This window comes from Pipra filicauda, unplaced genomic scaffold, assembly GCF_003945595.2.
Source record: "Pipra filicauda isolate LSUMZ 115617 unplaced genomic scaffold, ASM394559v2 scaffold101_size5749837_pilon, whole genome shotgun sequence".
Lineage (NCBI taxonomy): Eukaryota > Metazoa > Chordata > Aves > Passeriformes > Pipridae > Pipra > Pipra filicauda.
The window spans coordinates 2,771,252-2,915,430 of record NW_024103452.1 but is presented as its reverse complement, the minus strand read 5'-3'; the positions used below and the strand labels follow the sequence as shown (position 1 = coordinate 2,915,430).

Genomic DNA, 144,179 nt, shown 5'->3' with positions numbered 1-144,179 from the left:
GCTAACACTTTCCCTAAAGCACACGGTGAAACCACACTATACAGCACTGGAGGGACACTAATTTTTCTGGCTCCATATGTTCTGTCTGTTCTCTCAATACACATTTACTGTATGTGTGGGTTTCCAGTACAGAGAGTGTGAAAGGTCATTAGAACTGTGTAGCTGCAAACATGCAAGGATGGAGGCCTGCTGGGGCAGTATGAAAGGACCATCTAGCATATAGGGAGTTGAATCTAGTGCAGTTTCATCTATATGGTTTGTTGGAGCAGCCCTGGAACATGTTCTTTTCATAATAAAAGCGTAAAATTAATTGACAGCCTTACAGACTTACCTAATTTTCCTGTTCCAAGTCATAAATTTGGTGGAATTACTTTGGAATTGTCTGGTACTGCGGATCAAGATAGCTCATTCCTTCAAGTTAACTTTATTTAGGATAATATAGAGATGACACCACTTTTTTTAATTTTTTTTTCTGTAACACAAAATGATTACGTGACTTCACATAATCCTTACACAAATTCACATTCTTCCCCATATTACCCCTACATGTTTTGAAGAAGATGTCATCTGAGTGTTATTTGGCACTCTCAGATGGTTTTGACATAATTACAGTACAATTAGTTCCCCTTTCTGACAGTATGCTCTTGTTTGACATCTATTGTGTATAGGGTTATTAACATCAGAAGAAGGTGGGCTTGATTACACCATCAGATACCACAGTGCAGATGACCACCTAAAGCTCACCTGTTGACACCTGTATTAAATATCTAAACTGCCATATATACTCAGGAGATGTGTCCTGAATAATCTAAAGGGCCTTGAGTAAATTTGTCCATTTTAAGTTATTATCGGTTAAAGACAAAACCAATGTGAAATGAAATCAAACACAGACAACTCCTCTACTGATTAAATAGATACAAATGGTCCTTAACTTCTCTTATAGCTATTTTAGAGTAGCTTAACCCACTACTGCTTGAAGTTTAAATAGCAAGGAAACAAAAGCATGCATAGAAGGCTTCGCTTCATTTTCATTTCTGCCCCTCCCCAGCCCCCCCACCTTGCACAACAGTGGAATAAAGATGTACACCCAGATTGGAGTATATCCATACACGCCCTTTGGAGATTTTGATCTGGCCAGACCCAACCCTTTTCCAGTCTCTGGAACTATGAAGATGCATGAGTCTGTCATTGCGCCTCAGCGATAAGTGCAGAGTCTCAGCAGAGCTCAGCAGGTTCAGCGCAGGGCTGTGCTAACACAGCCAGCTCTCTGACAGATTGGAGCTGGCTCACATCCACCTACCCTGGAGTACAGACAAAACAAGTTCACGTCTATCCGCACGTGTTCATAAAAGCCAACGCACAGCTGCACAGCCCAAAAGAGGAAGGGAGTGGCTCAGGCCAGAGGCTCACCCTGCTCCCTACGCATTCGCTGCCTAAAAAAGGAAAGACAGCTCAATATTCTGGAGATAAAAAAAAAAAAAAAAAAAAAAAAAAGAGCTCTGGCTTGGCTTTTTTGATGACACAACACACAGAGAGTTGTGCAAGAAGTTTGCCTTTCAGAGAGGTATGGAGCTGCACTTCCCTGCACAGGGAGCCAGTGCTAAATGGCACAGCTAATCCTTCAGAGTATGATTGCTGCACTAGCCTTTGAGCCTCTGTTAGGTCAGCCAGCTGTGAAAAGAAGGAGAAAATTCTTGGTGGAAGGGAGAAAGAAAACCAAGGCCATGTGCATATGTATTTGACTCTATATTTCCCCTATATGGCCACTACAATTTTATTACTTTCAGGTAGGAAGAAAAATCTATTAACAATTTAGCTTTGTGCGTCTCATCTCTGTGAATTCAATTTTATTCCCTGTAATGGTAGAATTTATTATAAACATATTTTATATACAATTTTAATGAATTTCAGGTCAACTTCTTGGTTTCAGCTTTAAATTTTCCAGCCAATTTAAACTAAATGCAAAGAAAAATAGTGTTGTTGATATTACCAAAAGAAAGACAAACAAAATGGCATCTGTGGAAGAAACATATACTAATTTATTCTTGATTGGCTTGTTTAAAAGCTATCTTTGGTTTAACAAGTGTGGATGCAGTGAAATTTTATTAACATCAGCTTCAGAAGGACAGAAAATGACTAGAAGAGACTAATGTTTATCAAAGCATCTAAAAGTTTGACATACATCTTCGCATTTAGAAAATAACCACACACAAAGACAGAACTATTAGAATAGTAGGCATTATATGGAGTAAATCTTTATGTTTTCAATCTGATTTCATATTTAGCATTTCTTACCTTCTTATGTTCTTATAACCTCGGTACACATGAATAGCAACCCCAACACTTGCCTGAGACAAACACCAAACCCATGCTAGGGATACTTTTCTGATAGTATAGTAACTCCTGAAGTCAGCTGGGATATATGGTACAGTCACGGGAGAAGAGAAACAGGGTTATCTTACACGACATTTGTGACTGGAAATATTAAAACAAACTGTTCATCATGCCGGCAAATGTATTAAAACACACATAATGTTATTAGTTGCCCCTTGCCTTATTTACCAAGTTATTTTACAACACTAAAACTATCACTTTTGGAGAACAAAAATTGTATTTAGCAACAGAACTAAGGACTTTTCTCCTGCATGTGCATTTACAATTTTTCAGTAATACAAATTAGATTTGCATTAGTCTGATGGATTAAAATTGGTCAAATTTAAAATTACACGATTTCCTCTTTCCTCAGAGTTTTCTTTTAACATAAAAATGTGAGCATAGTCAAACTCATTTGACATGGTTTTAAGTAAAGTATTTTATGAAAAAAATGCTCTGGAAAACTGATTGTTTCACAAAGTCTAACAAAAATCCTATGGGAAAAGTTCTACAGTCCACATAAGTTTAACTTAAGTCATCTCATCTTTTTTCCCAGTTCAGAACTTAAGAAAGCTGTGTGACAGTGCCAGGATTGGCAAAGTCAGAAGTCACCTGCAGATGCTCAGAGAAAGCACCTGTTTTCCAAGGTAGAGAGGCTGAATACAAAACTGATGTTCCCCTTCTGCTCTGAATGGTGAAGGCAAGATAAAGATCTATTATTGACTAAAAATAGGAACTTAAAACTCTCCTGAATTAAGTGTTTGGTTTTCCATTACCTTTTGGAACTGCCACTGGACAAAAATGCCACCTGGGCTGCTTGAGAAAGATCAGCACAAGTCTAATGAGGAACAGCCGAGGGAGCTGTGGGTGTTTAGCAATGAGAAAAGGAGGATCGGGGGGACCTTATTGCTTTTATCAACTACCTGAAAGAAGGTTGTAGTCATGTGGGTGTCGGTCTCTTCTCCCAAGCAACAAGCAGCAGGACAAGAGGAATGAACCAGGGGAGGTCCAGCTTGTATATTACAAAGATTCTTCAAAGAAGCTGTTGTCGAGCACTGCAACAGGCTGCGCAGGGAAATGGTTGAGTACCCAATCCTGCAAGTATTTAAAATAGGTGTAGATGTGGCACTGAAGGACATGGTTTAGTGGTGGACTTGGCAGTGTTAGGTTAACGGTTGGACTCAATGATCTTACAGATCTTTTCCAATCAAAACAGTACTATGAGTACATGATTCTATGAGAGACTGGATAAGGGAAGAGCAACTGATGTTGTCTACCTGGACTTTTGTAAGGCCTTTGATAAGGTCCTCCACAACATTCTTACTTCTAAATTGGAGACATATGAGTGGACTATTAGGTGAACAAGGAGTTGGCTGCAGGGCCGTGTTCAAACAGCTTCTGCATTCAATGGCTCTATATCCAAATGGAGGTCAGTAACCAGTGGTGTTCCTTAAGTGTCCATACAGGGTCCATACAGGGTCCAAAACTATGCCCCTCTAGTCTGCTCTTGTGAGACTCCATCTGGAGTACTGCATTCAGTTCTGGGGTCCCCAATACAAGAAAAACATGGACTTGTTAGAGAGCAGGTCTAGACAACAACCATAAAAATGATCAGAGGTCTGGAGGACCTCCCCTTTGAAAACGGGTTGAAAGAGTTGGGCTTGTTCAGGCTGGAGAAGAGAAGGCTCTGGAGAGATCTTAGGGCAGCTCTTAATATATAAGGGGGTTTATAAGAAAGATGAGGAGAGACTTTTTTACCAGAGTATGTAGTGGAAGAATAAGGCAAAATGGTTTTAAACCTAAAGAAGGGAGATTCAGATTTAGAGGTCTAACTCAGGAAGACAGTTATTGTTCATCAGTGAAGGTTTTGCTCTCAGGAACAAGCAATTAAACTCAATGTAATATCTGAGTACAAAAAATGTACTGCAAGAATTGGTCATTATAGTCTTTATGTCCTTGCATCAACTAAGAAGGTTATTATGGGTTGAAAAGTTAGTAATTTGACTGCTTCATAAGATGATAAATTTGTTTAATATAGTGATTTGATGTCATGTAACAAGGGTTATATTTTCTCATGAAGTTGAAGGTGCTTGAAGTTGCAATAATTCACAAATATCCTTTTCAAATCTTCTAGAAATTATATAAAGATTTATCACTTATAGTTCCAAGCAAGATGGAATTCCATCCACTGCTGGACATAATTTATTACCCATGAAGATCTGCAAATACTGAGAAAAAATCTTAAAAATAAAAAATGTACTTGTACTTCTTGAGGTTTATAACCTCAAGAATTACCAGGAGTATGGTAAAAGCAAAAATAACTAAATGGTTTTAAAATGTTTTATTGACTTTCTTTACCCAGACTTTCTTAAATTACCCTCTCTCTCTGTTTCTGTGAATTTTTTTCTTAATTTCTTTTTCTATTTTTTTTTTAATAAACAAGATTTTTGGACCATGTTTTATAAGTGTGTTGTGTGTGTTCTTACTGGTCTTGCCAGGTTTGCAAGTACACATCATTAGAACTGTATATACACTACTCATTGTATAAAGGAACATTTGTAAAAAGTGGAATCAATACTGTTTCTCTTTTGCCACTCCTGGAAGAAAAAGCTTAAATATCCACATATTAATGACTTCTTCTTAAATGACTTCTTTGTCAGAACACTGACTGTTTCTAAAGGCAAGTTCTTAAGAAAAAATTAGCGACTCACAGCCTTGTGAAAAAGGGTAATGACAAATGTAAAAAGTCATTTTCAAAGACACTGGTTACACAAAGAGCTGCCTGTTATTTCTTGCTATGTCTGTGATCATAAAGGCAGTTTTTGCTTCTTGTTTTTAGTAAAGATTTCCATCAGCTTTTTTTTTTATTGTATATAGTATACACACAATTATAATAAGCTCCAGACCTCTGACTTGGCATTAGTTTTCTAAACAACACAACACAAATAAAAGACAATACCATTGCAAGACATTCAGTAAGTCTGGAATGATTTAGATCCAGCTACTCCACTGAACTGTTGTGGACTGCCTTTATAATATAGCTGGTGAGCAACTACTATGTTTTCTACCCTGAATTCTTCATAATCAGGAAAACTTGCCTGGACATTTCTTTTACATGTACTTTTACATTAGCTGTCCTCTACAAGAGATTCTAACAATTCTGTGTGTTGATGTTCAGAGACTTTGACTGAGGCTTTTCCTGGAAATTAGGGTAATTCATATTTAGCCTTAATGCTAAAGAAGTTTAGCATATCATTGATAAATAACTTTTATGTTATCATTGACAACAGAAGATTTCTGGAGACTGCTTACACCTCTGCTAAAAGGTAAAAACAACCCAAAAAAACAGCCAGGAATGAAATGAACTATCCAGTCAAAAAGAAAAGACCTGAACATTTGTTTTTGTATTCAATCATAAGGGTTCTTTCTTTCTACCAGTCTGCATTAAAACTTACAGACATCTCAATTTTTTTTTTTTATTCTTGTTATAGCCCCTCCTATTTGAGTAATAACACACAGACAAAGACAGTTTGAATTATGGATTAATCCTGTGAGACACTGAGCTTGCTACTGAAGATGTCGGGAGGCAGACACAGCTTTTTTAATGTTTATCAATATGAGCTGAGGGAAGACTTTACATACTGAATACCCATGAAAAAATCAGGGGTCTGGGGACGTCAGTAAAGGTATGGAAAATATTCAGCATTTGGTCTCAAAATTTTATTATGAAATTATTTCTTGTAACAAAAAGTGAATTGTAGTAAAGGGTTTGTTTTTCCTTGTCTTTTTTTAATTATTATTATTTTATTGTTTATGTTTCCTTTCTATGGCACATCAGTGCCACTAAGTAGCAAAAAGCAACCTAGCAACAGTTAGTACACATTGTATATGTGACGGGAGCAACACATTCCAGTTCTTATGATTTCTGGGATATGGTCATGAGAAAGAAAATATGCCCAGATCACTGCTGAGTGTATATGAACTGTCTGCTCACAGCTGGGTACGTCAAAAGAGCCAGAATAATCTCTGCTGTCTTGTTAGCTGCTTTATAATAGGACAAAAAAATTCCATATCAGCACCCTTTCCTCGCCTTTAATCACCCTACCATTATCTTCTGTGAAGGAGGCAGCACAGTAATTCAAGCAAACTTTACAGACTTTAGCATATATTTGCATATTATGAATTAGAAATTGCAAAGATTAAGGATTAGCCTTGATTGGAGCAATTGGTTTGTCTGCGGGAGCACAACTCCAAGGGCAAATAAAAAGAAAATTCCTCTATTACAAGAATGTCATTACACATCTACGGTAGCACTTCCCCAGAAAAGCTGCAGATATTGTGATTCACAGCAAACCTCCATGGGAGGTTTGGACAGTCTTTGCAAGTGCAGAGGCATCAAGAGTTTAAAAGCACATCCCTAACTAGCAGAACTGTGGGGAGGAGAGGAGGGAGAGGTCCATATCTCTCTTTTAAAGCAGATTCTCTCTTTGGGAATCTGCTCAGAGGAAGATACAGCAGTATGAAGTATGAGCATAGGGGTATAGGGGCAGAAAGGCAGGAAGACTCAATCTTTCGGTGCACAGTACATGATCACCAGATGCAGGTGCAATTCCTCAGATGCCTGAGAATTTCTTTACTTGGTCCTCTGAAAAATGCCCAGATAAGCTCTTCTGCTTACTCCTTGATTAGGTTCAGGCAACTTAACACTAATTTTTGGTCTTCCTCTGCTGGGAAAGGCCAGGGGAATCACTCTTATCACGTCACCTTACCAATTACCAGGAGAGGGTAAGGCACAATGGCAATTAGAGTCAGAGAAAGAAAGAAGATACTTTTACAGCATTTGCCCCAGATCTGTTAGCAGGCTTAGTAGTCACTAACAACCCAAGAAAAGCACATGGAATGAGAATACAGAAATTTGAAGAATAATTAAAGAATACTCTCCCAAGAGAGAGATTTGATCCAGATTCCCAGCACAATAGTGTATAATTATAATGAGATTAAATACTTACAGTAGTAAGGATCAAAGGCCAAGGTTTATAACACATTTTTGACAGGGGAATGTGAAAACAAATCAGTGCCCAGTGGCCTACAGATGCCTAGCATGATGGTCCTATATCCCAGTGAAATCAGGATAAGTCAGAAACTTCTGGAAATCCCACTAAGTGCGTTGGTAGTAGCTCTGCATGTCTACATAGCATTTGAAAACCTAACTCTCAGCTAATCATCAATCAGAACACAGAAGATAACAGACAGCAAAGGATTACAGTTTTTATCACAGTTTCTATGTCATTCAGGAACAAGAAAAAAATACCCTTTTAAGAGTTTGTAATGACACTAAGAATTTCACATCAGTGTTTTAGATACAAAATGATGCACTATATCCCTAAAAGCAAATAAAATCCAAAATGGGAACACCAAAACATTGAAGCACTTTCAATATTTTTACAATTCTGATTAATATTCATTAAACTTAGCTGACATGACAAAGTTCAACACAGTAACAGAAACTTATTGTGATTCTCAGTACTACTAGTAAAAGCAGCATGGCATTTTTTCCATTATCAATGGAAAATTTCAGCATAGATGTCACCAGTCTTTCCTAACTCTGTCATGGCCAATATCCCCGTGCATTTACTGGATACACAGTTTGATGCTGGGCTCAGTCTTTACCCTTCAAAATTCCCAGCCCAAATAAAAACACACTGCTTGAATCATAAGATCAGTGACTCACACCATAAAATCAGGCTTCCTCTTTATTTGGACATTGAACAACTGGCTTGACCCAAGTTGTAACAACTGTTTGCTGGGGGAAAAAAGCAGCAATTTCCCTTAAGTGCAAGGGGAGCTGGTAAGAACAGACGTCAGATTAAGTGTGTTAACAGGGTCACAGGATCATTCACGTTTTGCTCAGTGTACGTTTTGCTCAGTTTTTGAAGTTCTGTGTAGCTTTTAAACAAACACAGTTATTGTACTAGAAAGGAGCAGAGACAACCCCAGAAACGTTCGTAGAAATAATAAGTCTGTTAGCTAAGATAGTTTAAAAATCTCACTCCTTTTTGCTGGAAACTGTGTTACTGACTACAAATAAAGATGCTGTCAAAAGCACGGGGAGCAAACAATTTAGAATATGTTGCAGATGTAACAATCAGAACTCATTTAAACCTGAGTAGATACAAATGCTTAGGATACTCAAACTGATTTTTAATTACTACTTTTACTTTGAAATTCAATTTTATTTTAACTTGTGAAGGTATTAGTTGTTGCCAAATCAAATTTCCCAGCTATTTCTTACTCTCCTGTCCCCAAGACTCTGCTAATGCCCTGCATGATTAATTTGTGCTTTTCATCATTTGTGCATTACCAATATTCATGAATATTCAGCAGATAAATTTCTCTTCCTCTCTTACCCTTATATTTTTCCTTTGCTTACACCTGCACAACCCCACTGCCTTCATAGTACATCCTCAGATACACCTGTGCAATGTTACTGAGGATAATGGCCATGCCATGCCAACTTAAATAAAGAAGAATTTTATTGATGGAAAGGCAGAAATCTAAGTCACTCTCCTTTGAAAAAACTTTAATTACTATCCCAAAGACATAAGAATATAACAATCTAATCCCAGTGAAAGATAATTAGGAGGCTGAAGTACCTCTCCTGTGAAGACAGGCTGAGAGACTCAGGTTGTTCAGTCTGGAGAAGAAAAAGCTCCAGGGAGACCTTGGAGCACCTTTCAGTACCTATAGGGGCTACAAGAGAGATGGAGAGGAACTTTCTGCAAGGGCATGTAGTGACAAGACGCGGGGAATGGCTTAAAAATGAAAGAGAGCAGGTTTAGATTGTATATAAGGAAGAAATTCTTCACTGTGAGGGTGGTGAGACACTGCAACAGGTTGTCCAGAGAAGTTGTGGATGTCCCATAGATCAGTTTAGATCAGGCTTTGAGCAGACTGGTCTAGTGGCATGGCGTTTGGAACTAATTGATCCTTAAGTTATTTCTAACCCAACCAGCCTATGAATCTATGATTTTAGGAATGTCAAGTATTACATGGTTTATTCATATCAATCCAATGCGATCAAACTATGCTCAGAACCATAAAATGCTGCAGAAGTATAGCATAAAGAGAAACATTTGTGTTCTCTACCAACTGTAAGTAAGCTCAAGGTATCTGGGGAGGCAGGGAGATGGTGTTTCAGTTGAGTTAAAAATCTATTTCTGAAATAGAAGGGGGATTCAGTGAAAATTAAATCTGTAGCAAAATAAAACACAGGAACTATAAATAACCTTTAGGTTTCAAGTTATCACTGTGATTTGTCATAGTGAACCAAGCACAACCACCAAGCAGAAACGAGGTTTTGGCAATCAACAGACACCTTGCTGCCAAACATTTCAAAGAATTCACATGATAAAGCATATAGGTGTATGATAAAACATCTTGATATCTTTTGAATCTCTGCCAGACAGATAGGAATTGATTATGTAGAATTATAATTCTTCTTTCGCCCTTAGCGCTGCCTGGTACAGAGAGCTGTCTTTTTTATAAAAACAATTCAAGCTTGAAAGTTCAAACCTTTATCAATGCTTGCTGCCAATACAGCAAAGTGAGGAATGTAAGAGTTAGACACAGCAGTGGAGTAAGGGAGCAATGTAAAACTTCTTTTTGTTCACCCCCAGCATTCCCAGCATTGGAGCCCAGACTGCCATGGAAACCTGTGCTGAGTCAGGCAGGGGAAAGCTGCTGGGCTGCTCTCAGAGCCACATGGGACATGTTCTCTTCTCCTGCAACAGCAGAATCTCACATACATCCCTCTGTTTTTGATGCAGTGATTAGGCCTGTACCTGGGCTTGCTGAGAAATTTTGGCCTGAAAGATCTTAGATCTTATTTTAGTAGTCACAAGATTCCAGAGATGGCTTCCAGAAAACAGTACATTTTTAATAACTGCAGCCAGCTCCTAATATTTTATTATATCATGGCAGTGTTTTATCCAGAGGAGCTTTTTGAAATATTCAGATTTCATGTGAAATATATGTCTGGTTCCATGGTCCAGACAGATTTCAAAGGCTCTAAAAATCTTACCCAGACTTCATCAGGAGTAAACTGAGATCATAATACTGAGCCTGCTGACTGCATTGTCTACAGTCAAGATGCTCAGAGCTGCCAATATGGGAGATATAACCCATCGTCTGCAAATCTTATACATCCTTTTATGAGCATATAGAAAAAATCTGCCACTAAATGGCGGGGAGGAGAAGTGATTTAATTCTTTTTTTCCTAGAACTACAGGAAAGTTCAATATGTGATCTTTATTTTGATGTGAGGATTCCTACCCCTACTCCTTTTTTTCCAATGTTCCCTCACCAAAAACTCATGAAGCATTTTTATGAGCTGTATAAGAAAGGTTTGTTCTTATTCTTTCATACTCAAAATGCACAATGTCTGTTGTCACAGGCTATGATTTTAAGCCATTCAGTGGAACCCACTTATCTGTCTATATATTAGAGACATGAGAAAAAATTACTATGTTTGGATCCCTTATACAGAGTCAGTGCATTACACTTAATAGTTATCTGGAAGAGATCAGTTCTGCAGTAGTGCAATCATTGTCAGGATTTCTGTTTTGTTGGTATACATCCACATATAGAACATAAAACATGAATTTTTCTAACTTAGCACACCATTTTTCTGGAGGCTGTTTGAAAAATATTGTATCCATATAAAACCGGAGGGAAAATGTAGGCAGCACTATACACAGTACTTTCAATTATTTGGAATTTGCCAAGGACCACACAGCTAACATCTCTGTTCTCACTATTCACCTATTTGGGTAAGTGCTAAGCCCTGCAATTTTGCAAGTCTTAAGATGTTGCAGGAGTGTTTTCACTTTTCAAGATCAGACCTTAAGTAAATTATGGGGTATCTAATAATGGCACATGATCAGCTCTATGTCTCATCCAGCTTTATGGATCATCACCAAACTACCAGAAGAGAGTAAGATCAATTTAATTACAAAGTTTGAAGAAGACTTACTTATTAACCCTCATTTTTTTAAAGCTCCTATGTGTCTGCCTGCTGTATGAGTCAATATCCTCAGGCATGTCATGCTAGACTTCTGCATTAAATTGGTCTTCTTAAGACAACAAAATGAAATGTAAGAAAAGTGATCCCTTTCCATGTGGAAAACTTCCTTGTCACCCATGTTTAGACGCAAAATGTCCCCACTTTACACTTCCTCTTTTTCTCTAAATTCTGGATGACTAGGAAACACACATTCTTTGATGGAAGCATCACTGCAGGTAAGTACTGCTAAGACACATCTTTTGTGATAGTTTTCATCACATATAAAACCAGCCACAGTGCTTTGAGAGTCCTTCTAGCCCAGTAATGTCTCCAGGAATGTCCACCTGTGGAAGTACAGGGAAAGAGATGATCAGAGCAGGTATAGTATTTCACCCATAATATTCTGTTCATCTTCATCTACTTTCAGATTTATTTTCTAGGTGTTCCTTCAGTCTGTCTGTTAACCCATATAAGTGTCTTGCAAACACAGCATTTTTGGCAAAGAATTCCAGAGTTATAAAACCTGTTGCAATGAAGAATCACTTCTTTTTGTTTGTTTTGAAATTCTCTACTCCGAGATGATAGTAGAGGAGGACCATCTGATGGATTTTGTACTGGAAAAAGCATGAATAGATTCCTATCTACCTTCGCCATGGTAATCATTATTTTGCCAAGCTTTATCATACCCATAAACTTTCTCTTTTGTAGGCTAAGGAGGTCCAACCTACTCATCCGTTGCTTATGTGAAAGTTGCTCTACATCTTCATTCAACCTTACTGTCCTTTGTTTCTTTCTTTTGATATAGCAAGGTACACAGATTATGAAAAAAATAATATACTAGCTTACTTATGATTTTTTGTTTATCTCTCTGTTTCTTTCCCTAACAACCCTTCATATTTTATCAGCTTTTTTGACCACTGACACACTCTGAGCTCTTGTTTCCATAAAACTATTGTATCAGTGAGGTTAAAAAAAAGTTATAGAAGTATATCAGTGTATTTTAAACATCTGAGACTTTACTAAAAGTCGTTATGTACGAAGTAGTTCTGCTACATAGTAAAACTTTTATTGTTGAATTTATCTGTCATGTTTCAAAGATGGGAGAGAGACATTTAGCTGACAAAGGAGTAATCATCTATAGCAGCCTGGATACTGGAGTACTCACGCCTGGCTATATTCAGGTGTGGCACTATAAGAGGATAAGGTAGCATTAGACTTCCCTAAAATGATGTCTGATAAATGCTATGTTACTATGACACATTTGTACACTTATGTGCCACCCATTTTTACAACTGCCCCGGCTGTATTTTTTATAAAAATCCCAAGAGCTGATTTCTACCTCTTTGCCTTTAGACATCTGAAGAAAACAGCAGCACTCTCAGCAGTTTGAAATTCTCATAGTAAGAATTTCTCTGTTGAAACAAAAGCTCAGCCAAAAATAGAGAGAGAAGTTTAGGAATTCAATCTAACACTTTCAAGTGTTTGTTTTTGTGCTAAAAACCTGTTGTGTAAGAGCCATGCTGCCACATTAACAAGGCCGGGGATGTCTTGATGTGACTAATTTTCTGGATGTTACAGAACTGTGCTGGTAGTCACTGGGTTTCTATGTGCTGCAAATACTGGTTTCTTTGTTAGTGTAAAAAAATCCACTTATTCCAGAAACTTTCCATACCTCAATTCAACACTGTTGCACCAAACTGTACCTACAGTGCCAGAATATCCATTTTATGCTTATATATCTTTTCTTTTTAGATAACGAAGGCATAAGTTTATGCTGCTTATCAGAGACATTGGTCTTTTGAATTAGAATTGAGGAGAAGGGGTAAATAGTTGCTCTTGTTGAAAGAGAGAATTGCAATAACACCTGAATTATCTGAATATTTCACTACCCTGCTTTTAGTTCTTCTTGATATAGCTTCTCCAAAGCTCCAAAAGAGTTTTTGGCAGGAATTCCTTTTCCCATGCATAGGCTGTGCAATGTTATTACTCCTCATTAGGTCCTGTTGATTCACTTGGGTTTAAAAGGAACCCAGGATGGATACTGATCATTTAAAGGGAGATCAGTGACATACTTTCTACTTCTACAGCTAATAGTGTAGCTATTATAATTCATAGTGTAAAGACTTTTATTCAGGGACAGACAATATAGTCTTGAAAATATGAAATATGAAAAGGCAAAATGTAGATTTTTTTTTTCCAATGGAGGAAGAAGTTCAGAGTACTATAAAAATAAAATAGCTGAAAAGAGCAATTTACACTGGCTTATTAAAGTCAGCATTTAAATTCAGGGTGAATGCTTTTAAAGTACTGTAAGAAAGAGCAAGGATGCCAGTTGGATAGCTAGCTTTAGACAGAAAACCAGAATAAGGTGTAGTTTGAACAGAAGATCAAAGAGAGGGACTTACAGAAATTGTGCATTGTGCTGGCTACCAGCACAGGAAGCTACAGTCAAGGCAACTAAAGTTAAAGACATAGTGCAATTATTTAAAAACACAAATGAATACAGCATGTCCCTGCTTGGCATTCAGAGCTGCCTGTAATTCTGTAACTCAGGCTGGAAGTGAGCTCCTATTAGCAGGAAAAGTAGAGAGAGAAACCAAAATGTGCTTTGAAGATCTAGATGTCTTTATCTTCATTAACTAATCTTGTCAACTCAGTAAATTTATTCCAGTGTGCAAATGATTGAGCAAATCTTACAGTAAATGAAGGAGAAAGTGGGAAGAGAAGCACTTGATATTGTGGAAAAATCTGTTGACTGCTTAAGAGAGATTATTTTTCCTCCAGTCTTGTAAAATATCTGTGGCAAGGTCTCTTACATTGTGGAATAAGTTTTTTTTTTCCACAATAACTTTTCGATCAGTATGATCATAGAACAAAAAGCATGGAGGATTCACCCTGCCAAGTTACTCTAACCTTAGCTACTCTAACTCTAGCACAGGCCTTAGGATTTTTATTTAATCACTGTATGCAGGGTCATAACAGGAGGACTACAATTTTAGTCTCTCAATATACTGAAACAAAACCAGATTTTGCTTCTTTATAAGCTTTATGATTGAGTTGATAGCATACACAGATATTCCTGATAAATAAACATGAGAAACAGCAAACAAACAGCAGAGAATGAGTCATACAATCTTCAAGCAGTGATACTATACTGATCAGCATATACATGATAGTAAAGACACAGGTTGCATCTTCAACTTTTTTCTGAAGTTACAATGAATCTTGGGATCCTGACCCATCAGTCATTCAAGCTGGCACAAATAGACACGCACTGTTTTGCTTTTATGCCAAGTACCCAACTTTCCTTTGCATGGAAATAGCAAACCACTGGTGGGTGGTGCAGTACAGATGTAGCAACAGCAAATTTTGTATGTGTTAGTTTGTACCAAAAGACATTTGCCTGGTTAGATTGTCGTCAGCAGTATTGTTCATTTGCTGTTTATCCCAGAAGATTTGTTTGCAAACACTGCTGAAAATGTCAGCCAAGTTTAATATACCATATATTCTCATAATGAAATAAAATATATCATCATCACAAGTATTTTTTTCATGCCTAATTGACATTCGCTCAAGGAATTTAAAATCTAGCTACTGCTGTTAAGTAACTAAAGGTTTGGTCCTTACAACTCTTTTTCCTTGCTGGGAAGCACTTAAATTATGTGAGTCCTCCTTCTGACTTCAGGAAGACTGCTGGAGTTATTAAGCACAAATCAAAATTTTATTGTGGCATTTGTCATTAGATAATGGCAGTACCTTCAGGAAGCCCTGTATTTTCTGCAATGAGGGTAAATACGTTGAACACAGACTTGAAGAAAACCTTTGAGCATCCTTAGGATGCCAGTGCTGTAGCTGATGCAGTTACTGATGTGTGTTTTGGCCAAAGGCAGGCATGCAAGGTGCGGAGTTTCAGGTACATGTATTATCCTGTCATATTTGACTGTTTCAGGTTCCATACAGCCTCCTTGTCACTTTCTTATTTTTTCTGCCTTGGAACATTTCTGGCACAGTAGGATATACGAACATTTGTTTTTTCCAAAGGCTCAAAAATGCCACATTCACTTCCAAACCTATGTCTCCTCTCAGACAGCAGTGCATTGCGCTGCTGCCAAATACAAACTTGTGGGCTAGATGCCTTGTTTAAGAAAGGTAACCTGAAACTCTGTAAGTTTTGTATAATGCTAACATCTGCATTTATTCAGCTGAAAATTATATGCACAAGGCTAGCTCCTAGCTGGTGTAAACAAGGACAGCTTCTCTGAAGTCACCGAGGATTGCCTCCACTTACACAATGTAAACATATGGTATATATTCATCAGTTCACTTCCCTTACACAAAGTTGGCCAGATTGCCAGTGAGGTATTCATTCATATACTACTCATACATACTCTTGTGCTATAAACAGCAGCCCTCAGTTATAAATTGAAATACATATCATTGCTCAGATCAGGGATGTGCTGAGGCAGTTTCAGCTGGTACAAACGGTTCTTGTAACCAACATTGATTATTAAATTTTCCATTTAAAAATGAATCTCAGAAAGTTTAACTCTCTGCTGCAGCTGTCCTTTTGTGCACAGATTGGGTAACTGTGTTGGCTCTTTCTCTCTTGCTTTATGCCCACTTAGTCATGGATTCAGAAATCCCCTCCCGCAGTTTGTATATGGGGGACAAAACCTGTTTTCCCTCTGTTCCATACTCTGTCCTAAGCTTTACCTCATGGCCACTAGCCCATGTTCAGAATTAATTGAAGTTTGACATCCAAATCCTAGCTTAAAGGCAAGGAAGAGCAAACAGAACTAGAAAATAGGACAGACAAAGGGGATCAAATAGCAGGCTTGACTGCATAAAAAGGAGTTGCAAAGGCAAAGGCAGATTTTTCTTCTGGGAGCACAGTGAAAGGACAAGGGGTGGTCAAGGAAAGGATGTGCCAAAACTGACATGAGGAAACTCCAGTTTAGAAAGGAGGAAAAAATTCTTTGTTATAAGAGTGCCCATGGGCACCTCCTCAAGCAGGCTGCTTGTAGAGGTGACTGAACATCAGTCCTTGGAGATTTTCAGGACCTGATGGGATAAGGAGAAATGTGATATTACTCTGAGGCTGGATTTAACTCCAGACTTAGTCCTGCTTTGAAGACAGATTGAATGAGATCAAATCCTTGCAAATCTTAATCATGCTGTGACTCTGCAGTTCAGTTAAATTCATTTTTCAGGTGACAAAAGTGTCAACAAGATAATTCCAGTGACTGCAGGTGAGTAACACTTTGCTACACGAATATAATTTCCAGTGAAACTCACGCACTCCTTTATGATGAATTATATTATGTATGATATATTTTAATATGGAATGATATGATGATATAATATATAGGATAATTTTTTAATTTAAGCAACCCCCAACAGATGATAGCCTAATTTTTACATAATGTTCTGATAAAATCTACAATTTAGCAGACATGAAGAAAGAAAAAACACTTTAAGCTATTTGCTGTAGAATAGAAGTTTACTGACATAGAGCAACAGCTTTGGTAGCTTCAAAGATTTTGCTACATCCTCAGAGAAATATTTCTAATGAAAATGTTGACCTTAAAGAACAGGGATATGAAACAGTATTAAAAAAAAATGAACATTTTAGTGTCTGAGATTTTATGTATATTTTACATACCAAAGGATTTGAAATTCTTGTGATTAGAGATAAAAAATTAAAGATTTTAGATCTGTAAATGCTAGTAAAACATCCTTTATTTATAATTCTCTAGAGCTTATGATGATAACTAGTTGTTATGTTTGTGGCTTTTTCAGAAAGTGAACTTTTACTCTGAATTCCCTATTTGCAGTTTATTTTTCACTATTAACAACTAAGATGATATAACCTTCAAAAGGAATCTAAGCGATACATTAAAAAAAACAACAACAAAACCCAAATCCAAAATGATTTTTTTTTGTTTCCCTCGTACTGCTACATCCCATATAAAAACTACTTTTTTTTAAACTTTGTACAGGGAGGTTCAACTTACTGAAAGCAGATGATCTGTGTACAAATTCCCTGTTTGTGTGACATAAGAAATCGCTAACCCCATTTTTGGAAATCATGCTTTTCACTTACTGCAGTTGCTTAAAGAGAACATAAAAAATAAAATTAAAAAGTAAATCATTCTCTTTTGATTGCAACTTACATCATCCTGCACCTGTGTAAACCACCAAACAAGGCGTGAAGTAGTCACCAGTGAGTTTCAAAATACCTCCTCATTAACAAAGATGCTTTAAAAGATTATTGTTCAAAATTAGTTTCTATGATACAAAAATAAAATTAGCATCTTTAAATATTTACAAAGTCAATGTGTATTTTAAAACTAGGAAATCAACATCCTCTCTAAGATGTAAATAACCTATACAGAATGAAAAATGCATTCAACAACTTGAGAATAATTTACTTTTCATGCACCTTTTGTGAATAGACTTGATTTTTGACAATGCCTTCATTATTCAAAAATATTTCAACCAGTCATTATACAAAGATGAAGATAAGCCAGAGTGAGTCCTGAGGCTGTTTGAGGTGGCTCACAAATATTCATTTGCACTTTAAAAGATTTGGGGTCTTTTGCATATCGGAATTGTTCTTTGAATGCTCACAGACAGAGATTGAAAGATGATAGAAAATACTCCTGGTAAATATTCTTTTTTTTTTTTTTTTTCTGCAGTGACTCCTTTCAAATTTAGCTAGGTTGCTAACTTCATGTTTTCTCTGGATTTGAAAGGCTCTCATACAAACACAGCAAATGTGTGATGCCATCTCCAACAAAATAGATTTGTAAGACATCAAAAACACAGGTATGCTCTGGTGTTACTGGATGTTGCTGAAAGCTTCTTAAAAGCTTTTCAGTGTTTTCTTTGAGTCATAATGGATTAGTTTGAGAATCCACCTAAAGGCAATATAGCATTAGGTGAAGAAGGCACTGAGAAACAGATCCTTTCTGAAAAGTTTCCTATTCAAACAGAGAAGCTAAAGAAAGAATGTGGTGAGAGAGTCTCCTTGTCTCCTTTTCTGTGCAAGGTAAAGTCAAGGTGCACAGAAATGGAGGTGAAGTTGTGACACACAGAAATTAACCATCAAGATCACAGAAGATAGGGACTGAGTTAGGGGAAAGTTTGTTTGTTTGATTGATCGATTGCTTTTAATCCAGAGCCTGCAGCAGTGAATTGAAAATCCTTCTTTATAGTCTCAATTGGTTTTTTACCAGGCCCAAACTGAATAAAACTAGTCACAGAAAGCAGGTAGAAACTGGAGAATGAGATAGCTGAGTAAAAGTTTGAAGCATGTAGAAGGCTGCAGATTTCCTTTAGAGCAATGACACAAAAGAGACTGAAGGAAAGTGCATCTGCTGGCCTACAGAAGTGACTACAGAAGTGACTCTTGAAGTGATAACAGATACTTTCTTCTAAGAAACTAGTAATACCTCTTTCATCTATCACTACTCTGACTGTTTTCAAATCAGTTCTAATAAACTGCCTAAAATAACATTTCACGAAGCAGTTGGTGTTTAAAGGTACTGGAAAAGCACTAAAAAACCTTGAAATCTGTACTGGAAAAATACTGAAACCCCCTGAAACTTGTACCTAGTGTGCGTTCCTAGGATGTATAATGTTTCTGCTAAATAAAGAACTAAAACAGCAAAAAAGGCACACTGTCATTTTATTACAATTATTACTATTAAAAGATGATGTAAGCCTGCTAGTAATACAAAGGAGACTGCCTGGTAGATTGTATGCCCATCTTCAGTTGGGTCTCAAGGATGGGATGGATGCTCTTGATGGAAGTGTCTGCCTTTCTAGGAGCCATCAGACTTTGCTGTACATAAAAGGCCCAACAGTCAGAATAATTCTTTACTAGTGACTATAATTTCCCAATTATTTCCATTTAACTGCAAACTTCCATTTGCCATCTGTTACTTCAGGTCTTCAAGTATGTAGGTAACAATTAGAATCACAGCAATATCAACAAAGATAAAAAAAATACAGGAAGAATTTTGGAGGAGCAGTAGGTGGTATGTTTGACAAACAAAAATCCTACAGTTTTGTTCGGGCATGTATGTAAATCCATGCAAGTGACTCCGCTAGTCATGCCACAAGTGGAGCAAGCACAGCACTCCCAAAAGCAGCCATTCATGGAACTGCCTTATTTGAACCTGTTCCAAATAATGACACCAGCTTGTACGTTGGAATTCAGCTGGGCTGTACTCCTTCATTCCAAGTATTTGTTATCTGCTAAATTTAACAAAAATCCTGTCATTTTTTCTCAAACAGAAAGAAGATGAAAAATCTGATGCAGTAGATGCAGAATTTTATTAGTAGAATTTTCATCTCTAACAGCAGGGATTCCAATATAGATACTGAGGTATCATTGCCTTGGGGGGTTTATCAAGTTATAAAGATATGCAGGTGCTAACATAAATTATTTGTCAGTTCATAACTCAGTGGACTTACTCGCTTCACCGGAATAATATTTTTTTTTGCCAACTGCAGTTCTGGCTTTTCAACTCGTAATGTCCATGCAATGATGAAGTGGGTCGAAATTCAAAGCCCATAAATCCTTCCCTTACAGGATTCTTTTAATATTAATTAAAAGTTAAAACTACACAGATGAGAAAATGACCAAATTCAGCTCTTCATTTCAGCTACCAGTTTCTGTAAATAACAGAATCTCTGCACATTTCTGGTATATGCCAATGGAAAAAAAAAAATGACAAGCTGGAGAATACCCAAGACATATCTGAAAGCAATTTGTATTCTGCTTGTCAAATTGTTTTTCCTTATAGTTGTCAGTGAAAGGGATTTAAAGGTAGAGATCAAGTGATAAATTACATAATTCCAGGAAACAGGACAATGAAATATATCCTTGGTATATGCTAAATAATATTAACTCAGAAAATTTTGTTCTGAGAGACTCACAATTGAAAGAGTCCATTGCTCATTGGGGTGAATAAGGATGATGCAAGAAAATCCTAGTCTAGAGACATTTGCAGTACCTGACAGAACAGGCAGAGGGTGAGACACGGACAATCCCTGCCCAAGATGCCCAGCACGTGCAGTCCTGAGTCTTCCTCTGTTCATGAAAAACAGAAATGCAGCTTACATGGTTAACCATCTTTCAAGGCTCTGAAAGTCCCACATAGTGATTATTTTTTTTGTTGTTTCTTGTTCCAGAATGAAGATTTCCTATCTTTCTGGGAAGCAATCCAACATTCACCAACATTAGTAGAAGCCACTACGTTATGTTTTGGGATCTCATTAACTTCTACTCTGAATTTTCTGGAGCAGAGGGGAGAAGAGAATCTCTTTTCCATCCAAAAGGTTTCTTGGGTCCACATTTTGATAGAGCACATCTCTGTATTCCTCCTATTCTCACAGCTTACATCGCTCATAAGAAATGTTAGAGGCTCAGGATTAAGTACTTTTCTTAAAAATTTTTTTTTGACTCAGAGCAGGAACTTAAGAATTCATGTCCTTTGTCTCACACATGCTCTAACTCTTTAACTTCCATTTGCATGGAGAGCATAAACAAGTGTTTAATGCTAACCCTGCCTAGGCATACCTTCTGAATTGTGTCTGTAGGTCAAACCACCCACTTTTGGCTTTGTCATCTCCTGTGGTAATTTCCACACTGCAAAAGCAGTACTTTGCCTCTTCTTTGTCTTACCTTGTATCTTCAGACTCCCCAGTAAGAAAACACAAGACAGTGAACTATCCCTGTCGCAGTAACTCATTTAAGGTACTTTTCATTACAGAAGTATTAATACTTGGTGCATGAGTGTAGAGAACTGCCATTTCTTAAAATGTATGTGCTTATACTGAGATGAATTTTCTATGCTAAGTGCATGAATAATGCCCTCTTATGGCAAAATTCAGGGATTCCCCAAAATTTATTTGGTCTAAGATTATTTACATGATAAATTAACCTTAAGGAAAAAAAAAAACCACTTATCCTGGGAGGACAAAGTAATTATAAGGAAAAATATGCTTTTGAATGATATTACTGTCATAATGCATTATACTAACTTTTTTCTTCTTTATATTTCCTCCACTTCTCCAATATTTAAGAGGATAAACCTGTCTTGAAAGCATTTTTTTAACAATTATGATAAGGAACTAACTTTTAGAACATTTTAATGAGTGTTCTTTGCCAATTGCTTAATTAAATTGAGTGCATATAAAGCAAAGAGCAAGTATGTATTATACATATGCTTATTGATATTGACAACAAAGGATTTAACTGGTTTCTGGAACTGCTTGTAATATAAGTAAACTGCAAGGAATAAACAGGAAGACTGCATTGAAATATTACTGAAAATGTTTATCTCTAGTTTCACAATATGTTCAAGTACACTAAGATAAATTTTTATGAAGCAGTAAAAGTTAAGTGTTTTAAATATTAGCAATAGCAAAATGGCAACGATGGCAATTTTTAATAAATATTTTAAATCAATTCAGTATTTTTGTTTTGACTTTTCTTCCTCCCAAATGACAGAATAATGGGCAAAGAATAAATTGAATTTAAGTTAGAAAGGCATAATTTTGGAGAAGATACTGTGTTCTGGCTGCCATCCAAACTATAGATTCTTAGGGTTTTTTTTGTCTTCTTGACTTAAAACAAACTAATGCTAATAGATTCAAATAAAGATTCAATTAACAGATGTTCTGGAGAGAGTCATATAAAAAAAAGATAAATATTTAGTGGAATGTTTATGGTCCTCAAGAAAAAACTGAATGTAGGCTCACTTTAAATTGTAGTTCTTTCAATAAGAAGCCAAGAACCAAGTTAAAGTGACAGAAACTTTTCAGTTTGGTAGCAAATTCTGAGGCTTGGTTCCCAATGTCAGATGTTATGCTGTATTTTGGATGCATAAAGTGCTTCCATGAAGCCTGTGCTAACTCTGAGTGGGCAAGTAATAAAATAATAGGCATAAAGTGTATTTTCAATCCATAATAGCCAATAAATACATATGTTAGAATCTACAACAACTTCTAAGTCCTTTTTTAACCAATAAAATATGATTTTAAGCTGATGACTTAATGTTATTTTAAATTAACCCATATCCTGATTGTCCCGAGGCCCAAAAACCTTACAAAGAAGTCAGCAGACTCTCTTAAGTCCCACTGAACACACAACGCCTTCATAGGTTTTCGCTCTCCAGGTCAAGTGTTTGCTCATGCTTTCCACACAAGTTCTAATGAACACAGCAGGGTAGCTTTCAAGAAGGGTTTTGATGACTGAAATATGATAAATTAATACACTGACAAAAGCATTTTAAGAGCACTGACAGTTAAAAAAAGGAAAACAGAGCTCCTGTCCCTACGAATCACGAGCATTTGGAGGCATCTGTGACAAAGTCTTCTACAATGACAAAGTTCATACTACCTGAGGGTTCACAGGGCACAATCAAGAGCACAGCTTCAATTTCATCTTTTTTAGAACCTTACAGGAATGCAGTGGTATCTATACAACAAAGGAAAAAGTGATCAGTATTACAGGTAAAACATCAGTACAACACCACCTGTACCGCAACAATTCCAGAAACAAACCTTGCTTCATAGCAGAAAACATCACAGTCTGTTCGAGAAATGAGTATTGTGATAAAGAATTAGGACTTGAATTACATAGCATCTCAATGTTTCCCACCTTGGGGGAATCATAGGGTCCTTTGGATTTACATTAAAATTGCCAATGCTACTTCAGTTTCCTCAAGAAAAGGTAAGAAAAGTCATACTGAGGTACTTGAGAGATCTGTTTTAAACTCCCAACTACGGTGATAGCTAGCACATAAGGCAAAAGGATCAGGCTTGATTAGTAGGAGAGGAGATACTTCTGGAGCCTATTCCATTTCTCATCATTCTCTGGTCCATATGCACAGACCCTTGACATCTCCAGGGGACAGTGGGCATTATTCAGATTGTTTCAGTCAATGCTCTGTTTGGTATGCATACTTTAAATTACGAAGTTTTTTGGTAGTTTTGCTCTTCCTTAGGGACAGTGGCCAACAGGACATGTTAGGGAAGGACAAGGCACATGCAGAATGGTTCTTCTGCTCCTCTTCTAAAGTAACGGCCTGCAGAATGCAAACAACATGTAGTGAGCAATTAGCTGGCAAATACCATCAGTAAGGCTTAGTCTGTACTTACAGAGAACAAAACAAATCAAAGACTGTAAGATATGCAGTCATTACTCTTCATTTGAAGATGAAGGATAGTGGGAAACAGGACTCTGTTGGTATATTATCAGACATTAGACTGGGGGTGTCTAGTTTTATATAAAGTTTACTCCTAAAGCTTCTAGGAGTGTGTTTCAAACACACATGATGAGTAGGAAAAAATCATAAACCTTCCTTTATTTTTATTTATTTTTTGAACCAGTGATTCACATGATGCTCTATAAACACTGAAGTAGCTCAATCAATGACAAAAAGTTACCTTTCCAAAATGTCTTTTCAACAGAATGAGAGGACTCCCTTGAGTGTTGTGAGCCCCACAGATGTAGCAATGGATCAAGCACCAGACTGGAGAGTGGTATGTTGTGTTGGAAAAGGCCATGATGCCCAGGGCTATGTCACTGCCCCCTCTATCCTGAAGTAATCTTCTTGCCTCCCCTCTTCTCTCCTTCTACCTCTAGTTGTCTATTTGGATAGAAAGCTTCTCCCTGAATGCTACTGCTTTACTTCCCTATGTGTTCGTAGAACTCCTTACACCATATGACAATACTTCCAATGCACAGATTACACATTGTTGCATCCTTCATGTATTTATGCTTTCTTCTATTTGTAGCTTGCTTGGCCTGAAGCCATCCTTGGTGCATCAACCACCCATCCCTTTTCATTCACATCTTTCTTGTACATATTCTTACTCATCAACTTGCAAAATAATGATGACTTGTATGATTTGTTATAAACTCAAGCCTAGCTTTGTGCAAGAACAGTGACTCTGGTTGTATCACTGACCTCGTTTAGTCACAATTGCTAAAAAGTAGAAAATCTGACCAAAACACTGTATTTCTCCTAGAAACAGCAATAATGTGGTTGCCTTACTGAAAAGGGGAAGCATGAAGGCCTGGTAGCGTACCAGGAATACGCTTACATCTTGTGTACAGACACAGAAGGACTTATTTGATGACAACCTTGCCAAAATCACAGTCATTAGAGAGGTTACTATGAAGTGCTGACTCACTGACTTCCAGGGAAGCCACTCAGTGCTGGGCCTATTTGATGAGACAACTGGACTTTTACCAAGCTAAGAGCATAATGTTTTCCTCTGCTCCCATACAGGTCATAGTACTTCATCAATGTGGTTACACCAATCCTAAGCACCTAATTTTTCTTAAGCTGTGAAAAGACAAATTGTCTCCTGCAAATGGACTTTCACAGAACCTTAAACAGTAAAAAGTAAACTGATTAATTCAGTTTGATAGCTTATTGTTAGTTACATGCCAGTAGTTTTATAAGGCTTTGACCTTGGTGGAAGCTTCACTCTTTGTGAGCAGACCAACACTGACCCACCTAAATAAGCCCATTGACAAGTTAGGGCACAGTATGTCCAAGGACCTTAGGCCATCTCTGACCACACAGTGGAGTCACCAGTAGCTTTATCTCTATTATCTCTCGAATCTTTGAACTATTTGTTATGAAGAAGAATATGAACTGCTATTCATATTAGTAGACCTCCAAAGCAAACACTTAATAGCTTTCCTACAATAAAATGTTGATATATTTCACACTTTTCCCAGTTCTTGTAACTGTTAGAAAGAAAATAAACAAAGATTAATTAATTGGGTTACCCAATGACCCTGCATTTCTTTAAAGTGATTTGGCACTCATAAATGAGGACAGAGGAAATAGAATTTTTCTGTCACCACTTGGAATCTGGACACTTACTGTATACACCTTCCCTTTGATTTTTAAGAAAGGAATGAATTCCATTTGATGGTCACTTTATCATACCTTTACTACATTTTTTTATAATAGCTGGCATTTGGTCTTGTCTTGATCTGTGTTTGTGGTCAAAGCAGAATCTGATTATCGAGGCTGTTGATCTTCATAATGGCTAGTTGTTGCCAGTCCAGTTAACTTATTTAATTCTCTTCCACTGTGCTGCCCTTAACCATCCAACTGCTTCTCAAGAGGTGTCTTTCTCCTCTGCCATCTTCATCATTCTTACTTTCCTGCCTCTGTTTTCCTTCTTTCAAATCTGTGTTCCTTCTGGTCCTACTGCCTCCTCTAATATGTTCACTTTTCCAGGAGCTTGAAATTTAAGTGAGGAGAAACAAAACAAATCAAAACAAAACAAAACAGCTAAACCCAAATCCAAATGTAATGTAAACGCCCAAATATACTCTTGTCTTTCTTGTTCCTGGCTTCAGCTAGTGTTTAGGTCTAAAGCTAGGCCTGGGTCCATTAGGATGACTTGTTTGGGTAAGAAGCAAACACCATGCACTGATATGACAAAATCAGCTCTGTTTGTTTTGGCCAGGGAGATTTGCTTGCTTAGATCACATTGCAAGAGTCAGAACTGCTCCGACTCTGAAGCTGAGTGTGAGGGCCTGACTCTGTCCTCACATATATGATGTGACCTGGAATAACTGCCCTTAGTTATAAATCTCACATGTAACAAATCAGAACTAGAAGCAAATTGTACAACACACTGTATGCTTTGTATAATAGAGGAATGATTAAAAATCAGCTGCAAAGCAGAGTCCAATTTATTTGACCTCATCTCCATGCTAGGCTGTAAAATACTCAGCCTGGAAAGCCTGGAAAGCAAGTGTCCTGCATACTTTTCATTTCACTCACAGGGCTGATTCATGCCAGTAAATGCTGAAACCCCACCTCATAATTGGGAGAAGTAATTTCCACTCCATGAGTTTTGCTTGAAGCTAATGTATGCTATTACAAAACACCTAAAGTAAAACTTTAACCATTTCTCTTAGCCCAGCTGCGAAGTTCAAACTGCTTTTTAAAGTTAATTGTCATGCTCTGACCTGCACATATGCACATGTTAAATACAAATAAATCAATATGGCAAGCTTATTCTTGTTTCAATTTGCTTTTTGTTTTTAAAATTAGCATACTCTTGCTTTGCCTATCAGATATACGTGTGCGATGGTATCTCACATATTAAAGTTTTGCATTTATCTCTTTGTAGTTCATTTGCTATTTTATAAACCCAAAGTCCTTGAGGGAGTGTTGGAAAGCCCCATAATTTTCCTTAGTGTTCCATTTTACCTTTTTATCTGTGATGTAGCTAGCATATGTGAAAAAGAAATGCAGATAGCCAGATGGCTCCCCAGTGCCCATACATACAAAAGCTCTGACAAACACAAGTGACTTTAACTAATGCTGATGTTGATTCATACTTGAGCTTATTCTTATTGCTGTCTTTTTTCTAATCCTATATTATTAGGAGCATATGTGATGTTACCTAGAAAATTATTATTAATAATTTTAAGGAAAAATGTAGACTTTTTTTTTTTTAATTAAAGCAAAAATATTTGGGGAGGAGAGAATCATCTTAATTCCTGGTTGGTATTTCATGGTAACATTCTTCTTTTTCTTTGACTGGTATCGCCACCCATTTCACATCTCCCCCAAACCTCCTAAAAGAGAAGTTATTTTGTATTTGCTTTGTGGTTTTCTGTGCATCTTTCTCTGAATCACTCCGCATAGATCACAGTAAGAGGGAGAACACTGAATTAGCTGATTCACTTCTGTTGCTTGGTGTGGGATCTCTAATTGCACTTAGTTGAGGGGATTTTCCAATGCAGTGACTTTTCCTTTTGCCAGGGCACTGCTGTCAGACCGAGGCATTTGAACAGCACCACATTTCAGGGATGAGCAGCATCATGTTTGCAGCCACGCCGCCTGCCCATGGAGAGAGTAAGCTAATTAATGGCTTAGTTTAACCGCTCTCTAGGACAGCAAATGTTCACACATTTCTGAGTAGTTTATTTGTGTTAAGGAGGAGAACTGGAAGAGCATCAACTTTTTTAAGGATTCATGATCTGGAGAGCTCAGTTCATCTGAAGACATCAGTCAATTAATCCTCAAGACATGATCTGAAGTGGGTAAGATTTTAAAAATTCTGGGTTTGTTTCTTTTCTGAAATCAGCTGCAAATCTGGCTTTCCATTTCAGAGGAAGGAGCATCCCATACTTCTGTGTTCTCTGTGATAATAAGCACCACATAATATTGCATTTTCTTGCTTGAATAAAGCACTAACTTTACTAGGCTGGTACTGAAATCTGGGGTGAATCAGGCCACAAAGATATCCACTTGTGTAGACAAAATTTGTTTAGTCAGGGTGCTGCATTCAGATGCTCTCCGGCTATAATGCATCAGTATTATTGACTGCTTTGGTTAGTATGGTCAGAGTGTGTTAATAGTTGGAAACAAAACTGTAACTCAAGCTTGTGCTCTGATTCATTGTGGGTACTTGTTTACTTGTTAACATATTTCTGGCTGTCAGAGATGGCTCCAAGTGTATCACAAGATGTGCTCCCTTGAAGTAATGCTGTGACATTACCCTGCACTGCCTTGGCTGGATCAGAGACCATCTCTCTCTGCGAAGGTGGAAATCTTGATTCAGAAGTAGTTTGCATCCAGCAGGTCAGAGCAGCACATAATATGCTTGAAAGACAACTTTGGAAAACCTAACCCAGAACCCAAAAAGGGTTGTTTGGAAAATCCTTGTGGCTTTAATGGAGCTGCGCTGCAGTTCACATTTTCAAGACATCTTGGGTAAAGTTTTCAATGCTGTCCCACTGCCATGAGAGCACAAATCTCACCAAATGGGAAATATTGCTCAATAGACCTTGGGGAAAAAATGAGTTTGAGCAAATAGAGGTCCCAGTCTCCTACATCGCAAAAAAGCTTCTGAAAGCTGGGGTAAAACTTCTGGAGCAACTCTGAAAACGAACTTTAAGCAACGCTCGAATTCTCCTCTCTTACTCTTCTTTGCTCATTTTCTTTCCAAGTTTTAAATCGATTAAATAATTCTTGTTGGGGGAGGGCGAGAAGATCCCTTCCGAGGGGTCTGGCTGCCACCCGGCTCCCCGCTTCCCACAGCCCAGCCTCATTCCCTCTTCACAGTGACACCTACCGGTATTCCCGGTCGCTCCCTGCAACCCTCCCAGCCCGGGGCCGCTCTGCCCCTGCCCCGCTCTGCCCCTGCCCCGCCGCCTCTCCCAGCGCTGCCCGGCGGCCCCGACCCGGAGTCCGCTCCTGCCGCCCGGGCTTTGCTGCCGTCGGGGCGCGCTGGGAGCCCCGGCACGACCTGCCCGGCGGGGCACAAACTTTCCCGGCGAGTTTCCCTGCCCTCTCCAGCGCACAGGGCGCGGATGGGGCCGGAGGCTGCTCCCGCTGAGCCCTCGGCGGGCTGCGCTCCTACACAGCCCCGAGTGCACCGTGCCCCCCGCCGCCCTGCGCGCTGCCAGCGGCGCTGCCGCGGGCGGACGGGCCGGGCCGGGCGGCAGCCGCCGGCGCGCAGGGCGGGGTGTGGCCTCGCCATTATTTATGAGCTCCAGCCCCTATTTGCTCAGCTAATGATGCACCGGCGGCCGCCGAGCCTCGCCTCGCTAGAGCGGCGGCGGGCAGGGCAGGGCAGCGCCTGTAACTGGAAACCAGCGCCGGCTCCGTCACCGCGCGGCAGCTCCATTCACTCCTAAGGTGCGTAATTGCGGGCAGGGGAGAAGCGCGCCCGGTGCCTTAGGAGTCCAGCTGCCAGGATTACTGTACGGAGCAGACGGGAGTACCCCTGCAGCCGCCGCGAAGACAGACTTTTCTTTTTATCCTTTTTTTTTCTTTTTTTTTTTTTTTTTTTAATTTATTTTTCCCTCCACAATGAGCCAGGTTTGGAATTAAAATGTTCTGGTAGCGGGAGTGGAGTCTATAAACTGATAGAAACCAGATAGAAATCGGTATCACTGGTGCCTCTAATAGCCGGGTAAGCATAACTTAAAGTTCTTTTTCTTTTCTGTAATAAGATGTGAAATGTCTCCGAGGGTTGATTTTTCCTGCTGCTCACAGATAGTTAAAGCAATGTTTTCCAGATTGGCATAGTCTGTGTTTGGCAGGGATTTTTTTTTTTCTCCTTTATTTCTTTTCTTTCCTCTGCTGAATGATTTTTCTTACAGGATTTAAGGATAGGACCCAGCCTGTGGCACATGACACCTGCACAGCACTTCATAGCAAAGCGATACTGTACTTTCCAAAAGCAATACACATGGTGCAAGCGACCTCCGTGGCAGGGAAACTTCACCACTTCACTTTAGTAGCGGTTTGTCTGTTTACAGTTGGAATAGGGTGTAAGAGCAGAAATGTAATTAGACACTGCTTTTTGTCTGTCCTGTAAGATTCTTTAAAAGTACTTTCAAGGTTTTAGGTCTGTGAGTTGTCAGCAGAGATCATGTGCACGGGACATGCTGAATATAGCATCATGACTTACTGAGATAAATTCAGAACTGGGATATAAGCCCAAAGCAAGAGTCAAACTTGCAATTCAGTTACCAGCTCTGTAAATCTCTGAAATTAAACCTATTTCCATTAGGTAACTCACATGTCAGGCACCCTGAGGTGCCTTTTTGGCGTTGTATGCATATATTATTTATGTGTCTAACAGCTGGGTAGGAACCATGCTGCTCAGCATTTGAATCGTATATGTGCCTGTCACTTCTGTGTTAACGGTGAAGATCTGCAATTTGAGCAATGAAATGTAGCAATGTTTCACTCCTGTAACTGATTGCACTGGAATTGGCAGGAGGCACGAGAGTGGGAGGGAAGGAGTGCTGAAAGGGGTTTCTTTCTATTATTATTTCCTACAATATTATTTAAAGGAAGGGGAAATCTGCACACTTGTTCCTCTTTGACTTTTTATCTTTATTGCAAAGAAAGCATAGCGCTACTACTGTAAAATACTAATCCCATTGCATCTGTTAAATCATATGTTCTGTATGATTGGCTATTTGTTTTGGCCTGACAAAGAAATTTTATCAGGATTTAATGCCACTTCTCTCTTAAAAGAGGGGTAAGTAAAAGGATATCCCATGGGCTAGTCACAAGGTTTTAAATTTAAAACCCACAAAGCAGCATTAGTACTAGAGTTCATGCAGCCTGTTTAAAAATTATTCTTGGCAAAAACTCTGCAACTATCGTTTTATTAGTTAACAGACCTTTAGAGATAATTTGGAACTGGGCCAGAATGGATATATTTCTCCTACAGACCCAATCTGTAGCTGGCAAATTTATGACACGGGTGTTTTTGTCAATTAGCAGAGTTGTAGAATTACTTGATCTCTGTGCATTTCTCAGTATTCCAGAGCAAATCATGAAGGGGAGTCTAGAGTGTGGGCTGCAGAGCTCTGCGGTCACTTGCATGCTCTCCATCCCACCCACAACTTTATATGAAGTCCTCATGCAGAGAGAAGCCTTTCAAAGTGATTTACAGTGAGTGGATCGGGAATGACAGAGGTAGTAATGAGATACGGGGCTTTTACCGCTAAGTCAGTGGTGTGGATCTGACCCAAACCAATGGTGACCTAAAGTCATCCCTGCCTGACAGCTCATTCCTGCCGTGCCGAGGTGCTTACAGCAGGTTCTTTAAGGACAGGTGTGAACCTCAGAGGGGCCGAATGAACAGGCATGTAGAAATACTGGCTTCCACTGGAGGGACTGTAGTGCTGGAGCAGAGCTGAGGTAAAATGCAAGACGATTGCACAGACAACAAATCTCTTAATGAAATAAATGTATAGCTTTTAGTGCTGTCTTCTAGCTGTGGGGGTTGTATCTTTCAAAGTGCTTCCAGTTGCCATAGAATCAAATATATCACCTGATTGATGAACTAGTAAGTGGTGTCTAGTAGAAGGGCTGTTTACACCAAAAAGACTATATATATATATATATATGTATATATAAAAGCAGCAAAGTAGAATGGGCCTAAAACGAGGATGTTTTTTATTCTCACCTTTGGAGCTGAGCTGACAAAGTTGTTAGGATAGGTGAAATGAAATTTGCACTTCACAATTTTTGGAGAGATGCAGTTTAGGAGCAGATATGATATAGATATGTAATATTCAGCTTCTGATGTCTGCTGGGTTTTATGGATCTGGTCCAAAGTCCATTAGAATTGTTGGGAAAGTGCCATGACTCCAGTGAGCTCAAGTCCTTCTTAAGCTCAAGTCCTTTTCTTGAGCTAAGAAAAGATGCAGAGTTTTGGACCATTTTCTGATTCTCTGAGAAGCTCAGGCTTCTCAGCAGCTAAACCCTATAAAATGAATGTAGAATCAGCAGATGTGCAGGAGGGGTAGCAGAAGTATCAAGTGTAATGCACTATCTAACTCTGGGATTCTTAGTGCTCTGTAGAAGTCTATGAGAGCAGGTAAGTATCCCGAAAGGAACTAGCCCAAAAAGCAAATGTTGACTAACAGTTTCAAGCATGTTGAAATACTTTTGGTTTCAATGTTTTGAAAGTCATGATGAACATAGTCAGGACTTCTTAAAAGAACAACTAAAGGCTATTAGAGAGCTCAGCTTACTAAAAACTTAAAGTTCATTTCCAAGAACCTTTGATTTCAAATGTTAAAACAACCAATTTCCCAAACCTCCCCCTCTGAACATGAGGGAGACATGTCTAAAAATATCAGCCAGCTTTTTGTTCATGAAACTTTATCTCCCGTCCTTGCTTTGCTCTGCCTTGACATTTAGTATAATTATATTTCCAGCAGGTGGAATTGTCCTCATTTTAAATAAACTGAATCTGATGATGTAGTCTACCCTGACCAAAACTTGGGCTCTGTTGGTTCTTATGAACAGGCAGAGAGCTCCTTTTGTGCCAGCACAGAAGACTGCTGAAGAAAACCATTTTCAGACATACAGAGAAAACAGAAGTGCTGTACCTCCTTCACATCAGTTTTTATGGCTTCAGCTGGAAGAGCTTTCTAAGACAGATCTTTCCATGCTGTTGTTTTTGCTCCACAAAATTGTGTAAGAAGAGTAATGTAATCTCTCTGTCTTTCAGGTTTTGTTTCTTGGATATTAAGTTGCAAAACTGAAGAGATGGCCTTTCTTGCAGTGCACGTGTTGATTGGGATATTTATTTACTTTAGCAGTGTAAAAGGATCTTCCCAGCCTCAAGCAAGGGTGTTCCTAACATTCAATGGTAAGAAAGAAGATAAACATTCTTAAGCAAATGTTATGATTGAACATTTTCTTCTTCCCCTTAAGTTCAATAACTGAGTATAAACTGGCTTTTTGATCTGCGTCCACAATTATTATTTTGGTTGTGTTGCTAACGTACCTGTCAGCCTAAATTTGATGTTTTTTACCTGAAGCTGCTTATAGCTATACATGCTTAATTAATAAGACTTTCTCTTTGTTTTGATTTATTATGACTTACTAACAACCAAAGGTTCTATTTCTTATCCTTAATTTTGCTTGGGAAAGATGGTAGCATATGGCATGTAGTGGAAGCTATGAATGGTTTGAGTTCCTTTCATTCAGTGCCCAACTGAGACGCTTTATACTCTGAAAATGAGGCTGCCTCAAGGTTTACCAAAATAGTTAGCCAGGCAGAGTCCTCTGAAAAAGCATCATTCCTTGTGCACTTTGTACAGTGTGTAGGATGTATGTAGCATGTAGCAATCACTGATGCCTGCATATTGTAAACAAGCAATCAAAATTACTATTTTCAAGAGAAAGTTGCTTTTACTTCTGAAGTTCTTAGCAGTACCTTATTGCTACAATTACCCCAGTATTACTTTTAATAGTAATTTATTCTTCTAGTGTTAATCCCTGTCTTAAATGCTAATTTTAGCCACCACTTCAGAATGTGTGTGTTCTTCACCTTACAGTGTCTGTTAAATTTGAGCTGAAATTTTCTGTCAGTAACTATAGGGGTGTTGACTTTCTTGAGCATTCTGCCTTTTTGGTGATTACCTTTGAGCTATGAATGCCTGCTACTCCCTGCACCTGATGCTGTCTGCAATAGGATGGCTTGTGTTGTTCATTAGTGTTGGGATGCCCTGCAACTGCCATGGGAATATTCTGTGTGCTCTGAACAGTCTTTAAGAATCACTTTAAAAATAATCATGACTAGTAAGTATTTCAGACTGCTACTTGACACAGTGATCATAACTATGTAATCATGAGACTGAGAGACACCCAGAAGGAGACCTGCCAAGTTAGACCTTCCACAAATACCACCCAGAGACTGATCAGTACAAGGTGGTGTATATTATAGAGTATAGGGCCCTAAACTTACTAGATGTAAAATGGCATGGTTATAGTAAAAGCAATAGTAGGAATTGATTCCAAGAGGGAACTGCCAAGTGAAGAAGTAGAAGTGTGAATTTCTTTTCCTTGCTTAGATAGTGTGGGCAATAACTGTTCTGGACAACTCAACACAGAAGCAGGTTTGGCTGTGGTTGTGTGTTGCACTGCAGGTTTGCCACAGTTATGCAGAACAGGCTGATTTGGATTTCCACATCATCTGCTTAATGCCCTTAAAAGTAATGTAGGCTTCCCCTGATCTCTGGTATGACCATGAAGTAGGAAGTGTTCAGGTTTTGTGTTATTCAGCCTTGTGAATGGGAAAGAATCGCGATGAGGGGCAAATGGTTTTAACATGGACTTGAGATTTGTTTTTCATCACAGGTATCCTGCGAGTCTGAAACACTGAAGCACCCATAGGGCAAAAGACCCCAAATCTAGGGATTTAAAAAAAATACTGAATGAAAATCTTAATTCCTCTGTTCCTCTCTGGAAGGAGGTTGTCCCTCCTTCCTTTAAAAGGTGCTATGACAGCTTTATGTTGCAGTGACCCCTTGATCTGGTGAGCTTTTGGGCCCCAAGAGCCCTGCCACTCTGTGCTGGCCCTGGGGATGCAGCCTCACCTCACTGGTTCCTGCTGTAACCCTGCTTGGCTGCCTTGGTTAGACCTGTTTCTGAAATATCATGTACACTAGTTGACTGTCCTGTGTCCTTTCCTTGATTTTAAAGTGATGCTTTGCATGAGTGAAAATGAGTCTCTAGCCTTGGTGAAAGTTAAGGTAAAGTGTCACCAGAGCCTTGCAATACTCTCTGATTATCTCAAAACTGGTATTTTACTTTCCCTGATATTTAACAGTCAACCTTTAAAAAAAAACCCCACAATCAAACCTTAAAAAACCAAACCAACCAAACAAACAACAAAGAAACCCCAACAAACAAAACATTTTGAAGTCCAAAATTTTTAATGGGTCTTTTGAAGTCATAAAAGAAATTATGTCCTTTATAATATGAGAACTATGTCTGAAATAAAAATTTTTTGTGTAATATGTCAACAGTAGTTTTATTTTTAAACTTGATTTCCAGATGGTAAGAAACAGCTTTCATTATGTTAGAAGAGTTTACAGGTTGTTATGTATAACAAGGTAATGGCCTCACCTGTAATATGAACTTATGTTCTATAAATCTGTTCATTTACATGACTACTGGTAAAAGAGAAAAAGGTGAAACTTTGTGTTAATCTCTAGCAAAGTGTGATAACACACTTTCTTCATAAGCTGCTTCATAGCTTATTGTTTTTAAATCATGTAGGAATATCAAGTTATTGGCCGTCTCCTTGCCCTGAGAAGCTGTCAGTTTTTATGGAGAATTGTCACTCTTTTAAAGTGCATCATTTGAAAATAAAACTATAATTAGGTCTCCTTATGTTTTAAATGACATTAGACAATAAAGACAAGTCATTCAAGCTTAGGATACTTACATGAAATATTTCAAGTTCTGAATTGGATTTGGCTTGGTGTCTACAATTACGTTACATAAGTTTTGGGGGTAGAATGCATACAGGAGGAGAAAATGAGTGATGCTTTTCAAAGCTAACCTGCTCCTTCAGGATCAAGTCAATTGAGCTTATTCACACTGCAGCATTTCTCATGGGAAAATCCAGCAAGTATCTTGACCTATTCTGTTTTTCATCAGGAAAGATAAAAATGCGAATCATTTGAATCATGGGCTGCTTTTCTCTTTGCCATCGACTTCATTAAGAATCAAATGTAATTAAAAAGTACGCCTGGGTAATACCTCAAGAGCCTGATAATGGGGATTTTGCAATTAACTTCAATGGATGAAGGACTGCAACCCTAACTTCTATTTTTGAAATCAAAAGCCTGGCCCCTTGTCTAATTAAAATGTAGTTCATGACTTAGCTGAGATTGTTAACTGTGCGTATGACGTGAGTGTGGAACTTACTGCTGTCTGCACCCTGAGTGCCTTGAAAATTGCAGCGCTGTACAGAACCCTGAGGCCTGATTTCTATTGCTTTGCACCTTGTATAGCCATTTACTCAGCTGAAAGAAAAGGTCAGGCTGAAGCTGAACTGCTTGCCGTGCACAGGTATACGTGGTTATAGACGGCACTGGGCCTGCAGAGAGTCAGGCAAAGGGACTCTCAGTTTGCCTGGAACAATTTGACGTGACCCAGTTGTCCTGTTCAACGGTGATGGTTCAAACCATCAATATTTGTACAACATCTGCACTTGCAGAGCCACTGCAGTTGAAGAAGAAAGATGGCTCCAGCTTTTTCTGATTCTGAAATTGCAAAGGTGTGAAGCCTGTGGTGCGACAGCTGCAGCAGTGTTGGGGAATCATCTGCTGTGTTGCCGTGGAGGATGCAGGTGTGAGGGAACCTGGGATGGGCGAAGTAAAGGACTCAGCATGTCACCCTACACCATTGGTGTACTATTCTCCCTCCTCCCAGCTCTTCTGGCTCCTTGTCCTTGGAATAGATCTTTCTTAATCTACTTAAATCACTGATCATAATTAAAGCACCATAGTTTGTTTTCTCTCCATAGCAAAAGACTTACCTTATCTGTTTATGAACTATCAAGTATGGTGCCTGCAGTTTCTCAAACTATGTGCATTCCTCTTTCTTACTGCATGTTCCCGAGCAGATAATTGGGAGCTGTATCGTTCAGTCTTTACAGGGGAAAAAGCTTTCTCAAATCAGTGGGAGTATTATCAGAATCAGGAAGGAGTTATTAGACCCCAGGTTAGTGTCTGAATTTGTTTCATACCATCTCAAATTTATTTTTGGATTATTGCAACCCTAAAATGTCGGGCTGTACCATTTTAACATAAAATTCTGAATTAATGAAAGCAGACTTAGTACTTATTTTTTAAAATACACTCGAACAAACCTTCTTTGAGATTTAAATTTTTATGGTGATGCACAACCAAGTGATAATTTCACAATCTATTGGGAACATTTAATGCATTCCTACCTCAAATATCTGGTCTGACAGATATTTCCCATGCAGACTCTTCCATTGTCTCCAGTGAAAATTCCATATGAGAAGTGGATCAAGGCTAATTTGCAGACGGTTTTGTTCTTCTCTTTGTCATAAAATTACTAGAACACGTAAAGGACTTTTAAGAAAGTATCAGTCAGCTTCATTAATGACAATTAAAAAGCATAAAATGTCACCAGAGCAACAGCAGCACTTATTCAACTGTCAACATATTTTAAAAGATTTAATGCAACCCCTGTGGTTACCCTCAAGGAAAAATAAAGGAGCTGAGAACCATTTTCTTTGAGCTCTTGAGCAACAGCAGTACAACTTGTTTTTAAACAATCCCTCATTGTAATGTTAATGTTACCACAGTTAATAAAAAGTTCATTTATTATTTGGGGGACTTTGTGCTGATGACAGTCTAGTAGGCAAAGGTTTATGCTCAAATAGTTGATTGGATCTTTTTTGGCGTCCATAGAATGAAAACTGCTTGCAAAATGAAGTAGAAGCAAAGCAAAAAAAAATAGAGAAAGAGGAAGAAGAGATCCATGGTTTTATTTTTGTTTAAATGCAAAACTCATCTTGAATGTTCATACAGTTGCCTAATTTTCAGCAAATTGGGTCATATTTTCTCAAATTTAACTGATTTATTGCTTTCACAGCTCTGTGGATTTAAATAATGCTAATTTATAAAGCATTGAACATCAACCATGTGTTAACACTTCCAATTTAATTGTCTCTCACTGGAGATCTAAAAACTTAATACTTTCAACTAAAAATAAAATTCTTTTTATCTTTAGTAGTGAAGATGGTATTTCTACATTTGGTCATAAAATCAGAGAATATTAAGGGGCTGCAATGGGCCTTATAGGTCATATAGTTGCAATTCCTCAGCCTTGCCATGAGTGGGGAGACCTCCCACTAGACCAGGTTGCTCAGAGCCCCATCCAACGTGACTTTGAACACCGCCAGGGTTGGGGCATCCACAGCCTCTGTGGGCAACCTATTCCAGTGTCTCACCACCCTCACAGTAAACAATTTCTTCCTAATATCTAACATAAATTTCCCCTCTTTCAAGGTGTATTGATTATTCCTTGTCCTCTCACTACAGTTCTTTCCAGCTTCTTTCCAGCTTCCCTGTAGCCCCCCTTCAGATACTGGGAGGTTGCTATGAGGTCTCCGCACAACCTTCTCTTCTCCAGGCTGAACAGCCCCAAATTTCTCAGCCTGTCTTCATAAGGGAGGTGCTCCAGTCCTCTTTTCAGCTTTTTGATCCTCCTCTGGGCTTGTTCTAACAGTTCAATGTCCTTATGTTGGGGACACCAGAAATGTAGAGGCCCAGACAGGGCCTCTAATTGCCAACTAAGGTTGTTCCTAAAGACAAATGCCTAATTTACAAATTACAGTCTTTTACAAATTGTAGTATTTGGGGGCAATTTTTAGACTTTTATCTTCTCTGTATATTTCTTTCATTGCTTTGTTGTTTATTATTCTTTTTTTTTCTCTGTTGTTGAAATAAACAGAGGCTTAGTGCAATAAATCTTCTACAGAAATTGAATTGCTTGAACAGGCTGCGAGTTAAATGTAAAAACAAAGCAACATCAAAAAAATCAAGCATTTTAAAGGAATCATTATGTAGAAATGTCAGTATTCTTTCTACAGTTCCATGAGTAGACATCCCACGTGCCAAATGACATTGAATCTACTTATTTTCACACTCTTGTTCAGTGGCAGTGTCACTGAGTTAGCTTCACTGTCATTATTGTTGACATAAGTATACAGGAAAGGAGAATTTAATGTACTCTTTCTGTATTTAGTTAAATTGTGCCGTGTAATTTAACTTCAGTTATGAAAATGATCATGCAATAAAGCTGAACTCACAGGGTCCAGTTCTGTGTTTGTTCTCCACAGTTAGTATAAGAGGTATCCTCATGGGAAAGCACAAATAAGTACATGTCTTCAAGGTAGTTAATTATCAGACAACAAATTTATGGGAAAACCCTAAAAATTTAATCCTTCTCTTGGATGAAGAACTCATCCAAGTTTGATAAAATTTGAGAATTGTTTGTTTCTTGCATGATAATGAGTAGATCTCCTATCTAACAGATGACTTACTTCTTTTAATCTCTTTTTGTTCCCCAACTCAGTCAATTTGTCCTGTATCTGAACCAGCTCATGGTTGGTTTGTTTGTTTGTTGTTGTTTTTTATTTTGGTATGGAAAAATCAAACTTTATCTGAGAACATTTTGACAGATTCTACACATCTTAGCACTCTCTGCTTCTCATAGAAGAAAGCAGCTTATCTTGGCCAGTTCCACTGCTCTGACATTACAAGTCTTCCCTGTGTTGCCTGTCCAAGGCAAATGCTGAAGTCCCTATGTAGGCAGTTATATTGTCATTATTGTACAACACATCTTCTTTTTATGTTTAAAAAAACGTGATGAGAGAAAAATGGCACAGACATTTCTAATATCCCGTCTTTTTCAGGATTGTTCTGGTACCAGTAACAAGAGCTCCTCTGTGAGCCCTTTCCATACTGGATGAGCTCACAGTGCACTTTGATATGTGGTGCCGCACAAGCCTTTTTGTGTTATCAGATGTAATTAGTGACGTGACTCACAATAATTACTCATTTTATTGAAGTGCGTTGACTGAAATCCTGCCATGAATAAATACATAGACCAAGAACTTACCCTGTCATTTGAACTGTTTCCTCAACATGTGTATTTTGTTCTTTTTGCTGCTGACTTTTCAGTGTTCTTAAGAACACTCCTTGTAAAAAGACTAGGCATTGTTTGTCAGGGAAAGGACTATGCCTTAGGAATGCAGTTTACTGATTCACAGTGCACCTTCTCACTCGTCTTATTTTTCGTCTAGATGGCAGGGGCTCAGCAGACAGCAGGTTAAAAGAAGGCTGTATGCTTTCCCCTGTTTATTTAGTTAGAGAGTTGGGGTCTCAGGGATGCAACTGAGTGCTGTATTACCTGTGTGAATCAGGGTGATGTTGAATGTCCTCTCTTACTGTGAAGTGTGCCAATTCTTGTTTGGGTAAGGTCAGTGGAGGTGTTGTTTCCTGTTCCTTTGTACAGCAGTATTTGGGATATTTGCAACTGCTCAGATTATAGGTAGATTATTTTTTTTTTTTTTAGAAAGACAATACAAATAGTTTTAACTAATAATTTTAGAATGCTTATCTTACATTCCAAGACTGCATTTTGAAGATGTCCTGCTGCCATCTTATATCTTATCTACAAGAAACTGTAGTCCGCAGTATTTCATCATTATCAGGAAAAAGAGAAAAAAATTTCTGAAACTCTCCATCCAACCACCTCAATAGAAAACATCTCTGGAACAGCATTTCACTAGTACACAACTATAGGGAGTTCTATCAGGGAGTCCCAAGAAATACAGGCTCTATTCAGAACTCTGTGTTGTTAGGGAGAGAAAGTGAATTTCAGATCTGGTGTATGAATGCCCGCAAATCACCATGAGCTTAGAGACTGGTCTGTAAGCACCTTTCAGGGCTGAGCTCTTAATTTTTAATTTGGCCACCATCTCCCAAGTGTTATATGACATTTTTAATGAGATTGATAATTCTGAGGAAGGAAGAATGGTTTAGATTTTGTTCTTTTGGTGGGTGCTTTTTTAATTTTTATTTGGGGGCTGTAAGTAAACACTTCATATAAAATACACCCTCTTTTTATGAGAAGATTTTACTTGCAGTAAAAATTTCAAATGCAAATACGATTCTGTGAAATGCAACATTTAGTAAAATTCAAAAGGGAATGAATACCCAGACTTTTAAACAGTTCTGCTTAATTTTACTCATTGCTCTGGAAATAAATTATTGCCTCACCAAAATTATCTTCTAGAATATGGATGAGGAGACATTACAATCAGCTCGGACTGCCAAGTTGCTTAATGGAAAAAAAATGTGTATTGGCAGTTACTTTTATTTAAAAAACAAAACTAACCTAAAAGTCAGCTGAACCCAAATTCTTTTAGTTACAGGCACTGCTTTCAGCCATTAAACAGGTCAGACTGGCATTCCAAAATTAAAGAAAAAAATTGTTTTAGAATTACGTGGCGAATGTGTAATGGATTAAAATTCACTTTCAACTATCTATCAACTCAACTATGGTCTCCTTTTAGAATTTCCTTTGCAATTTCACAGTTCCTATATCGGTTTGAAACTCAACTGGAAAACACAGGGTCTAGTAAATCCTTCCCTGAGAGTAATAGGCTTTCTCAGTCACCTGTTCTCATGATCATTTGTTGTTTTTTCTTAGAATTTTTTTCTCTTGCTTAATACCATTTCTCTGTACCATTCTTAATGAAAAATATGTTTACTTTTAAAAGCTGTTAGTTATGCAGAATAAATCAATTTATCTCAGCTAAGAATCAATTAAATTGGGAAAACATTTGTCTTCTTTTAACATCTTTGTAAATCAGGCTATATCTCTCAGTCTTCCAGCTTAAAGGAGCTGCAGAGTTAAATTTACATGGAGGATAAGGGAAATATGCAAGGCAAGTGTCTGATAATTCATTTCAATGGCTCAGAATTGCAAGGTTTGTTTTCTTTCCTTCTCGTGCATGCAAAGTTTTGAACAGCAGAAGGAGAAGATAAGCATCATGGTATATATGGACACCACAATTGATAGTGTAATAGGAAACAGGGAGGGAAAGATGGTAACAGTAGATGTATTTATAATGCTGCAATGATTTATTTTTAATGCAAAAAGGCGTGTGTATTCAAAACACTGTGTCAGAGGTACATCAGTATGTAAACCTGCATTTTCTGTTCGTTGATACTTAGCATTTTACTAGGTGTGAACCTAACACTGATAAAGAAACTCCTTGAAAACAGCTACTGATCCACTGAAAGTGGATTTTCCTTATCCTCTGAGATATCCACTGAGTCATTACCAGCCAGGGAACAAAACACTGTGTTTTCCTTGGGGCCAACACTATCGCACACTTCTTTGGCCTTTCTGGTGCGTTACAATGGCACAGGATACACACATCGTAACACATCTAGTTTTTATAGTTCTTAGAAATTCCTCCTTGTCTGGAATAACCAGCCTGCATGCCTCTCATTGCAGTTCTCTGAGACAGTCTCTGTGTTAGTATGTTGAGTGCTCTTACAAGGCACAATATCAAATTAGTACACAAAAGTGTGAGCACTTGCATTGTCAGAATAGCACTCTGTTTTTTTAATATCAACCAATTAAGATGTTATTTTCAAGGAGAGGCTTGGCATTTTTTCAAAAATTTACTTCTTGAGGCCTGAAAAGGATTTAGTTGGCATGTAGAAATGATCCCAGGCTTAGAGTTTTCGATGGCTTCAACGTGAACACAGCTGGAATTTTTTAAGCTGATTTGAGTAAAAACCCACTTCCTGCCACTGTTGAAAATAATGCACTATAATTTTATTGTGTTTTTTTTCCTAAAGCAGACAAACCTACAGCAAAGACAAAAGAGTTTAAAGCCCACATAAGGTGTTTTATTGTGGTTTGCATTAGGGAATTAAAGCTGTGCATATATGCCTGTAAAGCTATTACCTCTGATTTAATAACTTATCATCTTTCTAGCTTTGGTAATTCCCTTTAAAATGAGAAGGTTGTCAGCCATTCATTTCTCCAGTAGAAGCACTTTTTTATTTATGGATACTTGGGAATGTAAGACTTTTTCAAATAAAATTTTCAAAAGTATAGTAGGAATAAAGAGTCATTTGCCCATGGTTTTTATTTCACTGAATGTTCCTTCAACCTTCCTCTCTATTATTTCCTGATCTCAAGTAAACATGTTCCTAAGTTCACACCAACAGCTGAAAAAGTGTGTCCTTAAAAACTAAACTGCATAAAATTGCAAAAAAATAATTTGAAACTTTCAGATGTTGTCAGATATATTACTATCTGTGCTAGTAGTGCTCAGAAAGTGAAGCTAGGAGAAGACTTACAAACTTGGCCAGCATAGTTTGGCCCACCAGCCAGGTCTATCCAGCAAACCACAGACTTGTATCTGGTCCCATTTTTTGCTTTGAGACATGGGAGAATCTGCTTGCACAGTATATGCTTCCTTAGCTGATGAATTCTTCCTCCCTAGCACCCAGAAGACAAGCAGTGGGTTCATGAAGCACTGGCATGGCATTTTCAGAAGAAAAAGAACATGAGTCTTTCTTCATTTTTGTGTATATTTGCCCCTGGATGGGTTAGAGCAGGCGCTGGGGGAGAGAGGCGAGCACAGGAATTCAACATCTCCCCAGCATCTGGGAAGAACAGACCACCCTGATGCAGGGGCTCTGAAGAGGGTTTTGTAGAGGAAGGCTGTGCCAGCTGAATCAATACTGGGGCAGGTTTCTTACCTACTGTGGTAATTTAGATGTATTGGGGGGGGGGGGCAATCAAATAGAATTGTTAAAACAAACAAACAAACCAGCAAATCTTTCTGGAGTTGATTTTTTTTTTTTTTTACAGATACAGGAATCTGCCTCAAATGATGACTTAATTTCCATTTGCTATTTAAAAAAAAATAAAAAAATTATTCCAGATTCTCAGGGTGCCATTGCCAAAGAAATTTCCTTCATAAAAACACTCCAGATACATGCAGCACTGCAGTACAGTGATGAAATCCCTCTCCATTACTATTAGTATTATATTTGTGCTTCAATTCAGTGCATTTTTATTGGTATGGTGTTGGTATTAGTATTGGTACTCGGGGCAAGCATGGAATGCTGGTTATGAGGCAGCCTGTGCTTCTCCTTGTATCCTTAGTTCCTCTCTTATCTTGTCCTTAAAGAGGTGAAAGAATTCTGCCTGGTCTTGTCCAAGAGGCAAGCAGCTGAGTTTATTCTTTTCAGTCTGTGTGGTGACTGTGAAGGACCTTTGCTTTAAGGTTATTCTCTTTTACACAAGGGTACAATGGCATTGGAAGGGGTTTATTGCTTGCTTTTGGCTGTTGAAGGCATCCCTAGGCAGCTGGAAATCCCTTTCAGATTGGGTTGGATGTGAGAGAAAACATGTAACATCTAAGATCAACTAAACTTGAGATTGTAACATCAATAAACCACAGCACTCTGAATAAACAAGGTGGCCACTCACTGTTTACTGTTCCTTTTGCTTATTTTTCCAGCCCTGTGTCTGTGATAGCCCCAACCTGTTTACTGAGCAGTTTAAAATGACTCTTTTTCGAAATAGGTCTGACTTTTAGTTGATAGGTATAAGTTGTATGCGGAAATGTGTCAGAGAGAATTAGCAGCTTGTGGGACATTTTTTCTCTAAAAGGCTCTTTCAGGAAAGCAACTGTTCATCAGTGGAGAGCGAGAGGGTGGCATAGGAGGCACCAAGAGGCAAAAGGGTCTTGTAGAGATTATTCACAGGCACAAGATACTGCACCCCAGCTCACGCAGTATGAGAATATTCAGCCTTAATATCTGCTCCAGAGGTAATCTCCAGTTCCTTTGAAGCTGATTTCAAATCTGATATCAGATCTTCTCATGTTGAAGAAAGTCCATATGTATTCTCTTTAGGGTCATTTAGAAGGCAAAATACTGCTTTCTTTATACAAGAATGGAGCATAGTTCTGGCCTACTGTGTCATTGATATGTTAAAATTTTCAGCAACTCTGCCAATTCATTTGTTCTGATTTGTGGAGATGAAAGATCCAGAAAAGAGATTGCTGTGACCAGTTTTGGACCCTGCCAGCATAACAGGTTCTGGGAAAATGGAGGAACCCCAGTGAAGGGCCACCAGGTGGTTATGGGTGTTGGAGCACGTGGTAAACAAGGAAATGATGACACCCGAGTTTCTTCTCGTGGCTGTCTGATGGGGGAGAGTCAGACTCTTCTCAGCAGTGCATCTGTTTAGATGCTAGGACTGTTTTTATTTCTTCTTCTTTTTTTTTTCTGTTGGTTGGTTGGTTGGTTTGGTTTGGTTTTTAATTATAAGCGTAGTGAGACATTGGAACAGTGGTGTGAGGAGGCCGCAGACTCTCCACTGGTATATGAAACTCAGCTAGATGAGGTCCTGTGCTCACTTCAGTAGGTAGTTCTGTTTTGAGCGGGATTTTGGCTGACACAACCTTCAGATGTCATTTCCAACCTGCATGTTTTGTGGTTCTGTGATTTTATCAGTATCAGCAGGTGTGAGTCTTAAGGCGTTGGTAACTGTGTTGGCAGTGTTTTCAGCTTATCTGTTAAAGCAACTCTGAAGAAGAAAGTTAGCTTTTCTCAAAAAGGTCAGAAATCTGACCAAATGACCTGGCAACCTGTGTCCACAATGAAGGCTATAAACACTCAACATCAGGAATTTTTATTTAGATGCTTACTGCAAATTATTGTGCCTGAAGTGTGAGTTTCCAAGACTGAAACCTTGCATGTTGTGTAAATTGTTTTCTTACAGTTTAACACAATAGATTTCCCTGGTGTGGAAGAGAAAGACATGAGTCTGTCTGTATTTGCACAGTAAAATAGAACATACATATGCACAACCAGCATAGGAAAAATTAGTAATATGATGCATACTTCTGAGTTTAACCTTTAGCTGTCATGTGATCTATACTGAAATATTTTGAATATTTGAAAAATTCCTTGGAACTGTGTTGATTGTTAGGCTGTATGGACTTAGGGAAGGTTTGTTTAACCTCTCTACAAGGCTATGGTGGTCTCTGATTGGCATTATTCATCGGAGTCACTCTATTTTTCCTGTCTTTGTAGTCACAGAATCATGTGGTTTGGAAGAGACCCCCAGCCAACACTATCGAAGTAGATCTGATTATATCAGGTTGCCTGAATGACTACAATGGCGGAAGCCCCACCCTTTAGTATCAGTGTTCCAGTAGCCTCCCAGCAGGTCATTTCATGCATAAGTAAGATGACTAATTCCCCATCCCTGGAAGTGTTCCAGGCCAAGCTAGATCAGGCTTTGAACAACCTGGTTTAGTGAAAGGTGTCTCTGCCTATGGGGAAATGAAACGGGATGAAGTTTAACATCCCTTACAACCCAAACCATTCTGTGATTGATTCTAAAAGTTCCCCTTTTCATTCATTTCTTAAAACTGAGCAGACCTTGTTCTCTCATTTCTACATGTGTGCCTTGTGGTCCAGAAACATTATTTGTTCCTTGGCTTATTTTTAATCTTCCATTCTAATGCTGAGCTGCTTGCTTCAGTAATTGCTCACCATCTCTTCACTCCTCTCCAGGTTCATCTCTGCATATAATAGGAATAGAGTCTGGCTCTATGTCTATTACAGGAATTTGTCATTCAGCCACTTTAAAACTGACTAAAATCAGAATCAGAACAATATGTCTTTCTGTGTGTATACTCACTGACTATTAAGTTGGTTTAGTGTCCATTTGGGGAAGAAAAAGGAGATTTTTTTTTTTTGGCCCCAATACAATTAGAGTCAAATATTGAGCTGGTTTGGTTTTTTTTTTCCAGAGAATGTGAACAAATGTGATTTGAGTACCCACAGCAGTTGTTTAGTGTATTTTGAAGTTGGATTTCATGATATTATGAGGAACTCACTGCAGACATTTTTAGAGAAGTTTCTCTATAACTTTCTGAGGATACCTTTTGATTCCTTCACATAACTCAACTCCTATATGCAGTTTAAAAGGAAAAGCATGTTTACCAGTTCCCTATTAATTTACATTTTGGGCATTAATCCTTGTCACTGGTGCAATCCAAAGCATTGCATCATTTGGTAATACCAAAATAGGAGCAAAATCTCTTGTATATGAAGAATAAAATAGAATAGATCTCAGTTCACTCCTTTAGATTCTCTGCAGACAAATTCATTTCCATGTGGTAAAGGATAGATGGGTTTTGTCTGTAATGGGATATTCATTTTCATTTGATCTGCCTTAATCCTGAAGATACGGGTTTAGATCCCAGAGCCATTGAAAATATTAGCTTGATGTTTCCATCAAGCTTGAAAAGCTCTGTGACTGAAGGCTCTCAGCAGCTGTTATCTGCTATAATAAATGCCAGTGATAAAAAAGACTAGACAAGCTGAGGATTTAAGAACAAATAAAAGTATTTTCTTAATTAAGTTAGGAAAAAAATCCTTTGCTGATTTCTTTATTGATAGAAAAAAGTACCAAGATTGTTCTTTTCCACAAATACTGCTTAGGATTTGGGGGTCACAGTTCATAGCAAAATACACCACCTCTGTTTGCCCAGCTGCCACACCTCCTATGCCTTCTCTCCTCTTTTATGTGAAGAGGCTGAAAGCAAGGTAAAGGGAATAAGAGATTTAGTGCTGCTCTAATTGTAGATGATAATTAATGTAAATGATGTTAACAGGATTAAGACTTTTTGCTTCCATGTGCATATCCCACCTGAGAGGAATGGTACCCTTGTATTTAAGCACAGGGAAGAGAGCATAGTCTTCCAGTGTGGTTTTGGCTACGTAGTGACATGTAATGGTGATCCAGAATGCAGGAATAAGTCTTGCAAGTTCTTTTATTTTGATTTTTACTTTTTTTTTTTTTTTTTTTTGTTTTTTTTTTTTTTGGTTGGTTTGTTTTTTTGGTTTTTTTTAAGTCAACTTTGCAACAACTGGAAACTGCTCCTCCAGCATAACCCGGGCGTTCTAGATAGAATGGGCCCTCAAACAGAAGCAGACCAAAATGTCAAAACCAAAGGAAACTCTTAAGGAGAAAAAGGATATGGGAGGGATGTTTATTTCAGCTTTCATTCCGAGTTCAATTTTATGGATGTTACACACAAATTAAAGTAAGATTGTGTTACAGAACTGTGTGTTACAAAACCTTATGGCACAAAATTTAAAGAAAAAAAAAATCTGTATTCATGTCTGTGTCTCCATACACTTCGAACAGATGTGTTTTAATGTCAGAATGGTCCACAGAGGTTTATGCCTAGCATACTGCTTATATAGCAGCAGTCTTTCTCTGTCTTACATGTTTCCATTTGGTTTTGGCAAAACAAAAGGAAACAACAACTAAAAAGACATTCCATTTTGTGGGGACAAAAAAGCCCTTCTGCAGTCCAATGATGTAACTGAACTTTGGATTATGATCATGTTTTCCAATGGGTGCAGTATTTCAATTAGAAATCTACATTTAATCCCTCTCCACCCTAAAAGAGGGTGAGATGAACACAGTGATATATGGCAATGTTCAATGTTTTCTTTCACTGTAAGAGAGTATTCAATTTTCTAATGAAAGTTAGAATGAAAACAGAATAGATTAATATCAGCTTATATGTTTTTACAACTTTTTTCTTGTGTCCAAACTTCAGCATGAAGCGTTTGTTCAGTTCAGAGGTTTCAGAGCCCATGGAACAGGGCATGCATTAAAAGGTGGCACTTACACGTGTCAGGACAGGCCTTGCTGCTGCTCTTGCCAATGATGAACAGGGCACATGTTTGCTGTTGTCCCTTCTTCACTGCCCACACCAGTAATTGTGACTTTGCATTATTTATAGAGACTGAGTTGGTTTGCAGTTTTGTTTTTTCCTGCTTTTCTCTTTAGCCACTATCCAACATGACTGTACCCAAGCTTTTTGTTGAGGTTTGTCTGGTGGAAGCAGAATTAAAGATTTTTGTGTACTTTGCCATCTTATGACAACTGGCAGCAATTGAAATGAGGCATGTCAAGCAACTACCACAAAAAGAAATCAGTAATTTACAAGTTCAGAAAAAGGTTGAAGAAACAAGCCTCCTTTGTAATTTTGCTGTCTTGTACAGTTTGTTAATATTTCCACATTTGAGAATATTTAATTTTCCTAATTGAGGGAATGTTACACTACAGTTCAGAAGAGAAGGCAAAATCAAAAGCAAAATACTCTCATTTTCATCAGAGCAGTGCTAATGCTTATGTTAGTCAGTGAGAAAAACATGGGGGTGTATGGGAAGCAATAATTCATTACTGTCTCTCCTGCAGTCAATTAAATATGTCTCATACCTAACTGATTAAAGTTGGTTTTTTTTCCATTATGATAATAAGATTCATTGGAAACAGACTGAGAGTAGGACCATTTCTCCCAGCATTTAAAATCTCTAGAGGAAGGGAAAAAGTAAAACCCAAATGCCAGCCTTGCCAGTTTGAGTTTGATTATATAAAGTCAATAGCTGTAGCTTGCAATAGATGCAAAGTTTTTCTTCCTGCTCAGTTGTTGACTCCTGTCGTAGCTAGACCTGCTGAATCTTAACCAGTACAACATGTGAGAAATTTTCACTCATGACAAAACCATGGGTCAGAAAGGTGATGATCTGCTTTGTAGGCACAAGTCTGACATGAAGATCCCATGTGAAATCATAGATCGTCTCGCAGAGTAAAGGACCTTTCCCCATCCCCAGTTTGGCTGCTTTTAAAATAGTATAATTACAGAAGGATTTCAGAGAACCAATCTTTGTAATGCCTTTCTCTTTCTATAAAATCTATTGTTACTTATTTCTAAGCTCCTTAAGAGACTATATACTATTCTGCCAGGCTAAAATATGCATTGCCCTTAAAATTCTTCACACTTACTGTCTCCTCCAATTTGATTCACATTTTCTCCCTTCTGTATCTAGTTCCCTGTCCAAGTTAAAGTGTAAAATAAAGTCGAAGAGATGTTTGGGCCTCTGAACACATTGCTGAAAGGTTCATTTTTCTACACACAAGTGTTCAGAGTATTTCTCACAGAAGAATAGCATAAATTATGGAGATTCTGTTCACTGAACAGTGAATGGTATTGTCAGTTTGCTTAGGAAAAACTAATGAGGTTGTAAAGAAATACCGTCTGCTTTATAAGAGTAAAATTTGACAGCTGGAAAAACAAGGGCAATAGGCTGACTTCCATTTTCCATTGATTTTAGCCCCCAACATTCAGAAGACTTCCTTTTCTGCAAAACCACATTCACGCTGCCTACACACGAACTCACAATGCTCTTTTGCTCCAAGCCAGAGGCAGATTAAACTTCATTAGTGGAGCAAAGCTTGAGGAAAGTTCAAACTGTAACAGATAGTAATTTGACAAATAAAAAATTAGGGTTTGTTTTACTAAGGCAAAAATAAAGGCCAGAGCAAGGTTCCCATGGCTCTTTTGTGCCTTTAACCACTGGGTAGGAATACCATCCCTTTTCATAGTTTGGTTTACATACTGTATAAGCCTAGTAGACAAATACCATGGATTTTTTAATGCATTTAAGCACTCAGTTGAAACATGCATATGTCTCATTAAATAAAAAAAATATGCCTAAAAGTATTTGCCTTAGAGCTAGAAATAAGAGCAGAAACTAAAATATGTGTTCAGAGTATTCTTTGTAGATGCACTAATAGCTCAGCTTAAAATGAAAAAAAAATGAATGCATTTTATGTCTGGATAGATTGCGTTAGGTTTATGCAACAACAATAAATTCTCACCCAAGCATCCTCATATTTACACGTTCCCAGGCCTTGCTGTTCTAGAATAAAGGATGGATCATTACAGGTGAGTGACAGATACCTGTGGTAACTGATGGGCTGTGATTTGAGAATTTAAGTTCTTCTCACTCCACTAGCAAACTGTATAATGGCTAACGTGCAGTGGCACAGTCACACGCAAAGGTGTCTGGCATTAATATCTGAAAACTTTTTATTAATATATATTGGATGAGCTTTAACAATCTACTTGCTGTATGTTGTACGCTGGAATGTACTGCATGCAAACAATATTACAGAGTGAGGGCTAATGCAACAGAAAAATGATGTGCTGAAATACCTGGCAAAAATATGTGACTGGCTCCTGCAGTGGAATTAAAAGCCACTGTGTCTTTGTGTCTGTGCTTGCTCTTGTGCCCATGGGGAGAATTAGGCAACCCTGTCAAATAAACAAATACTCCAGAAATCATCATGTTTCTTTAAACTTTACCTGGAAGTATGAAGGAGATAATCTTGGAGGACAGAAATAGAACACAAATCTTAATATTTAGTTGTCTTGTTCAGGTCTGCAGGGAGGTACTGCTATTAGCCTGGAATCTGCACACGGGATCGTTGCCTGAAGAGAAATGTTTGCATAGTTTACGTTCAAAGAGCTGAGCAGAGATTACTTTCTTTGCTGCATTGTATATAACAAAGAGAGAGAGAGAGAAAATGTTTTAATTTCCATATTAATTTGGAAGGAAGGAGTCAGAAGTTCCAATTCCAGACCATGTTTCTTAAGTAACTGTTGTAAGTAGGAGACATAAGGCAGGGTAATCAAAGTGCGCTTTTCACTCTTCTCTGTAGGCTCTGCCGTGATACACAAAAAATAATTCAGAAGGAGTTGAACTCGACTGAGAAGCATAAGTAGCTCAGGTTAGACCCAAGTCCTAAGTTGTGTCTTGTTTTCATAATTACAACTTTATTTTATAGCAGCTGGTAACTCTGTAAAATTGTCCTTTTGGTGCAGCCTTTGGGATGGTGGAAGACCAGAGCTGTGGCCAACTGCGATTCCTTTCTTCACATCCACCAGATGATTCTTGTGGCCCCAAAATCTTCTCTTTAACTGTCTTCTGCATGGATTAGGCCTCATACATCAGTTGTTGTGCTGCATCTCCAAGGCTGAATGTTGGGAAACATCTAATTTTGGAAGGCTGGTAACACTCTGGCCTGGCTTGAAACTGGCTCACAGATGCCAAAACTGAGTTAATTTTGTACATGTTGCCAGAAGGTACTCCTGTGCTTGGAGGTTTTAAGTTCTTACTGTTGTGAGTGAGCAAATCTGTCAGTTTTATATGATAGTGATCCCCAAATGCTGCATATAGACATACAGAGATGCCTGTGTTCTGGAATGGATTTAAGTCCTGGTGAATAACTCCTTTAAAACTTTACAAGTTTAGTTAAATTGTCATTTGGTACTTTGTAAGAACAATTTACTTTATGACTTGAAGGAAACTACTGCACTGAAAGAAAATATAAAATGATGAAGAAAGTGAATTTAGTTTTCTAAATTATTTTTGCAGAAGTAAAGGGGGAAAAAGGTGATAAAATTGGTCAGGGTGAAAATAGTACATTTCTTCAAAATAAGGCATACATTGTAGTCAATACATGTGTCAGAACAACCCTGATGATACTCATTTAAAAACCATGAAATGCAGGGTAACTTATAAGCTAATTCTGAAGTGTGTAATGAATAAAAATTGCCTTATGTTGCAATTAGAATTTGTGCTGACAGTGAAAAATACAATTTGAAACCACACATTTAGACTGACTCCCTTTTCTCTCTTCGTCATTCAAGTAGCCTTCTCAGCTGTGTATGTGGGGGCAGCTGCATTTACCTCTAATGAAATTATTGCAGCAGAGAATTTGGCTCTGTTTCATTAACTTTGCTTGTTTCTCAGAGCTTTTATGTCTCATTCCCTCAAGCAACAGAATAGATATCTATTCAAGATACTTGTGAATTCAGAACACTTTATGTTTTTTGCCCCAGGTAAGGAAGGTGTCTAAATCTCTCTCTTTTCCTGATTTACACATGTACACACACAGTTCTGTTCCTTTGTCTATGTGTGCACACAGGCACAAAAGGTCACTGTGAGACCTCTATCTTAAGACTTGTATTATAAATATAGGAACTGTGAAAAACAGAAATATTAGAAATCTTAACTCCTCTAATCCACCTAATTTTATTGAAAAAGTGTTTGCCCCAGCACATTTTTGTAGTGCTTTCTCTTGCTCAGTAATGAATGCCTTAAGCACAGAAACTTTTTTTCTGTTATTTCAGCAAGAAGAATTATTTTCTAACTATGAGCCTTTGTTTTCTATTTTGTAACTCTTTGTAACAGTCAGTTATACTTTTGTGCCCCGTCCTAATCCTGTCCTGTTTGAGCACAGTGTACTCACACAGAAACTGTTGCTATGTTGCTTTACAATCATTTTTTGACCTTGCTGGACATGCTTAGGTTTGTTTGTTTGTTTGTTCATGTTTTCTTGGTGTTCCTTCATAATTCTGTTTCTTAAGTCTCTTGAATGCTTAGTGTTCCAAACTTGTGCGAGTTGTCCTTCACATTACTGACACTGAAGAACTTAGCAGGAAAGTTCATTATTCCATGGATAAACTCAGGGTGGTAAAGGGCTGTTCTGTGGTGGGATTCTTCCGGATAGGCTTCAAAGTGATGCTAAATACAATTCAGTGCATTTTTAATTAATTTCTTGCAGGTGCATACACTTCCATTGTTCTAATGGTAATTTAATGTGTGCAAATCCAGACTAACTCCCTGGAAGTTGGTGAATATGCATCACCTTCCTAATTGTGTATTAAGGGATTAGATTTGAAATGGTAAAACTACAGTGAGCCAAGTCCATAGGCACATTCCCATATCAGCAGTGACACAGAACTAGTGAACTAACAGAGCCAAGACTTTGGACAACTCTACATGTTGATGTGCACGCTGTTTCCTGAAACTTGTCATTTTGTCATTGACTCACCAACTGTACAAATGCATAGGCCTGTGCTCTCAACTCTTTCTTATATCAGGCACAAGTCTATTCTTGCCCTCTAAAGACCACACGTGCGGTAGAACAGAAGCGTCCAGAGAGTATGTTGTTCCAGAGGCTTTCAGACTAATTCATCCTACGTTTTGCCATTCAGCTGGACTGGAGATGGAAATCTCAGGTTTTACCTATGAAAGGAAATGATACCTGAAGTCACACACTTGAAGGTCACTCAGGTAATTTCCTTAGTGGTGCCTGAGACAGGATCACCTTGTCAGGTGTAATGGGGGAGACCCATGTGGAGCTGGGTTGCTGGTAATAGCAGGCAGCAATGCTGAATTAGGCTGCCTTATCTCAGGATTTTGTCACCCTGCTTTCCCCTGTAGCACTTAGGTGTCAGCGCAGTCTGCTGGTTGCAGAGAGATCCAGACAGTGTTGTAGTACTGGAATAGGGGCTTCAGGATGTAGGAACATGTTTTTAACTATGTGACTGCTATTGTCAGTATTGTTACCGATGTTGGAATATTCCGTTGTAAGCAGATTTCATCAGAGTCCTACTGCCAATGCTGAATCCTTTTTCTGTACATTCTTCATGTGTCTGGGTACATCTCTTCTTCTTAGAACTTCATTTGAAAGCAGGATTTTGACTTGCATATAGACTTGTGCTCTGAAAAGCCTCGTACTTAACCAACAAGGATACTTAGATCTGAGGTGTTGTGTGTGCCTCAGGCTTGGTGTAACATTGTTTACTCAGACAATTGTCACTGGTGCCAGCACTCCTTATTACGCAGTTTAGCAATCTGCTGCCTCCTTGGCCTCTCAGCATCAGGACATACTCTGCAGAAAGCAGCCTTGCATGCCCTGAAAGAAGTTAGTGACAGAAAGGAGAATGAAAATGTAGTTCATCAGTGGAGTCTTTACTGCTGTTGTGCAATATGCATGTAAAATCATCTCCTTATGCCTGTTGTTTACTGTGTAGCAGAAAATAAGTTGAATTGTTGAGGAATTTTCAGTCTTAAGAAAGAGTTTAGCACATCCACAGTTTCTTGGGCTGGAGGATAAAACGGGTATAGAAAAGCGAGTGCTTGCAGGGGTGTGAATGGGCTTTTGTTAAAGAACGATAGAAAACAAAAGACTCACCATGATGTTCAGGAAAAGCATTTATTTTGTCTAATGCATAAGATATTATTTCTCTAGCAATTTTATCCTTACAAAATAAGACCCAAGTACATGTAACAAACAAATTAAATTAGACCTATATGTGTTGGATGGTTTGTTTTTTGGGTTTGTTTTTTTTTTTGTTTTTTTGGGGGGGGGTTTTTTGTGTTTTTTTTTTTTTTTTTTTTTTTTTTTTTTTTTTTTTTTTTTTTTTTTTTTTTTGTTTGTTTTTTTGTTTGTTTTTTTTGGTTTTGTTTTTTTTTTCCTTTTAGGTGCATAATGAGCCTGAAGGCAGTTTTAACTTGCATAGGCTTCAAAGGTTTGTGATATATGATATATGCAAAATGAGAAGAATTTCTGGTTTGTTCTTCTGCTTTCTTTATGGATAAATGCCTGTGTGCCATGCAGCAGATAGATTTAAAGTGCAGAAGTGTTTAGGTATGCAATAGGAAATGGTGTTCAATTGATGGTGTTTAGTTAATTTGATGCTACTGTTCTTTAAGTAGGGTAAATAAATGTAGACTGTACCTTTGAGCCCATTAGCTTTATCAATTCCTTGAAGGTATGAAAAAATTTGAAAACAGCATTTGAACAAGTATGAAATAAAATAGCAAATACTTATGTTTTGACTGGGATCATTAGAATTTTTCCTTGGATTTTAAAGCAGTGTTTTATTGCCTACTGTGAAGAGTTTTTGCATAAAAGCCAGGAAACCCGGATGAGAACATTGTGCAATATTAACCATATCAGGAGGCTCTATGTGGGAGAGCCACTGAGTAAACTACAGAAATGGCATTGAAATCTGTAGGACTGGTAGGAAAATAAGACACTACTATCACTTTTCAATATGTATGAGACATCAGAACTGAAAATAAGAGAAATCAGTGCTTCTAATCTTCAGGTACATTATACATAATTTTCTCTCCTGCTTATCTTCATTATCATTGTTACTTTCCACCTTTAAATACAGTTTTCTCTAGTTATGCTGCAGCAACTCTAGTGATCATTCTTCCTGAGCCTGATTTGATCCCGTGCTTCTCACACTTTATTCCCCATGTCTTAACAGGAACTTGGATTTTACTGGGGCGATTGTGGGCAGGTCTGAGTGTCCCTGTCCAACCTCCATGCCTCCATGAGAGCAGCATGGCTTCCCAGCGACCACCACAGCCAGACAGGACTGCAGGCTCTGCAGTGCTGCTGCCTATGCCATGGTTGAGCTCTCTTGACTTTTTGCCGAGATGACAGAGCTGCCCTGCGATCCGGTCTGGGGTCACGGCCGTCCCCCCAGGCAGAGCAGCCTTCCCGGACGGAGATGCCACTGCCAGCGGGCAGCTGTGTCTCACGCCGTGTATTTTTGGAAGTCTCTGAACTTTACAGTTAAAGATGTGCCAGAAGTAGTTAGGAAAAGTTCGAGAGACACTGAGCACTTGAGTGCTTGCTTTTTAACCCGCTGGTCTGACAGTGTTAGTAAAACCTAGTTTGACAGTCCTCAATGCAATTTAAGTGGATTGAGCTTGCAGCTGCAGGTTAGTTTGTTTCAGTTGCCTCATGTGCAGCAATTACTTCTGCTTATTAGAAACTCTCAACATTTTTTAAAAATTATTAAAATATGTTTTCAAGTTTCTAATAAAGAAAAGCTTTTTAAGAATATAGTTTTTCCAGGAATTGGTCCTGGAGTAATGTGGGCTGAACAAGCATTAGCACCACTAGGGAGTATGCCACAGCAGCAGGCTTTGACCAGCAGTGGAAGAGTGAGAGGAAGAGTGAGGAATGATGGCAGGAGGAAAGCAGAAGTGGACTCTGCTTCAGAATGAGCGGACCAGCCAGGAAAGTACTGAGCTGAATTAAAGTGGGAAAGAATTTTTTTTTTCCCCACTTGAAAAGAAGTAAAGAAAAGCTTTGGTTGGTTTGTCACAGAGTCTAATTTAGTTAAACTCAGTGGGCCACTTACTGGCTTCCATGGAAGGAAGAAATGTGTATTCATTAAATCATGTTAAAGATGAATAAAACTTTCCTGTTGCTTCAAGTGTTTCACCTTTTCTTTCTATAATGCTCCTAAGTATTTGTCACGAGGGGCTCATTGGCTTCCCGGGGGATTTAACATTCATGTAACAGTCCAAAACATAATTGTCTCATGCTTTGGTATTACAGCATATTTTGAAGAGATTTGTGGGGAGGGAAGAGTTTGAAGAACAACACAGTGCCTGCTGTCTTCTCACAAAAGGTTTTTGCCTTCCCTCTGTGACAAGCCACCCTCCTCCTATGCACGTTAGCACCTGTGAAAGTTTTTGTGTGTGCTGCTCTTCCACTGTACCTGTTCCTGCTCTGCACAGGTTTTCTGAGAACCTCAGTTAGAATATATTTGCAATGCTTAACTTTGCCACTTAATATAATTTATATGTCCAGACTAAAAAGTTTCAATAACTGTGACTTTTTATACTGCTAAACATAGAAATTTAGCACTCCAAATACTGATTTAATTCATATGTGGAGGCATTCTTTTGGGGAAAAGATGGAATCTCATTTGAAAAATTATTTCCATTATATTCCACCCCTGTAGCTATTTTGGGGTAGACACAGCAGAGACCTTTAGTGTGAGTTAAACCAGCTTTCTTTATGTTCCAACATAAAGCCCATTTAAGCATTTCACAGGAAGACTCTCCAAGCTTGCACGGCTGTCCAGCTGTCTGGACAGACTGTGTACAACAGGTGTTTAATTATGATCTCAGTTACATATATACCAATAGTCCCTGGTGCTGCCTTTCAATACTTTGTTTTAGCTCAAAATCTAATAGTTTCAACTTGATATCACTATTGACTGTAAGCCCAATGCTTATGAATTCCTGTCTGTAATAAACACAGCGGAAGACCCAATTCTGAAGCTCATTCAGTCTAAAAAAAAAGGCAGTTGCTAAGACTGAGTTATTGTTCTTATTTTAAGAATGAAAATAAGATTTAAAATTAATAATTTTTTAAAAATCACAAAAACTGACACCTACTTTTCCCATCTTTTTCCTTCTAGCCATCAACATGTTTTACCCAGCAGGTCTAACAAACAGCCATATGCTCTTTAGTCTCAAGGGAAGTAGTTCCAGCTTGAAAATCAATATGTCACTACCAGGCTGTGGTAATGGATGCTTACAGCAGCAGGTTTATATAAGCTAATGGTCTGCTGTGCAACAGCAGCTCATTTAGATGAAAGGGTTGACTAGTCTCATTCAAATGTTTGGGGCAGCAAAAGATGAATGTTTGTAAAAGCTGATCAAAATGGTAATTTGTTCACTGATGAGCAGCCTGTCTATAGTTGCTACTCTGGAGATCCTGCCAAGGAATACAGTGTACAGTAGTCCATAGTTTTTTCCTGCAAGATGTTTTCATATTTGTAAAGACTGACACTACCCTTCCAATATAGTTTAAATTGGTTTTTTTTATGCATATGCATCAAACCCTCTAGACTTGGATAAGCTGGAAGAAATCTGCAGAAAACAAAAATTGTAAATATGTTTGTGAAATTTGGATAGATTTTTTACAAAACTACATAGAAATCATCAAGGCCTGGATTTAACGTATACTTTGAAAAGAGAACCTAAGTGAAAGGCCTAAAATAAAGGTGTTTTTTTTTTTTTTAAGAATTCTGCTTTCATATTTTTTGTGGTTTGTTGTGGAGAACAATGTTGACAGGTCTTGTGGATCAAAGTTTGTGGGAACAACTATATTTTATGTTGTGTGCCATTGCAAAGCCATTTGCAGTGCTTTTAGTTCAGGATTTCTGTCCTTTCATTATGAATGGTGACCAACAGCAAATCCAGACTTCCAAGTTAAACTGGCTTCTGTTTAGATTCTCACTTAGCGTGTGGTACATAGCCCATTTTATGAAACCTACTTCTCATTTCCATCACTACCTGGTCAAGATAAGTTGCCTCTCTAAATTTGCTTCCATCTAATATAGGAGGTCTTCAGGCAGTTCTTTTCACTCCTTTTCTATTATTAAGGATAAAATTACTTGTCTGAATAATTCAGATCCACGCATTAGATTTTGCTTGAGTTCAGCTCTAGAAATGAGTGAAATTTTGTGCAGGAAGAAGCGATGTCATTCCTAACTGTGTCTGCTTAATTCTAATGTGCATAGCTTGTGGAGATTTATTTAAAAAGAGCTGAAACACATAGCCAGTGTATATCTTAATCTCATGTTTGGACATGGTGTACTTAATTTAAATAACTAGTTAAAAAGAGCTATTTAACAACCCTTTGTAACTTGCAGAAGCCAGAGCTAGCCTTGTTGAGCTTTTAAATTGTAACTAAACCGTATTTTGGTGATGTACGGGTAACTCTTTCTGTTTGTTTATTTCAAACTCTACCAAACTCTTCCATCAGCTTGTTTTACATACATTTATAAGTGAAGTTTCATCGAAAGGACCTGTGGCCTCTTGTTTGTGAATTTGCAGGGAGCATCAAAGGACATTATAAATACACCGAAAATTTCCTCTGGCAAGAAACAAAACCACCAGGTTATTTGTGCACTGTGCATGTTTATAGCCTACTTCAAAGGTTTTGGTTACCTTAGCTCTGAGCCGTGGAATCTCTCTTGCAATTGATGAGGAGGTCAAGAACTCCTACATACACACATCAGCCTGGCAGACTGAGCTCAATGTCACAGCACACTAGCGTGTTGCATTTTGTCTGAACAGTGGTCTGAAGCTCTGTAAAATAAAGAGAAAAACACCCTTTTGGCGTTTTTTAAAAATCTGATCCACTGTCCCTTAAAGTCAGTTGAAAGATTCCCATGACCTACATGTTGCTGTGGAGTCTCTTGCCTCAGAGGGAGCCTGTCGGAAGTCTCTGATAGGATCCCAGGTTGGATGAAAAGTGAAAAACTGACAAACTGTATTATCAAATATCAGAAAGCATAAGAGCTTGTGAAATGTGAAGCCTTTCAGTGTATTAGGTCAGCTATTCACAGAGCTCCCCCTTCACATCAGCCTGGAAATAGAACTGATAAGCATGGGTGAGAATTAGATGCATTACGAATGTCTTCAAAAAACCCAACCGTGTGAAGAGGGCATTACTGAAGGATCAAGTCAATCACTAAAAGACTAGAAAATAGCCAGCCTAAATTTAACTCAGCTGTTTTGTGATCATGCATTGTGAAATTATCATTCCAGTTATTTGTAGTCTACCTACATCTTTGGAATTAATCAGGGCCTGAGGTATGATTCCCGGCTGTGGATCTCTACTGTTATTTGTGGAAGGTACAAAGTGGAAGAAAAACATTTCTGCTCAGTGTTTCTGAGGAAATTGAGTCCTCTTGTCTGATCCACAGTTTTTATTGACAATTCTAGACCAGACAATTAAGTAGTTTTCAGATGGTCAACAAGTGCTTTTAACAGGGGTTAAATTTCTGTTTGATTGCAAAAGTGACAAATATTTAGACTTTCAATTTTCCATCTATAAGTTAATAGACATGTTATAGTAGTAATTTAGTTAACATTTCTAAAGACATTCAGGTGCTTCTCTGAGCAGCTTTGAAAAGCCCAGAGTAATTGAGAATATTGTTTTCAAGAGAGGTCAAATGATCCCTATCACTGAGGAATGAAGATGGAAAAAAAATTAGTTACTTCAAGGTTGTTCAATATTCCATGCACTGAATGAGTTAATTGGAGTACTAGGGTAAATGTGCTGATGTAATTAAGAAACATGTTATAATTCATAGTATTATAATTCACAATAACATAGAGGTCAAATTAGATTTTATTCAGGCACTTTTCATCTCCTGAGTACTTGAATTTGCAGCATTAGTTTTCTTTCAAAGTAAAGCTGAATGAATTTATAAAAAGCTTAACAACAGTGTTTTAAAAGCGTTCTGAGTACTTCCTTCCTCTTCTGCTGAAATTCTCCCATCGTGCTCATGCTCGTAAAAATCATAAACTGTATATGATTTTTGAGGTTGTTCAATCCTCTGCCACTTAATTGGCAATGACAATGAGATGACCCTTGTTGATGAAACCTAGAGAAGTCACTTTTAACCATAGTGCAGCCTCCCTCCTGGTGTTACCCATTGTATTTGGTAGAAGGGATTATGTCCACATTCTGCCTGAGTTCGTGTTGGAAGGTAAAGTAAAAGGATGTAGGTGTTCCGTTTATGGGAAAAAAGGCAACATCTGAGACAAGTTCCTTTCTCTCTGGTCTGATATTGAGGCATTTGGTCCAGGCTGAAACATGTCCCTGCTGGGCACAGGCAAAGAATAATTTCTCAAAAGTGCCCATTTTGGTCACGCATGGCTGCTTTTTCCAGAAGACAGTAGAGGACACTTCCTTGTAAAATTTCAGAGCAGTTGTTGAAGAGATGCTCAAACATTTTATATTATGTTATTTACATGACTATGGTAAAAATATATATTATACTCAGCCTTCTTTTTTAGAAGAGCGGAAATGTGTATCTGAAAAATTCCAGGGTTCCAGCCCAAGCCAAAGAGCCAAAATGGAAAAATTTAGTCCCAGCAATTTTAGTTGAGCAACTGAAAACAAATGTGTTGAGAGCAACCTTTGTATAATCTAAAAATATATATAAGACTCTGATAAAGTGGTGGTTTCTGGCTACTAAATTAATAGAAAAATCTGATTACCTAAGTAATTTAGGAAAGGTCTGCACATTAATTGACCAAGAGTGCAAATGAACATGTGTATCAGAGACCTTCACGTTCTTTTTGTGTTACAGTGCTTTTAAGCAAACTGGAATAAAAATTTCCATAATGATATAAAATTATTTTGAAATACATGTTCTAACAATAAATTCACTAAACCCTAACTTTGTCCTAGGAACACTGTTTGTTGCTTGACGAATCAGTGAAGAACAGATGAACTGCTGTTATTCGAAAGAGTTACTTTAGAACAGGTTGATGATTTACTGTAAGCCTGGTTCAGAGTTATGCAAATTTTTTTTGTCCTGCAGGTCTTGATATGAGTAAGAAATGCAAAAGGAAAGTACAACTCTGTAGCTGACTGAAAAGAGAGCAAATAAAAATATTGTGCTTATGAGTATAATGGTTTAGTGTGGAGGAAGGAAGAAAACAGTGATCATAATTCAAAAAGAACAAGTTAAAGGATATTTATCCAAGCTAGATATTTTCAAATGTGAGAGGCTGATTAAGTTTATCCTAGCCAAATTTAGGGAAAGTGTAAGGTCCCCAGTTCCAAGTCTATGGTTGTACTAACAAGTACAACTTTCTATGAACTTTCCTGGGTACTGATGCCATGGGGCATGAAACAGCCCAGGTCTACACCAAAAATTACCTTTATCTCCAAAATAGGGAATCTGCATCCAAAGCATTTGCTGGTAATCATCTATCCTGGAAATTTCCATACTTAACCCCAAGTCATATTTGGTTGGGAAAGTGCTACCAAACAATGCCAGGCTCCTATTATTGCAGTTCAACACTGTAATCTTGTGTCTTCAATGTTACTCACATAATAGTGATTTTTTCTTACTTGCTAAGTTCAGCATTAGTGAGTCTTTTCAAGAGCCCTTCAAGGATGGTGGTGTCCAAGTGATCAGAGCATGCTGGATCAGCAAAGATGAGGCTGCTCTTTGCAAAGAGGTAAACAGAGGATTTAAAAAAGTATGGACATGTCAATAATACAGGAACCAAAAAGCTTCCAAATTAACCAAAATGCTGTAAAAGTCAGTTTAAATTCATTTGAAGGATAGTAAGGTGAATAGAATCAAGCAAAGTAGATTTATAAGGTCTAAAGTAGATTTTAGTCTGATGCAAATTCCTTCTTTGATGGAGTGTCTGCTTTTATGGATATGAGGAAGTGCATCTGTTACAGCTTGACTTAGCATTGCCCATTTCAAATTCATTTAAGTAAGCTATGGAATTAAGGTCTAGGTTAATTTAATGTATGCTTAGTGGGTGGAAAATAATTTAAGAATACTGTTTTGTTGTCAAACTGGAAAGACTTCTCTAGTGTGATTGCAAAGTGTCTGGAATCTGTATCTATTACACATTTTCAGCGGCAGTTTGGATGATGGAAAAGAATTTCCACATTTGAACATGACACTAAGCTGAGAGGAATTTCAAGATTTTTGGGGGATAAGGTCAGAGCTCAGAATAATCTCCCTGAATTGAAAAATGGTCTGAAATCAATAAACTGAAATTCAATTAGGAGAACTGCAAAGTCTATATGTGCAATTAGGGAGAAGAAATTAAATGGTCAAATGAAAAAGAGGAGAAAATTGTGCTGCAACATCACAAAACTGGAGTTAGGTGTACTACCTTGCAGACTAAGAAAGGAATAACATAAGTGTGTCACATAAATTCATGGAAATGTCCATTTCAGTCACAGGAGGCAATTACTCTTCTTCACACTGATGAATGCAGTTTTAGTCACTGCATTTAGCAAAGATGCAGACGAAGTGAGGGGAGTCTGGAGGACAGCAGCAGGGCTGATAAGAGGTATAAAGATATGACCTGCAAGAAAAGCTTGAAATAACTGGGTTTGTTTAGTCTGGAAAGGAGAAGACTCATCATGTGGGAGAAGGGAACTTGATAACAGTCTTCAAAACTGTTACAGCCATGGGGGTTTATCGGTGGTTCCCCAGATCCATGGAGGACAAGGCAGTGAGCTACTGACTTAATTTTTAGTATGGATTCATAAGACAAACTTGACCTGTGCAAACTTAAACAGGTTGTGTTGTAAGAATGTGAGAGGTGGTCCACAGAGAATTACACATTTATCGGAAAAAAACATTGTGAGCCTGTCTACATATATTGGTTCTTCTTCAGCTTAGCAGGGTGAACCTTGCCAGCTATGCTTCTCCATTTTGATTTGGTCCATTACATTAGCATCCATGTGAGTGGTGCAATAAATAAAACATACATTTATTGCCTTTGCTGAAATATAAATTAATCAAGGAATTGGCAGTAATCCATAATGTTAACATTTTTTTAATGAAAACTGTTACTTCTCTGGTAGTTTTGTAGGAGGACAAGGTGTTAGTGTTTGATGCTAATGAATTATATATTTTCCATATATCAGAAATTAATAGTACAGATATCTTTCACACATTTCTGTCTATTTTGTTTATTCCATATATTTCCATAATAAAGTTATTTAATTTTCATGATCTCTCCACCACAGTATACTAGGGATTATGGACTGCTTATTAAAAACTGAAATATCTAGAAGTGAGCACTATGCAAACCTAGAAATTAACCTTTTTATCCAGAAATGTACTAGTGTTCGTAATTTTTGGCTCTAATATGGATCATTTTTTAAAATGAAAATGAGCAAACCCATAAAATCAGGCAATATTTTGCCACCAGCTTCTGTGGAAAGAAGACAGATATTTTTATTAGGCTAAAGGTTGCTTCAAAATTCACTTTTCAGTTGCTTTTGCAAAATTACATGTTTCCTGATACAGCTCTGGGATGACTGCCATCTATGAGCGATGCCATCATTTGGGATATGGTGTATAGTATTATAAGCCTGGCATTTCCCACAATTTTCATTCATCTTTCACCTTTCATACTTTTTCACCCTTTTTTTTTTTTTCCATATCATACTTTGCTGAATTTCCTGTACTGAAGATGTCTATTAACATTTCTGGAATCCTTCTAGGAAAGTCTCATGTTCTTACCCTAACTCTGACTGAGTCATAAATTTATATGGAATGATATGAAAATCTCAAAGAAAATACAACTTGAGCTATTGGGATGACCTCAAAGGAAAGAAAGGAAAGGAAAACTGTAAATCAAAATATGTAACTCCATTGTTACTGCCAGTAGGTTTTGCCATGGAAATTCCATTGGTTTTATGGTTTTGTACCTTATGTGCATAGGGCATTCTTTGTGATCTCAAGCTCACCTTGAGTTGCTGCTCGCTGCTTCTTGAGTGCCTTTGGTCATCAATAATAAATGAGTGTGAATATTGAACTCCTGGGCATGGGTTTGTGAAAGTGCTCCAGCCCACCTTTGATATTGGAAGCAGGGTAAAATGGCCTGTGAGCTCTCTGAGCACATTCAGCAAAGGCTTTGAGCAGGGCAGCAGACACCAGCACCCCGAGGGAAAAGGAAGAAAGGAGGCCAGTGAGGAGGCAGCCACAGGGCTTCGAGGGTGAATAAAAATGCAGTGACACAGAGCAGGAGAGGAAGAGAGTGCAGTATATTAAAAGACTTGCTGCTAAAATGTTAAAAAGCAATGTACTATGGGGAGAAATAGAAATTTTACACCCTGGCTTCCGCAGGATTCTACAAGCCTTCCTAAAATGATTTTGGATCCTATCTAATGTATTTTCAGTATTCTGCAAATGAGTAAATAAGCAGCCTCGTTTTGCTCATAGTGAATATGCTCTTCTGTCAAGTGTACAGTAAATTAAGTGGATTGGTCGCGTTTTCAGTCTGGGAAGTGCAGAGAGAAATAGCTTAATTTTGTGTTATTCATCCCATTCACCCTTAAATGGGTTATTGCAACAGCTATTTAGCTAGAACTACAACCAGAAGACTTTAATACTATTGGTGTAGTTGAAAAGAATTTTTCTCCATGGTGTACTAGGTCCTCAAACAAACAAATCATGAGCAATGAAATCCAGGAAAAGAATTGTTTCTTATTCTACCAGCTGTAGTGGCATTTTGGTAGTATCGCAAAAGACTTCAGTTCTACCAAAAAAAGTCAGTAATAATTATAAATAGTTCTATAAAACAATTTGTGAAATTAGACTACACGTTTGCATCAAGCATATGGATGTAAAACAAAAAATTAATTACTTTATTCAGTGGTCTTGAAAAGTCATAGAAGTGGGACTGGTATTTACCAACTGCTTGCATGTGACTTCTTAACACCTGCAAGGAGTGCCTAAGTGACCTACCCTGCCAAGAACTGAGCTAGCCTAGCCTAGATTTGCCAGGATTTGACGAGAAATACTAAATTACTACAAGAGGCATTTAGCCAACCTAACTCATATATATACAGAATATATTTGTGTGGAAGGAAGTGTTACTGCACCCATATGTTAAACTAAAAAGTTACAGCTTTTTAGGGAAAGACTGGTTTTGAATTAGTGATATCCACACAGAGATGCAGAGGAATGAATAAACAACTGATGAAGCTGATTTTGAATGAGTCAAGGTAAGCCACCATCCCTCGTTGAGCAGCAGTAATTTTTTTCAAGGCTGGACAGGAAGGATCTGAGAGCTTCTGGCTGAGGTCAGAACTTAATCTTTTGGTGGTTTGTAGTTAGGGTTTTCTTTTTATTTGAGTTTCAGCATGAATGTTTTGCTTGGACTGACCTGTCCAAGCTGCCACACCTGAAGTAAGCACAGCAGACTGGAAGCTAGATGTGTTTGTCATGTTGGATTGATGTGATTCATTATGCTGATAAAGAAAGGCTACAGGGAACTAATAATAATTATGTGGGTTTGGCTAGTAGAAGTGTAAAGTAAATGCTTTATCTGGTTATAACATTATTGGGTTAAAAACAGTGCTGGATCTGCAGAAAGGGAGGTATCCCCAATCTAAGCTCTAAATGCGTTTTTTTTGATCAATCACATTTTTGTGAAGGTCAGCCTTACCTCACATGTATGACAAATCACTTGCCTGTTAGCATTTCTTATCAACTACTCCCACAAAGAATGATGAATACTTAATGTGCTGAATGTATACAGTATCTATTTTCTGGTGGAATTCCAGCTGTAAAATTACTTAATGTTTTCATGATTAAATATTAGGGACTGAGGGGGAATGCTTTTTTTTGTCTGAAACTGTTATAGCTACCCTAAAAGCCTTAGTTCTTGTTATCATGATGAGTCTTATATACAGTATGGTTCCATGTTGCATCCCTGGAACTGAGAATCGAGGGGACCTCTGAAAAGCACTAAAATATAGGGCAGCTCTGAACTAGCTTTACAATTCTGAGTGTAGGTGCTAGACTGAAGTTACCCATATGGAGGACAAGGGAGAGCCTAAAATCCGTAGGCTTCTACATTGAAAGTGTTCAGCTATTTAAAGCAGTATCATTTTTTTGATATCTCAGTCCTCTCCTATGCTCCAGCAAAACACAAGGTTTTTCCATCAATAATTAAAGATTTCTAGATTATATCAGAGATGATTGTTGCACCAATAATGCAGCAGGGTACAAACCTTGTACTTCCAGGTGGGTTAATGCTTTTAAAAACACCATAAACATCATAATATGGGGATATACCACATACTATACTCCTAGGGATATGGCAAGTGATGTTTTCTGTCTTATTGACTTTAAATGTAAAGGTTGATCAACATAGTATTTAAAATATCAACATAATATTTTGGAAACGAAAATTACTTGGCAGTAATGCAGAATATGCAAGGAGATGGTACAGGGCATGTACTGACACAGAACTGATCTTCTGGTTGTGCAAGTATTTGAAGCTGATTTACTGGATGGCAGCAATGGTGTTAAGAATTCATAATTTTTTTCATTAGAGGGGAGTTGAATCAAATATTTCTTCAACATCTGTTTACATAACTCTTCTGTTCTACAGCTATAAGATGAAGTCTTCCTAAAAGGTACCTATGACTGCAGATGCATTTCTGGTCTGTCACACTGATTCTCTGCTTTCTGAATGACTTGATACAGCTTTGTAACTGTACATAATGCTTTTCATACTATTTAATAAAAAAATTGTCCCTTTAAATAACAATGCCTTGTGTTTGACTTGTAATTGAAATTGTAGGTAACTATGAGGTTACCCCCACCTACTGAGACAATGAAATCTTTGATGACACAGTGTCTCAGTAGACTAGGGAGGTGGGGAGAAATGTTTGCTGCACTTCAGAGACTATGGTTTTGTTCACAGCCTGCTGGTTTGGATTAGAGTCAGAGATGAGTTTCCAAGTCAGCATGCACCCTGCCAGAGAGTTGTTCTTGGAGCTGCTGCTTCTTAGTAAAATGCAGAGGGAACAACAAAAAAAAAAAAGGCACAGAGGAATGGCTACTGGCAGCTTTTCACTCCTATGTTTAGGATATTGCAGAGACAATAACCAACACTGTCTGGACTTTGATGCAGCGAGTGCTGGGTGGGCAGTACAGTTTCTCCCTTTTGATAGATTTTGTTGTTAGAACAGCAGTGTTAGAAAAGAAAGGAGAGTTTTCGCTGAGACTAGCAGCACAAACAGCATGCATTTAATATGTGACTGAAGCTTCTAGCTTTTATTTAAAACATAGTGGAAAGCTTATTATATGTTTTACGATTTAATATTTCCCCTCAAAAAGAAAACATTGATTTCAAAAATATAAAATGTATTTCCCCCTAGGTAGCTGAAAATTTTCCAGTTTCTATAAAGAAGGGTGAACCAAACCATTACATTTACAGGGGTTTAGTCAGCCTACACAGCAAAAGTATGTAAAGAATTTCTTCAACACAGTAGTTGTTTGTAAGATACTCAGACCTGTTCTACTGACTTAAAAACTTGAATGGTAGCAACAATAATAAAAATTAGCATTTTAATAATATTTTTCAAGAAGCATCAAAAGCTTTGCAGGGCACATGATCCAATAGGTAAACTGAAGGACAGAGAAGTTCAAGAGAGCCTACATTACTCCTTCAGACACAGGCATGAGCATAATACGGCACTCCCACTGCTTTTCTGAAAGTGTTACGTACCCTGATCCAGGTTTTTATATTTAAGCAACCAGAATTACCTTTTTGCCAATTTTGCCTGGATATGTTTTGGCAGAAGGCTGACCAAGCAGCTGCAGTGCCTCCTGCAGATGGAGGTTCACCTTCCTTCTGCTTAACAAGCTGTGCAAGTACCTTAGTCTTCTGTCTGTAATTTCCCATCAGTGGATCAATATTGATGATACATCACAGGTATACTATGAGAATAAAGACACTTAAAAATCAGGCAGGTCTTATAGTCACCATAGGCATGTAAGACAGAACAAGCACAGCATTTATTATTGTATATGTCTGGACTTTGAGTCACTTCAACAGGGATTCAGTTTTGCAAAGTCTGGGTCAGTGCAGTCCACGGAGAGTTCTTAATCAAGACTTCATTTCCATTATTTACTTTCATCTTAAGGCTTACGTAGTTATGCTTTATATAAACATCTAAAGGGAATTTCAGCTTCACTTTGCTGATCACTAATCAAATGAGTTCTTATGTACTCATGCACAACTTTTTTAGAGCTACACAGCATGTACTGGAAGAGAGGGAACAGTTTACAGTTTATTTAATTAGCATTTCTTACAAACCTACCATAATTTCTAGAAAAATAATTCTAAAAATATTACTAATTGTAAAGCAATTGTTTTGATACTGTCCCTGCATTTCTTGTAACTTAAAAATTCTTCCCTAAGAAATGAAAAAACATGAAAAGATGACGTTAGTCATCCAGCTTCTTTACTGTCTGTGCTCTTTATGAGTTCTGCATCCTGAGTTTGCAACCTTAAATGGAATTACTGCATTTGCTAATTGTAAGCTAAGTACATGATTAAAACAAAGTTCCTTTTCTGCATTTGTCATTGCTTCTTATCTTTTTCATTTTATGAATTTTGGCAGAGACTACAGGACCATACATATTTGTGAAACACAGTCTACTCTATGCTTGTATTATGAAATGACATTATCTTTTTTCTAAAAGTACTAGAGGGTGGGGCACTCAGGAGCAATTATGGCCTGACAGGACAAATCTTACTGAAAGTACCTGGTATTGCTAAATCTTTTAGATAGAAAATTCCTCTCATGCTTTTCACGTTACAGGAGTGAAATCTGTGTAATTTTTCCAATCAGCAGACATGCAGTGTGAATCACAAAGAAAACAAGATCATAGTATTATAAAGATATCAACATATTAAAAGGGGAACTTCAGCATCTTTTTGCTTACAGCAAACATTTTTTTTCTTGGAAGCAGCAGAAAGAAAAGCGGTGGGGCTTGTTGATGTCAGCAGCTGTGCTCTTTGAAGTCCTTGGAGGTGCAAAGCAATGAAGAAGATTAATTCCAATTCAATAGTAAGAAGGGAAAAGGTGATGTTCCAGAAAACAAAACCTTTTCCTTGCTATCTAGGTGATGAAGCTGCCTATGGGAATGTTCTCTCGTACATTTTGCATGAGATCTGTTCTCTCACAGAATTAAGTTTGCTCCATAGGCCAGTGCTGGAGGCGCCTGCTGAGGTACCTGTACTGAGGAACCCACTGGTTTCCTTGCTCAGAGGTCCATGATAACACTTCTGTGTCATGGGGCAGCCTTAGAGGAGGATAAACTTGGAGGACAGACGTGGTTTGTTTATAGGAACAAGTTGTCCTGGCAGAGAGTGTTAGCAGCTTTACAGCAGAGGCTGTCAGACCTTTTTTGTATCTTGTTAACTCTCATCTTCTGTCTGCTGTGCCCTGGTGTGGACAACATTTACTTCAGGCCTCATTGTCGTAGCTGTAGAAAGGCTTTTGCTATTGTAACACTGGATTTCTTGATTTGGTTAACTAACCTGGTAATGAAGCTTTTCATGCCATCTGCATCATGTCAGCAAAGTAATCTTCAGCTTAGACAGCAGCTGGGCATGGTTTTACTGACAGATGGTATCCTGTCATCTCTTTAGCAGCTGTTTGGACGTGGCTCCATGTCAACGCCACCATGATATAATCATTGTATCCTCTGAAGCAAGCCCAATGTGACCCTTAAGGCACTTGGCATCATGCTGTTGGTGGCATATTTTGCAAGAATATTTTGAAGAAAGGGTACGGAAACAAGAAATCCGAGTGCGTGTCACATATGTCCTTCCTTTGCACACTTTTATGGGAAGCGACAAATGTGTTCCAGCATTTTAACAGTAAGTCTTTTGCTGGTTGCAAACCTAAATTTTGGATTTAGAAAGCTGTATAGAGTTACTATGAACCGTGCCAGTTTTGCAGTAATGTTACATTGTTCTGGCTTTATTCCACTGATGTTGAAGACATAGTCTTTTACATTTAGCATTTAATTGAAGTTCTAGACCTTATCAACCATCAAATTTTAAAATCAGTGAGAGAATATTAGTGCAACTGGTGGAAAGCTACTTTAAGAACTTACTTAAATCTTTTCTCTCACTTGATGTATGTGGTCTTGGCAGTTCTGAGTCAAGATGGGCGTACAGGAGTTAACAGAATCAAAGCTCTGAAGAAAACTAACAACAGAATAATTTTCCATGTTGGAATTCAAATGTTTAACCTGGCTTCTATGAGGAGATTCTTTACATTTTTAGACTCCTGTATTGTAAATTACAAGCCTTTTACATCTGAAAGCTCAGTTCTCTTCACTGTTTAATGTGCCCTCAAAGATCACAGGTCTTTTTTTTTCCTTTATTGTTTCCACGTATGCATCTTGCACTTAATCACATTATGTGCTTTCTCTCTGCCTGTGGTTAGTGTCCCGAGTGTAGCACTAACAGATGTGACACAGCTCCTCACAAGGCTTTGTGGCTGTCCCTACAGAAAACTTGGTTGGCAGTCCTTGTGAGTCGTGTGCGTCTGTGTTTATATATACACGCATACATATATTTGCATCCAAGCCACTTTGGCCACTATCTTAGAGTTCAAAGAATCTGCAGTACGAGTGTTAATTTTGACCAGATGTAAGTTCTTTTGGTCGAACTGAGTCGTACGTAGGACCTCACCACAGGAATCTCATTTCCGATGCCTCCTCCCTTGACCTTTTCTGAGCAGTTAATTAGCAAGTATTGTGATGATCACTGAGGACTGGCAGGTGACAATTAGATTCTCTATTTCTACAGGCCAGACTAATTATACTTGATTTTACTGTCAGGCAATACAGCTTTGGTCAGTTATATGCATATGACAGAAAAAACTCACATGACCATTAAATCATTCATGGTTCCTCAGTGTTGATGAAGTATTAAAGAAGTTCAAGACACATATTTGCAATGCAGTCAAGTGCACAACAAATAGACTTCTTAGCTTCGTTGTGCAGTTTTCTCGTTGTTTATCTGTTTGTCTTTTTTGCTAACGCTGAGAAATAACAAAAATATTCCCAAGATTATTGTGGGTTCTCTGTGCTCAGTAGCTGTGGAGGTTCAACATGCTATTTTCAGTCTAATTCTCCTTTACAAAAGAGTAATGAATAATAAAAAATACAATACTTCTCTCTTATCATTTTTTCCAAAAGATGGTTTAAAAAGGTTTTCAAGGACGTGATGTTTTTCAAGGCTTATGAGTGGGCTTTGTTTTACTGAACTACAACTTAAAAGACAAAAAAACCTTTTCCAAAAATCCAGGTCTCTGGATGAGGATTCAACTTTTATTTTGACCATGAGAAGCAGCAAATATTTTTTAATGGTTACAGATCATGCCAATGAAATAGAAATCTGCGTCCACATGCCCAGGTTACACCATTTAAAAACCCCTCTGCCCCAAGTTGTGATGTTTGGTTATCTGCTGCACTGTCAGCCTATAAATACACATTTTGGCCTGAATGCCAGTGTGCCTCTTATGAAACAATAGAAGAGAAAAAAGGAGGAAAAATCTGAATGTGCAGAGCATTAGCATGTTAAAATTGATCCACTGACATAGAAAGTATTTTCCTTTTAATGTTTTGGGGTTTTTTTGGGGGGGGCAGAATCCCTCCTTTTGTGTATTTGTAGCATACATGTTTTCCTAAGCATTTTACCAGTGAATTAATGTTCATCATGAATACTGATCTCTGTAATGCTTGCTTTCAGCCTTAGAAAATACAGATGAGAGCAACAGCCAAGATCTTTATACCTGTGTGTCTTTGTGTTTAGGTCCGGATAGTTAGAGTGTGACATGGACTATAAACCAGTATGACTGACAGGTTTCTGAGTAGATATTCAAAAGCCACGGAACTTTGTCTTCAGAGTCAAAACATAGCTTTGTTAAATTTTTACTGTATATATTGCATGGTCTGCTTTTCCAGATTTAGCAAATTCATGTGCATTACAGGCAGCTTGAGACATTGCTCCACCTAGGTTTTGCAGCTGCTCTGGTTTGCCCAAGGATCCTGCCAGCCCTTGAGGCTGTGAAGTTAATGGGAGCTGGATTGATACCCAGGCACACCCAGCTGCTGCTGCAGTTTGGCTGGTAGTTCAGAGACTGACTATCAGTACAACCAGAATAAAGCTGGATGCTTTGTGCTGTTGGAAGTGCTGTCCCTTGGGTGAAATGTTAAACAAAGGTCAATTTACTGAAGTTTGAAGACTCAGACATAAAGTTTGAGCCCATATATAGCTGTGTAAACTCTAAGCCTCTGACTTTTGTGTTTGACCTTCCACCTGAGGCTTTGTTCGACTTCAGTATTTACTTTTATTCTTATCCCCAAGCTTGAGTGTTGTTTGCTACGTGGTGTGAAACAGCTGTTCCCTTTAACCTGGAGCTGGTTGTTGAGAGATGTGTTTTCTATACTGTGTTCACTCTCCTCTGGGCTATGTTTTAGGAGTTAATTAAAGTGGGTTTGGATCCTCGGGCAGTGTTACTGAGTGTTACTGTTTTACTACCTGCTGTTGGTTACTCTTTTTTAAATTGCTTTCTATTAATGACCTAAATTTGTAAATCTAATACTCAGAATGGCACATCAGAATGTTGAGAGTACAAACCTATTTATTTGGGGACAATGATCCATAACCTTAGATTCCCTCATGAAAACTACTAAAAATATATTAATAGTATCCATATTTCACATCCTATTCTCCTCCTGAATGAGTTTCAGAGCAATGGAAACAAAGTTTCATGCCAAAGTAGCTGATCTTGTCACAGAAAGGTCCTTCCGTCTTGTCAAGTAGGCCATTCCTACTCAAGATGAAAACCTCCAAATATTAAGCAAGGCAATTCCTTTGCTTTTTCCCTGAATGTATGTAGCATGCAGGATTAAGAGCTCTTCCTGGACAACAACTGTGAGGCTGTGTGCTTCCTTTGAGGGATAAAGAAATAATTTTGAGAGAAAAAAATGTTTCTTTATCAAGTGCAATAATGCATACATTTTAATTTTTTTATATACTATCACTTTTTTTTCACTATGAACCCTTGCTTTGTTATTTTAACCATATTAACTAATTGCTATATGTAAGTTTTGCAGTTTGAATGCTTGAATTGTCTCATAGCTAGATTTGCTGTTAGGCAATTATTGGTATCCAGTCAGCCTGGATGAATAGAATTGTTGTACTTAGAAGGTTGAATACTTTATATGGCTTTAACAAATTAATTAAACCTGCTATTGTTTAGCCTGCAGGTATAGCTTATACAGCTTAATCCTAGTTGTACCAGATACAAATGTATTGTGAGTCCTTAAAGACCTGTATATTTCTAACTAGGATTTACGATTTCTGAATTCAGTGTTAGGCAACAAATGAAGCTTCTGTGAAACATTTGTGCTGAGAACCTTTACCGAAAACCTCATTACTGTGTGGCATATTTTTACAGCTCAGTCAGTATCACTGATGAAAACAGCCTCAATAAAGTCAAGATTTTGTTTGCTGCTGATACATACAAGAAGTTTGAAGGCCGACTCTCATTCTCACTGCACTCAGCCCTTTCTGGCTTACTTCTGCCTGGCCTTAATGTCACCTTGTTTGACTAAGTGTACATCAGTTTGCTGTCTCCCTGACCTATTGAGAACAAAGTTTTCTATTGAATTTCAGTATTTTTCTCTTAAGTTTTTCTGTTGCCACTAATACTATACCTGATAAGTCAAATGCTTTATACAGATGATTTAATTTATATGGTCACCTTCACATCAGTTCCTTCCGTTTCATAGTTTTCTGAAGCGATGTGTGCTAGGACCTGCTGACTGGCCTGCTGTACTGGGAAAATGGGCTTTCAGGGCAGAGAGATCAGGGTATTTCACTCTAGGAAATGCTCAGGAGTACAGTTTGGAAAGCACGCTCCCTTGCAGAAGTCCTTAGATGCAGCCCCAGCCCCTGCCCGCCCTCTGCGAGTGCCCTGATGTGGGGGATGCAAGCGTTCACATGACCCCGCGTGTGGAGCCTGGAGTGTTCGGAAACAAAAACTTGGGAGGTCTCTAATGGGCTTGGACCAAGCCCTGTGTAAGACTCAGCGTTGATAATTGACTGTCTCTGTGTCTGACATCATGCTTCAGTTCATGTCAGAGAAAGAATATGAAAAAGTAATTAAAAATTACAGAACTTCAGGAAACATCACTTCAGGAAAACCTCTTCCCAACACACTGGAGGTGCTGCCACGTTTCCTGTGAGAGTTCATCTCTTATTCTTCTAGCTAAGGCATAGAGGAATAGTGGAAATCAACATTCACCATAAGATTTCAAGAAAGAAATGCATATTTATTTGAATGTTAGAAACCAACCTTACTTCCGAGAAATAGAGAAAGTTTTATTGTTTTATTTCACATAGAGTCATCTTATTATGTTCTCATTATAAGATAGAAATAGTTTGCTAGTTTTCATGATTGCTTTATGATCTTTGCAGTACCAGTGACTTTGTTTTCTTAAACCTTCAACTCCTAAACTCTTTTAGCGGAAATGGGCTTGAACTAGGTTTAGTTACACTTCTGCTGTGTAGGCCCATGTTTAGCAAAAATACTTGTATTTGTCTCACTATTTAGATTGCTCCAAACACTTTTCTGCCAGCTATATTTGTTTGTTTGTTAAAAAAAATATTTCTCTGGACTTTGACTTGTGTAATATTCCTCAAGGCAGTGCTATTTATAAGAGTAATGAAAATTTGCACCTTTCTTTGATGACATGGAAGAGAATGGCAGGGTTAACTGGAGACCAGCAGATCCTGCTACTTCCTTCTGAGCACACAGTGGGAAACATACATTCCTTTTCACTCACTGAATTTTCTTTGAAGCACATCTCTGCTATTGGATGTGTCAGTGGCTGTTTCAAAAATTCTTCTGCTTTTTGGACCAAAGCCCTTACATTTGGGACATTGGCTCGCCAAGATATATGTACGTGGCCAAAATATATATTTTTTTAGGGAACTTTAGAACTTTTTTCTCTCCAGATGTGCATCTGGGTTTTCTTTTTCTTTTCTTCCTACTCTCCCTGTTGTTTTTGTTTTGAGGGTGGTGATGAGTTTATTCATTGTAATAGCATTCTAATGCAGTGACATAAATCCCTTGCTAATCGGAAACAGAAATAACAAATAGCTTCATATACATTCAGTGCAAAGCACATGAAATGTAGCAAGCACATGTCAAATAAGACAAGTTGGAAAACCTAAGAATTGTCAGTGGACTTGGATGTCAGTGGCAAGGTGTAACAAGCCTTTGCTGTTTCATATGTCCTGTTTGGAGGCTCTTGTGTGCCAAAAATTCCGCTGCTAGATTGCATGCTTATTTCTCTCTAGACTGTCTGTGTTTGGGCATTTATTTTCTTTGTTTAAAAGAGAAAAGATACTTCTTTTTACTTACATCAAACTTTTCATTGTTCCTCAAAAATTATCATTAGTAACAGTTAACTAAGTGAAATATATACCACTGAAATACAAGGGAGGCACATTCAGGAGGTAGGAGAGGAATATGGGCTGAATGATCTCTTAACTCAATTTTCTCTAATGTGGGAGGCTGGGAGTGAAGTGTATTAGCACGGCTTTATAAAAGAAACTTCCTTCTGACAAGTTTTCCAGGGACGCACAGCAAGCTTATCCTCTCAGGGCAGGAAAATGTGAACCTCATTGGACTCAATCTCGTGAAATATCTTGGTCACTGCACAGCGTAATTTGAACCCATAAAGAAAAAAAAATCAGATTGCATTTCCAGTCGTTATTTTTAGTTAAGCCACAAATCATTAATGGCTGTTTAAACTAGGGGGTTCCTCATTTTTCTCCTCAAGCGTGTGCTGTTTATCTCCTACTCATGGAAGTACACAGCCAGCTCACTCGGTCCCCCAAGGCCATTGGAAAGGCTTCAGAGGAGCCAACTTGCACTGGAGCTCTGAGAAGGGATCCTGGCTCTGCCTCATACAGTCTTCTTAGGGATGACTGTTCCCAAATGATTTCTCCCTTTGCAGAAGGAAAGGCCAAGTTGCCACCCTTGATCTTATAGGACACCCTTGATCTATAGGGCCTTGGCAGGAAGTGCCCCTCGCAGTTGTGGTCTTGGGTGACTTTTGTCAGGTCACTTTCACTCTTTTTGTTTCTCATTTCTCTTCTTTGACTTGTTTACAAAGGTACCACTGTTTCTGACAGATGTTTGTGTTCTGCTGTATGTTTCAGTTGCACAGAATTGCAATTTTGCTTTGAATCTGAAGTAAATTGATGCTGACAAATAAATTATCGGATAGATACATTAGCATCTTGGATTTATGAGGAGTATCCTTCCACAATCCCTCTTTGTATCCTTAACCCAGAGGGACTCCTGAGAATGGCTTTTCTTAAATGTATCTAGGCAAGATTGCATTGAGCCAAGAGGAAGAAAACTGTGTGCAAACCAATTTTCAGCTGCACTGACAATCTTATTTCTAGGGTGGTATTCTCTTCTCGCTCTCCTTTTGTTTTGGTGGGTTTCTTTTCCATAACTCTCTTATTTCTTGATTATTTCCTCTGCTGGAATAGCAATACATTATTGTGGCAACCTAGTGTTTATTTACAACTTCCAGGTAAAATTTAGCTTGCTGTCTTTCAGTAAGACACTGCTGTGTATTTTTAAAGATTGAACTAACTATTGCCATTTGTAATAACTAACCCAATATTTTAATTTCCTTGCTTGTTTTTTCTCTTTTGCCTGATAAGTGATTATCTTTCTTCACTTTCTTTTTTACCCAAAATTAAAAACTGGTTCAACAGAGCATTAAAGATGCTTAACTTGCGTTCTTGACAAGTCCTAGTGGATATTCTTGTATGTTTTCAGTGAAATTCTAAATGCTTAATATTTTTCTGGAGTAGACTATGTTACAACTGCAGCAGATTAAAAACTGCCCTAGTTTTCTTCTTGTACACTTTTTGAATTCTTTAGAAGATCCTGGTTTATTTCAGTCCTTTAGCCTCATCCTACTAAAAATACAGCCAACAGTCCTTCAGTGGAATCTTGTGAATTTGGTTGATTGCAAAAGATGTGAGCGCAGGGGTAAAGATCTGCAGAGGCTGGATTAGCTCTCAAAGTGATTCATCTCTTTGGAAGGGCATAAAAGGAAGATGGAAGTTTTATTAATTGAAATTACGTTCGTATTGCTAATGATTCCTGTAAAAGACATGCATCACCTTGCAGCATTTTCAAATACTTGCAAGAAAAAATGCATAACCACTGACCTATGGGCCTGGTGTTTTGAAAAATGCCCATGATGTTTTATTCAAGGAGTTACGTCTTCCACCCATTCTGAGTTTTCATGGGGAATTTCCAGCATCAGGTAGGCCCTTATGCAGATCAAGCAAACTGAGAACTATTTGTAAATTGGAGTTAGAGTCTCATCCCTTTAGGTCCCATTTCACCTCAATAAATCAAGCCAGATTCCTTCAAATGGAGCTTTGGAGAATCTAAGCTACTCCCCTGCTCTCTTTAACCCACTAAATTTTCCCTCTCAGTGAGAATATACAAAGCTTCTACAAACTGGGCTCCTAAAGTCTGTACTTCAGATGGCTGCAGCAGACTATGACTTTGTGCAGCCTGCCAGATCAGCTTATGTACAAACTCACACCTCTTTTGGGATTTGACTTTATGAATGGAAAAGAAAGACTGGTGCAAGCCATGTAACCTTCAGATAACTTGGAATTCTTAAAATGGACCTCCTGAGCCCCTCTTAATGGCTTATGTTTCACTGAGTCAGAAAGGGTGATGGAGCCACTGGTTTTTGAAAGAATGCCCTTGCTTTTCCTCCTCCTAGAATGTTTGCAAGTCTGTTGTAACTTAGTGGCAGTCCTGACTTTGAGCCTGTGGTTTGTGCTGCCATACAAAATATTTTTGACTTTCTACTGACCTGCCTTGTTTAATATTCAAAGCCACTTGTTACATATCATTTTCCTGTGTTTTTCTTGCCTGTCGATTTGCTCCAGAAGATGATGCTTAGGTTGCTTGTAATCCTAATGGCCACAGAGGGTTTGGCTGTGGTTTGGGTTGTTAATGTGGTTGAGTGACTCAATAGGAATGATAACGTATTTACCCTGGACCTCTTAACAGAGTGGAGCAGACAGGAGGCAACCTGATACAAAGTTTCCAGTAAAAATATTGCTCTGTCTCTGTTCAAAATTCAAATTGGGGACCTAAAATCTTTCAGCCAAAAGCACTGTTTAAAAACTAATTAAAAAACCCAGGTGCTTGTATGTACCTACTTCCAAAGTATTTAAGCTGCTATAAAACTTTTTTTTTTTTGCACTGATATTGGAATTAACTGAAATTATGTAATAGGCCACCCCAGCCCTTCTCCACAGGCATTCAGAAGCTGGTCTGTGGCCCAATCTTGAGAAGTTTATAATCTAAATAAATAAGACAAACCAAAGCTAGAAGGAGAAATAGTCAAATGAAATAATGCACCTACAGTTCTGCAGCTGGCCAGTGGTAGAGCTCAAGTTAATCTAAAAGGTGCTTGTCACCAGAAATATGTGTTTTTTCAGTAAGGAGAACCTGATTGATGCTAGCTACAAGCTAATTGACTTTCGGAAACTACTCACTATAATATTAGAGACAAGACATAGGAAAAATGTGTTGATTTAATGAATTCACAAACTGAGACAAAAGATGTAAGAGCATCATCTCCCATGTCATGAAATGGAATCAGAAATAACGTGTCCTTTATCACAGTGGGATATTCTGACATACACATACACAATAATTCAGTGCTTTTTACCTTGACATACAGCAGAAGAGACAAGATTCTGTGAATATTTTAATATTTTATTTATTCCAAACTGGTAATGCATGTTTTTAACGTTCTCATATACTAATCATCATCAGTTATTTTATACCTTTTATATACTTATTTTTTCTTCGGTACAGAGGCAAGCTTGTTTAAATACTTGTTCATTTCTGATTAGAATGTTTTTCCCAAGGCTATTGACATAGTTTCCTTTGTTCAATTAAATCTAGCCAAGTACCAATATTTCCTGAGTAACAGTTTCATTACAGCAGAGAAAACAGTTCAAACAAATTGCACCCTATACTCCCTTGTTACGCATGCATCCACACCCTAACATTATTAATTAATGTAATTGATAGGTCTTATTTTAATTAAAATCATACAATAGTTATAAATAACCTTGCAAGATATTTGAAATGCTCTATGTGAACAACTGAATCGATTTTTGATGTCAGCTACATGTAGCAGAATTTTTGCAGGGTATCAGTAATTTGGGGGCCAAGGTACAGAAAAAAATTGTCTTTTAGCAACACCATTTAAAATTTTGAAAAAAAATGTTGACCAACGTTTGAAAGCTTACTATAGTTAACATTGGGCCTAGGCTATGTGTCACCTCATTGATATGCACAAGTTCATACCAGCTGAAAAGATAGTCCTTTGCCTTATAAGTGAGCTGGAGAAAGGGAAGCAGAGCTGAAGGAGAACTGATCTGAACATGCAGCCTGACAAAACCTGCAGACATTATTCATGTGATCAATTTTTGGCATCTATGAAAAGTCACCTTCTGATTGCTTCTGTGAATAGTGTTTTAAGGAGAAATACTGCAGATTTGCTTCAGCCTAGTGTGTGAGGGGCAGGGGGATATTAGGTGGTATTTAATATTATCAGGAAATTAATGCAAATATATTCACATTGCAGATATTTCATTGTCTTTCCTTCCTCCCTCTCCTCATGTGTCACTTGCTTTCTAAGATGATAACTCCAGCAAATTAATTTGTCACACTGCAGTCTGTGTGATTTTTGTCTTGCTTGGAGGTTTTTTATACAATTAAATTTGAGTTCAATATATTTACAAAGAATTAGATCCTTTCTATTTCATTGACCCAAAGTCTGGCATTGAAACAAAAACCCAAAACCATTAAATAACTGTTTTCAGATTATTGGATTTTTATTGCTATTGTTACACTTGTCCCTTGAGGTACCAGGTGAGGCAAAGTTGTATTTTTATCATATTGAGGAAATTCAAATTCATCATATTCAAGAAATTCTTGTGTTATCATGTTAGATACCTAGCCTGAGTTAACCATCCAGGCTTTTTTTCTAATAATGAGAGAAAAACAAAAGAAAACAAAACAGGAACCTTAAGAATAAGGTTAAAATCAGTAACAATGGAAAAAATTATGTCAGTTTGGATGAGTTAGATTTTTGTGTTACTGTTCTTTATTGCAGAAAACGCTGAAAACAATTACTTTATTTCTCCCTCCTTCAGCAGAATGTTTCTCCCCAGAATAGTTGTCGATTGTTAAAGTTTCCTTTTTTTTGTGCCCAAGGCTAAAATATACTGTCATCCTCATCTAGTCATGTTTTAAGCCTGAAGAAGGTGATCTATTTTCTGGTAGTGCAGGATTTGTGACCATTTCATTCAGTATGAGGAACACTGACGAATGGACTTCTTTGTGTGTTCTTTGTCTTACAAGTTGTAAATCATTAATCATTTTTTCTACGTCGTTCTATTGTTGGACTACCGTGCACTGATTTGACATGATAAAGGAACAGGCCATCAATAGGCACTGACAAGTCCACTCTGCCTCTTGTGACTAGGCTCAGGAATTAGACTTCTGAGCTACACTGTTGTATCTGCATGATCATTTTTCTTGTGGCACATGTGAAGCAGAATGAAGTACAAAATGGACAGTATATTTCCCCAGACTCCAGCATGTTTCCTTTGTTATGAAATCAACAGGTGTTGGTGAATTCTTTTGGAGGACCTATTTTGGAACATAAAGTGGCATTGCTGTACAGAGTTCAAGCGTAGAAGAGATGACAGTAGTTGTGACATGACCAAAGCTAGAGTAGGGGAAGTTCAGTATGGCAAGGAAGTATAACCGGGAATTTAATATACTAGTTATGCACCTAAACTGACTTCTAGGTGGGAAATAAGAGCCTAAATTCAGAATAATAATTCAAGAAAATCCAACCAAGCTCATATTCAGATATTTGCACTGATGAAGACTGTACTACTGGGTATGCCCTGCACAGTTTTCTCACAGTTTCTCTTTTCATTGGGTTGGCAAAGGAGGTGACTGCCTAAGGTGTATTGGCAGGCAGAACAAAATCATTTCTCTGCCTAAATTCTTCAAGGACTCTCATATGCATGGTCAGGCCTTACCAGCCTTCACCAGATGGTCTGTGATAGTTGTGAAAAAAGACATAATAATGCCTGAAATATTCTTGCAAGTAGCTGCATACTTGTGCTCCCCTTAGTGTTGCTGTATCAGAAGGAGAGTCTGACCCGTATTGCAAAGCTGAGAATGACATTTCTGAAAATGATTGTCTGTGCTCTAGCATAGTTTATAACACCAGGACTAGGGCCCAAGTATCTGAACTTCTAGGTCATTTCTCACCCTGAGCTCATATTTTAACAATTTTTGAAATTTTACCAGCAACCAACTGGTAAATATGATAAATTTGGAGACTTAATTCCTGACCGTTGTTTGAAGAGCTGAGATATGATTCCTAATGCTTTAATTACTATATTTTATGCCAGTGGTTCTCTGTTGGTTTTATTGGTGTTGAGAGTTGAACATTCAGAGCAATGCAGTGGAAAATCAGGTCACCAGACACCTGGTCAGTGTAAACTGACATGGTGTGAAGTCGTGTCATTCTCAGGGTGATGATACTCACATAGCAAGAGTAGATTTGATAACCTTTGTAGCACAAATGAGAAAGATAGCTATCACTAGATTGTAATATTTTCAGTGGATAATATTTAGGCTTTATAATAGATTGCCACCAAAATACGTAAAATTAAGATGAAGTTATTTATTCTACACTAAATATGTATCTGATGCAAGAGAACTTGCAGGAACTTTCAGTGCCAGTAAACTACCCAGGAACCCAGAATGGAATAGCAAGCAGAGCCAAGCAAGAGGAGCAGCTAGTTGGAAGTTATTGCAATCACTATTAGTTTTTATAACTGATAAAAAGTTTGTAAAAATATAAAGATAAAAGAATACTATGAAATGCTGTGATGGTGAAGCTATTTAAGGAAACTAGTCAAAATATGTCTTATATAATACTGAAAGCCCTATCTAATAAACACCAGCTAAAAAGACTTAAACCTGTTGAAAATATTTTTCATTCAAGTTGAGTTCAAAAGGTCACTGTTTGGCATTCTTCCTCATGGGTAAATCTGCTGAAGTTAACATGCCTTTAGTAAACAAATTCTGATTAAAAGCTATTCAGAACTGTCTCTATTTGCTTTGTGACAATCACATGGTAGATATTTCCTTTCTACTACAATAGAATTCATGACATTATCTGTTTAATGGAGCTGAAATGGATTGTGGATTAAGCAGCATTACTTTATATGACACAGAAACACTAAAGCATATGTACCTGTAAAATTGAATGATTTAAATGTATTATGCAATAAGCCTAAATGGTTAGCAGCAACATGAATTAGAATACTACCTTGAACATAAAAATTTAATTTGTTTTTTTTCTAACAAACATACATTAACTGAACTCGATAGTAATTCTGAAAGACAGGTAAGTGTTGTTGTAAACACATAGCAGATGGTTAAATTGACATAAATGGAGGGTGAGAGATTTGTTCAAGGTCAGAGAGCAAGTGCCCAGGAGTTCTGATGTATAGTTCCCTGTTCTGATCATGAAACAAATCTCCTTTGTTCTATGTATTTGTACATGGCACTTTAAATGAATAGCTGTATTATTATGCTTGTGCTTCCAGAATATAAGTACAGGGCATACACAAAGAACACACTCTATGATTTTTGCCTTTAAATTATTTCAATTTTTGTTTAAGTATCGAGGACACAGTGTTATGTACTGAGAGCACTTACATTATTCTCTACTACAATTAGTAGTTTGCTACAGAGATAAGTGGTTGACTGTGGTTGGTTTCTATCCTATTGCCACTTCCTATCCTATACCTGCAGTGTGCCAATTTTAATCTGTCAGGAATCTAAATACCCTTCAGGTTTGGTTTGCTGATTGAGTTCTTCCTTCCTTGAAGCTTCTATTTCTATACTGAACCTGTAGGAGGTCCACATAGTAGTAGTTACTCATCTTGACTCTTCTGCCTTTTTCCTGGAAGCAATGATTTGTCTTCTTTTTTTTCCTTTGCTAATTTTCAGCATATCCAAATAAACTAATAGCTCACTCCTGTTAGAGCTACCATTATCAGAAAGAGACAGTGTTGTAATCATGAGATGTTTCATAACTGAAAGTTGAATATAAACAAAAAGTTTTATCTAATTTTTTTTTCTATCTGCCTAAATGCGAAAGAGGGAGTTCTTATGCTTTTTTCCTCTTCTTTTGATCAAATACTAAATGGTCATCCTGCCAGTAAATATGGCAAGTCTAGTTTAAACATGGAGTGAGTGACTGCAGAAGGTTTATTTACTTTAATGGCTTCCCATTCAAATGAAATCTAAACAGAAGAGCATAAAAGTTATCTCAGAGTTTTGGCTGAGCTTATTAAGTCTGAAGTGTCTGGACTTAAAACAAACAAACAAACAAAAAATCTCTTTTTGCATGTGAAATACATTTGAAATAGCTTCCTCCAGCTATTTCATTTTCATTTCAAAGGCTTTTTTGTACATTACCAAGTGCAACCCAAAAAACAACCCGGTCAAATAAATACCAAACTGTTACCTTCACTTCACATATGTAAGTCAGTGAGTTTATGTGACGTGTCTAAAGTCAAAAAGTAAAATACCAGCAGAATAGGATTTAGAGTTGAGGGGACTCTAATCCACCAGGCTAAGCTCAGCCCTCTGAACATGACTTTTATTGTGCACCCAAATACCAGCTGGTGATCACTTGAAGATTGATGGTAGCATGCAGCTCTGGAATGTGCTCCTAAATTCACTCTTTGTGTCAGTCTTCATGGTGCAAAAAAGAGTGAAATACGGGTGTGTTCTGTGTGTATAAACAGCAAGCCTGCTGCCCACTGAGCATGTCTGCCCGTGGGGCTGGAGCACTCCTGCTCCCATTGAGCCAGTAGTAGGGACAGACACATCTCATAAATGACACCTAACAGTGACAGACCCACTTCCAGCTTCCAAATCTGCAGATAAATAAGCTTAAGTAAAATATTTTTCACTGAATACATGCTTGGAAATATTTTATTTTTGAAGCTGACATCAAAAAACCCCTAAGTCTTAATTAATTTAATATTGAAAGTACTCATAACAGTCCTCGGTGTTCAGCACAAACAGAGAACACTGATGAGGAAATTAATAATTTCCAGTTGTGTCCAACCACTGAAGTCCTCTGGGGGACGTGGCCAAACCCTGTATTCAATGAAGCAGGTTGCGTCAAAACAGTAATTTGAAAAAAAATAAATAAAAATTAATGTGCAATCTGATGAAACCACATGGCTATTCCTCTGATGGGCATGAATGTATTTAATATACCAGAAAAATGTATTTCAAGGAAAAAAAAGAACCAACAGGAAAACATTTAAGGATAGGCTTGACCTTTGCTTTTCTCCCAAACCAAACTTTCCTTGGCTTCAAAAAGCATCCCAAACACCCACATCCAGAAAGCAGCTTGCTTCCTGTCAGTGCAAAAGGCTGGGTGGCCTCTCGGATGCAAAATAAAATTTAATAAAAGAGCTCAAATTAGGCTACAAGGGGTAATTTAACCATACAGAGCAACAAAGAAATATAGGCAAAGGAATGAAGAATATTGTGGAGAAGTTTTCTGTTATTCTAATATTTCTACAAATAGAAATAACAATAGAAGGTTTGGATAAATCCAATTGTGAAGCCACCGTGGAATCAAGCATGGCTGTCACTTTTGGTAAAGTTTGCTATCTCCAATAGAATGACCTTCTGGCATCATGTTGGACTAGGGGTTCATTGAAGGTTCACTGAGGGGGGGATGCCATTTGTTGACCTCCAGCTGCTTTGTTTTCTCACATAGTGGAGTGAGAATAGCTCTTTCTTTTATCCTTCCCAGATGTAAAGCAGAGCTTGCTAACTATCTAGAGCTGGTATACAGAGATGTTTATCTGATATATAGACATGTGTATACAGACACCAGGTATAGGCATACCATCGACATACTGAGGAAACAGGAAAACACACTAAAAAAGGAAGCAGCGGTTTACCTATTTGTAGGAGGTACCCACCATCCCATATATTGTTTCCTTGGTTTTGCTACAGACAACATGGCTGTTTTTATGAGCATCCCTCTGTATTCAAAATTGTCAGTGTATAAAAATACCACCCTTTAATTCAGTAGTCCATTGAAGTTATTACTGAAATTCTTTTGAATGTGAAATACTGCCCTCCAAGCATTCTTCAGCTCATAACTGGGTAAATTTTACATTATTTTAATGAAGAATGAATGAAAGCTAAGCACTGGGATTTAGCTTGATCTCTTTATGTCTGATGTTTGCCTGATAGCTAATCCTAATTTGATTAAATTGATGATAATAATAATAATGAAACTGTAACCAAGCCTGCATATACTAAGTTGCCTTTTTTTATACTGAGTAGGGGTGAGAAGTGACTGGAGAAGATAGGAACAATATGTTTTAAGGAGATCTGTGGATAAAGTGACATGGCTAGTGATGCAGTACAGTTGGTAATATCAATAAAGGCGAGGATTACTGCAGCAAGGGCAATAATGCCAATTGTAGATATACAGAGATTATCTGTATCTCTGGGGAGGTTACTCTTTGAAGGAGAAAAAGGAATATAATGAAAAGGGTTCCTCTGCCTCACCACAGTGAAGTGGGCTCTTACTTTATTAAAGAAACCATAATGAAATATTTCAGGTTTTGAGCTGTATTTTCTCAATGGGTTTTTATTAGCTGTGGTAACAAGAGTAATTTGGCAGCTTAGTGACAATATGCTCAGAGAAAAAAAGACTGCATATGAGTTAATGTAAAGAGCTTTTCCAGTCTGAAAAGAAGTTAAGAGACTACTGTCATACTTTCATTATTTAAGGTGTTGATCATTCCACAACATTTAATAGTTCACTACAGTTCAGAGGCACAGTTGCTGGTACATCAATGAACTGCACATTTAGGGAGTAGCTGTCTCTGTCAGTTTTGCAAAAGGCAGATTATATCTGCACTGTCTGCAGGCTCCCTCAGTAAATCTGCAAAGTAAGTGCTTACACTGAAACAGAAAGGTAAACTTGCAAAGAAAAACAATTCTATCAATAAAGCAACCTACCTTTCACTCAACCTTACACTCTCTCTGCTCCTCTCTCTCCCTCCCCAATATTCAAAAACATCTGAGCTGACATCATCTGTCCCATCCGTTTGTGGGGAGTAGTCAGGCACTTAAATCTAAGCATTAAAAGGTTTGCTTTTATCACAAAAACAATAACCTGAATGAGATGCAAAACTAAGAAGTCTCCTCAGACCTTGTTCTCCTCCCAGTGGCCAACCCACTAGTGACAAATGGGATAAAGATGAATGACTTGGGAGAACAGCTCCCAAGTCACATGTTGCTGCCCACTTCTGACTTGGAGAATAGCACGAGCTTCAGTCTTAATTCATTTTTCAGGCAGACAATTACAATAATTCACTTTCTTCCATTTCTCATATCTCTATGTAAATTTGGATCAAAGAGTTCTGGTGTCTGCATACAGTCAGGGCTTCAGCTGGCCAATTGGTCTGATAGCTACTTCGAACATTTCTCTGTGTGCCTGAGCATTGCAGGAGGAATCACAGCCGTTCCTCCAGTGATGTGATTGGTGGTCCACTGGAGAAAAAGAGGAAGAGAAAAAACACAAGAGATTACTATGAAAATATATACTTCTCCTAAAAGAAGTAAAATTTTGTGGAATTTGTCTAACTTCTCCATGGGTGTGGCTTTTATTTCTTACTCTGTCTCAAAAATAATGTCATACTTGGCAATTGAAAGCTTCTCACTCCTGCACCTGGAAAACAAAAACATCCCTCTAGTGCCAGTGGCAAAGCCACTGAGTGCACCCAAGCTGAGCTTCTGCAGCCTTTGACAGTGTGGCAAGGACCCTCTCTCCATAGCTCTCAGACAGAAACAAAAGAGTAAACTCTGTGTAACTGTGCAGACTTGGAAGTATGTAGCTTACAGCTCTTGGAGAGCACTTTGTGTTCTGCAGAGCTGTTATACACAAGCTTTTTGTACACAAAGCTCGGAGAAGACTGTCTCCCATCTGAATGGCTAACTCAGCTGCAGTAATCTTAAACCCAGTTGGCCTGTCCTTATGCTTGCCAAAGTTGTCCCTTTCAATTTGGGACCAGAAATGAGAACAAAGCCTGGACAGGATAATAATGGGCAGAAAAGAACAAGGTAACATTTGAAGAATCAGATACCTTCTGGAAAGTTCTGTAGAATGGCAGTATTTGTAACATCTTCTGATATAAAACATACAAATTACATTTATATAAAATTGTAACTGCACAGTACTTATTAAAAAATAAAAAGCCCACTTTTCAGTGTTTTTATTGAAATACCTATACAGACTTTAGAGGAGTTATTCCAGGTTTACAGCAAGGTAAATGGAGGAATAATCTGAAAGTCATGGCTAGATGAGTCTACAGCCTTGTGAGACTGGATGGCTGCAGGGTGTGGGTGGTCTTGCGTAATGCTCAATGAAGGAATCTCAATACTGGAATATTTGGCAAGACTTAGGATAGCTGTGCAACTGCAGTTTGAAAAACGTTGACATATTTTTCCTCTTCGTTTCGGAGTGGGTCTTCTATTGTGGAATGTGGTGTTTCATCACAACAATATCTACATAAGTTAAAAAAAATATTATCTGTTCTTCACAATGTAAAGCTTCAGTAAAAATGCATGTAACTTTGTCGGGTATGTTGGGTTCATAAGTGTACCACAGAGCCATGTTAATACATTTTGCCACACACAAGTAAGTGACTCTCTTCTGGTGTGTTTGCCTTTGCTTAGAAAGCACATTCCTTCTGCACAAAACTGGCAGCTGCCCACACCTCAGAGAATCTGCCCCTCCTTCATTCTTCAAAGTACTAAATCAAAGATGAAAAATTCCCTCGTAGTTTTTGGTAAATTTTAATAAAACATCACTCTGTTATGAGTGATTCCCCTTTCAGTACAACTTTTAAACGGCCCGACATTAAAAGCAGTTAATACTGCATTGTGATCTTTTTTAAGTCTGTGAGTTACCAGGATTTTAGGACTTCTGTGTGTCTTGCAAATTGTAAAAAAAAGACTCATCTACTGACATATGTGAACGCTCTGCTTAAGGTCAACTGTTAACTAGGATGTCTTTTTCTATCAACACATGGTCCCCTTCACAAAGAGCTATTGAGTGTTTTACTGGTCCTAACATTTATGTTGAGCTGCTCAAGGTCACAGATTGTTCTTCAGACATGCTAAAGTCACCTCTGGGCCTGATTCTCCAAGGACTTCACCTTGGTGCTCTGATTTCTCTTTATAACAGACTGCACTATCTCAGTCCAGTAATGTTTAAATTCCACTTTCAACTCATTAAGCAAATACACCCACAAGTGTTCAAGGTGTATATTTAAAACAGATCATATTTAGATATCATTGACATTTCCTTGTTATTTACTCTCATTCCAAATACAGCAATTAAGTTTCCTTCTAGCAGATTATACATTTTAGCTCTGGGCAAAAAGCCTTCCTGTTTCAGCCTGTACTGTCTGAACTCTCTTCCTCTCTATCCTCCAAAAGATCTTGTTAATTAGTTAGCTTGTGATTTTATGAGCACTTGTAAATCTATTTTCTTCCCTCTCACTTGCTCTTTTTTTTTTTTAATAAAAATGCAATTAAACCCCTTTCAGTCAGATTCAGAAGCAAGCAAGTGTGCACATCTGTGATTTCCACTCCTTATAAACCTATTACCCTCCTATGCAAAAAGCCAGATTTCATTGTAACAGCATTGAAGAAAAGAGCAGAGACCCTCATGCATGAAGAAGAGATAAAGAGATAAAGAAAAGGTCAAAGGTCCATGTGAGCTTTTTTGGGTCCTGTGTGGTTAAGGCACACAAGGGACTGACTAGTAGCACATCTGGCTGCTTATGGCTCTTTGGCCCAAATGACTGTGTACCCATTTATAATCGGCTTCACTTGAGAGTGGCTGAGGGGTGGGTTTTAGTTTGAACACTGCATGAGCAGTGACAAAATGCTTTAGCAGCTCTCTTGGCTCACCCCCTTAAGTAGAAGGAATCAATATATATTTCTTCATAGAAAAGAAATATTGACAGTGCAAAAGTGACTCATTCTGAAGTTTTGAAAAGAAATACTCAGACTTTACTTGTTCTCTTTACATACATAAAATTCAAAAATATGCCTATTGTATCCTCAGACACGGAAAGCAATATTATAAACACACTAATTCCACAAACACTATGTAAACTAAAAAAAATAATACATTTATTTCTTCATTGTCTTTTTACTGAAAAATTAGAAGTAAGGGCAAGAAAACAATAATTAAAATCAGGTTCTTATGAAATCTGATGCCTTTTAACTCAATCTTTTCCAGTCGTTTCTACTAATAAGTTACAAAACAGGGAAGTTAATCAGTACAAAGTAGAAAAGAAAATATTTAAACTGAAAAAAACCCAGACCTTTTCTTTTGGCTGAAGTTTTTTTTTAATTATTTTTCATAACTTTGCAGATACCTCAGATTCCACTCACACTTTTCATTCAACACTAGTAATGTTATGTACACTGTCTAAGTTTATATGGCCAAATTACTTTTTTGCCTGTTTAAACGTGACCTGTGAGTAAAAGGGGGCCATTTCCATCTGATGCTATAAGCAAAAACATTGTTCTACCTAAGTATTTATTTCTAGGAGACAAAAAAAGAAAAAGAAAGAAAAATAAAATTGGGTTTTCATTCCAGTTCCTAGAAGGTGAGATTTTACATTGCAGTTTCACATTTGGCTGGCATATTTGTTGGCACAAACTCAAGGCTTAATGAGGCTTGAGAGAGTCTTACAGCCTCCATAACTGGATGCTAATGTTGTTGAGCCTACTACTGGATGTACATAAGGTGTGTCATTTGTGCCCCCCAGGCCCCACAAGAACGTAAAATAAAAGATGATTTGTTGTATTGCTGACTTCCAAATCACTAAGGCTCCATAAAATCCATGCCAGTTTGGGCAGCAGAGGTTCCCTGGGAAGAAGTAGCCCATCTTCCTAGAAAGCTGTGTTAATGCCCTTCACTGTGGTGCTGTGTGTGAAGGGATTGCTGTGCTTTACTCCCTGCTTGGTTTTGAGGCACATGCATCAAATCTCTGCTTCTTCTCTGAACTTCCCTATAAACAGCCTTCTGAGACTGAATCCTTATGCCATCAGGACAGAGGAGGAAAGCATATTATTCCTTGTACTTTAGCACAGAGGATCCTAGATTTTCTCAAAGTAGCCTTGCTAGGCTGGAAATACAGAGATGGCATAGTGCAGGCATGACTGCGTGCAGCCTCTCACGTGTCACAGTTTATCCACAGTTTATCAGTGGATAAACTCATTGCTTTGAACGTGGGCTGGGGATGGTTGCATACCAAGGCTGTAGCTTATGAAACCCTGCAAGGTAAAGATAATTCTTGGTTATGTTGAACCTTTCAGTAATAAGTGGTTATGTGAATCTGCAAATAGGAAATAATCATATTTTGGGAAGCTTCTGCTAAAAAATGCATAAATTTCAGTAATGTGTGCATCAAACACTCTTATTAGTATAAGATGTCTACCAGGGAAGTCACTTATATTAGGGTTTTATCTTACATCTTAGGTATTATTATATTCCTTGGGCTAGAAGAGTCATGCTGGTTTCAACATTGTGATACCAGTGAATTTGAATTAAAGAGTGATGAAAGATTGATGTTGAGTCATTAAATTAGACATTTGGAGGACTACCTGATGAGTGGATCTAGCTCAAATGTCCTTATGCAGACTGGACAATTTGGGTATAATAGGCTGTATGATATAACTACACCTTCCTGGATTCCCAGTCTCTAATAAGTGTAATTTGTTTTGTTCTGGCCAACATATTGAGTTTTGTGTTACAAAGGCTTTTGTGATGTCAATAATAGGTATTGCAGAAATATTTTGTTATTTCTTCTGGGAGAACATAACTTTTTAAAAATAATACTTACATTAGCTTTTTTTGTGGTGAATTAGTAGGATAATTAAAGTAGGTGTTAAACTGTCTAATTTTCAGTAAGCTGTCCACTGTGTACAGAGAAAATTCCCAGTCAGTAGGATCTCCAAAATGTGCAGTTCAATAATGCACATGGTTCTGTAAAGAGAATTCACTGAGGCTTTTATCTTTTCATTAAAATAACCTCTCCTCCAAGATCAGATTTCTTACTCTAGGGATCAAGTTGGTTTTGGTTTTATCCCTGAGGAAAGGCAAAACTAAATTCAGTGACTGATGAAAAAAATTACGAGCAAAGATTATTCTTCTGTCATTAAGGATGGAAGTTACTCGCATATTGTTTTATTGTCAAACAAAATTGTTAATATTCGGAGAGGTGTCTACATCATCATTCTCCATATAGGGTTTACTGCTTTCAGCATTTGGCTTAATTCTAAAGTATGGAACAGAATTTGCTCTGAATGTCAGTAAACGTTTACTTGATTTTTAGCAAAAACTTGGAGATGAATGGAATGTGGAAGACTATACAGCACCTTTCCACCCACCGCTTTTTTCAAGTAATAACACGCAGATAGTAAATCTTTACAAAATCAAATTTTCTTGGGTGATTGTGTGGCAAATTTTGTTACATGAAAAGAAAATTTGATTAGTTATAAATTCCCTCACCACTTGCTTGAGTAGCCCGAAGAGTCTAATAAACTGTAAGCTTCAGCACTAAAAGAAATAAAACTAATAAATCTGTATGAAAGTTTTTTTTTCATGGCTTTCCTTCCTCTTATGAATGGCATTGAGTTTCCATAGTCTAGTAATGTGTAATAAGGTGTTCTGCTTATCAGCAGCTTGATGGAGACAGATTACCCTTCTGGAACCTTAAAAAGAATAATACCATTGCAAAGAGGTTACAATTTAAAGAAAATAATGGATTTTAATAAGTGAAAGTCATGGAAATCAAGTATCTGTCACTGTTTTTGTCTCTTGCTTAAAAACAATTGTCATGATTATGATTATCTTTTATGTCAGTCACAGTGTTTTCACTGTCCACCCCTGTCAGTCACTGAAGCGATAAGGAGGGACATTATTTTGTGCAGTCATTGTGCTCACATCTACCCTATGCTGGGCAGGAAACTCTCCCAGTTTATCTGTGCTTTCCTAGAATATCAAGTGTGCAGATATGAGAAGCTTCAGTTTCACCTTACAGCTGCCAAATGTTGTGGTAAGGTTAATAATGCCACCAGGAAAAGGGATGAACACTGACTTCTCAGGCTGGTTGTAAAAGGTCAGTCTGAGAATTTCAGAACAGGCAAAGGTGCTGTGTGTTAATGGCACTATCCTGGTGAGTGTCCCAGGTGCCTTTGAAGATCCTAGCTAAAAGCTTACAAGGAGGATATTTTTAAATTAAATAAAACAATTGATTTTTCAAGCACTGAAGAAAGACTTCTGAAAGTACTGTGGACAATTTTCATGTATATTTAACAAGTAGTGTTTCAGTTTAAGCTTTTAGGCACAGATTGTAAATCTTGATTGTATGTTTATCTTTTGTTGAGGGACATATGAAATAGAAATATTATTTGTATTTTTTTAATATTACCATAAATAAATGCATGTAGGCAATTCAGCTCCTGAAAGCTGTTGCACATCTTTCAGTAACTGAGGATAGTTTTCATTTTCTATGAAACTATTTAGCAATCATGATAAAAATTAAATGGAGCTATGTATCATATTTATCAATGCAAATTATATTCTGATAAATATTCTTTCAATCTTTAGATATCTTATAGAATCCCAGGACTTCAGGCTTTGCCTTTTAAAAATTGCTCTCCAAATAATTTTCAAAGAAAAAATTATACTTTCAGCTAAATATGATTTTACAGAAGCTGCATACTTAGGAACACATTTTTAGCACACTTTTTTGTTTTTTTAAACAGAGCACATATCCAGAAATATTTGTTTTGAGAGTTTTGTTTTCCAAAATAACAATAGTTTTAGATGACTAAATTTGTATAAGACATCTACTGTTTTCTGTAGGTAACAAATGAGCAAAAATGTTGCTTTTAAAAATCCTAAGCTTTAGGAACAGTGACAAGTCATATTGTCCCAGACAAAATTTGCAGCTAAGAACTGTGGACTCAGTTCTTAGGTTTATGAATAAACATTATACCAGAACTTTGTTTTCATATGTACTGTGTATTTGCCACCCTTTTAGTGTCACGGGGAACACAATTCAATGCTAATGTTCATGAAGTAAGAAAACATAATTATATGTTAAATATTTTAATAAAGACAAATTGATTATTAAGGTTTTATTTTTCCATTCTCAGCTCTTGAGAAATATCCCTTCTGTTATTACCGAAAAGTAAAACAATCTGAGTGGGGCCAAAATATATTGGCCAAGAAAAGACAGGAAAGCTGAGCTTTCTTGAGGGCAGCAAGTAATACTTATATTGCAGATGCTTATGCTATTCCTGTAACAGGCCTGATCCTGCACTGCTGAGATCAAAGGATGTTTTCACTTCACTTTATTGAAGAAAGTTTTATGTTGAAAAGTAGAGCTAGTCTATAGTTCTGGTAGTTTGGTCCAAAGCCTATAAACAAACAACTGAATAAATGGACACATTTAGGCTTGACTGAATAGTTTTGTTTTATTTTTAAGTAAGCCATGCATGATGATGAACCAAATAAACTTTGACCTTGAAAATGATACAAACCTATTCTTAATGAAGCCTCCTGTAAGGAAAAGAAAGTAAACTGTTCTTGCGTAGTTTTCGTTGATCTTGTGGATTTTCTGCAGTCATAAACTTCAAAATGTATTGAACACATTGACTAATTTAATAAGTTATCTTCCTTAAAAGCCACAGCTGTAAATAATTATATCCATTAAAATAAGAATTAATTAGATGAATGAATAATAGCATTGCCTGATTTTTATGAGCTATGTCTATCTACTTAATGTACAAAAGAATTATATTCAAATTGGGAAAAGAAAATTTGTTTTAACTCAACCATTATTTTACTAGGTAGTATCTAATGAGGGTTTTTCTTCTCTTACTGCCCCCATTTATGTCCAAAGATGTGTTTATTTAGAAAGAAATGCAGTTGAGAAGCAAGAAAGGTGACTGAATCTCTTTGTTAAGTAACTGTCTTTACTATTTCAGAGCTGCAAGAAACTAAAACCTCTGAATATCACAGAATATCCCACAGTCCCCTGGATTACCGGATATTATTAATGGATGAAGATCAGGATCGAATCTACGTGGGCAGTAAAGATCATATTCTGTCTTTGAATATTAACAATATAAGCCAGGACCCTCTCAGTGTAAGTTCGAGTTTTGTTTTGAGAATCTGAGTTTGCTGTATTACATGCCTTTGTTTTTAAGACAAAAAAATATGTATTTCATTATTTTGCATGAAAGTCCAGGCCCACACCTTATTGAACTGTTAGTCCTGGTTTCACGTGTAACACAGATGAAGCTGTTCCTTGAACACTGTTTAAAACTGACCTGTTTACTGCTTTTGAAGCAACATTCAGCTTGGCCAGGCCTCATAAGGAAAATTTGTATGGTTTGATGCTTTCCACTCCTCTCCAGGATAAGATAAGATAGTTCAGAGATGCACTGTTAAAAGGAGCCTGTAAGTAAGAATAAGATACACACTGTCGTTCTCAGGCCATAGGGAAAAAGACAAGGACAGAGTTGCTTTTAATCTTCAACTACATTTATTTTTGTTTTGTACTCTGGAGCCTAATTCACTGAACTATTTTCCAGTCTCTTGTTATGTCTGTTGTCAGCCCTTGCCCTTCAGTTGGGTAGCTGAGACATCTCATTTGGGTTTTTTTCTGCTTTCAAAATAGGTGACCTGCAGAAGTACTTGTGTGCCCAGAAGCTTGACTGTTAAGCTGTTACCTCTCTACAGACTTAGTCTTGCCTATCTTTAGACTACCAGAGCTACTACACTGCCTTAAAAAGTACCATAAAGGCCTTGTTCCACCAAATCCATCCAATCCTTTAATCTATGGGCTTTATTACTGTACCTCAGAAGGATTGAGGAGCAGCAATACCCAGCTTGCAGCAGGGAAGATAAATGCTTTCCTTGAGAGACAAGGCTTTTAATGTGTCAGGGGAGAGAGAGGGTCCCTGCCAGAGAGAGATGGAGCACAGTTAAATTAGGCTTTGCTCTGAATCACCCTCTGGATGTGCCTGTCTACCTGAATTGATTGTGCAGGGAGCCCGGGGAGGCTCACTCTAACTTACACATTTAAATTAAATGCCTCTCCTTCAATGGTGTGAATGCATCCTTCCCTCCTTCTAATGGTACCAAAATCTCCTTCTGAAGTGAGGCTGCCTTCTCTGATCTGAAATAGCTTCTGTGACCTTTTTTCCTAAGTCCCATCTCCGCAGTGATCCAGCCACCCCTGTTTGGGACGAGCTGTGCCCCCACATGACACACTCTCCTGCCTGTGGCAGGTCCAGTTTAATTCTGATAGGAAGGCCTCTGTTGCATGAAATATTTTCTGCAGTATAAAGCTGTGAGGCGTTTCAACAGCCTGGAGAAACAAAAATAAAAAAAGTCAACAGAAAGGAAAAACACAAAAAGTTTTCTGTCAGTGAATGTGTTCACCCCGTATTAGGCTCAGAATGAATCTCTGTAATTCCACACAGTCTTCTGGTTGTTTATTTATTTTTATGGCAGATTCACTTTGCTGATCTTATACCTCTATAGAAATCCTGTACATATATGCATTCAAATCCACAATTCTACATATGTATGTATATAGGTACATAAACAGAGATCTTTTAATGCTGTTGTTTATGTTACCTCAAGGCTAAATGTTATCAGGCTCTGTCACTTACTAGATTTTTAGGGATAAATTTCTAATGGATGTCTTTTCTATTTCAAAATCAAAATAAATAATGGAAGAAACTCAAAATGTTTAGAGTTTGATTATAAAACAGATAAACATTCAGACGTTGAGATGTCTGTTGGAAAACTGTGTGAATAAAATCAGTTTGAAATCCTGAGATTTCAGGCAGGTTATATCATAATCTATCCAAACTTTTGATGTTAAAATAAAAAAATTGTTACAAAAATCCTTGTTGCACAGTTTTAGCCTTCTGGTTTCTAATGTGCGTAATTTCTGAAAGTTCAATAAAAGTAAAAAAGTAAAGATAGTAATTTAGGCAATAAAGGTGAAAAATCCCTCTTATTTAGAAGAGAAAATCTAAATAATTTGATTAACTTGCCTTGAAAATATGTAATAAACTTAGAGCCAAAGACCTGGACCTTTATTTTGTTTACTGCATGCTAAGACAAAAATATTTTCATGTATCAATGAAAATTCTTTTTTTCTTTATATTGAAAGTGTAAGATATCCAAATATTAAAGTATTAGTGTAAGTTAGGCATTGAAATGTTTTGTTTAAATTATGTGAAAAATATGCTACTTGAATGATACTTCTTTCCTTACAGATTTCCTGGCCAGCATCAGCAAACAAGGTTGAAGAGTGCAAAATGGCTGGCAAAGATCCTACAGTAAGTTATAATCCACATGCACACATATACACAAATTACGTACTTGGCAATAAAGTAAGAGCACCTTGAGTGCAGCCAAAGCAAAATGAAAGAAGTGTTTGTTTTGCTTTCGAAATGCTTTGCAGGCCTATCTATAAAGTGAAATTCTGGAGAAGCAGGCAATGTAAACAGAATGCACCTTCAGACTTTGACAGATGGGAAAAGATATGCAGTGTCCACTTTCTCGGGTTTTTTTGTTGTCACTAATCAAACCAGGTAATAGTACTTTTCCAGATATGTCCTGGGTGATGCTCAACAGCCTGATGAGCTGCTCTTTGGAGTGGGGAAGTGCTCTGGCTGGCTGCTTGCCCCAGGAACAGACTTTGAGGGCGGGTGGTACCCACCGTCTGCAGTCTGAAGACCTCGGTTGAGCGCCAGCTTTCAGACGCTGTAGTGTGGTATCGGCTCCTGCTGTACCAAAAATGTGAATACCTCTAAATGTAAATAAACCAGTGCAGTCTACTAAACAAGGATTAACTCTACTGATTTTCATGAAGCTGACTGATGACACAGTTTCCAATCTTGTGCTCATAGAACTCACACAATTCTCACTGTCTTTGGTGAGCTTTGGATGATTGAATATGAAAGTCGTTCCAGGATCTCAGTAAGAAAAAAATATCCAGAAAAAAAAAATCTGTTTTCAACCTATAATATGTTAACAGTTGATCACAGTTAAAAATAAAAGAGGAAGAGAAGAAAGAGGTATACTGGAAGGAGAAAACTATAAATCTGATGGTGTGAAACTATGTGGTCTTTAGCGTTCTGTTCTAGTGTTCATGCTGATTTGAAGATGTTACTGTAGGTCTTTAATACGAAGCAACAATTCACTGCAAACTTCCTTTTAAAGTTCTGGAAAGAAAATATTTATACAAATAACGGGATCTGAGATTTGGGCTTGCTTTGCTTTTCAGTAATCTCCATGTATGATGAACAGATTAGGGGGAAAAAGAAAATGAAAATTGGTTTGCTGTGTTGAAGTGGGAAAGTTAGACACACTCCTCTATAACTCCTCTGTGGTGCCTTATCAGTGCCCAGTTCCCAGACTAGGCAAAATGGCATGAAGAGAAAGAGAATCTGCAGCTGTTCAAATCCAGAGACTAACAAACTCAGTAGCTGTTTTCATGACACTATGAAAATTATAAATCACGTCTCTTCCCTGGAGTTCCCAACGTCTAGTAACATTTACCAGTGTGAAATTATTGCTCTCTGTACTTCCTGCAGCATGGCTGTGGAAACTTTGTGCGTGTGATACAGTCGTACAACCGCACACACCTGTACGTCTGCGGCAGCGGCGCCTTCAGCCCCGTGTGCGTGTATGTCAACAGGGGACGCAGGTCTGAGGTGAGTCTCTTTTCGTTTTATCCGCTCCCTTCTGTGGTGCATCCTACTGGTGTGATGTGAAAAGTCAAAATATTGAAAACGCAAAAAGAATCAGTGATCCGAATAGGGTCATTCACCCGTGTTAAATAGCAAAAGAGCAAAGGTCCATAATTTACTGAGGTGTTACCAGCTAGAAGCAAAGCCATGATCAAAAGCCATGCCCGAAATATGATGGTTGTCCGAAATTCCACAGTCATACCAAATGCTGGGCGACATTTGATACTACTTTTTATTTGACATTTTCTGGTGAATTCATTCCTACCATTTGGTGGGGAAATGCCCAAGAAATACTTGAAAGGAACTAGCCAGTAAAATATACAGTCCACTTTTTATAGCTTCCATGTGTTACTGGTTCCTGGGAGAAGCCCTTAGTTTGGATAACTATTCAGGGATGCAAAAGTTTACTGGACTTCAGCTTAACACCCACTAGATGCAATCCCAGTACAGGAACTTTATCTACTGCACAAATTTTGCCCTAGATTCTGCCCAGGTGAAGCTGGAAAGTTTTACTTCACTGTGAGATCTTACTTTTTCTAGAGGAGTCTCCAGTTTTTCTGTATTCAGTTTCACTGTTCATTTTCAATATATAAAGTACCAGATATTTCAGTATATGGTTCAGTTTTCCTGATTTGAATGTGAATGTTTGTTTATGTACAAATGTAATAGGTAATAAATTAAGCAACCAGAAGGAAAAAGAAAGGCACTTATCAAGAGGCAGCACCTCAGGAGCTTTCAGGTCAGATTCATGTCTGGAGGCACAGGGGTGTGCAGTATATTTTCCTGAACAATGTGGAAGCAGATGTGTTGGGAAGGAAGATCAGAGCGTCCTACCTGGAGCGTTGCCATGTGAGGGCAGCTTTAAAAGCTGGGCTGGCTTCTTGGGAAGACACTGGGAAATTCATCACTGATTTAATTGGGAGTGGGATGGGAATTCTGGCCAAGACCCAAGATACTGCATAGGTTGCCAGGGAGGTGATAAGTCAATGTCTCTCCAGATTGGTTTGCACAGGATGATCTCAGTGACTTTTGTTAGATCCCTACCTGGCTCCAGCTTCCTTAGCAGAGTATGCAGACTGAATCACTGTGCCTTCAGTCCCAAAACATTATCCAAAAGTAGAGATTTGTAGGCCTGGATTTAAAAGTGCAAGCAAACAGAACTGACTAAGTAAATCCATCCCTTAGGTTAATGAATTTGGCATTAACTTGTTTTGATGTATTTTGAAACAGGGGTCACCTTTCCTCAGCATCATCTTATTTCCTGAGAAATTATTTAAAATGTAAGAAGTGATATCATTTGTCTCTAATTAATGTAATATTCCTTTATTATCATAATCTGCAGCCCAGAGAACTTTGAATCACATTATTTCAGAGTTTTTTTAAATGAAATTGGAACAGAGAGGAATGCAGGAAACGACATCTCCAGATGATGCAATATGTTAAATTGTTTAAATGAAAAGTAAAGATACGTGACTTGGAAAAGAACTGGCTTCACTTAGCCTGTCTGTATAGCTACATGCCTATATCAATTGATTAAATAAACTGCTGTTTGAGATGTCTGGAGTCTGTGAGACACTTGACTGTAGGCATTGCATGCTCAAAGCCATTATTGTACAGGCCAACAATAGCATAACAGTTTAGAACCAAGAATTTCATTGCATATATCTGTGCATGACTAATTAATAGAGCAGAATGAAGAACTGTGTAGTTCTGATGGGACTAGTGAGAACTCATTTTTTTCTCTGCTTTTATCATTTCACCTTTAATTTAGTGCAGTTTTCCATGCAAAGAAGGCTGTTTTTGCACGTGCAAAATGAATATTTTACAAAGCACATCTGTTTTTCTCTAGAAGCTACAAAGCCTGACAGAGTCGTATCCAACAATTATAAGAACTGGGACTGTTTTGCTCTTTTGTTTTGCTCCGGGATTCTACATAAGCTCACAAAAAAGGAAGATTCATTGATGGGGCAGAATTTTTACCTTTTCCCTGAAACAGAGGTTATACAACAATTAATTTTCTTCCTTGGCACACTTCATACGTTGCTCTTTGGTAATTACTCCCTTAGTCACCCAAATATATTCTAATGTCAAAGTAAATGCAAACAGAAGGAAATGTAATCCTATGTGACATAATTACAGACTAAAAGGTAGTTTAATATATATGAAAATCAAGTGTAAGCCTGGAGCTAGTTTAATAGAGCAGTAATGGGCATTTTGAATTGGTAAATAGTGGTATAATATAGTAAATATGGATTAAAATCAAGCTGCATATTAATCTAGAAGTGAAACAACAACAAAAAGCCACCCAAGATCATGTTATAAACTTTAAACCTATGTTTTAACATTGTTTAGAGAGCTTATTACTGAAACAATAGATAAGATCTCTGTGATTAAATTAGGCAAAACAGAAGAGGGCGAAAAGAGAGGGGATAATGGATATGAAAACTTCCTGCTGCAGCTGTGCATTTGAGCTTGATGGAATCTCCAATTTGCTGGTGCCAAATGGCTGCTCAGGGATTTGTGTGGCATCCCCCTTCCCCCGTGATTTACATTAACTGTTAAAGAGAATATAAGGGGTTGCTGTCCTTTGTCAAATAACTAATACATTGGCATCTAGATCACAGAAGCCTTTCTGTGGAATTTTTGTCAGCTACCTTTTTATTTTGAAATTTTTTAAGTTTAGTTGGTTGGTTTTTCTTGCAAGCGTGTCTTTTGGCTTTTTATTAAAGATTAGAAGTTTGTTAGAGGAACCTAGGAACAAACTGTTTGGAATACAGTGGTATGTGAGTTGATGTGCAATGGATCAGTGTCTCTGTCATTAGTGACTGCAGTTTTTAAGGAATGGGCTTGGACATGAGTCACTTCTTGCTCAGCACACTGTGCTAGTATTGGTGGGAACCAAGAAGTGAAGTTACAACAAAATGGGCAAGTATTCTAAATATACTCAGGTTATTTGTATTTCAAGCTGTAGTCCAGGTTTTATCTACTTTGCTAAATGTGTTCCCTGTTCATAAATCATGTTAAAATATAAACAAATCCCCATACCATGATTTCTAAACAGAAAAAAAAAATTCAAGAGATTTCAGGCTATAATCATCTATCACTATGGAATTGGAGCTCTACACATTATCAAAGAGATGGTATTGAAGAAAATAAGTATGATTTAGGGGATTTTTGGGTGTCTGATAGATCAGTAAAGACCAAATGTTTTATACTATCATCAAATGACAGTTGTCATAAAAAACTTTTATTTAATATGCATTATTGTTATTATTGTTCTAGTAACTTTATTATAATGTCCTAGACCGGTGTGAGTATAACCATGTATTCACCAAATAAATGATAAATAACCTCAAAAACACAGAAGCAATCTCCACAGATGATATTGCAGAGATCAGTCAACCTCTCCAAAGCTTAATTGAGATAGAGGGCAAAATTCTTTGTTTCGGTGTCTTGAATTTGCAACAAGAGTCTTGAAAATAACTGGGTATTAGTGAAAATCTTATCTACCAAGATGATGGAATTCTGAATAGACCAGTTAAACTGCTGATAGTACAGTAAAAGTACCCAACAGTGCAGCGCTAATAGAGCATTGTTAATGCTGGAAACGGCCAGGCATAAAAATGGTTTTACATCTGATGGTTTCTGAAATGAGAAGTGACACGTAAATCTACTTTGCAGGAACAAATCTTCAAGATCGACTCCAAGTGTGAATCAGGAAAAGGACGCTGTTCTTTCAACCCCAACGTGAACACGGTGTCTGTTATGATCAGTAAGTAAAGATACTCCAAGTTGCTGAGTCTAAACCCATATGGTCATGTGTGGTCATGAGGATTGACAGAGTGCCCAAAAGGAACTGGACACAGAATTCAGCCTCCTGAATGGCTGATGAGCACAAGGGTTGGGTCCTTTCTTGTCTCAAGGCTTATATGAAACTAGAGATGGGTGGACAAGTGAAATGCAGAAAGACATCTTTGAAAGGGAGAGAGAGAGAAAACAAAAGGTTGTCCCTTTTCCAGCTTACACATTTTTTCCCAGGATTAGTTTCAACTTTACATTACCCTGTCTAGCATTTATGTTTGAATGGTTTCTGACCTTGTTCATCCTAGACAGAACTTGTGTCTCATTTAATTATTTGTAAAATCTCAGAGTAGCCAGGGAAAGAAAGCCTGAAGATTTCAGATGCTATGAATTTCATTTTTGTTGTCATCTCTGCTGTAGAGCCCACCAGTTATTGCAAGGCTCTTCATTCTTCAATTGGCTTTATATCCAACCAATTTTGCAATTTTCTTCCATTTGAAAGGCCAGAAAGTGATACAACTGCCACTCCTCAAATATTCGTGTGAACTGGTGGCAACTGTACTCATTGACTGTGACATATAGCCCAGACAAAGGATTTCTGCTGTGCTTATTAAACACCTAAGAGAAAACTCAAAGGGGGCATATGCTCTGTGCAACCTAAGTCATCTGTAAAAGATCCTTTTTATTTTTTTTTCAACCAGGAAGCGTGTTATATATACTCTGTGTAACCTGACCTTTCACATTTGCATCATGTTCACAGACATACAGTGCCAAAGCCTTGATTATTCAACATGTGCCTACTCCTTACTGTATTTTTGGTGAGAGGAACAACAGTTGCACAGGTTTTTCAGACTTTATTTCACCCAAGGTTTACAAGGGAACAATGTGCCATGTTTCTGCCATTCGGCTTCCACTGAAATCAATGGCAATTAAATATTGTGCCAGATATTTCCTTTAAAGTTTGAATCTCATGGATCTTAAGTGAAGTCTCATATAGTTTATCCTACACGGTCTGTTCAAAATGTAAATTGCCTTTTTTTTAAATTGGAAATATATTTAGTACAAAGGACAGATATATTTATTCACAGATGTATGAACTAAAGCACCTTTAGAGAACAGGTGAATGCTACCTAGATGTCTCTCTGAACCTTGGCTGTACTTACACCTTTATCTCATCAGTGATCTAGGGACAGTGTTTACAGACACTGGCTGTGGAAAGAAAATGTTTGTTCAAAGTCAGTGATTGATGAGTCCTCTGCTACTCATTGCTATTCTAGCATTATGAAGTGAATCAACTGTCATTAAAAAATTAAAGTTTTCTTTCCTTGTTCCTTCTGGATTTTATGTAGCACCGTTGAAGTACATTGTTTCTGCATTACTGTCTATAGAGTAAACTGCTTTTTTTGTACAATAGATCTATGGCAGCTTTGTTCATCTTAATAGACTTTTTGTTACCTTCCTTGATCTCTCAGGTATGGGTCTAAAGAGACCTTCCCTAATGTTTGACTTATCTTTCATGACATCTACAAAGTTTAAATTATTCCACAAAGGTCATATTCCTTTTAAAAAGAGTCCCACAGATTGGGTTTTATATTTTCTCCGTTACTACAAAGTCCAGTCAGTTCAGAAACATTAAGCTCTAATGAATTTAGCCTCAGTATCCAGGCCAGAAAAGGGAACATTTTGTAACTCACAGCTTGTGTTATAATGAGGGGACTGAGCCCATGTACTGGACTCTTCTTCGGGCAATCTGCAGGAGGGATTCCCTCCCCTTGTTTCAGAAGACAGGAAATACCACCAGACAGGCTAGTTCTTCCAAAATGAAAGAACCATTTTTAAATATAGATGCAGTTTCTTGACCATTTTGGGCATCACCAGCCTAGAATAGAGGAGGAAAGCTGATTCACCTTTCAGAGGAAAGCGGTGATATAAAACAAATTTGAACTTTATACAATTTGCCATTGTACAAAGACACATTTGCATCAAAGCAATGAAAAATGTGCTTTGAAGCAGCTTGGCATAACTAATGTGCAGGACGTATGTCTCTCTCCCCACCAAGACTCAGATATTTATAAAAGCAGACCTCATCAACTCAGTAATTCCCCCCAGTAACAAAGTGAAGTAGTGTGAGCTCCTTGTGCTGTGCAGACCAAGTGCTGTGTGGAATGTAAGGATTTTACCAGAAGGAAGTGGAACTGACGGATTTTATCTGATACACAATTAGCAAGCAGACACTAGGAATGCTTAAGACATAACTAATAACACTGATACGTAATAGGATTAATATTATATAGTACAGCACTATTGTTAAAGTGTGTATATAACATTTAACTGTACATAACACTTAGCAGGAAGCATAAACCTGCTCTCTTTCAGCTAATTCATTTCATACTAAGCATGTTTGACTGAAACAAGGAGGCAAATATGCAAACTCATTTATAAATGTGTATAGATCCAACATCATTCTGTCAATACCTGCTGAGGAAGTAAACATTTCACCAACATGCAGCGAATGCATTTTTTAAATCCCCTGTGTATGAACCTGGTCATCACTGGGAGAGGTGAAAGCAGAAGAGTGGCTGCTGGATGCCCTACAGGGGTTCAGTTCAGGCTCCAGTTAGCAGCAGAAAAGCAAAATCTCCAGTTGTAATTCTCTCATGAGCCAGTAATCTTCCATATTGATGTGTGAACATACATACACACACACACAGAGCATGAAAATAGCCTCAAGCACTTCTGAACCTGTGACTCTTGCCAGCTTGACCACACTCTCTGGGTAGTCCAGGAATTCAGACAAAAACATCAATCAAAGGACCCAGCTGTACTGGAATGTTTTCAGCCACCACTCCCACCCTCAGAGTTAGAGTTTATTTTAGCTACTGTTTTCTGCTCTGGGGTTTCATTGTCATTAGTCAGTGGAAATTGCTTGGTTATTCATGGAGTGGAAAATGATAGTATATGTAATTATAATTATATATACATATGTTTATGCACACACATGGACTCAAACAAATGCAGATACACATCCTGACTGATGGACTGTGTGTTCAGCCCTGCACAGAGAGCAGAAGTTCATAGTTCTGTTAATGTAGGAGTTGCGTGTCTAATTCTGTTCAAGCATAATGACCCTATACTTGGAATCAAGTACACAAAAGGGGATAATTGTTGCTCCCTATTACTTTGAGTAAAGTTCAATAATATGATTGTCTGGCCTCTGCAATACTGAAGTCAGCTTAAGGCTGCCTGGGGCAGCTGTGACAATACTGCTGGTATAAATTGGCACTGATCCACTGACTGCAATAAATGTTGTGCCAGTTTACAACAGCAATAAATTCAACCCAGTCACTTTGTCTACTGCCATAGCAAAAAAAGTTATTTGAAGTGAATCCTTAAAAAATTGGATGTGATACTTTTTTTGATAACACTAGTCTGATTTTCCAGTGATCCTTAGCAGTGGAAGTTGAGCAACTAAACTTCCTATCAAGAGGTTCACCATGTATACAGCTCTGCTGTGGCATTTAATGATGCAGTTTCCTAAAAGTCTTTAAGAAAAATCTGATTCTAGTTTGTGTCATTGTAAGTCAGAGGAAACCCCATTCCCATGACCCACTATTTATCTGTATAGACTCCTGTGTAAATAAAGAGCCGATGAATTTAAAATAAACTTTTGAGTCTCCCAAAAGCCATAACAATGCATTGAGGTTTTCCCCCTCCATTTCAATTCTTTTCAGATGAAGAGCTTTTTTCAGGAATGTATATTGATTTCATGGGGACGGATGCGGCCATTTTTCGGAGTCTGACCAGGAGGAATGCAGTGAGAACTGACCAGCACAACTCCAAGTGGCTAAGTGGTAAGATGCCTTTGTTTTACCAGATCTTTTAATGGATGTCACAGAGATTCTGCTTTGCTTTGCTTAAAATAAAGAGTTTATCTTTTAAAGAGCTTGTCTCTGAATTTAATGTATGAAGTTAACCATGAAGAAGTGTATGTAAATACATACTGTAGGCAATGCACAGATGTAAAGAACTCACTGCATGTACAAACCTCTTAGGCCACCCCACCTGAGGACCTTTTTTGCATTAAGACTGAACCAAACTGTTCAAGGGACAGTGTGTGAAAACCTTTCAAATGGCAAGTGGTCAGACAGTCTGAATTCTAGAAAAGTGCCTTCACCTCTAATGCATCAGATATTGCCTTAAATTAGAGTATTTGATTCTAAGGTACCAGCTTCAGTTAATTCAAGCTGATCCACATCTATGCAGAAGACTCACCACCACTTGCATTCAAAATGTGTGCAGAAGAGAGTCTCATTATCAGACAAGTCAGTGAGGATTATTGCTACTTATTTCAGTGATAAGGAATTGGTTATCTAAACACAGTAGGAAAACTCATTTCTGAGTGGGAGCACTTAACTCTTTGCATCACTGACATCACTGTGAAAATTCTCCCTGTCTTTACTGGTAAGAAAACTCCTTCCAGGTAAACTGTTCTGAATTAAAATGGTGCTTATGCCTCTGAGCAAAGGTAGATGTCAAAATTTATAGAGTGACTAACACAGCAGTTACAATATTAGAAAGCCTTCAGGTATGTTGAAGTAAAGTTACTGTGGTTTTCTCTTGGTATTTTTTAACGTGACTCTCTTTAGTTATTCCTATGTGGCTGTGACTACAGCGAAATCATAGGATTGCAATCAGAATAAATTCAGTTCACTATGGATGGGAAACTATGTCTGTTTTCTAAGTTTTTCTTCTGTTATACTTTCTTACACTTACCTGCACACCCTGACATGTGCATCCTAAAGTGAATTAGAGAAAAAGAACAATTAAAAATGCCTAATTTCTGGAAAATCTGCCTGTTACCTATGTTCAGAACAGGTACTTGAAAGTACAATTTATTTTCATGTCCTTTTAGAGCTGTAGTCATGACACTTATTATATTAATTGAGAATAGGCTTATGTGAATAGAAAAATGCTGCAGTGTAAAGGGAGTTTTCTGTCAGACAGTCAACCTTTGTATCAGACTGTTTCAAAATTTGTACTGCATTTCAACCAAACAAGCAATCTTGCATGATCATTGAAAAGACAAAGCCTTCGTGCAGGGAGAGGTCCACTTCTTCCTTCAGGCAAAGGAGAAGGTCTTCTGAGGACTCCTCCACTGTCCATTATATGCTTGCTTTTAAGGTTATAAATTATTTTGCTCTCTGACTAGTGCTCCTTTGCAGTGTTTTGCGTCCACATTGGGTTATGTTTAACAGCCTCTGATATGAACTCAAATGCTGCTCAAGCATTTGTGTACCCTTCTTACCTTTTTTGTGTTCCACGAGTTGTTTTCCTCTCTTATTTATGAACCTTATCTGTTATTTTCCTAAGCTGTTGCATCTTATTTTATGTTTTGTCTCAATGAGACTTTCCTTAGGGGCCCCAGGTAGCACACAGATTCTTCCCTCTTCTTCCTCAAAGTCTTTGAGTCTCTGCAGTAACATAATACTACTGCTTCTGGATCACTCCTCTAAAAATCTGCTGTGGAATAAAATACTAACATGCAAAAACATATGGCTGCCAGCAAGGAGCCATTTACCTGCTGATATTTGTTATATACAGACATTAAGCTAGAGCATACAGCTTAGCCTTCCACAGCAGTACCTCTATATGCATTACCCAGTGCTTCTTGAAGCAGTCAGTAACTGTGAAGTCATTAATTGCTTATTCTTATACATCTTTTGGTTTCATCTTTTTGGTAAATTTTTTCATTACAGAGCCAATTTTTGTGGATGCTCATGTTATCCCAGATGGCACTGACCCCAATGATGCCAAAATCTACTTCTTCTTCAAAGAGAGACTCACAGACAACAGCGGCAGCACAAAGCAAATTCATTCAATGATTGCAAGAATATGCCCAGTAAGGACTATTTTGTTTACCAGGTTGTTGGGATGAGCCTTTGATTTATATTCGAAACAAATTTCCTGTTTCTGTGTCCACCTTCATAATTAAGAAGAGCTGTTATTGAACTCACAGTTAGGGTCTGAACATGTTATGTATATCAGGCTGTACCTGTAAAGATATGGAAATTTAGAGATTCAGGGATTTGTGTATTCTCTGACTGAGTCAGAATACTTACCAGTGTTGAATTTTCAAACTTGTTGTCCTTGGCACAAATAGGGTACATTATTTTCTTAGAAAAACTGAGCTAAAAACCAGTGAAGTCTCAAAAAATTGTCACACTCAAAATCTCTAAAGCACATGGGAAATATCAAGCTTTTAAACGGGTTGATTTAACTTTCAAATGTTGTTTTCATTTTTACAATATCTGTTTTCTCTGAGTTCTTGCATTGATGCATGTGTGATCCTAACTTTAAAAATGTGCGCAGGAAAATTAAATTGAGGAGTTATGGCTATTCCTGAGCAAAAATCAATTTATTTTCACAGCACTCCTCATTGTCTCTGTTTCTTTTTCGTATCTGTAATCAACTGTAGATAAAAAATGATTGAAGCAGCTATTAATATCTGGTGAAATGGATGTTTTTTAATGAGAGAAAAATTATAAATGCGCGATTATTGCTAACCTATTCATTCCTTCTTTTGGAAAAGTTCAGGAAGATAATTGTGTGTTTACTTTAATATAGGTGTTCTTTAGAATTTGATGCTTTGTGATGTTATTATGCCTGGGTGTGAGGGCATGCTTGGGATTGTGCTAAGCTCCTTCTCTGGCAATATTATGAGGCATGTGATCTCTTTTATAATCTCAGTTCTCGGTATTTTTGTGAGGATGCCTGAAGGCCTTTTTGGGTATTTTGCAAGAAGACGTTTTACACAATTACAGCTGTATTTGGTTTTTTTACTGTTATAATGAAGCCCAGATGATTTTTGAAAGGTCTAATCCTGTTTAGACTTTAACTGAAGTCAGTGACAGAACCCCAAAGCCAATGAAAATAAATCTGAGCCAGTCATATTTGTATACTTGTATACTACCATATTCATACATCAACACTTTTGACACTGGCCAAATATATTAATAAAATGGTACTAAGAAAGACCCCACAGAAAGACTCCTTTTAAGTCACCTGAAAAGTCAGATTACCAACTCTAGGAGCACCAGTGAAACATACACAGTACTTTATCAATCACATTTCAATAGCTTCTAGCTTTTGTTTTTCCCTTTCCTTGGGTGACATCATGCTGTGCAGTTTATACGACACTGCTCTTACTTAAGGCATTCACCAGCAAGATGAGGCAGATCTATCACCTTGATGCTGCACCATCTGGTTTGGCAGTTACAGTTTCCACCTTGCAGCAGAGAGAAGTGGAAAGATCCTTGAGTGAGCTGTGACCAAGCCAGCTCTGGACCAGGCTAGCAGGACTTGCAAGAGTGCAAAACTACCTTGACCCACACTAGCCATCATTTCTGACTTCAGAGCATCCACCTCATGTGCCAGCATGGCTTACTAGGTCATGTGCAGCTATGCTGCTGTCAAGACTACAAAAAACATCCCTCTATAGTACTATGAGACCTTTTGGAGATAGTGGACTTTACACTGGGTGTCAGTGAGTGATACAAACCTCCACAGTCCTTTCCAATCATACAAACACATTCTACTAAATGCACTAAATCTACTGCCTAACTCTCCAAGCCTGCTAACCTGCTCAGAAAACTAGTTCTTGTTTTTTTTCTGCATATGGAGCATTTAGATAAGGGGATTTGGTTTAGGTCTATCTATTTTTATATTAAATTTACCAGATAATTATCTGAATGGTGATTGAACTTGAGAAAAAAATGGAAAAGACTAGTAAAATGTTAGTTGTGTTGTACTTTTTTTTTCTGAAAATAATATTCCTTTCCAGAATGACACAGGTGGTCAGCGGAGTCTTGTGAACAAGTGGACAACATTCTTGAAAGCAAGACTTGTGTGCTCAGTGATGGATGAAGATGGAACAGAAACATACTTTGATGAATTAGGTATCACAAAAAAATCCCTTAAAAGTTTTATCTAAATGTTACACTCTGTGCATATTTAATTATTGATGTTCATACAGTTTTTTAGTCAAGTTGTTTACAGTGAAGTTTTGGCTCTAGAAATCCATGGTGCAAGTTCCCTTTGTGGTTTTATGACAGGAAATTAAAAAATTCTTCATAAGTCTCTCTGCGTAAGTGTCATTACCTTTGAAATAAAGGCAATTAATCTTGACTTTGTAAAGGAATTATACATATAATGAATTAATATTTGGAAGGGAACATCTAAGTTAGTCTGTTACTATTTTACTACCAGTTAGGCTTACTATAGAGATTTTTTAAAATCTGTTTGAAACTGTTTCTTATACTGCTGTTTAACACACAGCTTTTCCACAATACAGTTTTTCTATTTTTTGATCACAGGGTAGAGGCCTCAATTTGGTAGTTCAAGATAATACTAATAATTCCCGTTACTGGCATCAGCAGTAATACTATGAATAGATATAATTTCTCAGGAATCATTCAGTCACATAGATTTTTGTTTCAACATGTGAAACACTGTAAATATTCAGTGCATAATCTATACAGCAATCACAAGAGGGTTCCTTTCATTAAGGAATTAATAGATGCATATCTTGATACCTAATTACCAAATAACATTATCAGAAGGTTTCAAATTCTGTGATGTCCACTGAAGTGTGCAGCTGAAGTGTGCTGAATCATAGTTATAAATTCAAGTATTGTAAGATTTGTTATGTGCATTAGTAGAAATATAAATAATGTAAATGGCTAATAGGCCCTGCACTGGGTCTGCATCTGGTTCCGTTCTTCTCTCCACTGTATCCTCTCACTCTTTTCTCAGTTGTTATTCCTGATTCTCATAATAGTAAATTGAGTTCGGAGTCTTTTTGAGTTTATATATTTACAACTCTTTGCTGTACTTGTTCAAGGTTTCAGTGGAACCTGGGCCTAGGAGCAGATCCTAACTTGCTCTAACTCAGAATGTGCAAGGTGCTTGGAGGACTGATTTTCTCAAGTGCACAGTGCCTCAGCACTGCCACAGCAACTTGCCTTTCAGAACTGTGATTTACCAACCCCCTCCTCTCCATAATGCAGTAGGATAACTGCTTTTAGGGTTTTTTGTGTGACAAAATGTAGGACCATAGCGAATAGGATACAATGTTCTCAGCGTGGGCTCCTAGCACAATTCCCTAGCAAAGAGGAAGAATACAGTCACAGCTGGAAATTCGGAAAAATGGGAGAGAGCAAACACATGCTTCTGTGTTCATGTATAATGCAGGAGAGTGTAACACTTCCAGTTCTGCATGGTGAAGTCTTTTGCTTTTGACATATTGAAAAGAATATTTAAAAAATTCAGAGGGTTAAGTGAAGGAGCCACATAAATTTATGGGAAACTAAAGAACATATTCTGTGATAAAAAGCTCAAACAGTTCAGTCATTTTTGTGTTGTAAATTAAGAGGTAGCATGATTATAGTTATTAAAAACATTTGGAAGGAGAAACTGTCAGAAATTAAAGTAGTTTTCACTGAAGTGTAAAAAAAAGAATCAATAGATCAGAGGTAACAGTGGGCAAATTCAGTTCAGTGAGTAGGTACAGTTTTGCACAGTGCAGTTAATAAATCCCAACACAAAGGAGCTGGGAGGTTTACATCTCTCAATGTCTTCACTGCTAAGCTGTGTGTCATTCATGTCATGTTGAGAATGATCTTGTGAGGGCACTAGAGTACGTCCTGGATGATAAAACACCTAATTTCCCTGGTTTTGGTTACATTCATCTATGGGAAGTCTTTGTCTTTAACTTACTGCAACTTCAGTGTTTGCCTACTGTTAAACAACCTGCTGAAACAAGATCCAGCTGAGAGAAATGTGTGACATGGATCCTGAACGTATTTGAAAATCTTTGCCTTCTATCTCCATAAAGCTAGATGGTGTGGAGTTAATTTCCAGATCTGTTTCTGAATGTTCAAATGCTAGATTTATGCATATATGGTCTGTTGATATGGTAAGTCTGCTTTTTGCTGTTCAAGTCTGAGACAAAATTGCCATTGACTTTAGCAGGAATAAAGTAATAAGTTAAACTAGAAAATAAAGAGTTTTATTAGTATTCAAAGCATTTTCCTTTTTCCTTTTCTTTCTTTCAGAGGATGTGTTTCTTTTAGAGACAGATAACCCCAGAACAACGCTTGTGTATGGAATTTTTACAACATCAAGGTAAACAGGGAGGTTTGAAAAAAATTACGTTTCTGAACTGCCTGATTTTCTGTATGAAAACTCAAGTTGATTTTTGTGGACCAGGCTGTGCTGTGCAATTTTGTATGTCTACTGCAGCTATTGTTTGTATGCAGGAGTAAGAGTCTCAGTACCATTACTGTTGGTATCCATGTTAGAGCTATGCTTCTTGGAACAAACTGCTTCCTGACATACTGTCAGCTGGCACTGGGAAAACATTTCCATGGAGGGCCACTTGTTACTGCTCAGCAGCAGAAAGCTAAATGACTTCAACACAGTGAACTTATGTGGCATCTGAGAGCACTTAACACCTCCTGAAGAACATCCAGCACCGGGAAAGATCAAACCAAGAATTCTTACATGAATTCATACAAATCATTTCCAGGCTCTCAGCTGGCAGATGATCATACAGATGGCAAATAATCCATATCAGCTTCAGTTGGCTACAAAAGGACAAGTTATGGCATTTGATCACCTGCTTGTAGCCCTAAGCTCCCTGTTACCAGTCAGTATTCACTTACTGTCCAGTTTAGAAAGCATTTAGTGAGCTCCCTAGGGTGGTGGAAGTGCTAGATATGGCTTACTGTGCTGAAACTCTCCACAAAGATAGACTGACAGGTGGAACCACAGATTCTGCCATTTTTTTTTCATTTTCCCTCTTGCCCTCAACACATAGTGTTTGTATAGAGTAGAAATAGTTACTGCTTACTGATTTCTGATGTGTTATCCTATACTTCTTACTTTCAAAGAGGTTTTCTGCTTTTTTTTAATTTTTATTTTATTTATTTGATCAAATTAGCAAATTACGTAACTTGCTACCAATAAGTTCTTTAATGGCAATTTCTAGTAAAAAAAATCCTTTCATTACTTTTTTTCCCCCAATAGAATTTTTTTCATGAGCATCCAGGGATCTGCTTTCTTAAATATGTAAATGACACAGGAGAATATGATTTTATGATATTTAATTGGAAAAAAACCCATCACATAACTAGTAAACATTTGGTTCTGTCTGCAATTTATGATTCCTACTTCACAAAAAGAGAAAATGATGAGGTTATGTTTAGCCGTAAAACCACACTTATGATTAGGTTGTGGATGCAACATGACTGAACTGGAAACACTTCTACCCAAATTTTCTGGTATTTCTGCAGTGGAAATGAGGTTTGAATCACAGGACCATATAAGGTGACAACAAAGAGGAAACTTCATTTTTTCCTGGCTCTCAAACTATTTTCTCTCTCTGTTGAAGTTTTTACACTCATGCATTTCTGTTCCCGTGAACCACATGGTTTCTGCTTGCTTTCTTTTTGTTCAACTGTAGAATGTATTACCTAGTTAAATGCAGCAGCCATAAGGATTTTTACTGCTTAACAGTTTCTGTATCATCACCTCTGTAGACTTCCAACTCATAACAGTAGCAAGATAGAAACATCACAGAAACCTAATAACTAGTAGTATTTTTGTCTAGATCATACAGAAGGAAACCAAGTAATATTGAAACAAATTATTTTACTGTCATAATTCACTGTAAAGCTAACATAAAACATCTGGAAAGACTAAATAAATTTCTCAAAATCTATTAATACATACTAAAATTTCCACAAGTACCATAATCCATCTAAAAGGTTCCTTCTACTAATCCAACTGAGAGCAATGTGGATTTCACTTTCCTTGTTTAGACACTGTGTAATGTTTTCATGTTTTTTTCTGGAGCGTTTTTTTCTTCTTGTTGAAAAAGTTGAAAATAATTACTTGGATTATCTTCATCCTACAGTTAACATCAGGCAGATTTTGGACTGTCTGGAGTTTCCACTTTTTAAAGATAAATATCACAAACCTTGCATGCAGTGAGAACAAAAATGTAGTCGGTCCCAGCATCAGTCTGGAAATTATTCCCCTAATGCCCTTCATTATCATGGGGTGATGGAGACCATTCAGGGCTTGTGCTAACTTAACCCATGGCTAAGCCCAGAGCAGTGGGAAAAACATGCCCTTTTCTTAGGGGACTCCCTGGGTTCTCCTCAGGAAGCATCAAACTTGGGTCTTTGTAAGAGCAGTTTTGTGGGTGGACTTGTGGACTGTATAGGAGTAATTCCTTTACAGCCACAGTATGTCCCAACTTTGCTTAGAAAAGCTAGCAACTGATTGTAATTATCCAACCAATTGTAATTGCTCTGGATATTTTGATTAATATTTTAGCCTTGTATTTTAGGAGGCTTGTGGAGATCTTGTGGTTAATATACTGGTAGGGAGTTCTGGAAACCTGTGCTGAGCTTGGCAGTACAAAGTTTATAAAACTCTTGTCTCACTAAAGTCAGCAATATTTTTGCCATTGATTTAACTGGAGCCAGATTATATTTTTTTTATATTCAGCATTAAGAAGTGCTCTTATTGCACCACTAAGGCAGTGCCTTCCTTCCTCTTTTTTCAGTTCACTGTTCAAAAAGGTGCTAAGTCTTAAGAAGTAGTGGTGCATATTGAGCATCTAGATTAGTTGATTTTAAATGTATTAAATCCATGCTATAGAAGGATTAAATTGTATCAAATATATTATTTTAGAGGTATCTTTCATCACTGGACCATGCAAAATGATGGGAAAGCTTTAAAAAAGTTGGTAGATTGCAGTGCTAACTTTTTCCTGCTGTCTTCCAGCTCCATATTTAAAGGCTCAGCCGTGTGTGTGTATCATCTGTCTGACATCCAGACTGTGTTCAATGGGCCATTTGCACACAAGGAGGGCCCAAACCACCAGCTGATTCCATATCAGGGCAGAATTCCGTACCCGCGACCTGGCACCGTAAGTACAAAGATGTTTATGCAGGCTTGCCAATTGCTTGTCTTTGTTTAATACATAAATAAATACTATTTATTCCAGGAGGAAGGACTGTATGTGACTGTGACAGTTCAAAACTCTTTTATTTGCTTCTCAGTTGTCATACAAATCATGTAGTATCTGGAAATCCTCTAGAAAGAATTAGAAGTCATGTAAAATGTTAATCAGTCTTTCTGTTGAAAGAATTATTTCTTTACATGACAATCATCTTGTTTACATATTCACTTCCATTTTGTGGGTATATTTGAGCAAAATGTAGCTAAATAAATAAGCGTACAAAGACAGCATTGTGAGTGTGTTCTACAGTCTAGATCCAAATGTCTGTAAGTCTGTCTTCAGTCTGTATGAATTTTCCATAGTTCTCTAAAGTTTTGCAGCTCTACTCAGATGCTTAGGAGGCACAGTAGGAGATTTAGAGGAGAATAAGGTTTCTGGAACTTGTCATTTGGTTAGGCCTAGTACCCTGTCAGGTACTGAATCTTAGAAGAGGGTCCTAGAAATAGATGTGTTTTCATGCCAATCAGTTCACAGTAGCCTTCCTTGTTAAGAATGCTTTTTGTAGGCCTTGAAAATTTTTCAGGACTTTCTTTCACTGTGTTAGGGGTAGTAATAATCTTCCAATAAATTCTGTACACCATTAGAACTAGCTCTGTTTCCAAGTTGTGCAAAAATATCTCATGAAATATTTGAAACAAAACTATTATTTTTTCTTGCTTTTCAATTTTATGGTACATAAAAATTGCTGTTAATGCACTTCTTTATTTATTTGTTTACTTACTTTTTCCACTATTCTTAATTTAGATTTAGCAGAAATATGATATCTAATATTTCCAGCCTTAATGAAGAGTGTATGAACTTCCTCTAGAATCTTCCCTAAATCCATATTTGCTAAATGAAGTATAGTAGTGTGGATGCGTGTTGACTCCTATGAAGTCTTAAAATTTCTTAAGTATCAGAAGGAAATAAGTATGCAGAGAATAATAAATTGTTTCTCAACAATGTAGTTATATTTCTTTTAGATGAAATTTTTGTTGCTTTTCCATTTATCACAGGAAATGAAATTTTGTTTTAATTTTGCCAGTCCCTGCAAGAACCTTCAACCATATCACTATTTTATTCTGATTTGTCTTCAAGCTGCAAGATCTTGTTCTTTTTCTCTCTTTCTCTCTCGTACATAGAATACCTCAGATACATGGAAGAACTCTCCTTATTTACACAATTCTTCATGACATTTTTGTGTGATTATTACGGGCTATAAGAGTTAGGTTCCCAGATCTCTAGAATTACCTAATCAATACTTGACATTCCACTAAGGTCTAATGCCAGCATTAGTCTTTCTTTGCAATTGATACATACGGCTCTAATCTCATGAGTCCACTGCGGCTTTAAACTTAAACTTTACCAAAAAAAAAATTGATCCATTTAAACCGGAAGTTTCATTCTCTTGTCATTAGTCACATTTCAAGGTTTCTTGCTGCTTCAGAGTATTGTGTTTGTATGTGTTTCTTCAACCACTGCCATGTTATTCTTGGTTCACCTCATGGAGGCTTATGTGGTATTCCAGATGGGCCTGAAGAAATTGGGCAGCACAATGGAAAGGGCTAAAAAAATTAGATTTGGATTTAATATGGTGACAGAAATTGTCTAAATTTTTGAGATGTGCTGAAGAGCTCTGAATTTGAAGATAAATTCTTAGATCACAGCTCACACAAAAAAAACAAGTCAAAAGAGATTCCTTTAGATGATCAGTGCTAGTTTCCTGATCACTGGCTTTTCTGTGCTACCTCACAATTCAGTCACAACATATATCTTAAAGGCATACTTTATAAGATGGAATTTGTTTGGTTTTGATTTTATTTCACTGCCCAAAAGTTCCACTTTTCACTTATGTCAAAGCATCTGTGAAAGTCAGGATATGGGGATTTTTTGCTGCCCAGAATTTGAGCTCAGAGAGTTAACTTTGATTAGCAGACTATGGGGTATGATCCTCTTTCCTCTGGAATGTACTTTTCTCTCAACTTCTGGGATGCTGGACTAAGCAGGGATGCCTTTTTATATGACATGGAAAATCCTCCTGAAGAGATATTCATACTAAACCTCTGGACAGAAACAAACGTTCATCATATTGCAGTACCTTGGATCAACAGTGGAAAGGCTTTGGTGTAGTTTCAGTAGGATTAAATAAAGTAATAGGTTCTTTTGGCCATGATCAGCTCTGCAGTGTTTGGCTGGCCTTCACTAAATACCAATGGTTTCTTGTTTCTCCACAAGCAAAACTTACTTATGGAAAAAAAATACATAATTGGCAGCTTGCTACTAAATTCAGTGATGTTTGAGGATAGTTTCCATTTTTCAGAGTTTACAGAAATAGTTTTTGTACCTACAGCATGTTGGGGGAATATGCTGTAAATTAAAGAATTCTGGGTTTCTCTGCAATCTAACTGCATGGTGATCAACTGTGAACGAAAGATTGTGTAGCCAAGTCCTTGAATGAGGTGTGAAGGATACACATTCAATCCCTCCAGGAAAGGGATAGCTCATAGGGTTCTATAGTAACATTTTTTGTTTGTCATTGTTTTATACAGGGGATAGCAAAAGAATTAATTGATTAAAGATGTTTGTTAAGGCTTTGCTCAGAACACCAATATAATGTAAATTTTTAGGGTCATACTGGGGTGAACCATAACACAGACATTTTTGCAGGAAGTCACAGTCTTATGATCACCAAGTCAAGAATGGAAGGATTTAAAGTATCATAGAAAGTCTTTTAACTGAGCTATGTGAGACAGGAAAGTTTAATTTGAAGTGCTTATGAAACAGAATCCCTCTTGAGAGGAACTGGGGTCTGGCAGAGCACTACCAAATAGAATAATCTTGCTAATGATGAACACAGTTCTTTTTTTCAGCATTTGTTGCTAATCTTAACAGATAGTCCCATAAATTTTCTGGAAAACTGTGGATGGATATGCCAGGAAGGGGAAGAGTAGAGCAAGCAAGATAATAAGAATTCAGTTTTGTGAACAATCTTAGAGGGTTAGCATGTAGTATCAGTTCTAATGAAAACCAAAAAAAAGCCCTTAGGATAAATAAGGGCCCAGAAAAATCAGTTGTCAAGGATGTCAAATGAGAAAAGCAACCAATATCTGAGCTGAGTTCTGGTTCTTCTTCCTGGAGGTAACTAATGCCAGAGCAATTTCTTTTAAAGAACTCCTACCAGAGCTGTTCTACTTTGTATGAATAATTCAATCCTAATTGAGTCAGAAGATGATCCTGAAGCCTGGGTTTAGGCTGAAGTCTCCTCTCTACTTGGTTCCTGGTATGCCCAATAAATAGTTTATTAGCTTTTAGCAGCGAGGGTAGAACAGGCACTCCTGCCTGTGGTTAGAGGAATCCCCTGGGAGGTGAAGACCCAAACTCCAACATTTCATCTCATCAGGTAGGTTGGACACATGATTCATATATCCCCAGAGAGTTTCCAAGTCTCTCAGAATATGATCCATTTTATGTAATTTTAGCCATCTAAAAGCAGGGCATTTAGTCTGAATTACTGACTTCAGAGGAAACCTAAGAATAAATGTCTGACTTAAGGCAGTAGAAGTCAGGTGAGGTAAATCTTTCCCTAAGCTACTGGCTATTTTGTGTCTGTGGTTTTGACCAGAAATTCCATCTTAGATGTAAGAATGGTCCTCGTCAAAATAAAGCAGTTTCCGTCAAGTGCTTTTTATTGAACAAATCAGCATTTTCCAATTGGAAAAATATTGCATTGAAACACTTCTGAATAGCTCCAATACTCTGAGGAGAATTTCACGGCTCAGAAATATGGTAAGGGGGAAAATGAAAGCCCAGGGGCAGCAATAGGAAGTGAAGTAATGGTAGCTGAAAAAGAATAATGTAAATTAACATAAGTATATCCATAACATTGTAACAGTTACTGGCATAGCCCTGTTTTCTTCCCAATCTTCTTTTAGTTTCACTCTCAATAAATAGTTGAGTTTTCTAAGATGCTTTTTATTTTCTTTAGAGGTCCAGAATGCCTTGGGGCTAATTATTTTGATGGTTCTTCATTATACTTAAAGAAGCATCCAGAGTATTCATGGACCTCAGTTATCTCTCAGGCAGAGGGGAAAGTATAAACAATCTTCTGAGAGATAAATGAGTTGTTACAGGACCCCCTCATCAACTCCATATTATTGCTTTTTCAAATGAAGATGAGTCACAGGCCCTTTCATCATCTCCAAATTACAACTGAGTGTCAGATTTTGTCTTTTGTCTTTGTACTAATTCTGAAACAAACCGGATGCAAAAGTTTGATATCTTCCCATACCGATCTCTTGGATTTTTTCAATTTTTTTTTTTCAGCAGGCAGTTTGGAAGCATAAAGTATGTAAAAAATATGTTCAGGATTAAAGACCTTAGTCATCAAGCTGTGTCCTGAAAGTGCAAAAATACATTTGTGTTTGTTTTATCAGCATTGATGGGAGTTCAAAGCGTAGCTATTCAACACTTCATTCCCATTACTGGAACATAACAAGTTTTGGTCAGTCTGCAGTGCTCTTTCAGGAACTTCCTTTGTCAATTTATCTGTCAATATTTGCAAATGACTTGGAGATGAATACTCTCTGAAAGATAGTATTGTTAAGCATTACTGTGCACGTTTCTTACAGTGCCCGGGAGGAGCCTTCACACCTAATATACGGACAACAAAAGAGTTTCCAGACGATGTTGTGACCTTCATTAGGAATCACCCTTTGATGTTTAATCCCATTTACCCAATACACAAGAGGCCGTTAATCATCCGGATAGGAGCCGACTACAAGTATACAAAGATTGCTGTGGATCGAGTGAATGCTGCTGATGGAAGATACCATGTCTTGTTTCTTGGAACAGGTAAGACAAAATTAGCAGCATTCATTTTCCTCCACTGCAATAAAATTTACAATCAACTCTGATTTGTACAACTTAGAGCTTTCAGAAATACTTGTTGAAACATTTGCTGTGTACAAAAATGTCTATAGAAATCCATAAATTAGGTTCATTTTACTTTCTGTGCATTTTTGTATTTACTATAGACATCAGTTATGTGCAAGAAATACAATGTATTGATATTAATTTTATTTGAGACAGAAATCAACACTAGTGTATGTGTTATTGGTCCTAACTAATAATAGTTCTCTTGAATATGGTTTGTCTGCAACATGAAGATAAGAATTTGATACCCAAATCTAGCTTTCTAATTTTTGTATACTCTCATCATTATTATTTAATATATGCTATGTAAACTACTTCTGAAGAAAAGCATGATCTGATCAGGATATTGCAAAGGCAGAAACAGCAACTCAGCCAAAAAAAGAGTAGTAATACTCTTGGCAGAGAAAAGGAAACAAATGATCACAGTCCTAGCTGAAGTGGACACAGAGAATTTGATCCAAGTTTTCTAAAACAATTTCTGTCTAATATAACCTACGTTTTGTTTCTAGTTGCATCAAATTTGAAGCTGGTGTTATGCTTCTGAAGTCTGCAGGGTCAAGTGATTCTCGTACTGATCAATTTTGATTTTTTGAAATATTTAGATATGAATCACACTTTTGATTGGAGCAGACAAGCAGAGTGGTACTCTTGCTAGATCCTAGGACTCATTCACATCTGAAACTCCCAGTGGCTTAACAGGGCATTGTAGGTTGATAGGCACAAAGGCTAATCTTTTTTACTACAGATGGTTTCAAGTAGAACAAAGGAAAAGAATTCCTGGAGAACAAATACATGTCTGAACATCAGAAAATGATTACAGAGGTGGCTTGTATTCCTTTTATGGTTCACATATTATTGGGATCCTGGTTGTTTTCTGTTTGTAGAATAACCATTCCTGCCAACAAACTCGCATGAGGCTGGGAATAACCATCTTGTTATAATAGATTTAGGAAGTGGGTGCTAAAAAATCTCTCACGAATGTCCCCTCAAGGACAGGACTAACAGGAAGTTTCTACAATCTTCTTAGAAAAACCTCCCCAGCTATCAAAATCAGCAGGGTGCCTGTGTGCCAAGGGAGCCAACTGCATACTGTGATGTATGAGTAGAGATATATTCAGCCAGCAGGTTGATGGAAGGGATTCTTTCCCTTCACATTTTATTATTTTTTTTAAATGTATAGTGGTGATGTCTTAAAATGCTCTATAAACATCTAATGTTATTTGGGGAAACATTCTACTAAACATTAGTGGAAAAGATCAAGACATAAGTTTCCAACTCGCATAGGATTGTTAATACAGCAGTGATAGTTAAAACTGGAAATGTATTCAAAAGTTGAAATGTGCATGAAATCACAATATTAATTGTTAGCATTTTAATAATTCTGCAAGAGATAAATGTAGGTAATTTCATTTTATACTTTGATGACCATCTGACTGTTTTTAGGTGATCAGTGTGGTCTCATAGAGACACTTGTGAGACGTTAAAAAAACCCATCAATATACTTCAGCTTGTTCTTACATTATGTTAATCCTCTTCTTTGTATCAGCACAAGACCCGTTATGGATCAGATAAGTAAATAATTGAAACTCTTGATACTTTATATTCATTACTTTATCTTCTTCATTACACTGGAGACAAGGATCATTTTCTGTTTGCTAGTTAGTTGGAGGGGACACATTTTTCTTCCTGAGTAGGGCACAGGACATGAATAGCTTCCAAGGTCTTCCTCAAAAGAAATTGATGCAATGTAAGTTACTGCATTTCTCAGCCCTTTCAAATAAAAGTGATCAAGTTGCAGCCACTGAGAGGAGAAACTTGTTTTCTTTATACTCTGCTTTCTGTGAGACTCAGGAGGATTTGATAGAGATATTAAGTGTCAAAAGGAATGCAGAGGGGATTTGCTTTGGTGTCGGTTCATCCCAGCAAATGCAAAAACCACATTGTATAGGAGAATTTCATGTGATAATTTTCTTGGGAGCCCGGAGCCCCACAAACAGAGACAATGGGACTTGACACCTGGTGACAATTACACTCAGCTCAGATGATGAGTTACTGCTGCTGAACTGCGATGTTGCCAGCTATGTCTGTCACTGTCAGTGACCTGTCTCATGCTTGAAATCAGAGTGTTTTATGTCTTGCCAGATGCAGAGCACACAAAATGTTTAGCTTTTCCTCTCTTCCTCCTCGATAGCCTTAGTAATAAATCAGTTCCTGAATGTAAGTGAAGAATAACAGAAATATAAAGCTCCGAGAACCCCAGCGGCTATCATCATGTCGCCATGGCACAGGAGGGTATAGGCAGCTCTGTAATTTTTTCACATTAACGTGAACTAAATGTAGTGTTTCCTTTGCTCTCCCAGACAGAAGTGCTGAGCTCACAGGGGCTGGTCCATGCCCACAGTTAATACGCTGCTTTTCTCCCTTGCTTGGCTATGTAACAAACAAAAATCCCAGGGACAGACATTGCTCTCATGGCACTCCACCCACTTTTCAAGTGATAACCATCTCCTGTTTTGCCATTGCTTTTCAAAATGAAGACTACCAAAACACTTAGCAAAACTTGCTGATTTTGTTAGGTCCAGCCAAAGGGATCTCTTCACTCCCCTCTGGCATGAGCTAACTTGGAGCAAGGAGCAAGTTTTGACTGGTAGAGAGCTGTGCTACAAGAGAAGAGTGCTGTCTACCTTGTCTTCCCAAACAGAAACACAAGACATAGTTTACTTGGAAAGAATGTAGTCATTCATTTGCATATTTGACAAGTGCAATGCTGATATTTTTTTCCCTATGAAATGAAGAATTACATATTCAGTTCAGGAATTTGGGATTAGAGTTATGTTTCTATTATCCTGTTTCCACGATAGACCAGGACTCAGTCCTGAATTTTTGGATTCACCCTAGAGTTGTACTGTGATTTCTTTACTCATTTCAGTTTTATCTAAACAACCTGAGCTTTCAATATTCTCTGTTTATCCATTGGTAGATTGTTTTCCATCTGAATTTTAAAACAGCGGTAAAACACCATGAGAACATTTTCATGAGATTAATATTTATTTATTAAGCATGCCACCTACTGCTTGCAGTACGAAAACCTTCGGTCAAAGTACACACAGATTGCACAACTAAAAGATTATGCATGGGGTTTTTTATTGCTCTTGTGTTATGAAAATATTTAAATGTCTGGGTCAAACTTGGGTACATTAAACAGCTGTGGGCACCAATGGCATTTTTTTTCAGCTCCTTGCTATCAAGATAGGATATGTTTTTGTGGAAAGAGATCTAAGTTACTGTTGTAAAAAGCCACTTCAGACTTCGATGTGACTTATTCAGATGATTAATGTCGACTGCATGCATCTCATGTGGTGTTAGGTTGATCAATGTTTCTTTTTATCTTTTCTGATGCAACATTTGTTTTCAAAGTCTTGATGCAGTATGTGCCTCCAGAGCATAAGGTTGTAATACTCATTTTCATGGTGTCATATGATGGCTGTCTTTTTGGAAAACTAACCCTTGCTGACAGTGGTAGCCTCCAGTAAGGCAATAGCCAAAATCATGTAATGATCTACAGAGTCTAATGGAGAGAGATAATCTGGTCAGAAGAGCAAGGTTGCCTCCCATAGTTTTCCTGGCTGCAACTTTGTGACTGTGAGCTTGGAAGATGATGTTGCACAACAGTGGCACAACAGGCGTCAGATAGAGTTTCCTTCTTCCTCTTGGTCATTGTGCCTGAGTCATTCGAAACCTTTTGTTGACCCACTCATCCAAAGCTTTTTCACAGCCTTTTAAGAGGATATGTAAGTTAAGAGGGCGTACCTCCACCTGCTTCATTTCCCCTGTTCTGTTTTTATTCAAACAAGCTCACATTGTGTCCCAAAAGTTTAACCGAGCTGGGGCTGTACGAAAATATTGCCCTCGAGTGTGAGCATTTGTATCTGTCTTTTTGTCCTTTGATGCAGCTTGAATTTTATGAAGCTTCACAGTGGTACTATGAGCTGGAAAAAAATTACGCCCATTTGACAGATGAGTGAACTAAGCACAGAGAGATTAGTGTCTGTGGTGGGAGCTCTGAGTTACAGCAGACACCCAAGGACAGCCGAGGGCGTGGGAACGTGGCTGTCAGCCCTGACTGCTAACCTGCCACCATCTCAGGTGCTCTGCTGAGCCTCAGCATTTTCTCAAACAGACAGATTTTAAACATTTGGTAAACTTTTTGCTTTCTTTTTTTCTTTATAATGTTATTTATGTGCATCAGGCTCAACTCAGATTAGAGACCAAAAATAATTAAGTTGCCATTAGGCTGACAAGTGCAACATGGAGAAAAGTTTTTAGGTCTCCAGCAGTGTCAGACACATCAGGGGTGGGGATTACTGCAAGAAGCATCTCAAACCTCATGTCAAAGTAGACATTGCTGCCCACTGCAGTTATTTTTTTTATTATGTGGAAAATTCAGGTTTCTTTATTTGTTGATTGTTCAGTTTGTGCGTGTAATGTGGCTCAAGGGTAGATGGGTCCTGATTCTCTTTGAGGCTCACATTACTGACAGCTGCAGTGTTCACTTAGGACTGGGGAAACAAAAGCTGGTCAAAATTCAGAGAATGATGTTTAAACTCAGACCTTCAGATTCAACCAAACACCTCTGTATTTGTAATTTCTGTTCATCAAGCTTTGCTTTCCCCCATTGCCTGTGGTCAGCCCTATTGGGAGTTAATGTAATCAGGCACAGGCTAACTGGTATTGATGAAGCTTAGCTGATTAACATCAGCCCAGAATCACACCTTGCATTTCAAGGAATATTATTATAATTCTGATTATTATTATTTGTCTCTTCTGCTTCTTTCCTTAAACAATTTATTGGACTACCTTCCTTCTTCATTTATTTCCCACTCTGCATACTTTCTACACTATTTTTTCATCTTCACTTTCCTCCCTTGCTGTTCCCAGTTTCTTAGTCCTCTCAGAGGGAACGTGCTCTCATTATCATTGCTCTTCATGTCAGGCTGGGACACCTGCAGTTATTTAGCAGATTTGAAATGGAAAAACATTTTGAGTTGCCCTTGTCCTCTTGCTGTCAGCTTGAGGGAGATTCCTTTTTGTTTGTCTGTCTGCCCTTAACTCACAGACTGCTGAGTTGATGTGAGGCTGCAAACAGCTCCTGGTGAAAAGTCAGGGAAGTGGTGAGCATAAATCTGCCTCTTCACTTCCAGTGGTGGATTGATATTCTGGAGACGCAGTAGCTTTTTCATGACAGTGTGAAATCATAGCAATGCAGAGCTGCTTTCAAGTGGATTTCTGGAAGGAGCAAGTAAATGGTGAAGGAAACCATCCTGTTAATTTTTATGATTTTTACAGAATTAGCTTATAATTTCATACATTGATCCAAACTTGAAAAAATTTGACTTGTACTTCTTTGATGATCTCTTCTGCCTGATTTACAGTGCAAAAGATTATCTATTGAGAAATACACTGGGAAACAGCTCAGGCACTGCTACTTTGCATAAATCTCTTGCAGTGCACAGTGCTACAACCCTTCCAACTTTCCCCCTGACCCAGGGAATTTAGTTCACTGCCTCACCATTAGCAAAAAGAAGTAAATAATATTTCCAACAAAACTCAAATATACCATAAGTTTTCTGACATGAACACGTATAAGTGACTTGATTTGTTAGCTACCAATTTGTCTTTACACTGGAGACAGCAGTACTATTGAGAAAGAAATAAGAAAGGGGGATTGGGCACAAATACTTGCTTTTTGTTTTTTAAGGAAGAGGCTGAGCAACAGGAGAAAAACTATTTTTAGAAGCAATGGGAGGACTATAGCCTATAAGCTATATATTATTGGAAGTATTTTATTTTTATATATGTACAGACTATTGGAATCCCTTGCTTTAAGTAATTTCATTTAATTAATAGCTTTCTACTGCCTACTTGAATATTTATTTTAATTCTTTTATTAAGTCTCCTTTAAAACAATAGAACATTCCTTTCTGCAAGGATCTGTCCCTCATGGTATAATACTGAATCAAAGCAAATGGTAAAGTATTGAGCCAAAGGGAATGAATACTTCACTCTGTGTGTTTTGCTGGGGTGTGACACAAAATGTAGATAGGACCCTACTTTACAAATAGTAAAGGTTATTAGGACACAAGGACTTGGCGTCAGGCATTATCAGTATTTTCTGTGCCAATGCCCAGGATAAAATCTCCCCTGAGGTTCTGACTTCAGTTTAGGGCAATGTTTGAGGACTCAAGACAATTTAGGAATTTTAAATGTGTGGCATGTGCTAATGGATCATTGACATAAACCGGTTCTTCAGAGGCTCAGCAGCCTCACATTCCTTTGCAGGTAAGGTCACTGTCAACATGGTTAGTGCCCTGTATGTCAGTTGCAAAAAAACCACAAAAGGCAGTTGCAAAAAACCCACAAAGGGCTGCAGCTCCTTCCTGCACTTCTTATTAAGTGTTTTGTAATGTAGAGTCTAACGTGAGAGAAAGGGAATTGATAAAAGGGTGCAAAGAGGCAGAGGTGGACTGGACTGGAGCCGTGTGTATTTGTGAGTAGGTTTGTCCATTTAGTAGGAGCAGAAATACACACACTGTTTTCTCCTTACCTCAATGAGGGATACATCTGCAGCAGTTTAAATCTTTGGTGGGTCCTGGCAGTTAGTAAATCTCTCTCAGGTTCTCACAGCTTTGCTAATAGTGGCACCCAGGCTAGACCACAGCTGTGCTACCACAAGATTTAGTTTCAGTAAAGTTCCTTCAGAAGGAACTGGTTTATCATGCCATTGTATAATGAGAATAAATGTCTCCATAGAAAATTCTCGTGAAAAATTCATGCCTAACATGCCCTGAGCATGTACAATTGATAGCTACCTATTTTTAAGTCCTGTCAGCTTTCGGTTTCTCTTTTCCTTCTTTTCTTTAAAGACAAAATACTGCAATGTGCTCTCTGTGTGTGGTCAAGTCAGTAAATATCAATATTCTGGCTCTAAATCTTTTTTTTTTAAATAAAAATAATAATAGTTGTTGATTATGTTACTATTATTATCATTATCATTATTATTATTATTATTATCATTATATTATCATTAGATGATGATGATGATGATGTTTCCTCAGGCAAAATAAGAATATGTAACTTATTTACAGTAACCAACTTCCCCTGCAGCTCTAGCTATGGAAATTAGTCACTGACCTTAAAACAAAAGCAAAATTGCACTTTTTCAGCTTATGTTGTCTACATTATGAATTGCAAAACAGGAAATTTCCTTTCCTTGGTATCAAATTTGTAAAAATACATGTCTTGCCTATATTGTGCTGTACTAATGTTTTACTAATGGCACAGCTCTTATAAAACTTTTGATGGCCAAACAGAATCTATACCATGTGTTCTCATCCCTCAGAATCAATACTGAGCAATCTACTCAGTAGATTTAATCTACTCAGGCTAATTTCTAGGCCTTTCAGGCAAGAGGAATTCTATGTGCTGTGCTTCTTCCGAGTGAAAATACTTGTCCTTGTGATTATCCCACAGTCTTGTCTTTTCTGCCACACCAGAAATACTTCAGAGGCTGTCTCAGCCTTTAAGAGCCTTCACAGATGGACTCCTTCATCTCATATATTTTTTCCGCATAACAAATTTGGAAAACTAATCACAAATTTCCCTTTGGTCTCACTCATCACATCTACCCTGCAAAAACACTGTCAGTGCCACATCCTTTCTATTTCTTACTCCTTTGATCTGAGTGGATTTGGGAGGCTTGGAACTGTATTTTGAGAGGGCAGCTATGATATAATAGCTACTATAACTTCACCTTGCTTTTCTTTTTCACCATATGGACAAAATATTAACTCCTAGCAGTATGTAATGATTGATTATTGTTTGAATTTCCTAAGAAAACATTTTTATCTTACTGTGTTTAGGTGTAGATAGAGTTATTCTTTGGCAGGCTTACCTGTCATGTCATCAGTTATCATAGCATTTTGTTATTGAATATGAATATATATTAAATTCTGCAGTAGCTCCCTTTTACCTGTTTATATTGCTGTGTTTTACTTCAAGATCATTAGGATAGATTCTGCCTCTGTCTGTGTGCCTACAGCAACTACTACAGAAGATACTGGTTTTGACTGATCTTTTTGTACAGAATGGTAACATTAATGGTAGTACTGTAACTCCAATCTTACCACAACTTCTTCATGTTCATATATGAGAATAATACTATATATAGTATTCCTATGTAAGGAATCATCTTATTATTCTTTCTGACCCCAAACCCTCTAAATTACTGAACATTTCATATCTTTCTCCATGTCATAGTAATTGCTTTGATGGTTTCTTTTTATAATTAATAAAGGTTGATCTCCTTTTTTTCTTTCTCTCACTCCTTGGTCTCTCTTCACATGGTTTCACTTGTTCTCACATTTTCCAGATCAAGGAACTGTACAGAAAGTTGTTGTCCTACCCACGAACTTCTCTGCAAGTGGAGAACTCATTTTAGAAGAGTTGGAAGTTTTTCAGGTTTGGCTTGCTCCTACTTTTACTCTTCCAATGTGTACGTTCACACAAACACTTGTTCTAACAGACTTTGGCAAGGGCAACTGTGATTTGATAAAAGATCAAGTAAATGTGCATACTGTCAGCTTGATAAATACACAAAGAGGAATACAAAATATCCACTGTTATGAAGGCTGTGGCTAGCTGAAGTCCTTTTCTTCTATATTTCAGTTGCTTATTTTTTATATTGTTGTACTGGCTAGAAGGATTTTGATAATCACATTTTTACAAGGTCATGTTATAGTAGCTGCCAGAAGGCAACTTTTATCACTGGCATCATGTATTGAGACTGTCACTATTTACAGAAGGAATCTAAGACTTCTGTACTTTGATTATCTGATAATCTTCCTGGTTCTGAGCTGCACAATGGAACCAAATTAGTGTTGTTTTTGCTTAACTTCAGCTCTTCAAAGCCACATGCCTCTGGAGTCAAGAAAGCTATGAGCTGTGAACACAACATAAGCTGAAAAGAAACACAAGAACTGCAGAGAGAAATAAGGGAATAGCCTCTGTCAATCACTCTGGCATGTAACAGCTTGTAATAACCTAAAGAAAATGTTCTCCCTCATGTTAAAAAATCTCTTTCAAATATTTGAATGGGCTATTCATTAAACAGTAGTCTCGGGGCAAATGGTAGTATGCATCTATAAACTTAGTTAAGGGTTTTGTCATGGTCTATTTCCTTCAGGGAATACAGAAAGGAAAATTTAAGATTTTTTATCTAGGCAGAATTAACAGTTTCTTTAAGAAAAAGAATACACTCTGTGTTAACCCTCATAAAGGCACAATTAGTCTTTCTAGGCTTTTGTTGAAGATTTCCCTAGGTTACCTAAAATCATACCCTTCAGTAAAGTATTGCTAATTCCACTTACTGAAACAGATATTATATAACAAGAAGATAGGTAGGCTGAGAGGAATATTCACCCTAAACCTAGTTTCTGGGCCTCTATGCACAGACCTTTTTATCCTGAACCCTAAAAATCATGATATCATAACCCCTGCCATTGCAATCTGTGTGGCAGCGTGGTGGTATTTAGATGAGTCTCACCAAGAGAGCAGGGATGAGATCACTGGTTGTGTGCTAATAAATATTGAGAGCAGCAAAGGAGTGATTCTCTTCCAGAGTATAAGCAAGGAAAGGAGAATGTGACATTGAATCCAATGTTGGATTTGACCTTGAGTCTCCAGACGGTTCATGAAGTACTACTGCAGCTCTAAACTCCTTCAAACCTATGCCAATTCACAGGATTCGCAGCCAGATTTTCTAGTCCTGACCTCCCTGCTGTGTTGTAGTCAACTGCAATTAATCCTAGCCCAGTGTTATGGCTTTCATTTGTGACTGAACAAATGCTAAATCTTAAAGAAATGTTGAACATTTTTGTTACCATTAATTTTATCACTTGTTTGGATGAGAATAATGACTTGTATCACTTGCTTAAGGCAAGGAATGTAATAATTTCTTTTCCAGCTCTTTAGCATTTGATTTGGACACAGACACTAACTGACTGCTGTGATGACACACAGTAGTACACAGCACTGTCTGTGGAAAAGAAACATTCAAGAACACACATGCCACTTTAAATATTCTAGTAATTGATTATCTGAATTTGTATATAGGATGGTAACCAAACTGTACGTACTATAGGTAATTTGTAGGAAAAATATGTCATATTCTTATCTGCATCTTGAGCTACTGTATGATTTTTCCTTATCATTATCATCTAAGAAAAAAAATGTTTTCTTATTACACAGTTAGAGTAATGGCTTTAAAACACATTGTTCCTATATTGCTGAGATAGCACAGATGCAGGTTATTTATAAGTGTACAAAAACCTTGTTGGTGCACATTAGTAATAATAATGTGGTTGTTGAGCTGTTTTCTTCTTTTTCTTCACTAGTCCATCTCTGACAGGACTTCTTCCATCCTACATATGGCAAATCCATTGCCACACGTGATTGAGTTTAATGTCTTGTAAAACAATTAGCAAGACATTAATTGTATATATGTCATTTGTTTAGTTCTGAAAATAGCAAAAAATTAGTAGGAGTGAGTGATGCCTTTCCAGGATATGAAAATGTATGCTTTTCTTAGATAGGACTTAGGTCTTAGTGCTTTTTAAATTTTAAGGTTGGGACAGTATTAAAAAGAGAGTTCTTGACAATCTGGTTTGTAACTTTGTCTTTCAGAGTAATTCTCCTATAACAACAATGAAGATTTCATCTAAAAAGGTAAAGAAAAGTGGAATGGCTAATTAGTGCTTATTAACTGAGAAGCAAATTGACTTAAAGATGTTAGGATATCAGTTCTTGTGGAGCATACTAAATATAGGCATATTTTCCATAATGAATACAGAAAACTTGACTGACATTTGCAGGAGCTGTTTATATGCCCCAGAGCCACTAAGATAAAATTTCTATTCATTATGTATAATTTCTAAATCACTGAAAGTGTTGATTTTTTTTGTTGTTTTGTTTGGCAGTGAAGGAACCAAAAAAAGTACTAAAAGAGGAAATTTGCCCTCCCCTTGTTTTCCAAAAGTCCTAAATAGAAATTTTCCCTTGGAAGTCTGTCTGATCAATGTAAAAAGGCATTGTTGGGGCTGTTGGGTCCATGGTGCAATTGTGCACCTTTGTTCATTAATAATAAAGGATAGCAATAAGAATAACAAAAACAGCTGAAAGGATTTCTGCTGAAATGTTAACCATGCAAACTAAAAAGATGTATTCTGTGATTTCCTCAATATTCCTCAATATTCCTCAAAGATGTTCCTCAATATTTCACAAAGCTACTACTAAGTAAACATTATTCACTAAATTGAATTCAGTATAATGTTCGACTTTTATGACAAAAAGATCAAAGTAGTTTCAAGCGTTTTGTTCAAAATTAATTTATATTTTAAGAAAAATTGATTAATTTTTTTTTGAGTAAAACAGTCATTTTGGTAATAACCTATTCGCTCTGAACTTCTTTTGCAAAAGCTCTGATTTATTATGAAAGTTCATTTGGCTTATTTTTCCAAGTATATAAGGCTGTCAGAATCTGGCCCTAAGCCTCAACATAATCTCTTGGTTTTATATCTTGGAAATCTGTGCTGTGGAGAATGCAGCTTGGAACTCTGCATAATATTTATTAAAGAGACTATGTGTCGTGAAAATACTTAGTTCAAAGGCTCGAGCCAGTAATCCTCACTGAATAAGAACCAAGTTCTCAAATCTGAGCAATATTAACTTAGCCTGTCTGCCCAAGAACAGAACAATGACACTCAATGTCCAAAAATCCATTACATTCCCGAATGTTTCTAGGTGTTTTCTAGCAGGAAGGTAGAAATATTATAGGCCTGTTCAGCTGGGAGATTTCTGTTGATATTGACTTTATGTATATTAGTGGCTCCCCTCTTGGTTCTTGAATTAATTCCAGAATTAATTGAAAGGTTTTTAGGTGTGTTAGCCAAGTCTCGGGTGAAACTCCTCCACATCTGAAATAAATCTTTCCATTTCCTCCTGCAGCAACAGTTGTATGTGAGCTCAGATGAAGGGGTCACCCAGGTGTCCCTCCATCGCTGCCACATCTACGGGACCGCCTGTGCCGACTGCTGCCTGGCCCGAGATCCCTACTGCGCCTGGGATGGCAACTCCTGCTCCAGGTTTTATCCCACAGGAAAAAGGTGAGCAGTATTAAGCGGCCCTGTGAAATCTGCAAGGAGGGAAGGCTTTTGTTCTGCTGTGTGGCCTGGAGTGTTGTAGTGTGATGGAGAAGTGGGATGTCATTCCTTTCATGAGCATGTACAAACAATACCTTCATACCGATTGTGCTTGGAATTATTCATCACCTAGGATTGTATGCTGCAAGAGTGTATGATAAAGAGCTTGGCTTTTCATATTTAAAGTAATGGACAGAAAAAAAAAAAAAAAAGAAAAGGAAAAAAAATGGTTCCTAATCATAAATATTAATCCATCTGTCTCATGCACACAAAAATCAGTGAAACATTCGTTCCCTTTTTTAAATTCAGTTGCCTTCTATGGATGTAATTATGGTAGCCCTGAATACAGCTGAATATCTTTTGGGCTGTCTGAGGAATAAATTCATTAATATTTTTTTGTTCCTCATTTGCTCCTAAGTGAGAAGAATTATTGCCAGGGAACTTATAGGCAAATGTGATTTCCATGTAATGCCTACAGGTTTGGGGTTTTTGACATAAGATTTATTAAAGCAGACAGGGAAAGTGATTTGTCTTTAATTTACAACAGAGCTAATAGTCCATCTCATAATTCTTATGCAAAACAGGAGCGACTTTCCTGCTCCTAGGGGAAGCTTTTGAGAGCAGAAGGCTGTAGTGAGTTCTTGTCTTACTAAGATTTCAGTTCACATACAAATAAAGTTACAGAATACACAATGAAGTCTTACTACAGAGGAGACAAACCTTTCAGATTCATGCACTCTACAACTACATGAAAGGAGGGTGTAGCCAGGTGGGGGTCAGACTCTCCTTCCAGGTAACAAGTGAGAGGACAAGAGGAAACAGCCTCAAGTTGTGCTGGAGGAGGTTTAGATTGGATATTAGGAAAACTTTATTCAGTGAGAGGGTGAAGCATTGGAACAGGATGCCCAGGGAAGTGGTGCATTCGCTGTCCCTGGAAGCATTTAAAAAACACATAGATGTGGTGCTTAGGGACATGGTTTAGTGGTGAACTTGGCAGTGCTGAGTTAATGGTTGGACTCCATGATCTTAGAGGTCTTTTCCAACCCAGATGGTTCCATGATTCTATTCTATGGTTCCATGCCAGAGCTTTACCTACTGTGTGTCACAGTGCTCACTGCCTGCACCTGAGCTGCATATGCAGAAGGCCACAAATACAGTTACCGGGTTTTACTCCTGTATCCTCATGGAGGGAGACAGGCAAAGCTTGGATCTGCTCCAGTGATCCAAACAGCTGATAACAATGTCATCCCCTGGGATTAAAGACAATTGTTTTTTGTCATTGCAGTTTTCTTGACTCATTCCTTATTTGAGATTACAAAGTAAAGCCCAACCTGGCCATGTAGCAATTGGTAAAGTACATGCAGTTTTTACTGCTTTCTTTCAGCCACAACTCTGCAAACTGATTGTTTTCTTCCATAGAACAAAGGTCAGAAGATGGGGGGGGAGGAGAGAAAAGAAAAATCCCCAAGTCTCAGACCACCTTAGTCCTACACTAACATAGCTGCTGAAAGGTACAAGGAGCAGTCGGATATACCCAGCCTCTGCAGTTTCCAGTGGATGCCTTGCCATCCCCATTATATACACCCACCCGCGGTTATTTCCACTGGGGCTTGCTTTCACGCTGACATTTTGTTTGCAGTTTTTATATCAAACCAAAATAAACCCCTAAAACTGTCTGGAAAAAAGTTTGGTTTTCATATGTGAAGGAAATTTATCTAACAAGACAGAGTATGAAGGAGAAAACATTGGTGATTAGAGCCAAATCCTGTAGTCTAGACAGTAGTTTCTGCTGCATGCATTTGCTTATTTCCTTCTTTTGACACTTCTGTCTCCCGTGAATTACTGTAGTTCCTCATCCAACATTGATTTATCCCCAAACTCCTGATAGTATTAGCTTAATTTTCTAACCACCACTTCTTTTTTTTTTATAAATATCAAACTGTAAATTTACATTCTCAGAAGTGCTTAATGCAAATGACATGCCATTTCTGACACTGTGGAGCAGCTCACAGTAGTAGCACAGGAATCCTGACATTTACTCAGAAATTCTCCATTGCCTCCTTTGACTCACATAAATACTTTACAAGGATTAAAAACCCAAGGCATAGCATGAAATATTTTTGATGGTAAACATCAAAACTATACTTGGAATGTCAGAAATTACTCCTTTGAAACATTACCTTTCAAATGTTTCCTTTTCAAACAATACAGTGAAGGATCAGGTGACAGAGGATTATAAGCACTGTCTCTGGGTGTTTGTGCACTACCTGGAATAATGTGGCCATAGAGGCATCACCCTTCACTCAGTGGTACTGCAGCTCCTGGGGCTTTTTCTGGTTTTGGGTCCTGATAGCCCGTAGTGCAATGGTTCAGAATACAGTTGTCACATATCACAGCAACATCCAGTTGCAACAACCTCTCACAAATATATTTTTCAAGTTTATAAATACTGAACTACCTTACAGAATATTTAGCAAAGAAAATAATTTATCTTAAGATTAAAAAATTTGTGTACCAGCTTTTCATGCACTGAATTCTGTGCGCTGTGAACTCCTAGCTGAGGACTGAAATGCCAGTATTCCCAGTCCCAGTAAGCTCCCTAGACAATTTGGTACAGAATTATGATTTTGCATCAGTCATCCAGATAATATGATAAAGTCTCCATTTAGAAGTATTCTGATACTTACTGAGTTCTATTTTGGAAATAGTCGCATCCCTCAAGTAAATAACAGAATGGAATCTTAGTTCTCCACCATTCTGGATGAACACTTCAGTCACTCTGCTGCCAAGGTGGCTACAGGCTCCAAAAATATGGTGCCTGCTAAAACTAGGGAGGGAGCATGCCCTATATCATAATTTTCTGCTGGTACATTAGGGTATGAGCACTATGACTCTCATGCATCTCATTCTTAGGTGCTTGCCTTTATGAAGAGCTCCAGCTGGGGCTTCTGGCTTTGAATGTTAGGTCTTCATGAGTGAACAGATGTCTTTTTCATGTATCACTTCTAGTCCTTCCAACTCTATACCTCCATTGGAAAACTACTTTACCTACCAAAACTACAACCATTTTATAAACTTCAACAAACTGATTCTTCACTTATACAGTATCTCCACTCCAGCAAGCCTGCCAAGAGTAAAGCACACTCACAGTAGGTAATGAACTAACCCTAACAGTTGATCTAGTAAAAAAAAAATAAAATCCAAAAATAAAAAAGTGTTTATTTGCAGTGTAGTTATCTTGGAATAACATTTTTTTTTTTACAAAATACTGCAGGAGGAGTCGCAGGCAAGATGTGAGACATGGAAACCCTCTGACTCAGTGCCGAGGTTTCAACCTGAAAGGTACTACAATTTAGAGATCCTCATGCTATATAAAGAACCTTTGTGTGATTCATCATAACTCACATTATCTGTGTGGTTTACTGGTAAAGCATAATTATTTTCCAAGTCCAAGTTTTGGGTTGGTTTGGTTTCAGCATCTTTTCTTGCAGTTGCATGAAACTTGCATATATAGAATATATAGAATATATATAGAATGATGAACCATGAAATACATAGTTCATCATACTCAAAATGAGAAGTTGGCCATATATGCCATCAGACCAGGGGCACACATCAGAGAATTATGCTCCTTTCACTTCTGCTTATGATCCTGAATCTTGAAGTACATTCTCATCCGTACCACTGGAGACCAAATAATAGACCTGACTGTAAATTTTTTACTGATTTTTTTTTTTTTAATAGAAGAGCAATGTTTTAAGAATTACCTGTGAAAAAAGTTCCATTAATAATAATTCCACTGAAACGGTCTCCACGGGGTCTCAGAAAAATGTCCTGGATCAAAAAAGACCACAGCAGTCAGTCGGGTGTAGATTCCTCAGCTCAAATGGGTCTTTCCCCATGATTCAGTATTAGGTCATTTATATGAAACTGAGTAGCTTGAACAGGTAACTACAAAAGCTGACCCCAGCATTAGAATATGCACCTGAGCTCTGAGAGATCCATACTGAAGTAACTTGAGCTGTGTATCCTCCCTTGCAGGCATGTGCTGTGACCTCCCACCCATTGTCTGTCCCAAGGGTGGGTGTCTTCTCATTCCATGTGGAAAATGTGAGAATGTCAACTCTGCCTTCTGGGCTGAAGGGAAACAAATGTTTCAACCTTGACAGTCTTGGAAAACAGGTTTCTTGTTTTCCAACCACTTTTTTGATGTGGATGTATTTATAGATTTATGTGTTTTAGCAACTTTATAAAGGATGTCTCGGTGACAGAAGTGGGATATAGCATAGGTAGATGGCAGTTGTTTCCCTGGTGGAAAACAAGATAAAAAGAAACAGCAATTCAGACTATTTCAAAATATAATGAGGGCCATTTATAGCAAAACTACTATGTTTGGGGGAAAAAATGAAATCTGTCTACAGGACAAAAGAGCAGAGAGACAGGCAATAGCAAGAAATCTTCCAAGTTCATAGAGAACCATAATGTTGAATCAAAGCCTTTAAACACGGTAGGTTCTGTGCCTTAGCCCTCTAAGCATGTATAAACTCAATAATTTTGGCATATTGTAATTTTTAAATACACCATCATGAACTAAGGATCTTGTATGATTGCTTTTCAAATGTCTGTTTAATATTGTTATGCTTGTGTTAGCCCTTATGGCCATTAAAGAAATGCATTTGTGTTCTCTCAATCTTTTTCTCAGCATGTACAAGTTGTAGTAGTATAGAGTAAGCAGAACATTAGATATATATTGATCAATTAAACAGAGAAAATTGTCTGTCTGTGGTACACCTAGTTCCAGTATACATAAAAGTAATATTGTGGTACACCTGTGATTCTCCACAGCTACAGATAGGTCAGCCCACAGATAAGTTATTTCGTGGCTTATGGCCTTTGAATACAAAATATTTCTGCGTTATTCTGCTGAAGTTAAAATTGGTTTTGGTACAATATCATAAATGTGCTAAAAAGTTTGAAGGACTAGAACCAGGCAGTCTCCTTCCTTTAGTAGAATAGATTTTAATTTCACATATCAGTTGATGAAAGTAGCTGAAAAGAATGGGAGATAAAGTAGAGTCTGAGGAAAACCAGTCTTAGGACTGTTCAAAAACAGAGTCAGATTTTAGACATGTAACCTCTAGGTATTTGCACTTCTCATATTATTTGGTGTCCATTGCTCCTTTCTCAAAAAAAAAAAAATTGTATTTCATTTATGAAGCAAGCTTTTAAATCTGGAGGTATTTTGTTTTCAGAACAAATAATATGATTTGGGCCAAGCAATAAGCACCTAAAAGTTTCTGTCAGTGACTGCCAATTGTTCACCCATCGAGACTATAAAGGGACACAACAAGTCTAAACGATGACATATGCTCAGCACTTGCCCAGGTGTTACTGGAGTGCTATAAATCTGTCTTTCTCTCTGTTGCTGGCCTGTCTACGTATTCATCACATTTAAGATTGAGAGCCAAGTCCCTTCCTTGTGTTGGAAGAGAAGCAGAAGAGCGGGAGCCCAGCCTGCTCTCTCTCTCTTCCCTGTGATGCTGCTCGCAGCTGGAGTAGCTGGAGATTTCTTTAGGGCATGCTGCTCTATTTTGGTCATACAAGCATATTCCCTCAACTCATTGTTAATGGTGAAGTGTGAAGAAATATATTAAATGCTTCATTCTCCTTTGGAATAGTGGAGAATGAAATAATTTCAGAGAAAAATATCCCTGGGCTCAGCTACCCCATCAGCAAGGCTTACCAGGATACAGGTATCCTAATTTCTCAGAACAGACCATGTCACTCTAAAAACATTGGTACTTGGAACTGAATGTGCTTCTTCACATTCCATTTATTTTCTTTGAAAATTTTTTCCCTTAAATTACTTATTATTGGCCAATATCAGAATCGGACATACTTCATTTTGTCTGTATTGCAAACAGCTACCTGTTTTCTACATTAAATCACCATTCACAGTATCCTGACCTGTTTTCTTTTTTTTTCTAGCATACAGAAATGCTGCAGAAATAGTTCAGTACGGAGTGAAAAACAACACCACCTTTCTGGAATGCACACCTAAATCTCCTCAGGCTTCTATTAAGTGGCTGCTACAGAAAGACAATGACAGGAGGAAAGAGGTGAGTAATGTGAGCAGTAGCTCTGAGAGGATCCTCAGTCAGCATCACATTCCCTCCCCAGACAAAGGGAGGGGACAGTTTGTGTTTTCACCAGGCAGTCTGGCTATAGTGAAGCTGGAGAACTTGTGTGGATGCAGGACAGTGACCAGCATTGACTCATATGAATAAGAGCAGACTCTTCAGTATAGCTGGGACTTCATCCTCAGCCCCAGTGGTTTCTATCAGATCAAAACAGCTATCAGAAAATTAAAGAATTTTTCCCTCTCACCTTACTAATTGCAAGCTGAAGGTTTGCAGCACTCAGAACAACTTCTTGATCTAAGGAAATAGGCAGAAAAGCAATAACTGGCATAAAGTTCAGGAAGAAGTCAGCATGGAGTAGCCCCTCTGTGCTATTGAAGAGATAAAAGGCAAAAGTGGGAGAAATGTGAAAGGTTTCTTTAGCAGGAAACTAGTCCAGGGTAAGAACACGTATTGACAAAAGCATTTCCTCACCATGGTGCAATCACATTTTCCATTACCACAGTCTCTATGGCTCTCGAGTTTCAGTACTGTAATATACAGTATGATTGTTTATGGGGAATGTACCTTCCTTAAGTAATTTAAAAGGGGAAAAAATCCATTTCAAATCCAAGGCAGTTACTATATGAATAAAAAGAAACATCTTTCAAAAGGAACCATTAAGTAATGTGGTGTCTTTTGATAGGTTATAAATAGTGAAAAGCATTATTCTCCTATCAGGCCATTTTGCAAAAACAGAGGGGACTTAGAAGCCTCTCAGTGAGTTTTCTCACTCTTCAAAGACTCAAGCCATGTGCTGGCAATAGGTGCAGTTCTTTAACCCTTTGCTTCAACAGAACATCTCCCTTTTTTGTTCTTATATTCAATAACTGAATTAGAATCAATGCAGTTTCAAATAGCAACAGGCAAACTAAAGCAGTCAAAGGGTTAATTAAATTTCAAGCCCTCATATTTCTGGAAATCCTCCACAATGCCTACAAAATTTTACAATAGAATAATACTATAATAAGTGAAGCAAGAGTATTAGGTATAATGCAAAGTGCAGTAGCAAAATAGAAAAATCATTCACAAAAATACTAGCATCAGTTTTCTTTCATAATGGGTTGAACTAGACATTTTTACTTCACAGCTGATATGCAAAAGGACATCTGCACAGTCATTTATTTTGGATGATAACTCAACAAGCTATGGTAACTTGCTTCTTTCAGATCATGTGACCGTCTCCTGGGACTGTTCAGAGTCTGAAGCCAGAAAGAACACAGGAGAGTAGAATTGCTTTTGGTTTCCAATGAGCCAAGTCCAAGCTGAGGCTACTGCGATGATAATTTTTATACCAGGCTATAGCCTCTGAAAAGCAGATAAGAGTTCTTCAGAAGTTAGCCCCAGGAACCTGCTCAAAGTCAAAATATTTAATGAGAAGCCACTTTGTGCTCAATGCCAAATGAACCCTCCAGTCCTGCACTGAGTCTCAGCAGCAATCTCTGATGCTGGAAGAGACATTCTCAGGGGTGTAATTCTGGCAAATAAAAGTTCATTTCTTCAACTCTGCTATTTGAACATTATGAAAACATATATATATATAAATATATAGCAACTTTTAAGAAAGGAAGTCGTGTTTGAAGTGAAACTTACCAAAAGGTCCAATACTATATTGTTCCATAACATTCCCTAAGAAGTTCCTTCTGTCTTTCTGCTCTTCAGGTCAAGCTGAATGAGAGGATCATAGCTACTGAGCAAGGACTCCTCATTCGCTCTGTGCAGGACAGTGACCGGGGGCTTTACCACTGCATCGCGACGGAGAACAGCTTCAAGCAGACCTTGGCAAAGATCAACTTCAAGGTGTTGGATTCAGAGATGGTGGCCGTCATGACTGACAAGTGGTCCCCTTGGGCCTGGGCCAGCTCAGTGCGAGCACTGCAGTTCCACCCAAAGGACTTTGTGGGAGCTTTCAGCCACTCCGAGATGCAGATGATTAACCAGTACTGCAAAGACAGCAGACAGCCAAGTCAGCAGAGGGAAGAATCCCAGAAGATGAGAGGTGACTACAGCAAACTGAAGGCCCTCATCAATAGCAGGAAAAGTAGAAATAGAAGGAATCAATTACCTGGATCTTAATTTTATTTTATAGTAATAGGTATCTTTCTCCTCACTGTAGGGGGCTTATATTTGTCTGTTGAGAACAAATTTGAGCAAATATGATAAAAAAATTAAATGAAAAGCCAACAAGCCTTGGAAAAGATCTCTCTCCCAATGAAATGCAGTGTAACTTATCTAAAGAAAATAACTTAGAGCATTTTTTTTCCTAGATGCTTACTGACACTAGGCTGGGCTCTGTCCTAGACGCAGAACTGGGTATTCATCTTAAACCAGATTCATCTTTAACATCTCAGTATTTAATTAAAGCTGACTAAAAATTTTTCACCTCTGGAACTGTACCAGCTAGAATGGTGGTGAAAGAATCTGGGGTAAGATGTATCTCAAAGTAGGGTGGTACTAGGATTTCTTGCACTGCATTTAAGAACATGAGTTTCTTCTTGTTTACTGCTCAATATTGGGTTTACAGCTTTCACTCATTGTCTAAATCATGTGAATGCATGCTGATAGGAAGCAAATAAAGTATAGTAGAAATGTTTCATTCATTCAGAGGTCAAATGAAGGAACAAATAGAAGAAAAACAAAGACTTTATCAAAGGAAGCACTGATTATTGTGCATAGTATGAGTTGTAATAAATTAGTGAGATCTGGAATGTAACTTAAAATATCTCTGCTCATATTGATTTTTATTAAAATAGGGTATCCTATAACACTACGTAGCTTTATAAGCAGCACAAAGGTACCAAGAGAATGTTCATTATACACAGAATTTTGAAAAACACCTAAGTGACTTAGGTATTTCAGCTATTTTTCAAACAGATTACACTCCAATTTTTTTGCAAAGGACAGAATGTAGGTATACTGTCTAGTGTTTACTCAGAAATGAAAATCATAGATTATTTTTATTCTGTTCCATGATTAAATTGGAGCTGGTTCTGCAATGTGGAAACAAGTCATAAGTATCTTAGAAAAATTTAAAACATTATTTTTTCAACTGTTTTCTCAAAGTTGCAAATATTTTAACTAGAATTTTTTAATTAAACCATTCCCATTTTCTAGTCTTTGTACCCTTTTTCTTTTCCATCTTATTTTCCCAATTTCTTCCTGCTTTCAGTTCTCTGCTGAAAAGCAGATCAGGAAAAGAAAAAAAAAAAAAAAAAAAGAATGAGGGAAAAACAAAACTGAAAAATGGGTTTGGGTCAAAAACCAAAAGAAATCTTTTGCTTAAGAAGCATCTGTCAGGTCTAATGAAGTAAGTTTTGTTAAAATTTGGGTGAATGTGCATCAAGCCATCCTAAGAAAAACAATCACCTTTTTTTTTTTTGAGCAACACTAATGCCAAAAAACAGGGACAGATCATCGATCATTTTACTATGTAAGAGTGTTCTGGAAGCCACTGCGTCTGTTTGAAGCATTAAAAATGTGTGAGTACCTTAGAAAAATTATGATTATTTATGATACTATTCAAAAATACAAACTGATGTTCGGCTCAAGACTGAGCTATGTTAAGTTAAAATTCTACTTCTATTAGAATACTCTGGGAGTAACTCTACAAGCCATGGGGTTTTGTGCCCAAAGATCTGGTAATGGAAGTAACACTGGTATTTACCTGGTATCACTTAGATGTGTCACTTTATCACCACCTGATGCAGAATAGCTGGGAAATGGGCCCTGATCTAACCACTTAAACATTGTTTCTGAATCCCTTTGATGCTGGTGGGAGCCCTTTGAATTTAATTTGTTATTATTGCTTGCATCAAAAAACATGGCAGTGCCAGCCTGCTCATATATTGCTATCTAGTTAAGTGCTTTCCTTAATCAAGGCCTAAATGCATATTTCAGCAATATTTAGCCACTGGTAACTAAGGACCTTCTTATGGAAATTGTCACGGAATTTTGACTTCAGCGAGCTTGGATTTGGCACCAAGACCTGGCAAAGCAGACTCTGGAGAAAAAAAACAAAAACAAAAACAAAAAGAAAAAAAACCTGAAATGGGTGAGAGAAAATAAGGGTTTGGTTGGGTCTGGGTTTTTTTGCCAGCTGACTTTTGGTACAGCACACTGCTTTCTTTTTTTTTTTTTTTCCTGAGGATGACTGACTTCTGAAGTATGTAAGTGACAAACCAAAAATCGAGTGCCATGAAATAGAACTACCTCCTGGAATGACACTAGTGCATATTCTCTGTATGCTGCCATGCCCTTCCTATTTTCCCAGCAGATTCACTGCAGAGTTAGTGTGATACTAATGTCTATTGTGAGGCTCATAATTGCTTCCAGATGGAATACAGTGATTAATAGGTATTTAAGGGTACAATTTGCCCTGTAAGTGGTTAGGTACAGTGATAGTTTAATAGGCCCCCATTAGGCCTCAGAAATTACAGTTACACTGTTTTCTAATAGAATATTGGCAATAAGGGATTCCATTAAAACAATCAGCATAGCTCAGAGTTTCATATGATTATAAAATAATATTTTTAAAGCTGCTTCATATACCATTATTATGGTATGACTGTTTAAGGGATTATACTTAAGCTAACAGTTTTTCCTGCTGCATGAGAACGTCAGTATATATATATATATATATATATATATATATAATAAGCTTCTGTCAGTGCGTAACTGGTCCAAGCTCCCATGCTTTAGGAACCTTCCCCATGTATAGAGTAGTCTGGAGCCAGATGCTCAGCTGGTATAAACTAATGTAACTTCCTTGCTGTCCATTTAGCTACTGTGGTTGATACCAGCTGAGGGTTTGGCCTTAAGTGTACAGAATAGACAAACTGCAATTTTTATTTGTTTAAAGTAGCCCCTCTACTGTAGGTAACACCAAAACTTAAGACTGTAATATTATTTGTGCTATTTAATACTTCCTATTTTGAGAATTACTAAATAATGTATATAATTTTATTCCTTAAAAAAATACGAAAGCAAAAATGACTTCTAGGCATAACTTCACCAAATGTAAAGATATGTTCTCTGCTAAGAACTTCACCGTGTACTGATATTTTTTTGCTATTTTTATTTGGTGTAGTTTGTAAAGTTTGCTGAAATCTTGACCTAACAGTGTGTTCTTTGCAATTGTTGTTACTGTAGATATGTGTGTTTTATTAAGAAAATCTGGTTTTTAAAAGTGTAGGTATGTGTATAAGTTCCTAGCATGATGAAACTGTCATTACAGTGAATATGCATCATATAGTGTGTAAGAAAGAACAAAATGTAGTTTAACCTAGTGCTATTTAATTGAATATCTAAAATGCTATTTGCCTGACAAAATAAAGTGTATTGCAACACCTTAACAATTTTTTGTCTTCCCCCTTATGGATGTGTGTTAAAAATAAGGAAGCTTAGAAAAAAACAACTGAAAAGCAATCCCTTAGACTTTCTGAACAAGAAAATACTTGTAGCATCAGGTGTTGGTCAGTTTTGACCCCTATTCTGGGCTGAATACTCAGTCACAGATATATCAAGGAACTCATGAGGAGTCAGAGGTTAATTCTTTCAGAAATTATCCCTTATAAACACCTTGCGTATAAGCAGATTAACTTATTATTCATTGGAAAAAAAAAA

The 144,179-nt window shown here is 37.6% G+C and overlaps 1 protein-coding gene across 3 annotated transcripts; it reads left to right on the top strand.

The window, feature by feature from the left end:
• Nucleotides 1–29,007: 29,007 nt before the first annotated feature.
• On the top strand, nucleotides 29,008–141,182 carry SEMA3C (semaphorin 3C). 3 transcript variants are annotated; one of them, XM_027729993.2, is made up of 19 exons: nucleotides 29,008–29,136; nucleotides 29,320–29,413; nucleotides 32,483–32,623; nucleotides 94,534–94,694; nucleotides 96,844–96,906; nucleotides 98,167–98,286; nucleotides 102,004–102,094; nucleotides 105,855–105,974; nucleotides 107,880–108,022; nucleotides 109,964–110,078; nucleotides 112,236–112,305; nucleotides 114,976–115,120; nucleotides 119,821–120,043; nucleotides 128,553–128,641; nucleotides 130,865–130,906; nucleotides 132,185–132,342; nucleotides 135,653–135,720; nucleotides 138,367–138,497; nucleotides 140,220–141,182. In XM_027729993.2, the coding sequence occupies exons 3-19, from the start codon at nucleotides 32,521–32,523 to the stop codon at nucleotides 140,631–140,633; spliced, it is 2,256 nt and encodes a 751-aa protein (XP_027585794.1). In that variant the 5' UTR covers nucleotides 29,008–29,136; nucleotides 29,320–29,413; nucleotides 32,483–32,520; the 3' UTR covers nucleotides 140,634–141,182. The 3 variants fall into 3 exon arrangements, with proteins under 3 accessions (XP_027585794.1, XP_027585795.1, XP_027585793.1); XM_027729994.2 differs by lacking the exon at nucleotides 29,320–29,413; XM_027729992.2 differs by lacking the exon at nucleotides 29,008–29,136 and having other exon boundaries at nucleotides 29,282–29,413.
• The last annotated feature ends 2,997 nt before the right edge of the window (nucleotides 141,183–144,179 follow it).

Coding starts and splice junctions, on each gene's coding strand:
- SEMA3C (XM_027729994.2), top strand. CDS start 32,521: ATGGCCTTTCTTGCAGTGCACGTGTTGATTGGGATATTTATTTACTTT. Junction 102,095..105,854: donor CACGGTGTCTGTTATGATCA/GTAAGTAAAGAT, acceptor AATTCTTTTCAG/ATGAAGAGCTTTTTTCAGGA. Junction 138,498..140,219: donor ACAATGACAGGAGGAAAGAG/GTGAGTAATGTG, acceptor TCTGCTCTTCAG/GTCAAGCTGAATGAGAGGAT.